This window comes from Schistocerca gregaria, chromosome 2 (genome assembly GCF_023897955.1).
Source record: "Schistocerca gregaria isolate iqSchGreg1 chromosome 2, iqSchGreg1.2, whole genome shotgun sequence".
NCBI classification, from domain to species: Eukaryota; Metazoa; Arthropoda; class Insecta; order Orthoptera; family Acrididae; genus Schistocerca; species Schistocerca gregaria.
Window position 1 is genome coordinate 253,022,596 of NC_064921.1, and position 144,179 is coordinate 253,166,774.

The window sequence follows — 144,179 nt, forward strand, 5'->3', positions numbered from 1 at the left end:
CTGTGAACTGATGATTTGTCACAACTAACAAAAAAAAGCTAATCGAAGTAATGGGGAAGAAATCTAGAACTAAAGATCCACCCGTCAAGAAAAAGTGTTCTCCAGACTGTGAAGGGAACCATCACAGAAACTTATTCGTAAAGCAGAGGAATGATATAGAGCTGTGACAGAAAGATAGAATGTAAGAAATAAATGATCAGCTGCATGAAATGAAAAATGTGGACTCGTGAAAAGTGAGAGAGGGTGGGAAAAGGAGAGAAAACGTTATACTGCAGTGTCTGCAAATAATGATGTAAGACCTAAAATTTGGAACGGTACTAATATATAAGCCCAGGGACATGATTTATAACAGTAATACAGTTTATATACCAAATGTTACAGATTAGGAAGCCAATTCCCAGTTTGTAGCACTTGCAGATGTTTAGAAAATTAAGAGTAGTGTATTTCTTTTTCTTAGAATTTCCAGTCTTTAACTAAAATACCAAGATCAACATTCTGCAATTGGGAATGGCGTTTTTAAAATAATTGTGTAACTTACTGTTTACGTCAAATGAAATAAAGTGGTGCAAAATGGTTCAGATGGCTCTGAGCACTATGGGACTTAACATCTATGGTCATCAGTCCCCTAGGACTTTGAACTACTTAAACCAAACTAACCAAGGACATCACACAACACCCAGCCATCACGAGGCAGAGAAAATCCCTGACACCTCCGGGAATCTAACCCGAGAACCCGTGCGTGGGAAGCGAGAACGCTACCGCACGACCACGAGATGCGGGCTAAAGTGGTGCAGTTTAGGCACCTCTCTTCCATATGTGACAACCGAGGCAGGCAGAGCCATCAGCCTTTATGAAGAAAAGTTTAGATACTGTAGAGATATTTGGTCGGTCAAACGCATCCATTTTTGTGATAAGGAATCCGACGGGATCGAAAGTTGTCGCATATAGCGCTGTTGGCGGATGAACCACTAAAGCAAGCCTCACGGCCAGTCAAAGTTTCTGACTGCCGCTTTATAAATTTCATCGAGGATGTCCTGCATAGCCCATTGAACTGGCATCCCTGAACAATAGGATATGGTGAACAAAGACGTAACTCAAGACCTTGAGTTGTCTTTGCATTGCAGTGAAGCATGTTCGGATAGTTCATTTGTTAAGGGCAGTGGCAGCAGAGGGTGACGTTCTGGGTTCACGTCCCGGTTCAGAGCATAACTTTAAAACTACAAGAGTTTCATTACGGAGTGAAGATGTTATTGCAGAGAGAGCTATTCACTCTACGTTTACTACAGCATCATCGATACTCCCTTTTGAAGTCAGTATCGTTCATGATCACAGTCTACCTTGTCATACATTACGTGGGGATAACAAGCTTTCAGAAACAATTTGTGGGTTGTGACTATAACAGTTCTTCGCAGTTTACGTCCTGCCATGTGTCTTGGTACACCAAGGTATGCAGGAGAGCTCGAGTGAGGTTGGTAAAGTAGAACTGAGGTACTTGCGGAATTGCTGTGTACGGACGCAGGAGGAGCTGGCCACTGTTCGCGAACAGCTGAACGTGTTGATGGCCGCGGTCAGCCGTCTTCAGGCTGCTGCCTCGGAGTGTAGCGGCAGTGGGGAGTCGGGTGCGTCGCATGGTGCACCCCAGGTGTTACATGCTTCACCCACTGTCCCTGCTGTAGAGACATCGCGGTTGGGCCACCCTCTCCCCAAGGGGAGTGGCGGGTCAATGTGGAGGCTGGCCGTGTGGCGTCGCCCGCTCTGCCTGTGAGTGGCCATGTGGCCGCTCCTTCAGCAAGGTCCGAGTAGACACATGGGGGGAGGGGTTCATTAGTTATTGGGAGGTCCAAAGTTAGGCGGGTGATGGAGCCTCTTAGGGAAATAGCGGAAAGGTCGGGGAAGAAGGCCAGTGTTCACTCTGTCTGCTTGCCGGGGGGTTTCATCCGAGATGTGGAGGAGGTCCTGCCGGTTGCGATAGAGAGCACAGGGTGCACCCGACTGCAAATTGTTGCTCATGTCGGCACCAATGACTCCTGCCGTCTGGGTTCAGAGGTCATCCTCAGTTCGTACAGGCGGTTGGCGGAATTGGTGAAGGCGGAAAGCCTCGCTCGCGGGGTGGAATCAGAGCTAACTATTTGTAGTATCGTTCCCAGAACCGATCGCGGTCCTCTGCTTTGGAGCCGAGTGGAAGGCTTAAACCAGAGGCTCAGACGATTCAGCGGAGATCTGGGGTGTAAATTTCTCAACCTCCGTTATCGGGTGGAGAAATGTAGGGTCCCCCTGAATAGGTCAGGCGTGCACTACACGCCGGAAGCGGCTACAAGGGTAGCGGAGTACGTGTGGAGTGCACATGTGGGTTTTTTAGGTTAGAGAATTCCCTCCCTAGGCCCGACAAGACGCCTCCTGAGACGCGGCAAGGTAGGAGTAGGCGAAATGCAACAGGGAATAACAATATTAATGTGCTAATAGTAAACTGCAGGAGCGTCTATAGAAAGGTCCCAGAACTGCTCTCATTAATAAACGGTCACAATGCTCATATAGTACTAGGGACAGAAAGTTGGCTGAAACCAGACGTAAACAGTAATGAAATCCTAAACTCAGATTGGAATGTATACCGCAGAGACAGGCTGGACAGTGAAGGGGGAGGCGTGTTTATAGCGATAAGAAATGCAATAGTATCGAAGGAAATTGACGGAGATCCGAAATGTGAAATAATTTGGGTAAAGGTCACGGTTAAAGCAGACTCAGACATGGTAATTGGATGTCTCTATAGGCCCCTGGCTCAGCAGCTGTTGTGGCTGAGCACCTGAAGGATAATTTGGAAAATATTTCGAGTAGATTTCCCCACCATGTTATAGTTCTGGGTGGAGATTTTAATTTGCCGGATATAGACTGGGAGACTCATACGTTCATAACGGGTGGCAGGGACAAAGAATCCAGTGAAATTTTTTTAAGTGCTTTATCTGAAAACTACCTTGAGCCGTCAAACAGAGAACCGACTCGTGGCAATAACATATTAGACCTTCTGGTGACAAACGGACCCGAACTATTTGAAACAGTTGACGCAGAACAGGAAATCAGTGATCATAAAGCGGTTACTGCATCGATGATTTCAGCCGTAAATAGAAATATTAAAAAAGGTAGGAAGATTTTTCTGTTTAGCAAAAGCGACAAAAAGCAGATTACAGAGTACCTGGCGGCTCAACACGAAAGTTTTGCCTCAAGTACAGATAGTGTTGAGGATCGGTGGACAAAGTTCAAAACCATCGTACAATATGCGTTAGATGAGTATGTCCCAAGCAAGATCGTAAGAGATGGAAAAGAGCCACCGTGGTACAACAACCGAGTTAGAAAACTGCTGCGGAAGCAAAGGGAACTTCACAGCAAACATAAACATAGCCAAAGCCTTGCAGACAAACAAAAATTACGCGAAGCGAAATGTAGTGTGAGGAAGGCTATGCGAGAGGTGTTCAATGAATTCGAAAGTAAAGTTCTATGTACTGACTTGGCAGAAAATCCTAAGAAATTTTGGTCTTATGTCAAAGCGGTAGGTGGATCAAAACAAAACGTCCAGATACTCTGTGACCAAAATGGCACTGAAACAGTGGATGACAGACTTAAGGCCGAAATGCTAAATGTCTTTTTCCAAAGCTGTTTCACAGAGGAAGACTGCACTGTAGTTCCTTCTCTAGATTGTCGCACAGATGACAAAATGGTAGATATCGAAATAGACGACAGAGGGATAGAGCAACAATTAAAATCGCTCAAAAGAGGAAAGGTCGCTGGACCTGATGGGATACCAGTTCGATTTTACACAGAGTACGCGAAGGAACTTGCCCCCCCCCCCCCCCCCCCCCCTCTTCTCGCAGCAGTGTACCGTAGGTCTCTAGAAGAGCGTAGCGTTCCAAAGGTTTGGAAAAGGGCACAGGTCATCCCCGTTTTCAGAAGGGAATTCGAACAGATGTGCAGAACTATATACCTATATCGCTAACGTCGATCAGTTGAAGAATTTTGGAACACATATTATGTTCGAGTATCATGACTTTTCTGGAGACTAGAAATCTACTCTGTAGAACCATCATGGGTTTCGAAAAAGATGGTCGTGTGAAACCCAGCTCGCGCTATTCGTCCACGAGACTCAGAGGGCCTTAGACACGGGTTTACAGGTAGATGCCGTGTTTCTTGACTTCCGCAAGGCGTTCAATACAGTTCCCCACAGTCGTTTAATGAACAAAGTAAGAGCATATGGACTATCAGACCAATTGTGTGATTGGATTGAAGAGTTCCTACATACCGGAATGCAGCATGTCATTCTCAATGGAGAGAAGTCTTCCGAAATAAGAGTGATTTCAGGTGTGCCGCAGAGGAGTGTCGTAGGACCGTTGCTATTCACAGTATACATAAATGACCTTGTGGATGACATCGGAAGTTCACTGAGGCTTTTTGCGGATGATGCTGTGGTATATCGAGAGGTTGTAACAATGGAAAATTGTACTGAAACGCAGGAGGACCTGCAGCGAATTGACGCATGGTGCAGGGAATGGCAATGGAATCTCACTGTAAACAAGTGTAATGTGCTGCGAATACACAGAAAGATAGATCCCTTATCATTTAGCTACGAAGTAACAGGTCAGCAACTAGAAGCAAATAATTACATAAATTATCTGGGAGTACGCATTAGGAGTGATTTAAAATGGAATGGTCGTTGGTAAAGCAGATGCCAGACTGAGATTCATTGGAAGAATCCTAACGAAATGCAATCCGAAAACAAAGAAAGTGGGTTACAGTACGCTTTTTCGCCCACTGCTTGAATACTGCTCAGCAGTGTGGGATCCGTACCAATTAGGGTTGATAGAAGAGATAGAGAAGATCCAACGGAGAGCAGCACGCTTCGTTACAGGATCATTTAGTAATCGCGAAAGCGTTACGGAGATGATAGATAGCCGGCCGCGGTGGTCTCGCGGTTCTAGGCGCGCAGTCAGGAACCGTGAGACTGCTACGGTCGCAGGTTCGAATCCTGCCTCGGGCATGGCTGTGTGTGATGTCCTTAGGTTAGTTAGGTTTAAGTAGTTCTAAGTTCTAGGGGACTGATGACCACAGCAGTTGAGTCCCATAGTGCTCAGAGCCATTTGAACCATTTGAAGATGATAGATAAACTCCAGTGGAAGACTCTACAGGAGAGACGCTCAGTAGCTCGGTACGGGCATTTGTTGAAGTTTCGAGAACATACTTCCACCGAAGAGTCAAACAGTATATTGCTCCCTCCTAAGTATATCTCGCGAAGAGACCATGAGGATAAAATAAGAGAGATTAGAGCCCACACAGAAGCATACCGACAATCCTTCTTTCCACGAACAATACGAGACTGGAATAGAAGGGAGAACCGATAGAGGTACTCAAGGTACCCTCCGCCACACACCGTCAGGTGGCTTGCGGAGTATGGATGTAGATGTAGATCGCACTTGTGAGTAGATTTGGGACTGGGGGAGGGGAGGATACGTAAGACGTGACTGAATTGCTCAATCGGTAAACAATTGTTCGCTTGCTGAGTTCAGGTCTAGGACACTATGAATAAGTTTCGCACTACAAGTATCTTTTACATACTCTCCGGCAGACCAGGAAAAAATGACTGCACGTGAAAAGAAGGATTCTGATAGACTCTTAGATGGCCGAGTGCTGGAACCGTAGATCTAACTATAAAGCAAGGAAATGTTTCTTTCAGTTCATCAAACTGATGATGGCTGCGCAGTCAGCTATTATATGGCTTCAACGAAGATCAGCGTTAATTCACTCCGGGTTAAACGTCATTTTCTTTATCTCATTCCAGAGAGCTTCAGGAAACATCACATCCAAATAGCATCGTGCAGCGTCTTCATCGTTTTTAGCAGAGGAAATAGTGCTGCGCGACAAAACTAATATAAAAATAGAAATGGCTACTCTGACAGTGTAGAAGGCTATGCACAACTGCCCAGACCATTGAGAAAGTCCCTTATTGGCGTGACACGAGGCTTGGAAACTTGGCGGTACTGTAGAACACAACAAATATAAACTGGATATACAATGAGAATAAAACATAGCAAACGAATTGATTTTTACACTTTAATTAGAATCTGTCATAAATTTCTGTGACCTTCTACTTTATCAGCTTCCGATCGAGCAGCAGAAGGTGAACTTGCGCAACAATTCTGTAATGAGCTTACTCTGTCACGTATTCTCAAAAACGATAAGATAGCTATCATTCATGTTGCAAGTCTTCAATGACACACCATCAATCTTTAATGAAACCAAGTGATAAATTTTTAATTATAATTCGTGAAAGCTATGGAACGACGTTCGTGACCGACAATGTTGTTCTTTGAGCACCTACCTTGATTCCTATTATTTATAACCCTTATTAAGTAGCTCATTGGAACTCCGGGATTCAGCTGATGAGTTTGCTTGAGGAAAGTAGTGGATCACTGATAATATGGGCAGGAATTTCTCTGACATCAGCATCAGCACTTTGTTACCTCCAAGGTCATGACACTCGGTTCTAAAGCAATTATGCTTGTTATATTTCGCTGACATCAGCATCAGTGCTGTCTTATTATCAAGGCCGTTTCCAGAATTATGACTGGCCGGAGTGACAGAGCGGTTCTAGGCGCTACAGTCTGGAGCCACGCGATCGATACGGTCGCAGGTTCGAATGCTGCCTCGGCCTTGGATGTGTGTGATGTCCTTAGGTTAGTTAGGTTCTAGGGGACTGATGACCTCAGAAGTCCTATAGTGCTCAGAGCCATTTGAACCATTTAAACCAGAATTATGTCACCATCGCATCCGGTCATTTGCATCATGGCCACTGCGAGAATTCTGACATCAGTATCACCACTTCCGTATCATCAAGGCTACCTCCCCCTCCCGCCCCCTTGCCCCCAATCCCCTGCTCCAAACTCTCCCACATCCCTGTGCCCGTGCTAAGCGAATTGCATGCAAGTTCACCCGAGCAATTTTGCACGTTGTCAGCCAATGGCGTGCAAGTCCAGCTCCACACCCTCTGAGCAATTTTTTAATAAAAATCTGATTGCGTGAGCTTCAGCATTTGATGTTCAGCATAAAGTGCCGCCAGCACCAGTTGCTGCGATCGATTGGGAAGCAGAAGACTATCAGTAGGTATTTTGCCAATCGGCCTTTAATTATCATTATTACATGTGTATATCGTTGTATTTAGGATCTTGCTATTATTATTCGTACAGATGAGGAGGCGCAGATGTTGCACACATCACAACAGCAGCCACTCTCAACCGGTTTTTTCCTGAAGAAGTGTCGTGCGACTATGTCATAGCGCAACCACAGTAGTCAGGTCCCACACGAGCACCGTTATTCACCAACAGGTGCAATGCTACTGCCTCTGTTCTAAAAGCGTCAACAGAGTTCTGGCACTTGACAATGACTCTGAAGTATTTACAGAAGTAGGAACGCACCACATGTAGGTGCTTAGGTGCAGCATTCGTAGTACGAGAAGGGCTATCTACGCAGTTTTATGGCAAACATAAACGTAAAGATGACGGATGAGCATGACCCATCTCAGACTCTTAGTGACATTCACAGGTTCGGGCGCAGATATGCACAGTAAGACAGTTCTAGAATTAACCTCATGGGATACGAATATTCACTTAAAAGATTTAAGTGTTGTTAAATCCAAAGTCCTGTGCTATGAATTATCAATTCAACAGATAGATTGTGTAAGACGGGTGTATTAAGAATTTGTCCAGTATTTGCGCAACAACAGTTTAAATATACAAGTCTAGCAATGCATCAATGCCCTTATTACTCCTGTAACAAAGTGCTAAGTGTTGGGCCCATAACTATAAAAATCAGTGGAGGATGAATTTATTGAAGAAATGCCCATGTATGTACTTGTGACTATAGGGCTGAATACGAGTCAGGCCGATTACAAAGTAAATAATTATTTGGACAGTGTTGTAATATATATATATATATATATATATATATATATATATATATATATATATATATATATATATATACTCCTGGAAATGGAAAAAAGAACACATTGACACCGGTGTGTCAGACCCACCCTACTTGCTCCAGACACTGGGAGAGGGCTGTACAAGCAATGATCACACGTATGGCACAGCGGACACACCAGGAATCGCGGTGTTGGCCGTCGAATGGCGCTAGCTGCGCAGCATTTGTGCACCGCCGCCGTCAGTGTCAGCCAGTTTGCCGTGGCATACGGAGCTCCATCGCAGTCTTTAACACTGGTAGCATGCCGCGACAGCGTGGACGTGAACCGTATATGCAGTTGACGGACTTTGAGCGACGGCGTATAGTGGGCATGCGGGAGGCCGGGTGGACGTACCGCCGAATTGCTCAACACGTGGGGCGTGAGGTCTCCACAGTACATCGATGTTGTCGCCAGTGGTCGGCGGAAGGTGCACGTGCCCGTCGACCTGGGACCGGACCGCAGCGACGCACGGATGCACGCCAAGACCGTAGGATCCTACGCAGTGCCGTAGGGGACCGCACCGCCACTTCCCAGCAAATTAGGGACACTGTTGCTCCTGGGGTATCGGCGAGGACCATTCGCAACCGTCTCCATGAAGCTGGGCTACGGTCCCGCACACCGTTAGGCCGTCTTCCGCTCACGCCCCAACATCGTGCAGCCCGCCTCCAGTGGTGTCGCGACAAGCGTGAATGGAGGGACGAATGGAGACGTGTCGTCTTCAGCGATGAGAGTCGCTTCTGCCTTGGTCCCAATGATGGTCGTATGCGTGTTTGGCGCCGTGCAGGTGAGCGCCACAATCAGGACTGCAAACGACCGAGGCACACACGGCCAACACCCGGCATCATGGTGTGGGGAGCGATCTCCTACACTGGCCGTACACCTCTGGTGATCGTCGAGGGGACACTGAATAGTGCGCGGTACATCCAAACCGTCATCGAACCCATCGTTCTATCATTCCTAGACCGGCAAGGGAACTTGCTGTTCCAACAGGACAATGCACGTCAGCATGAATCCCATACAACCCAACGTGCTCTAGAAGGTGTAAGTCAACTACCCTGGCCAGCAAGATCTCCGGATCTGTCCCCCATTGAGCATGTTTGGGACTGGATGAAGCGTCATCTCACGCGCTCTGCACGTCCAGCACGAACGCTGGTCCAACTGAGGCGCCAGGTGGAAATGGCATGGCAAGCCGTTCCACAGGACTACATCCGGCATCTCTACGATCGTCTCCATGGGAGAATAGTAGCCTGCATTGCTGTGAAAGGTGGATGTACACTGTACTAATGCTGACATTGTGCATGCTCTGTTGCCTGTGTCTATGTGCCTGTGGTTCTGTCAGTGTGATCATGTGATGTATCTGACCCCAGGAATGTGTCAATAAGTTTAAGTAGTTCTAAGTTCTAGGGGACTGATGACCACAGATGTTAGGGCCCATAGTGCTCAGAGCCATTTTTTGACTATTGTATGACATGTACGCAAGGTTTTACGCATCTTACTATGCCACTGATGTTGGTTTCAGATGCCCACTCAGCCCACAGAAGTTGAAGAAATTATCACCTATAGTGGTGATAGATTGTTTAAAGTAGTGTGAGGCGGTGAAGACTGGAGCTCCAGACGTACATACTGAATTCGAATCATCGCAGAACTTCCCTGCAAGCACTACAGCAGACGCTTTATTCTGCATGGCCGTCTCATAAACTAGTCATCACTAACATGAATTGTACAGCGTGTAGCATAAATGAAGAAGTATTACACAAGTATTACATTACATTAAAGTGATTTTTCAAAGTCCGAAGATCATTTCAGACACACAACGTTTATATAGTATAATGAGTGTGGACAATATGTGTTTAAGGACAGTTTTGACCATGCAAATCACGGGGACTATGATGGGATGGCATGTGTAGATGTGATGTCATCGCTCTAAACGTTTGATCATAGAGACAGCATAATTTACAGCAAAGATCGTGAGAAGATCTGGTTTCAAGAAATTCATAGAAGTATGTCTATTCAGAATCTGTAAACACAAAGTTTTCCTGATCTCAAGTAGCTGAAGAAGATATATGGACAACGTGAGTTCATGACCACTTCATGTAATTTTAGCTACTATTGAATTGGTTTACCAATAAATAAAGTGTTTCTTTAAAAAAACTGTGTATTTATTTATTCACTTACTGTTGTCTGCCTCCCCACTTACAGTCTTCAGATAACATATGCTGTCAGATGTGGCGAAATAAATAAAAAAAAAAAATTATTGGTTTTTTGAAAAGAGGAAAAATAACGGACATGGAATTGTGACTTCAGAATTTTTGAAAGGCCTTTTTTTACGGACTGTATTGACCGGCTTGAATGCGGACAAATTCAGTGCTGCGTGAAATATGCCTGTAATATAATTTACCATTCCGATTAATTACATTTTTGAATTCTACGTCACTGTTGATTTGATCAGAGTTCTCACCTTAGACGTAGAATTAGTCCTTCTGCCACAATATTAATTCATTAGTCACCATCGATGTTCTTCTCTTTGTCGACCGTGTGTATCTTCCTAAGTCGGCATCGGTTCACTTCACGAAGACGGTGGAAACCAAGGAAATACAATTCTACGTCACTTTAAATAATTTTCGTAACACTTCGATACTTCTCACTATTTTTTATTCACTAGACAATAAGACTTGCTCTGCTCGTCGCACAAATCATAATTACTGACAACATTGCTGCCTTTCCGCACACTCCAAAATTACGTCTGTCCTCCACAAGACAACAATCGAAAGTCTCTCTTAGCTCCTTCTTGGAGTATGAAACAAAAGAGAATCCAATATGCACATTACAGAGATTATATTCTACATTCCTCTCAATTTGATCTTTGGCGCATCCTTTAAGGTGTTGTATGTCTCTGAGTCGGAATTTGTCATTACACAGAGCTTCTCTAAAAGAAGAGGAGAAATAATTTTCGAGACATTGTCTATAAGACAGTGGAAGCGGCAGCTGTCGATTTCTACTTTTAACCAGTTTGCGGTTGCTAGCCTCTCTGTATGTGGTAAAATACCAATCGTACAATACGTAAATTGATGTAAAAAGATGGTTAAGAGCGTGAACTCTCTTTCTGGAATCCATGTCTGAGCAGATGCAGTGTAACCTTGGTAGATAACCAGTAGACGTTGCAGACCCGCCCGTTCATAGAGTGCTCCAGCAGCCACGTTGTCACTGATAACCAGAGGAAGCTTGCAGACTCTTCTGTTCTCAGGTTCAACTGCAGCCTTGCCATGTTGTCTCAATTCGTGTTTTACAATGCAGGTGCCCACACTTCTGTGAAAGAATAGGATAAATATTTGCAGAACTAATGAAACATAAGAATACCGAACGTAAATAGCGGTTGTTTTATGTTTGTGTGTAATTTTTTCCGCGATAGTTACCGACGACTGTTGTATCTTTTTTTAGATTTTGTTGATAACATTTCGATGAGTTAGGGTTTACATGTAACTGATCCTGAACCCCTCGCTGTTAATCCACGAACACAATTCTCAGAATCAAAGGGATGGCGTGTTTATATAAGTCAATATGTGTGTGTGAGTGTGTTTAATTTCACATGGTATATGTGTTTGTGGCACAACTTGACCAGAAGAAGGGATCGGTTGGTAGGACATGTTCTGAGGCATCAAGGGATCACCAATTTACTATTGGAGGACAGCGTGGAGGGTAAAAATCGTAGAGGGAGACCAAGAGGTGAATACACTAAGCAGATTCAGAAGGATGTAGGTTGCAGTAGGTACTGGGAGATGAAGAAGCTTGCACAGGATAGAGTAGCATGGAGAGCTGCATCAAACCAGTCTCAGGACTGAAGACCACAACAACAACATGTGTGTTTCAGAATTACATGAGCACCTGGTGTAGCCACCTTGCGAGATGTGTCGTTAGGCGGGTTAGCTGTCCTGCAACATAACAATCTTCTCATATAAATTTAGCTGGTATGATGTTCACTTTCTTGTTGGGACTTGGGGGATTTCAGGCTGATGAATGATGACTATCGTACCTGAGAATTTAGAAAAACAAATTTTATTCTCCATGCAAATCACGCCAAGAACAGTGCTCTTCTTCCTGGATTCCTTACGACTCATACAGACGTCTCTTTAGAAACTTGCGGAGAAAGTGCTTCCGGAGGGTATACGTATCTCTTGAGCTGCATTTCCCGGCGATGCAAAGTTTCAGCTTGTGACCTTGTAACGAATAAGTGGGTGTACCTATATGAATATTTGTATTAGATGGAGAGATTCAACGAAATCACGTTGTCCATAATTGCATTCAACAGCAAATTCACTGACACTGTCATAACAGATGCGGTGATAAGCACGTGGTATGTGTTTGGCAGGAGTTCAGCATCTCTGATTTAGAGGAATATGCATAAACTCTACATGGAGATACATGCACGCTTATTTGCAGACATTGTTGAGAAATTCTGGAGTGTATGCCTGGGCGTATAGAATGTGGATCCTGCCTTACATGACGCCAAGGCTTTCGTGGGTTCGCTATTAAAAAAAGACACGTATCAACGTCGACCTATTGACTGATGTTGATATGTTGCTTCTTTTTCGAACGCGGAATTCACAGTGAACTTTGCCAGTGCGTCCACAGGTACGCCAAGGCAAATAAACCGCGACCGAGTGAGTAGGAGTACAGGTAATCTGATGATTTGTGTTACATCCTTTTATTGGATGTAAACAATCTGTATATGCATGCCTTGCAACACACAGACGGCCTACTTCTGCAAAATGGTTCTGTCCCCAAGCTGATGACAATGCTGGGGAATAAGGAGAGATACATTCTTCGCTATAGAAACCTCCAGCGTCTCTCAGGTTGAGGATACGACTTCTTTCGATCACCTGCGGCATCTATTTTGAGTAGCGTCCCTGGTTGAATTGAGTACATTGATGTTAATACCGAAAAGAGTTCTGTCGCGATTTGTGAGTTTGAAAAATATGTTTATAAATTAATGAATAATTCAACTTTCGGCAAAAACAGGAAGAATGTTAGAAAACGTCTCGAAAGTCGTTTATTCTACCGTTGGAATGGACGTCATGGCCAAGAAATTATGTTTCGAGGCCAAATTTGAAGCGGTCCACAATCTTATCTGAAGGGCTATGCATGGGGGCTTAATTAAAAAGGAAGGACTAATATTAATGAATAAATGCAATAATTTTAGTAGCACGCAATCTGACTGCATAAAATTAAAATAGAGAATGACAAGGAATTTCCATTAACACAATTGATTAATTAAGTCCCCTGCAACCATGAAAGCTACGAAACTACAAAGCACAAGTGTAACTGTTCTGTGTGTGGTAGTGTGACTCAACATACATGTATCTGGCTCGGTTCTTTCTCAATACGACAAAATGTTTTAAACACCATTTACAATGAACTAATTGAAAAACCAGAAATACTATAATTGCACATAGAAACCAGAATTACAAGTCTAATAAATGAACACGAGCCAGATGCTTTGATGAGTGTACCTGTGAGCAAGACGGATTGTCATTAAAGAAAACTGTAATACCTTTTTACCTCATTATATATTGACGAAAATATTCCATTACACCAGCATCATAAATCAAAAGCCCATCTCCTTTTGTGCAGCCCGCCTCCAGTGGTGTCGCGACAGGCGTGAATGGAGGGACGAATGGAGACGTGTCGTCTTCAGCGATGAGAGTCGCTCCTGCCTTGGTCCCAATGATGGTCGTATGCGTGTTTGGCGCCGTGCAGGTGAGCGCCACAATCAGGACTGCAAACGACCGAGGCACACAGGGCCAACACCCGGCATCATGGTGTGGGGAGCGATCTCCTACACTGGCTGTACACCTCTGGTGATCGTCGAGGGGACACTGAATAGCGCAAGGTACATCCAAACCGTCATCGAACCCATCGTTCTACCATTCCTAGACCGGCAAGGGAACTTGCTGTTCCAACAGGACAAAGCACGTCCGCATGTATCCCGTGCCACCCAACGTGCTCTAGAAGGTGTAAGTCAACTGCCCTGGCCAGCAAGATCTCCGAATCTGTCCCCCATTGAGCATGTTTGGGACTGGATGAAGCGTCGTCTCACGCGGTCTGCACGTCCAGCAGGAACGCTGGTCCAACTGAGGCGCCAGGTGGAAATGGCATGGCAAGCCGTTCCACAGGACTACATCCGGCATCTCTACGATCGTCTCCATGGGAGAATAGCAGCCTGCATTGCTGCGAAAGGTGGATATACACTGCACTAGTGCCGACATTGTGCATGCTCTGTTGCCTGTGTCTATGTGCCTGTGGTTCTGTCAGTGTGATCATGTGATGTATCTGACCCCAGGAATGTGTCAATAAAGTTTCCCCTTCCTGGGACAATGAATTCACGGTGTTCTTATTTCAATTTCCAGGAGTGTATTCGCATAGATGGGTGAGTTTTCAGTGTAGTTCACGGAGCCTGTGTATATCGTTAGGTGTGTTGTGGGTCTCTCCAAACTCCGCACGTACTGTTTCGACTACGAGTGTGGAGAGGCAGACTCCTCTGATTGTACGTTGTATAAATGGAAAGCAGATAGTTTCAAGTATTGTGTGGAAGGCTGCGGTCGATCGATCGATATGAAGTAAACTCTAAGAAGAAGAAGAAAAAGACACACCACGAATGAATTATCTGAATGCCACGGAAATCGATAGATGCGATTTACTTGTACAGACAAGCAAATGATTACAATTTCGGAAAAACTGAATTATTTATTCAAGAGAAAGAGTTTCTCAAATTGAGTACGCCTTCATCTGATAGAGTAATAGTATTTATCCAGCACAATTGTATGTTCTTCTATGTCTTAGAGAATGTTCAACTGGTTCAAATGGCTCTGAGCACTATGTGACTTAACATCTGAGGTAATCAGTCCCCTAGAACTTAGAACTACTTAAACCTAATTAATCTAAGGACATCACACACATCCATACCCGAGGCAGGATTCGATCCTGCGACCGTATCAGTTCCGCGTTTCCAGATTGAAGCGCCTAGAACCGCTCGGCCACCGCGGCCGGCCTTATGAAGCGTGCTAGTTATCATCAGTAGCACTTCTAAGTAGAATCAGCCCCTGTTTAGCATTCGTAATAACCCGTTTATTGTCGTCAGAGAAGCCCATTATCATTTTGAGCTGGGTACCCACTAAAGGAGTTAACTATCTGTAAGTCTATGAACCATCCAGCGTTTTGCACCTCATTCAGACCCGATGTAGATGCAGACGTATGTTTTGGGAGTCGGTGGGATTTCTGGTGCAGGCGATTTCAACGCCATTAAATTAGTATCTTACTTCTTTAAATAGAAAGGCTAATGCATTATGGATAAGGTGCGATGTTATCACGGTTGCTGCTGCTTCCGCTGCTGGAGTCCTCTTAGGTGTAAATACCCCTTCCGAACAAAAGAAGCTCTTGCTTGGAATTGTCAGACCATCTTGATGTTGAATAGTAATTTGTATCTCATCATTATTTTTAAAAGTTTGTAGAAAAAACCTTTTTGAATAATGATGTGCTCGTCATATTGAGCTGGAGTTGTTATATCGAGTGTATTCATTGTGAGGTTTCAGCCTATGGATTTAAGAAACTCGTAATTCTCACGTGTTGTCACAGTCTGCTTCCACAAAAGCGTGGTCTTCAGATCGCTGTGTGGGGCAATATTTATACTTTATACGTATAATGCTTCTTCAAATGAAATTGTACAATAATTTCCTCACTGCGGAAATAGGAGAGATTCGTGTTCTAATCTGCGATATTCAGCTCGAGATGGTATTATGTCGGAGCAGTCACTGTGAGATGTAGCGCATTCCTGGCAAACTCCGCAATTTTATTACCTAGACTCGCTATAGGAAAAAATCTGTATATAGTATGGACTAACCTGTTACTAAGGTATTAATTCTTCATGATATGATATTCAGAATGTACTGTACTGACTAGCAGTATATCCACTTGATGATCTGACTTGTAAACTTTGTCAGTGTTATTCTACAGTTGTTAGATCTGGAGATCGTATTGAAAACTTGTTGCTAAAGAACACCGCGTATTCTGTTGCTTTTATCTCCGTTTTTAATCTGTTAACGACCGCCCGTAACTAAAATCGATTTGTTGTTGTTGTGGTCTTCAGTCCTGATGCTGGATTGATGCAGCTCTCGATGCTACTCTATCCTGTGCAAGTTGCTTCATCTCCCAGTACCTACTACAACCTACATCCTTCTGAATCTGCTTAGTGTATTCATCTCTTGGTCTCCCTCTACGATTTTTACCCTCCACGCTGCCCTCCAATATTAAATTTGTGATCCCTTGATGCCTCAGAACATGTCCTACCAACCGATCCCTTCTTCTAGTCAAGTTGTGCCACAAACTTCTCTTCTCCCCAATCCTATTCAATACTTCCTCATTAGTTATGTGATCTACCCATCTAATCTTCAGCATTCTTCTGTAGCACCACATTTCGAAAGCTTATATTCTCTTCTTGTCCAAACTATTTATCGTCCATGTTTCACTTCCATACATGGCTACACTCCATACAAATACTTTCAGAAATGACTTCCTGACACTTAAATCTATATTCGATGTTAACAAATTTCTCTTCTTCAGAAACGCCATCCTTGTCATTGCCAGTCTATATTTTATATCCTCTCTACTTCTACCATCATCAGTTATTTTGCTCTCGAAATAGCAAAATTCCGCTACTGCTTTAATTGTCTCATTTCCTAATCTAATTCCCTCTTCATCACCCGACTTAATTCGACTACATTCCATTATCCTCGTTTTGCTTTTGTTGATGTTCATCTTATATACTCCTCTCAAGACACTGTCCATTCCATTCAACTGGTCTTCCAAGTCCCTTGCTGTCTCTGACAGAATGACAATGTCATCGGCGAACCTCAAAGTTTTTGTTTCTTCTCCATGGATTTTAATACCTACTCCGAATTTTTCTTTTGTTTCCTTTAGTGCTTGCTCAATATACAGATTGAATAACATCGGGGAGAGGCTACAACTCTGTCTTACTCCCTTCCCAACCACTGCTTCCCTTTCATGTCCATCGACTCTTATAACTGCCATCTAGTTTCTGTACAAATTGTAAATAGCCTTTCGCTCCCTGTATTTTACCCCTGCCACCTTTAGAATTTGAAAGAGAGTATTCCAGTCAACATTGTCAAAAGCTTTCTCTAAGTCTACAAATGCTAGAAACGTAGGTTTGCCTTTCCTTAATCTTTCTTCTAAGATAAGTCGTAAGGTCAGTATTGCGTCACGTGTTCCAGTATTTCTACGGAATCCAAACTGATCTACCCCGAGGTCGGCTTCTACTAGTTTTTCCATTCGTCTGTAAAGAATTCGTGTTAGTATTTTGCAGCTATGGCTTATTAAACTGATTGTTCGGTAATTTTCACATCTGTCAACACCTGCTTTCTTTGGGATTGGAATTATTATATTCTTCTTGAAGTGTGAGGGTATTTCGCCTGTTTCATACATCTTGCTCACCAGATGGTAGAGTTTTGTCAGGACTGGCTCTCCCAAGGCCGTCAGTAGTTCCAATGGAATGTTGTCTACGCTGGGGGCCTTGTTTCGACTCAGGTCTTTCAGTGCTACATCTACATCTACATTCATACTCCGCAAGCCACCCAACGGTGTGTGGCGGAGGGCACTTTAGGTACCACTGTCATTACCTCTCTTCCAGTCGCGTGTGGTTCGCGGGAAGAACGACTGCCGGAAAGCCTCCGTGCGCGCTCGAATCTCTCTAATTTTACAATCGTGATCTCCACGGGAGGTATAAGTAGGGGGAAGCAGTATTTTCGATACCTCATCCAGAAACGCACCCTCTCGAAACCTGGCGAGCATGCTACACCGGGATGCAGGGCGCATCTCTTGCAGAGTCTGCCATTTGAGTTTGCTAAACATCTCCGTATCTCCGTAACGCTATTACGGTTACCAAATAACGCTGTGACGAAACGCGCCGCTCTTCTTTGGATCTTCTCTATCTCCTCCGTCAACCCGATCTGGTACGGATCCCACACTGATGAGCAATGAGTGTTTTGTAAGCCACCTCCTTTGTTGATGGACTACATTTTCTAAGGACTCTCCCAATGAATCTCAACCTGGTACCCGCCTTACCAACAATTAATTTTATATGGTCATTCCATTTCAAATTGTTCCGCACGCATACTCCCAGATATTTAACAGAAGTAGCTGCTACCAGTGTTTGTTCTGCTATCATATAATCATACAATAAAGGATCCCTCTTTCTATGTATTCGTAATACATTACATTTGTCTATGTTAAGGGTCAGTTGCCACTCCCTACACCAAGTGCCTATCCGCTGCAGATCTTCCTGCATTTCGCTACAATTTTCTAATGCTGTAACTTCTCTGTATACTACAGTATCATCCACGAAAAGCCGCATGGAACTTCCGACACTATCTACTAGGTCATTTATATATCTTGTGAAAAGCAATGGTCCCATAACACTCCCCTGTGGCACGCCAGAGCTTACTTAAACGTCTGTAGACGTCTCTCCATTGATAACAACGTGCTGTGTTCTGTTTCCTAAAAACTCTTCAATCCAGCCACACAGCTGGTCTGATATTCCGTAGGCTCTTACTTTGTTTATCAGGTGACAGCGCGGAACTGTATCGAACGCCTTCCGGAAGTCTAGGAAAATAGCATCTACCTGGGAGCCTGTATCTAATAATTTCTGGGTCTCATGAACAAATAAAGCTTGTTGGGTCTCACACGATCGCTGTTTCCGGAATCCATGTTGATTCCTACAGAGTAGATTCTGGGTTTCCAAAAACGACATGATACTCGAGCAAAAAACATGTTCTAAAATTCTACTACAGATCGACGTCAGAAATATAGGTCTGTAGTTTTACGCACCTGCTCGACGACCCTTTTTGAAGACTGGGACCATCTGTGCTGTTTTCCAATCATTTGAAACCTTCCGTTCCTCTAGAGACTTGCGGTACACGGCTGTTAGAAGGGGGGCAAGTTTTTTCACGTACTCTGTTTAGAATCGAATTGGTATTCCGTCAGGTTCAGTGGACTTTCGTCTGTTGAGTGATTTCAGTTGCTTTTCTATTCCTTGGACACTTATTTCGATGTCAGCCATTTTTTCATTTGTGCGAGGATTTAGAGAAGGAACTGCAGTGCGGTCTTCCTCTGTGAAACAGCTTTGGAAAAAGGTGTTTAGTATTTCAGCTTTACGCGTGTCATCCTCTGTTTCAAAGCCATCATCATCCCGGAGTGTCTGGATATGCTGTTTCGAGCCACTTACTGATTTAACGTAAGACCAGAACTTCCTAGGATTTTCTGTCAAGTCGGTACACAGAATTTTACTTTCGAATTCACTGAACGCTTCACGCATAGCCCTCCTTACGCTAACTTTGACATCGTTTAGGTTCTGTTTTTCTGAGAGGTTTTGGCTGCGTTTAAACTTGGAGTGAAGCTCTCTTTGCTTCCGCAGTAGTTTCCTAACTTTGTTGTTGAACCACGGTGGGTTTTTCCCGTCCCTCACAGTTTTACTCGACACGTACCTGTCTAAAACGCATTTTAGAATTGCCTTAAACTTTTTCCATAAACACTCAACATTGTCAGTGTCGGAACAGAAATTTTCGTTTTGATCTGTTAGGTAGTCTGAAATCTGCCGTCTATTACTTTTGCTAAACAGATAAACCTTCCTCCCTTTTTTTATATTCCTATTAACTTCCATATTCAGGGATGCTGCAACGGCCTTATGATCACTGATTCCCTGTTCTGCGCTTACAGGGTCGAAAAGTTCGGGTCTGTTTGTTATGAGTAGGTCCAAGATGTTATCTCCACGACTCGGTTCTCTGTTTAATTGCTCGAGGTAATTTTCGGATAGTACACTCAGTATAATGTCACTCGATGCTCTGTCCCTACCACCTGTCCTAAACATCTGAGTATCCCAGTCTATATCTGGTAAATTGAAATCTCCACCTAAGACTATAACATGCTGAGAAAATTTATGTGAAATGTATTCCAAATTTTCTCGCATCTATTCTGCCACTAATGCTGCTGAGTCGGGAGGTCGGTAAAAGGAGCCAATTATTAACCTAGCTCTGTTGTTGAGTGTAACCTCCACCCATAATATTTCGCAGGAACTATCCACTTCTACTTCACTACAGGATAATCTACTACTAACAGCGACAAACACGCCACCACCGGTTGCATGCAATCTATCCTTTCTAAACACCGTCTGTGCTTTTGTAAAAATTTCGGCTGAATTTATCTCTGGCTTTAGCCAGCTTTGTGTACCTATAATGATTTCAGCTTCGGTGCTTTCTATCAGCGCTTGAAGTTCCAGTACTTTACCAATGCAGGTTCGACAGTTTACAATTACAATACCGATTGCTGCTTGGTCCCCGCATGTCCTGACTTTGCCCCGCACCCTTTGAAGCTGTTGCCCTTTCTGTACTTGCCCGAGGCCATCTAACCTAAAAAGCCACCCAGTCCACGCCACACAGCCCCTGCTACCCGTGTAGCCGCTTGCTACGTGTAGTGGACTCCTGACCTATCCAGCAGAACTCGGAACCCCACCACCCTATGGCGCAAATCGAGGAATCTGCAGCCCACACGGTCGCAGAACCGTCTCAGCCTCTGATTCAGACCCTCCACTCGGCTCTGTACCAAATGTCCGCAGTCAGTCCTGTCGACGATGCTGCAGATGGTGAGCTCAGCTTTCATCCCGCTAGCGAGACTGGTAGTCTTCACCAAATCAGATCAAATCGCCCCGGAAGCCAGAGAGGATTTCCTCCGGTCCATAGCGACACACATCATTGGTGCTGACATGAGCGACCACCTGCAGATGAGTGCACCCTGTACCCTTCATGGCATCCAGAAGGACCCTTTCCACATCTGGAATGACTCCCCCCGGTATGCACACGGACTGCGCATTGGTTTTCTTCCCCTCTCTTGCTGCCATATCCCTAAGGGGCCCCATTACGCGCCTGAGATTGGAGCTCCCAACTACCAGTAAGCCCACCCTGTGCGACTGCCCGGATCTTGCAGACTGAAGGGCAACCTCTGGAACAGGACAAGCAGACATCTCCGACCGAACATCAGTATCAGCCAGGGACAGAGTCTGAAACCGGTTCGTCAGACAAACTGGAGAGGCCTTCCGTTCAGCCCTCCGGAATGTCTTTCGCCCCCTGCCACACCTCGAGACGACCTCCCACTCTACCACAGAAGAGGGATCAGCCTCAGTGTGGGCAGTATCCCGGGTAGCCACAGTCGTAGTCCGATCGGGGGATGCGTGGGACGAGCTGGCCGTCCCTGACAAACCCCCATCCGGAACCCCACAGTGATGCCCATTGGCAACAGCCTCAAGCTGTGTGACCGAAGCCAACACTGCCTGAAGCTGGGAGCGAAGGGATGCCAACTCCGCCTGCATCCGAACACAGCAGTTGCAGTCCCTATCCATGCTAAAAACTGTTGTGCAAAGAACGTCTGAATTAATCTACAGAGAGCACAAACAATTCGACACAAAATTTAAACGGATATTAAAATACAAGAGTGCCTAGTAAATGCAGTAATGCTGCTACTTGCGCACTGCTGACACACTGCTTGGCGGCGGAAGGAGACTACGCGATTTTACACTATTCAGGTACTAAAAACGCGATGCTGCAACTCTCAAGTACTATAATACGCCCGAAATTTATGAATTAAACAATCAAGTACCAAAAACACGCAAAGAAATTAAGAATTAAACTATGTAACAAATGAGTGAGCTAGGAGTAGACGACTTGCTGCTGCAGCTGCTTATCCAACGGCGGCAGGGAGCACTGTCAAACTCTTCATGCAATATCGTATCTCCCATTTCATCTTCATCTACATCCTTTTCCATTTCCATAATATTGTCCTCAAGTACATCGCCCTTGTATAGACCCTCTATATACTCCTTCCAACTTTCTGCTTTCCCTTCTTTACTTAGAACTGGGTTTCCATCTGATCTCTTTATGTTCATACAAGTGGTTCTCTTATCTCCAAAGGTCTCTTTAATTTTCCTGTAGGCAGTATCTATCTTACCCCTAGTGAGATAAGCCTCTACATCCTTACATTTGTCCTCTAGCCGTCCCTGCTTAGCCATTTTGCACTTCCTGTCGATCTAATTTTTGAGACATATGTATTCCTTTTGCCTGTTTCATTTATTGCATTTTTATATTTTCTCCTTTCATCAATTAAATTCAGTATTCCTTCTGTTACCCAAGGATTTCTACTAGCCCTCGTCTTTTTACCTACTTGATCCTCTGCTGCCTTCACTACCTCATCCCTCAAGGCTACCCATTCTTCTTCTACTGTATTTATTTCCCCCATTCCTAACAATTGTTCCCTTATGCTCTCCCTGAAACTCTGTACAACCTCTGGTTCTTTCAGTTTATCCAGGTCCCATCTCCTTAATTTCCCACCTTTTTGCAGTTTCTTCAGTTTTAATCTACAGGTCATAACCAATAGATTGTGGTCAGAGTCCACATCTGCCCCTGGAAATGTCTTACAATTTAAAACCTGGTTCCTAAATCTCTGTCTTACCATTATATAATCTATCTGATACGTTTTAGTATCTCCAGGGTTCTTCCATGTATACAACCTTCTTTCATGATTCTTAAACCAAATCTTAGCTATGACTGAGTTGTGCTCTGTGCAAAATTCTACCAGGCGGCTTCCTCTTTCATTTCTTAGCCCCAATCCATATCAACCTACTACGTTTCCTTCTCTCCCTTTTCCTACACTCGAATTCCAGTCACCCATGACTATTAAATTTTCATCTCCCTTCACTATCGGAATAATTTCTTTTATTTCATCATACATTTCATCAATTTCTTCGTCATCTGCAGAGCTAGTTGGCATATAAACTTGTACCACTGTAGTAGGTGTGGGCTTCGTATCTATCTTGGCCACAATAATGCTTTCACTATGCTGTTTGTAGTAGCTTACCCGCGTTCCTATTTTCCTATTCATTATTGAACCTACTCCTGTATTACCCCTATTTGATTTTGTGTTTATAACCCTTTAGTCACCTGACCACAGGTCTTGTTCCTCCTGCCACCGGACTTCACAATTCCCACTTTATCTAACTTTAACCTGTCCATTTCCCTTTTTAAATTTTCTAACCTACCTGCCCGATTAAGGGATCTGACATTCCACGCTCCGATCCGTAGAACGCCAGATTTCTTTCTCCAGATAACGACATCCTCTTGAGTAGTCCCCGCCCGGAGATCCGAATGGGGGACTATTTTACCTCCGGAATATTTTGCCCAAGAGGACGCCATCATCATTTAATCGTACAGTAAAGCTGCAGGCCCTCGGGAAAAATTACGGCCGTAGTTTCCCCTCGCTTTCAGCCGTTCGCAGTACCAGCACAGCAAGGCCGTTTTGGTTATTGTTACAAGGCCAGATCAGTCAATCATCCAGACTGTTGCCCTTGCAACTACTGAAAAGGCTGCTGCCCCTCTTCAGGAACCACACGTTTGCCTCGCCTCTCAACAGATACCCCTCCGTTGTGGTTGTACCTACGGTACGGCTATCTGTATGGCTGAGGCACGCAAGCCTCCCCACCAACGGCAAGGTCCATGGTTCAGGGGGGGGGGGGGGGGGAAATCGATTTATATATCAATTATATCGTCGATGATGTAGGAGCCGGAGCTACTGCCGCAATTACCCCACTTGCTAAAGGTGTTTATTGTGTGCCATGGTGACATTAGCTACGCTATTGCATGTTTTTAGGCCAGGCAGTGCAATACTCCACACCCCCTTGCTTAGACCTACTGACGAAGATAGTTCACTTTTAATGCAGACGACCGTACCTTCAAAGTTAATGTGTTTGACATCACACCTGCATATAGTTTGTTTTTATGCCATTGCAAGAAAAACTTTAGACTTAGGTGACAGCAGAGATATGAATTGAAGTCTTGTTAACGTCGATAGTTGTGGAACACCTGGTTCGGTGAAGTGACGACACAGTTCTTTTGGTGCTCTTGTAAGGTTCTCATACGTTTTCTGCTATTGTAAATAATTCACCTTTACTGTAATAGGACAAAGGTAAATGAGCGCATTACGCGTGTAGCGAATAAATTCCTTGATTCTGTGTTTAGTTTAATCTGTGGTTGACTTGCAGGTCACTCTTGTTGTAGAGCGTTGAACATTCTTATTTGAGGTGTAGTAGCGAGGAATTGAGTTCTTCCGAGAAAAATGTTTGTATTTGTAGATTTGGGAGAAACTATATGGAATATTTTATTTCGGAGAGGTACACTGATAGATAATATTTTCTTGTTCTTTGTATCGATGAAGATTTTGGAGAAAGTGTAAAGGTAAGTGTGTAATTTTCATAATGAGAGACTTGTAATTGTTGGAGGCTTTTTGTGTTGTGCTGTCTTTTTCTCTATAATCAGAGATTGATTTCCTAAAAACGGTTTTCCTTATAGTAAAACCTACCTTCGTGATTCATAGTAAAGTTTTGAATTTTTACCCTGTGTGCATTGCACCTTGTGTCACACGAAGCAGTAGATTGTTTTGACAAAATAAATTTATGGAGATATTTATCTTTAGCTGCTGCATCTGCTGATCTGTATTTGCCTTTGAGAACATCAGTGCTCCAGACACAAAAACACCATGCTGGGTAACAGGTAAGTGACTTCTGTGTCAGGGCATATCTCATCTTGCATTCATGTTCGAACAGTGTGCAGTCAGGATTGTCAGGTGTTGCGCTAGCAAGTACATTAATTTTCAGTGAACAGCGTTGATAATTTCAAACAGTTATTTTCTTCCGAATACAGCAGTAGTATATTTTTGTGGATTTTTTTTAGTCTAACATAGCACTACGTATTATGCATTGTTTAGAATGTATTTCTGTACTCAGTTTTAATTATATAGTTGTCATTTGCACACAACTGGTTTCTTTTGCTAGTTAAATAGATTTATTTTCTTTATTTCAGAATTTTGCATGTCTTGAAGTTGTAAGTTTTGTTTCACGAAGTTGTTCACATGCGCAACACTAGGCCACCCAACAGTCAGTTTAGGTCAGCAATTGAATGTTGTTGTTGTTGTCTTCAGTCCTGAGACTGGTTTGATGCAGCTCTCCATGCTACTCTATCCTGTGCAAGCTGCTTCATCTCCCAGTACCTACTGCAACCTACATCCTTCTGAATCTGCTTACTGTACTCATCTCTCGGTCTCCCTCTACGATTTTTACCCTCCACGCTGCCCTCCAATGCTAAATTTGTGATCCCTTGATGCCTCAAAACATGTCCTACCAACCGATCCCTTCTTCTAGTCAAGTTGTGCCACAAACTTCTCTTCTCCCCAATCCTATTCAATACCTCCTCATTGGTTACGTGCTCTATCCACCTTATCTTCAGTATTCTTCTGTAGCACCACATTTCGAAAGCTTCTATTCTCTTCTTGTCCAAACTAGTTATCGTCCATGTTTCACTTCCATACATGGCTACACTCCAAATAAATACTTTCAGAAACGACTTCCTGATACATAAATCTATATTCGATGTTAACAAATTTCTCTTCTTCAGAAACGCTTTCCTTGCCATTGCCAGTCTACATTTTATATCCTCTCTACATCGACCATCATCAGTTATTTTACTTCCTAAATAGCAAAACTCCTTTACTACTTTAAGTGTCTCATTTCCTAGTCTAATTCCCTCAGCATCACCCGATTTAATTTGACTACATTCCATTATCCTCGTTTTGCTTTTGTTAATGTTCATCTTATATCCTCCTTTCAAGACACTGTCCATTCCGTTCAACTGCTCTTCCAAGTCCTTTGCCGTCTCTGACAGAATGACAATGTCATCGGCGAACCTCAAAGTTTTTACTTCGTCTCCATGAATTTTAATACCTACTCCAAATTTTTCTTTTGTTTCCTTTACTGCTTGCTCAATATACAGATTGAATAACATCGGGGAGAGGCTACAACACTGTCTCACTCCTTTCCCAACCACTGCCTCCCTTTCATGCCCCTCGACTCTTATGACTGCCATCTGGTTTCTGTACAAATTATAAATAGCCTTTCGCTCCCTGTATTTTACCCCTGCCACCTTTAGAATTTGAAAGAGAGTATTCCAGTCAACATTGTCAAAAGCTTTCTCTAAGTCTACAAATGCTAGAAACGTAGGTTTGCCTTTTCTTAATCTTTCTTCTAAGATAAGTCGTAAGGTCAGTATTGCCTCACGTGTTCCAACATTTCGACGGAATCCAAACTGATCCTCCCCGAGGTCTGCATCTACCAGTTTTTCCATTCGTCTGTAAAGAATTCGCGTTAGTATTTTGCAGCTGTGGATTATTAAACTGATAGTTCGGTAATTTTCACATCTGTCAGCACCTGCTTTCTTTGGGATTGGAATTATTATATTCTTCTTGAAGTCTGAGGGTATTTCGCCTGTCTCATACATCTTGCTCACCAGCTGGTAGAGTTTTGTCAGGACTGGTTGTCCCAAGGCCGTCAGTAGTTCTAATGGAATGTTGTCTACTCCGGGGGCCTTGTTTCGACTCATGTCTTTCAGTGCTCTGTCAAACTCTTCACGCAGTATCGAATCTCCCATTTCGTCTTCATCTACATCCTCTTCCATTTCCATAATACTGTCCTCAAGTACATCGCCCTTGTATAAACCTTCTATATACTCCTTCCACCTTTCTGCCTTCCCTTCTTTGCTTAGAACTGGGCTGCCATCTGAGCTCTCGATATTCATACACGTGGTTCTCCTTTCTCCAAAGGTCTCTTTAATTTTCCTGTAGGCAGTATCTATCTTACCCCTAGTGAGATAAGCTTCTACATCCTTACATTTGTCCTCTAGCCATCCCTGTTTAGCCATTTTGCACTTCCTGTCGATCTCATTTTTGAGACGTTTGTATTCCTTTTTGCCTGCTTCATTTACTGCATTTTTATATTTTCTCCTTTCATCAATTAAATTCAATATTTCTTCTGTTACCCAAGGATTTCTAGCAGCCCTCGTCTTTGTACCTACTTTATCCTCTGCTGCCTTCACTACTACATCCCTCAGAGCTACCCATTCTTTTTCTACTGTATTTCTTTCCCCTATTCCTGTCAATTGTTCCCTTATGCTCTCCCTGAAACTCTGTACAACCTCTGGTTCTTTCAGTTTATCCAGGTCCCATCTCCTTAATTTCCCACATTTTTGCAGTTTCTTCAGTTTTAATCTACAGGTCATAACCAATAGATTGTGGTCAGAGTCCACATCTGCCCCTGGAAATGTCTTACAACTTAAAACCTGATTCCTAAATCTCTGTCTTACCATTATATAATCTATCTGATACCTTTTAGTATCTCCAGGGTTCTTCCATGTATACAACCTTCTTTCATGATTCTTAAACCAAGTGTTAGCTATGATTAAGTTGTGCTATGTGCAAAATTCTACTAGGCGGCTTTCTCTTTCATTTCTTAGCCCCAATCCATATTCACCTATTATGTTTCCTTCTCTCCCTTTTCCTACACTCGAATTCCAGTCACCCATTACTATTAAATTTTCGTCTCCCTTCACTATCTGAATAATTTCTTTTATTTCATCGTACATTTCTTCAATTTCTTCATCATCTGCAGAGCTAGTTGGCATATAAACTTGTACTACTGTAGTAGGTGTGGGCTTCGTATCTATCTTGGCCACAATAATGCGTTCACTATGCTGTTTGTAGTAGCTTACCCGCATTCCTATTTTCCTATTCATTATTAAACCTACTCCTGCATTACCCCTATTTGATTTTGTGTTTATAACCCTGTAGTCACCTGACCAGAAGTCTTGTTCCTCCTGCCACCGAACTTCACTAATTCCCACTATATCTAACTTTAACCTATCCATTTCCCTTTTTAAATTTTCTAACCTACCTGCCCGATTAAGGGATCTGACATTCCACGCTCCGATCCGTAGAACGCCAGTTTTCTTTCTCCTGATAACGACATCCTCCTGAGTAGTCCCCGCCCGGAGATCCGAATGGGGGACTATTTTACCTCCGGAATATTTTACCCAAGAGGACGCCATCATCATTTAATCATACAGTAAAGCTGCATGTCCTCGGGAAAAATTACGGCTGTAGTTTCCCCTTGCTTTTAGCCGTTCGCAGTACCAGCACAGCAAGGCCGTTTTGGTTAATGTTGCAAGGCCAGATCAATCATCCAGTCTGTTGCCCCTGCAACTACTGAAAAGGCTGCTGCCCCTCTTCAGGAACCACACGTTTGTCTGGCCTCTCAACAGATACCCCTCCGTTGTGGTTGCACCTACGGTACGGCCATCTGTATCGCTGAGGCACGCAAGCCTCCCCACCAACGGCAAGGTCCATGGTTCATGGGGGGAGGTGCAATTGAATACGTTATCTAAATTACTTCTTTAATGAGTTTTCAAAATCGATGTATTCAGTTTCTCACATACAGACAGAATTTGATAGGAAGCTTACACATATCGACCGTTTTCGCTCAGATAGTCCTCTGGTTTTCTCTGCGATTACACAGTTAGAATGCAACACAGGTTTTCGAAAGCAAATCAGTGCTACGGGTGTATGTGCTAAGATTCCTATTATTTCATTCAACTATTGTAATTTCATAGTCATATCTGTGAGTGATTTTATGTGACTTTTTTTCTCATCTCCTTTTGCGAAAATTGTTAAGGACTTCGTTGCGTAAGCAATCTCTAGTATAAAACGTGTGAAACATTCTAGCGTTATATAGATTTATCACAGAGACTTCAGTTGCGTAAAAAAATTATTACTTTCTGTTATTTAGTTACAAACATAAATTTTGTCTGATAATTCACATTATGGCTAGCAACACTATTTCGTCGCGCTACTAGATCGCAAATCACTTCAGGGGGTAATGATGCAGTTATTAATGATACAGAAGAAGCACAACAGTCGTTACACATAAATAATGTATTTGACATTTCGGAGAATGCAAATAACTGTCCAATACATCTAAGTCCTTTATTAGGAAATTCAACAGAACAGATTTCCAATAGTGAGCAAGAAATTTCAGAAGACGAATCGGCAGGCGACAAGTCGCCTTAGATATGCGAAATTTCTCAACAGCCACTTACAGAGAGAATCGGTTTGGATTTTGCTTTAATTTCTTTTCTTCAAACAGTACACGAGGCAATATCAATTACTGACAACACAGAATTAGTCTTCGCATATCCAGTAAATATGGATCCGGAAAGTAAAAATCCATCTTTGTTAGAGCTGCTACTGAAAATAGGCAAAGCACTAGAACAAAACACAACAGTTTCAGAAAATAACATAAAGCACTCGGGAAAAAAAACGCAGAACAAAATGCAGAATCACATATATATTCGACAATAGATTAGAAATGACTTGCAACCTATTATTACGAAGCTAGAGAAACTACTGAAACAATTAGTGAAGAGGTAGACGCATTAAAATTAAACTCCGATGAACAAAGAGAACAACTTTTCACGTTAATAAAGAGCACTTTAGCCTATACGAGCTTGAACAGTGAAAGAAATCCGCGCAGTGACTAAGTAGAAAAACTATCTAAAGAAATGAATGTGAAGTCCTTTGTCATTACAGCTGACGGAGAACAAAAAAATCGTACGTCTGGCTATCGCAGCCTCTGAAGAACTCGAACAGACAGGCATCAAGTATCATATGCCGAAACTTAGATAACATTTCACTAGTTTGTTCTTCACGCATAAATAAGCGCGAAGTCTTGAAACTGCATACATGCGATCATGTAAGAATAATGGAACAACAGCTTATACTTAGTGAAAGAAAATGCAAATGCAATGAGGTTGGTCATTAATACGTATTTTGGCAGTTTTGGTGTATTCGTGGCATTTATGTAAGTTTTCGTGAGAACACAGTTTTTCTCACAGTCGAAACTGTGAATAGCCTTGGCGGCATACCAACGACATACTAGTGGATTCAGATAACTTGGCGATTATGGTTACAAACATTTTCATAGATTCAACTAGATGATTATTTTATTGTACAAAAATGCGCTTACCCACAAGACAGTTAACAGTTTATGCGCTATTGTACTGATCTCTGGTGCAAAATAATTACGAAAAGAAATGACAGTCTGAATTCCATGTATTTTGTTACGTTCAAATGTAGGTAGGGGATCCATTATACTGTTTTGGTGACAAATTGACGTACGATGACTCCCTGAGCTGGATATTTACTATTCTTCAGCTTCTTGGTGCCCTCGTCTTCTCTTAGTATTCTTTTCAGTCGATAAGTACCATCCTAATGTAAATGTGTTGAAAGTAATTTTAGTGACTTGGGAGCTATGACTAAGAATGTGTCATATTGGCGAAAAAGTACATTCTGATACTGACAAACTGAAACCTGGTTACAAGCATTTCATGATAGTAACAAAATTTGATCCAGTTAAAAAATGTTAAAATGAAAAATTATTAGCATTTAATAATTATTTGAACCTGTTAGCAATTTACGTAGAGAAAAACAAGCGGCATTCTCTTTGAGGTTCGACAACGGCATATACATATCAGTGCGCGACAGGACTGTACTACAGAACACCGACTTCCAAATTCCGGCAGTAAAGAATGAGTCACACCACACAAAATATATCGCTGCTACAGCGCTAAACTTTAATCACTGCTAGAAATATCTGGGACATCTTACTGATCGTTCCAGCGGCCACGTCAAACAATAAAAAAAAAGGAACTGGAAATGTGCTCTTAGTAAACATTGTCCAATATGAAATTTTAGGACGTGAAAAACAGATTGAACACCACGTCAACAGCAGCAGTCGTGAGTTATAAACGGATGGTTTATTACCAGTTCTGATGAAATATACAGATTATTGAGATCGTAGTTGTGTTGACCAAATGGAAAGTCGGTTTTGGAAATAGTAGTGGTACCGATGAATTGCAAGTATATGAATGATTTTATACCAGTTCAAGGAATAATTACAGGTTGTGAAAGGTAAGATTGTGTTGTATGAAGGAAATATTAAGTGTCTGATGTAATACGTATTTTTGTGGAGATTTTCTTTTCGTGATCAGTTGTGCAGTAATGAAGGCTTGTTTGCTCAATAGTGTTATTTATGAAGTGTGACTGTGGAGCGTTTCTCGTGTAAGGATTGATCGATGTAACAGAGAAGGGAGCGTTTATTATTGATTATGTTCGAGATATGAGGATATATGAGATGTGAGGTTATTATGATGATGATACAGCAGAGATAAATATGTTGGAGGTATTAGTGATTATTGATGATGATTATGAGGATCATGATGATAATATGTTGGAAAGAAGCTGTGGTCAGGAATTATGTATTATGAGGAAGGACAAGGTAATGGTTAGGGTATATGTTAGGGAACCTGTTTTTGTTGAAGTTCATTTCACTTTGCATGGGTGTATTCCGTTAGCTTCCATGTAATAAAGGGAAGGTGATGAACAGTAATATAGTTAGTAGTATAATAGAGATCTGAAATGGTAAGTAACACCAGTGTGGTAAAAGGCAACAGAATTACATTTTTATGTGAAGATTTTTGGATCATGAGGTACAGCTGGTATGGCATACATTTCTGACATATTCATGATTTACGTTTTTTAACCCCTTCTTTTTGTATCTTGCTGCATATGACATACGAGAGCATTATCCTGTTGAAGTATATACTTCTTTCTTTTGTGACTAATTAAGCACATTTTGTCTTCAAATCAGGATATGATTAAAACAAATTTGGCTACTATGCATATATTACAGATTTATGAGACACAATTGCACACTAGGTGAACTGTTGAATAAAAGGTATTTATAATGTCACTAGGTAGAGATGCAAAATATGAGATGCATTTTGTGGCAAACTGTGTATTTTTAGTGAACAATGCGGTACTAAGCTGTAATGATTTTTCTTTCTTTTGGCATTTGGGCACTTATTATTTCATTTTATTGCCATAGCGTAGGTTAACGTTGTGAAAGGTATATACTTTTGTGGCATAATATGATTGTTGGTTAACATAGTTTTTGCCTCTTGTGAGCTCGTTCACAATCATTGGCGCACCAACAAACTTTTGGCACTGCTATCGTATTGGCATTTTGTGATGATATTGGTATCTTGCATTTTTGTGATGACATATGTGGCTTTAGTTGTCACATTGCTTTTATGATGAAACTTTTATTTATGATTTTTCTTAGCCTAAAAAAGTGTTCTTCATTTTGTTTACTGGTTTACTATAATGGGTTTTTTGCTGTGTATGTGTAGGATAGGATTTTTTCTGCATTGGCTTTATTATGAAATATTTCTCATATAAACAATGTATTATAATGAATTTAGCTGCATTGATTTTCTGACAAGCTATTTTGTGTGTGAATATATGGATATCACGGTACCTATAGCTTTGTGAGAGCTCACTTAGGATAAGCAATTATTGTTAGAGGCTATAAATGAGGTAAATGTCATGGAAGAACTATGAAAAATGGGTATAGGAGAAAAGTTAGTTGAAAATTTAACAGAGACATCTAGAAATGAGAAAGGAATGTGATTGTAATGTGGAAATATGAGTATAGGTAGGTTGAATAACGATTATATTATGTGTTTATGATGATAGGATAATGAAATACAGGCAAATTGGCATGGTGTTTTTGGCCAGTAAATTATCACGAAAGGATCATTATATGGATTCGACGTTGTTGGAAGATAATTTAAGATAATGGATGTTATGAGAAAAGTCTGAGTTTCAGGGAATATGCAGTATGCATACAGTACATAAGTTAGGAAACTGATCAGTACACTAGTGTAGTACATGACACTAGGATACCACACAGACTAAGTGAGACTTTTACATTGAAGTGCACTTAAATTCCTTTCTTTTTCCTTTACACGAACCATGATACATTTGTTTGTTTGTCCTTTATTTCTAGTTTATGTATCTCATTCCTCTTATGTTGCATATATGTTTTGCTTGTATGTATTTTAATGATCACTGTTCCTATGTTTTATGTGTTACTTGTTTGTTCTGAGTAACTAAATGTTTTCTGTAACATGAAATGTATTATGATATACATACTAGATTATCTCGCACATTTTCATGACAATTTGTCACCATTAGAAGATGATATTAGTTTGTCAGTTTCTTCTCTTGTTAACTTTATCCTGTGTCTGTCACAAAATATTGCATAATTCTTTCTGTATGTAGATGTTTCCTGATCACACTGACTACTGTAATCTACAAATATTCCTGTTTTGTACATAAGCTAACAACTTACATTTTCATGCAATGCTCTTGTACTGTTTCATATATTTGCCAAGAATAAGGTGACTTCTTAGAAAGATAATACTTCAAATGCAGTTTACATAAGCTGTTTGTAATGTAAATCATAAATTCAGTGAAGCTGCCAGTGATTTAAATAAGTTTTGGACACACTTAAAGGAAATAGCGGAACTGAGTTTATCTTAAAGACTTCAACTGGACATGTAAGTTGTCAGTGGAGAAACTACTTCCCTGAGTCTGCTCATATTTGATTCTACATTTACTGCAAATCTTCAGAGTGTAGTCCATGATGGACATTCAGTTGCTTTACTGGCTGCAGCGATAGACATTCAATTGCCTTACTGGGTGCCGCTAAGCCTGAAACATCCTTCATATTCGTCAGCATTGTTCACCTGTGGGCTCAGTACTACAGGGTCAGCAACATAATCAGTGGCTGTACTTCAAGAATTGTGTGAATACAGTGCTAGTTGCATTCCTTTCCTTAGACTCAAGATGAATGACAAGATACATCAATAGTATTTTATTGGTGTTAAGTGATGCAACATTTCCCCTCCATTTGTATTCACATACTAGCCTGAAGATTACTTACAGTCTACAGAACTCAGCCAAGAGTGTGTGTACTTTCTCCCTGTGAAAAGACAATCTTCACATTCAAAAGTCAGATCAGAACATTCTTTTGTACATTTTGGAAAGTGAATCCTAACACTTGTAATGTTACTTATAATTGTAACTTATTATACTCACTTCTTAGTAACATATTTTATAATTGTCTTACCACAGCTAAGCCTTTCCATCTGAAATTACCTCTGTTAGTTTATATCCAGTAGTCAATGTGAAATGGCTGATACTGAAGATTATTTGTCTACATTGAGAGATGGTGAGACAACTGAATCCATACTGGTGTGGTAACAATGAGAGATTTCTATCCAGAAGAATGTCTTCAGAAAAATCATGTGCCACCTCAAAGACTGGTTGTCAGCTGTTAGTTGTAAGTAAGTTGTCATTGGGCTGTTATGTTTTAGCTTCTGTTTCAGCACTTGTTCGAGACGACTTGGGCAGGTTGGCTGCTTATTCAGGTGTACTGTTGTTAATTTATTGGAGTTCCACTACGAAGTGATTTGGAATAATATCCTGCTCATCTTTCAACGACCCATCACTCCACATGTGCCTATTTGGGAGCTACATCTCAGATACATAGGTGAGGCGGCTAAACGAGTTGACTGCTAACTAAAATCGGTAAGTGGCTAATTAACATCTGATCCCTATGCTGTGTCTGTTCACTGCAGGCTAAGGACGAAATACCTAGACATAAAACGAGTGCCTTAGCGACTAAACCAGATCCACGTCGACTACGTCCCAACTGAAATCATATCCCATTGGTTTTTGCTTGTGAAGGTATCTGAAACGTCTCCTGTATACTCGGAGGGTTCTTATTACGGAGACACTTTTGTTACTTGTCGACGCAGACGCTATTTGTGGTCAAGGTGAAACGGCGGATCGAGTGAGGCTATCCATGATCAGACACGATGATTCGCCATGACAAATTTATTGTAGGAGCAAGACACTCCGATAAGATATTCAACAGACCCATCACATTTAGCATGATTTGTCATTACTCAAACCGCGCGGCCACTCCATGCGGACCATTTTTAGCACCTAACAAGGAAAATGAAATAAAACAATAGTAAAGTAAAATAAAAATATTTGTCACAAGTAGTCACAATCATTGCGGATGTAGGCTACGTAACAGCGTACAAACACAATGTTTCGGATAACCTGTGAAAAATATCCGAAGGAAACAGGTTAAGTTCTATAATTGTGTACTACAGCGTTTAGTAGCTTTTGGTCTGCGTCAGAATAACGAAGCCAATCCGTTATTATGTCTCTATTTTAGCTGTAATACCAGTCGTCGTGAAGTCAGTAGAGACGTATCGCGCTTTTATCATATCGCTCTCGATAATCGCTCCGGCCTTCTCGTGCAGCACAGCATACTCTAGATGGATGTTGTTGTTAGGGACAGATCGGAGACGATGTAATTATAAATGTCAGCTAACTACTTCGCTGTGTAGAAAACGCTGCATACTTCTGTGCTGTAAAGAAGAAATGCAAAAAATTGTCAGATGTGTGTGAATTCCTAAGGGACCAAACTGCTCAGGTCATCGGTCCCTAGACTTAAACACTACTTAAAATTACTTATGCTAAGAACAACACACACACACCCATGCCCGAGGGAGGACTCGAACCTATGGTGGTAGGTGCCACGCAATCCGGTCATGGCACCTCAAACCACGCGGCCACTATGCGCGGCCAGATGCAAATTAAATTTGGACAAGGATGGGGGAAATAAATCTACCATTGAGGCCTTTGCATGCAACAGACCGACATTAACCAAGAATGGTTTACATCGGAAACAAACGTAATTAGATATCAGATGTGCTCTTCCAGAATACCAGTTCCTTCTTTAGTCTCGAATGTTTAGATACATTATTTGATGTGCTTCAACTCTCGCTAACCTTGAAATAACAGTCACAAAGAGTATTTTTTGCCAGACGCATAAATTTATTTAGACGCTGTCATCAACTTTAAATTTTATTTTTGCCTCATTCTGAATTTCGTTGTAAACGCAAAATATATATTTTTTATTTTTTTATTTTCTTATGACCACAATTCTGCACTATTTCGGAAAGGAAAATTTGTTCTTCCTAATATAAGATACATTATTCACCAGTCGCGAAGTGGACAACTGTCGTCGACTTTTGATAACTCTGGTTTTTCTCGTATTGTCAAAACAGTCAAGCGCTGAAAGGGGTTTTCATGTCAAAGACAAAATTGCAGCAACCCTTCACAACGCTGCTTTGCACTTCCTCAAAGCAGATGTTGAACTGGATTTTCTCCTCTGTCAGAGTTTAAAACTGGCGAGTGCTTTACTTACTAAAATTGAAATAGATCTAGGTGGATATTGGTAAATGTGACCACGTTCATACAGTGTCACAGATGAGCAAAGTTACAAACAGAATTATCATTCAGAAAATGAAAGAGAACATTTTAAAAAATATTTCTACTGGACTCCTTGACTAACCGTGCACACGAAAATGGTTATTAATGGTAATTCATAAAATGTATGAAATGAAGGGTTAAGCCGTGGGAGGTTATCGACATTCGATATGATCTCGGAGTTCTCTCGAAAACCCGGAAACAATGATTTGTCGTCTGCCCAAAAGCGATGACATATCCACTAAACTCTGGGAGTGCGACTGTACTGGAATGAATTTATTCAACTGATATGCGTCAAGCTACATGAGATTAAAAAGCCATTAACTGGTGATAAAGCACCTACAACGGCACATAATTTCACTGGAGATATCATAAAATGGTCACACCGATTTAGATGTTGATTCAGAGTATTTTCCGTCCTCACTCATGAGAAGTGGTGAAAATCGAATACGAGGTTGAAATAAATCGACATTTTTGTATAAAATTTTGTAAGAGTGGGTCACTGGTACTCACTAGCATCTACCACGTAGAAGTGTGTGGTCGATTAGACCATGTTAAACATATCTAAGAAGTTAAGTTCAGAAAAGAGACGCGGTAACTATTCTACAAGTTTGGTTTTTCCAGTTATTCGTTACGACTCTAGAAGAGAAGTGAGAGGATTTGTTAATGTTACTCTTGTCAAATAAAAGTCGCTGGGATTCTCGTAAAGCCGGCCGAAGTGGCCAAGCGGTTCTAGGCGCTACAGTCTGGAACCGATCGACCGCTACGGTCGCAGGTTCGAATCCTTCCTCGGGCATGGATGTGTGTGATGTTCTTAGGTTAGTTAGGTATAAGTAGTTCTAGGTTTTAGGGGACTGATGACCACAGCAGTTAAGTCCCATAGCACTCAGAGCCATTCTCGTGAAATAGATAAAATAAGACGTTTAATATCTCTTGGTACGTAACACGCTACGCTAAAATGGCATCATCTAGCACCACATTTGATGATTTTCGGCTAGTATTCATTTCAGTAATAAACAGTGTGGGACACCCGTATAAGATAATAACCATTGAACCCCCTCTGGCTGGATGCAGGGACTGATTTATTTGGGAAGAGTGTCACAAAGCCGTTGAATCCTTCCTCAAACTTTCGAACTCAAAGAGATATGTGCCATGTGAGGACAAGCGTTGTCCTGAAAATTCCTAGCAGATTAAAACTGAGACTCGAACTCGGGACCTTTGCCTTTCGCGGGCAAGTGCTCTACCAACTGACTACCCAAGCACGACTCACGCCCCACCCTCACAGCTTTACCTCTGTCAGTATCTCCTCTTCTACCTTCCCAACTTTACAGAAGCTCTCAGATATTTCTCTGTTTGCGCTACTGGTTCTTGTTACGTAGCTGCAAAGGCAGATTGTCAACTAAGTCTTAACTTATCTTTCAGATCTCAAAATTTTCCAGGGAAAAATGCTAAAACTTTCTGGAAGCAGGGAAATATCAGTAAATTCCACGTGGGAAGACTTGAGGTACCCCTGAAAACGTGAATCATCTGCTAAGGTGACCTGTCGCCGATCAGTGGACTCCTAACTGTGGTATTGACGTGCAAATTCCAGCTGTATCGTCGATGAACTGCAGTCGGCATTTGTGCATCAATCAGGCGCCTGCTGTGGAGGCCCACAGCAGCAGCGTTCGTTGAACGATCGTTGAGGAGATATATGGTAGGACCTTCGTTCACATGGGTCAGCTACTCACCAGTTGCGCGTTATTCGCCCATACACACGACCGCAGTTGTCTGCATCCCCGTCAGCTGTGGCCCAAGGTACACCACAGCTGCTTCGGCGGCGGCTATAGATGGCGCCTTTTCACCACACGCGGTATGCTGTGACCACGGCGACACCGAAACAGTTTAGAAATCTAGCCGTTTCGGAAATGCTTCCACCCTATGCCTGATACATAAAGATCGTACACTTTTGGACGGCAGATAAATTGCTCTGTTTCCGCGTTACTACACCGACTGCGCTATTTTCCACGTCCTCCCTATACGTTTTATAAAAACTACACTACTATAGCGCACGAGTAACTAATGAAGCGCCAAGACGCGCGGCTGGCTTTTGGCAGAAATCGGAAATTGATGACGTGACCTCCCTCACTCGCTACTTTTGAGTAGAGTGTTTCGGTTGTTTCCATGTTATAACTTGTGTGTTACGTATGACAGTATGTCATTTCAAGGCAACGATGCGTTGAAGATTTATCATGTACACGTCAATATAGGTACCATTTGTTATAATTAAATATCAGTTAATGACACATTCGCTGTTAAAGTCCTAAGGGGATATCAAGATGAACAGTAGTGATCTTCAAAATTGTATCCATTCGTGCGGTTATGTGGTTAGACATATGCAATTACTGAGCTGAATGACGTAGGTTCAAATCCTGGTATACGGTACATTTCTTTGCATTTGGGAAACATCTTGGATTTTCTCATTAATGTAACGGAAATATGTTCTGCTGTGTTCGATGTAATTTACGTACAAGATCATGCTCTCTCAGTAATGATTTTCTTTGATGTAGTGACTTCAGCCTTATTAAAAAGCGAAAGATGAAATTGCTGTGAGTGAAGCAATCAGCAATAACATCTATATTGTTTCTTCTAAAAAATTCGACTTTTTTCCGAATATGTCGCGATTTCCGATGATAGGCTTAGTCAAGAACCTAAGAGTACAGCCTAAATTCCTGCGACTGAAACGAGCAGGAGTCGTATTTATAGGCTTGCTTGTCACCAGTGTTCAGATGCGATCGAGTCCTTAACAACGCATTTGTAAATCTCGCTGTCAAGACAAAGATCGCAGCCGCGCGGAATGGCCGTGCGGTTTCAGGCGCCATGTCACGGATTGCGGGTCCTCTCCCACCGGAGGTTCGAGTCCTCCCTCGGGCACAGATGTGTGTGCTGTTCTTAGCATAAGTTTGTTTAAATAGTGTGTAAGTCTATGGACGGATGACCTAAGCTGCTTGGTCCCTTAGCAATTCACACCTACATTTGAACCACAACAAAGCTGGCATTACGTCGCGTGACGTATTTCCGATTTCAGCCGAGCGCCAGTCACATGCTATGGTACTTCCCGCGTTTAGTAACTCTTGTGCAGCACATACTATGCTGACGATACGGCACACTATAGTTTTAATGAAAATGTGCACCCAGTTTTGAGTGACGACTCGATAAGTGCCAAATAACTTTCACATTTCTGTGTGAAAAATCCTGTCTCACATCTCAACCGTTTGCTACGATAATTCATTTTCTCTTCAGAAGGCATGGCATGCATTTCTCTAGTATATAACATCTTGGACGTTTCATTAATTCATAATTATTAACATCCCTCTTATTGTTGAATTTTTGTGTCACTTAAATGTTAATTTTGTAAATGGGCGCAAATAACCATGATATTTTGCACTCTAACTCAAATCATATACGAAAAGTTTTCATACTGGTACCCTGGAGGTGAGGCAATCTCCTGGATTTATAGATGGACAGCGGAAGGCGATTAAGTCTGCCAGTACGTTTGGATATGGAAATAGTCCGTATAGGTAGGTAAAGGTAATTCATTCACTCTTTACATAAGTTATCTATCAGCAGATAGCGTTTACATAACTACGAGTACGTGTCTTAAATATCATGTAGCACGTATGTTCCATGCCCGAAAGTCGAATTATCAACAGCGATGTGGCAATCATTTAAGTTTGCATCATGTGGCCAGTTCAAGTGGTTTAATCGTGAATCGATAAGATGGTGCTACGGACAGAATATAAATTACTTACTTCGTAATGCTACACGTTAAGGCCAAGATGACAGTAATTTCTGCATCGCGAACAGCCTACTTTTAGTTTCACAATCTGCGACATTGTCGCGAATAAAACAGCGACCCCGTATATGCAATAAGTTTCCTTTAATTTACGTCTATGGTCACAAACTTTTTGTTAACAGATTACCGGTTTTGGTCTATTATGACCATCATCAGAGCTGTTTTACAAAAACAAAGTCCTAATGTACAGCATTTGACGATGCCACTATGGCTGCAGTACATTAGGACTTTGTTTTTATAAAACAAACCTGATGATGGTCATTATAGACCGAAATCGGTAATATGTTAACAAAAAGTTTGTGACCACAGACGTAAATTAAAGGAAATCTACTTTTAGTTTGCCGGCTCCTCCTTCAGCTCTAATAATAATTTAACAAGCGGTGTCAATTATACATTATTTCAATGCTAATTGTATACAAGCTGACCGTGAACGTTTATAAAGTAAACAACTTTGTACAACTGAAATAAACGTTCACAAATAGCTTCTACACAAATTTTTGGGCACTGTATTATATAAAGAACAGTACATTACAAAACGAAAGTCAGTCAGACTCTCTCGACATAATTAAGTAAAATAATAATTTTTCACAATTGAATTAACATAACCAGAGTGGTAAATTTATTACGAGTTACAACAAAAGCCATTGTGGTGATTAACATGCAAGGTGGAGAACAACCTGACAAAAAGGTGAGAGCAGGATAGGGGTCGTTGAGAAGAGAAAATTTTTCCAAGTAGTCACAGGTCGCAAGTACATCGTTGTGGAGCTATGGCAAATCAACGACGTGCTTGATTCTAATAAGCGAACGTGTATGAATGTGTATAACAGCCCAGCTTATTTATAATCTTAACAAATTAATGAAATTATGTTACTCTTAGCGCAGTTACTCTACTCTTACCTTGTTGAGGGTCGTTTTCCCGTCCTGTATACAGTTTACAACAAAGCAGGAAAAATTGTGAATTACTTATGACGTAGAGTAGTGGTGGCAAAGCCCTACTGTTTTCAGTTTTTCTAATATTGTGGACAATGATGGGCAGGTTTTTCACGCCATTTCATATCGAAGTAAAAGTCTGCGTTGTCACCTATAAAAAATCCAAGTTCCAGCTCTGTTTGATTATGAATTACAGAGAAATTTACAATTTAGCTAAAACAAATATTACGGCGTTTCACCCTGCAGTGCGAGTCTTTATCCCGTTTCAGATCAACGTGGATGAAAATAGATGAGTGGATAATAAAAAAACTTTGTAACATTATTGTACTGTATCTTAGTTACCCAACATAATATTCATCTGTATTGTCTTGTAAATTTGGACATAACACTTACAAATACTTGCACAAAAATGATACTTACTTCTCCACGGAAGGAGGGTTAGTTTTTCTGCTGAGGCTAAGCTATCTAGATGCTTAGTAAATAGTGTACTTTGTAATCCGTGGCACAGTACTCGTTAAAGCCTGTGCTATGGTAAGTGAGCGGGATTCACCTTACGAGAAAGGATTTTCGCATAGATATCGACCGTGTGTACCTGAATTGTGGCAAATCAGACTTACATTCGCTCTCTAATAACAATGATACGTCAAGTAAGTTCGAAATGCAATTACACGCCAGGATGGATCAAAAGCAACCCAGAAGATGTTATCAACTGAGTTTCTTCCCTGTATAAGTTGGTATATATTCGTGCAAAACAACAAGTTGTAACACTGCATAAAATAGTAGAATTTTAGAACCAGAAAAATCTATTGAACTGATAGTTTCACGTTCTGTACTGATATGGAAAACCATGAATACATAACACTACACTATAATGTTTACTACAAAACTTTGTACCGTCTATTAATCTGATTAAAATCGGGCTAGGTTACCTTAGAAATTGTACTTTCGTGCCGCACACAAAGTGTCAATTTTAATAAAAATAAAACACTGATAAATTTTGACTTTTATATTGACTTTAACTTTTGCTAGTCAAACCAATTTACAACACTTCAGAATTCAAATGAATGAGGGAGGAGGGGGGGACCATTTCATGCGAAGGAATGAGACAGATTTCTTACAAACTAAAACTGGAAATTACAGTAATACTACGTTTATTAACCACTAAACATAGTGATATTATTAATACCTCAGCAGGTAATGTTCAGATATATATGACTACGCCCATATTCACATCTTCTGTTGTTTTTTATTGACTGGTAACACGATAAAAAAATTGTGACTTCAAGATACAACACTATGGTGGTGTAAAACGAAATAGTTTCCAGATTTCTCGACAAATGGCTCATGATACACTTGCTGCTAACCAGAGTGCATTACACGTTCTGGTTTTCTTGAAACTGACATTAAACTGTTAATATCTGCCTATGTGTGGGAAGGGTAGTAGATAGAGTGTGAGTTTGGTTTTCTAGAATAAATGCTTTCTTTTTTTCAAGGAGAGGGGGCCAACGGCTTTCCACTGATGTCCGCTGGGTATTCCCTTGAATACAAGTATGTTGGAGCATGCTTTGCGCAAATGTGTATTAAATCAGTTTACGGACTTGAAAAAAAGCAGTAAATACACACCGGATAGAAAGAATAAAGCCAAGAACGGAAATTAAAAAATTACCATAGCTAATAAGAGCTCACTGTAAAGGCGGCTCAGTAGAGAGAGAGAGAGAGAGAGAGAGATAAGCAAACAGAAATAAAACTTATAACAAGAAAGTCATTCTGTTTTTGTAATTTTTACTCGTAAGACTTTTGGATGCAGCTTTTCTTACTAGCCTATCCTCTGTAAGTCTCTTACATAAGGACAAGGTTCCGCTGAAAAGTAATTTTCTTTAATTTTTCTAAGTCACATTTATTTTCCTGAAGTATTCCATTCGTCAACGGCTTTGCATTTTTCCTTTAGGCGGTCTTGCTTTGTCACTTTGTACTTTCGGTCAGTTGTCATAAATTCTCACTACATGAATAATAGTCAATGAAAAAACCATTGGTAGGTGTTATGCCGGAGCCAAGGTAGTCCCTGAGGGCCTACAACCCATATTACATCAGAGAGGACGAGGTTGTCTATGTCCAAGGCGTACCAAAAGCATCATGGTAAACACCGACTATTTACATACAAGATAATGGAAACAGACATTCCGAGCACTACTTCTTGCAGGAGGGGGGGGGGGGCCTCGAGCCATGGCCTGCAGGAAGTATCACTAGCCAAATCCTGATTGGCTGGAGGCAGCTATTTAGGGGCTAGAACCAGCCCTGAAGTTCAGTTCACTCTGGATGCTGACCTCGTGTACTTCGACCGCTGAAGATTACGTCTTCGTCTGTGAATTGGAATCCTGCTAGTGTGTGTGTGTTACCACGAATCTTTGTGGAAAATGAGAAGTGAACTTTTGTTTGCCTCAATTAGGAAAGTTTAACTTGCATCGTTATTGTTACCTTTCCTTTTTTGTTCAGTCATCAACATTGTGAACTTACATCAATAAAAAATGTGTTTGTGAAAAATTGCGAATTGTCAGTTGCAACAATAGGCACCTCAGAAAATAATGTCCGTGGTGCATACCCTTGTTTGCACTTACATCATCACTTCACGCTAGGGCATGCAGCATCTGCTGTAGTGCTATCTACTTAAAGGTATAGTGAGGTGACAAAAGTCATGGGGTACCTCCTTTTGCCCGACATAGTGCAGCCTGTTGGATGTCATCTGCAGAAACATTGAGCAGACAGTAGTAGATCCATCTTCTTCACAAAACGGGAAATGTTACTGATCTGAACAACTAATGTAGAATTTCTCTTGTCCCGGTAACATACAAGATTCTCTCCAAGGTAATATTAACAAGGGCAGAAGATCAACTGGACAGTCAACTGTGAAAATATCAGGGAGGCTTCAGGAAGACCTGATCCTGTGCCTAACAGATCCTCAACCTTAAAACTGTACTGGCATACTCAAAGATGAGAAACCGCGAAGTGGTTGTCACCTTTATTGATTTCAAGAAAGCCTACAACTCTGCTGATAGAGAAACGCTTAACAAAATACTCCTGTAATTAGAACTAGACAACAAAACACTCAGATTCATTCTATAAACCTTGACAAACACCCATTCGAAAGTAAAATTTAGAGGTGAGATCTCAAAAAGCTTCGAGAAAAAAACTGGAGTGAGACAAGGGGATGGACTCTCCCCTCTTCTCATCAACTGTGTACTCGAAAAGTTTGTGAGAGAATGGCGCAAAGAACTGACCAATTTGGGTGTCCAGAGTGGTGTCTACCTGGGCCGTAAGAACCAAGGACTGTTTGTAGATTGCCTGACGTTTGCAGATGACATGGCACTGATTGCTGATTCTTTTGAAATGGCAACAATGCAGGTAAACTGCCTCAGAAAGCAGGCAGCCAAAGTGGGTCTTCAAGTGTCGCTGTACAAAACAGAGTTCCTCACCAACATCAAAGAAGCTAACAAAGAGATGCTACTAGACCAGGGAAAGATCTAAAGGACTAAGAAGTTTAAGTATCTCGGCGAATGGATTGAACCCAACTCATCAGAAAATATGTCGTTATTGATAAGAGTCAACAAGTTGCAACTAGCCTGTCGACTGACTATGAACACCTACAAAAAGAAATGCCTGTCACTCTACCTGAAACTTAAGCACTACACATTAGTCATACGACCAGAAGTCCTGAATGCCATGGAATGTCTTTCTACGAACCGGAGAGGTCTGATTGAGAAATAGGAAGTCAGAGAGAGGAGAATCCTCAGGAAGATCCTAGGCCCAGTAGAAGAAGCTGGGGAATTCAGAAGGCGGCATAACTCGGAGCTCTACGAACATATCGAGAGGCTCTCCGACTGTTCAAGAAGAAGAAGCATAGCTTTCTATAGCCATGTTGCAAGACTGCATCCAACCGTCTGTTCACCTTCTGGCAAAACAAGAAGGTTCGCACCACTTGGCTGACAGAAACCGAAAAGGATATTAAAGAACTAGGTATAACTGACCTCCAGAACAGACAGTCTGTGAAACACACCCTGAAGGAAGTCCGAGGATTTGAGGAAAAGCCCCGAAGAAAAGGTATCCCCTGGACAGAAAGAAAGGAAGGAGTTAACACCGACAGAGGATGCAACAGTATTGGGCAAAGATCAAAGCCCAACAGCTGAACAAGCGTGGTCCAAAGTTGGCCCATTCGAAACAAGAAGAAGAAGAAGAAGAAAAAGAGAAAGTGTTGTCAGCGTAGGATTCTGTGCACAAACTGACCTCTCAGTTTAGTCCCATATATGTTCGATGGCATTCAGATTTGGCGATCTGAGTAGCCATATCACTCGCTCGAACTGTCCAAAATCTTCATCAAACCATTCGCGAACAACAGTGAACTGGTTACGTCGTGCACTGTGATCCATAAAAATTCCATCGTTGTTTGGGAACATGAAGTCCATAAATGGCTGTAAATGGTCTATAAATAGCCGAGCATCACCGTTTCCAGTCAATGATCGGTTCAATGGGACCAGAGGAACCAGTCCATTCCATGTAAACGCAGCCCACACCATTATGGAGCCACCACCAGCTTGCATAGCGTCTTGTTCACAACGTGGGTCCATGGCTTCGTGGGGTCTCCGCCACACTCGAAACCTACCATTAGCTCTTACCAACTGAAATCGAGTCTTGTCTGAACAAGTCACGGTTTTCCAGGTCCAACCGAGATGGCCATGAGCCCAGGAGAGGCACTGCAGGCGACGTTGTGCTTTTAGGAAAGGCACTCACGTCGGTCGTCTGCTGGCATGGCCCGTTAACGCCAAACTGATGCGTTTGTCGTACGTCTCACATTGATTTCTGCGATTATTTCAGCAGTATTGGTTGTTTGTTAGGACTGACAACTATCCTCAAAAGCCGCCGCTCTCGGTCGTTAAGTGAAGGCTATCAGCCGCTGCGTTGTCCATGGTGAATGGTGATGTTTCAGATCTGGTACTTTCGGCACACTGTTGACACTGTCGATCTCGGAATATTCAATTACCTAACGGTTTCCGAAATGGAGTGTCCCATATGTCTAGCTCTAACTACCATTTTTTTTTATTTGCTGGGTGTGTTCCAATCTCTGTCTTCCTCTAAGCTTTTACCCTCTAACGCACCCTCTAGTGTTATGGAAGTTATTCCCTGATGTATTAACGGGTACCAGGAGCACCTGTGATGGTGTAGTCAACGACGAACCTGAGTGCATGAATGGAAAACGTCATTTTTTTAGATGAATCTAAGTTATGTTTACAGCATCAGGATGGTCGAAACCGTGTTTGGCGACATCGCGGTGAACGCACATTGGAAGCGTGTATTCGTCATCGTCATACTGGTGTGTCACCCGGCGTGATGGTATGGGCTGCCATTGGTCACACGTCTCGGTCACCTCTTGTTCGCAGTGACGGAACTTTGAACAGTGGATGTTACATTTCAGATGTGTTACCACCCGCGGCTCGACCCTTCATTCGATCCCTGCGAATCCCTACATTTCAGGAGGATAATGCACGATCGCATGTTGCAGGTCCTGTACGGGCCTTTCTGGATACAAAAAATGTTCGACTGCTGCCCTGGCCAGCACATTCTGCAGATCTCTCACCAATTTAAAACATCTGGTCAATGGTGGACGAGCAACTGGCTCGTCACAATACGCTTCACTACTCTTGATGAACTGTGGTATCGTGTTGAAGCTGACCTGTACACGCCATCCAAGCTCTGTTTGACTCAATGCCCAGGCGTATCAAGGTCCTTATTGCGGCCAGAGATGGTTGTTCTGGGTACTTATTTCTCAGGATCTATGCACGCAAATTGCGTGAAAGTGTAATCACATGTCAGTTCTAGTATAATATGTATTTGTCCAATGAATACCCGTTTATCATCTGCATTTCTTCTTGGCGTAGCAATTGTAATGGCCAGTAGTGTACTACGATTTTCTTCTGTTTCGGTTTCCTTGTAGTCCATGCCTCACAACCGTAGAATACTGTGCTCCAAACGTACATTCTCAGAAATTTCTTCCTCGTATTAAGACGTATGTTTGATGGCAGTCGTCTCTTAGGTAGAAGTGTCCTTTTGCCAGTGGTAGTCTGCTTTTATGTCCTCCTTGCTCCTTCCGACACGGATTATTTTCCTGGCCAGGTAGCAAATTCCTTGACTTCATCTACTTCGTGATCCCCAGTTCTGATGTTTAGTTTCTTGCTGCTCTGATTTGTGCTACATATTATTACTTTCTCTTCCTTCGATTACTCTCAATCCGTGTTCTGTACTCATTAGACAGTTCATTCCATTCAGTACATCCAGTAATTCTACTTCACTTTCACGCAGGACAACAATGTCACCATCGAATCTTATCACTGATATCTCTTCACACTGAATTTTAATCCCACTCTTGTACCTTTCTTTTATTTTCGTCTTTGCTTCTTCGATGTACAGATTGAACAGCAGGGGCGAAAGACTACATCCCTGTCTTACGCTTTTTTTTCACCCTAGCACTTCGTTTATGGTCTTCCAGTCATATTTTTCGATCTTGGCTCTTGTACGTTTTGTTTCTTTTAAGATTAATCCACTTGAAGCACATGGGTTTGGTTTCCCAAGTGTGATTGTAGACTAAGCATTCATTCACATAAGGTGTTTCTATACCATGACTACTGTCGATAGTAGAGGTGACAGTTTTGTTTCTTTTAAGATTCATCTACTTGAAGCACATGGGTTTGGTTTCCCAAATATGATTGTAGACTAATGTTAACAGATGTTTGAAATTTCTGATCATTTTGTCCATTGATAATTGATATGGGGTTCTACTTTACATTTGCGTTTGCCTGTATGTTAGAATACATTAAAATAGTTTCCGGGTTATTACTCAGTGCTGACTGAAACGCTTTCATGTGTACTGTATACATGAGACACCACTCTATGAGGGATACAAATCGTAGATTGTGATTGTCGCACTTCTCGCTAACAATTTCGTGCAATAGAAGTGTAACTACACTCGATATTGTTTTACTGGTATTCAACATATACAGGAATATTTATTTACACATATTTATTATTTGGTTTGTAACATCATTTTTCTAGCCAGACTACAATCTTGCAGTTACTATTCTTGAGACAGCGTAGATGTTGTTAATCTTTTGTATCTTTCTAGTTTTTTTATAAGTCTTATATGGCGCAAGTTAACGTTACCTTGATCTACTTGCTTGCTTACCTTCATTCTTCGACATGTAATCACGGTGGTTGCTGCACTATTTGTTGGCATTATGTGTTAGTGTTGCGAGTTCTTCTCTATTGTCACTGTTTTCGTGGTACATGACGAGTGTTCGTTTTCAGGGGACTACAACTTTTATGAGTTGGCAAGGGATTTTGTTCAGATTGCACAACTGTACCTGTAATACCATGATAATAGCCGACACTGTGTTCTGGTATATTCATTGACATCGATAGTCTCAATTAACCATCTGCTCATGAAGGTACCAGTTGACATATCACACATTGTATGGAATATCCTGACACTTGTTTTGTGGTGGTTTTTCTGTGGTAGGTGATACCATCACTTGTCTTCCCCTGCTGAAGAGCTACATGACAAAGAGGTACATGTCTTTGGTTGCTCTGATAGTAATGAGTGGCTAACTGACATAATGCGTACTTATTGCAGTACTCTTCTTTGGACCTACTTCATATGTTATGGTTTGGTATTTCACTCAGCCACACGCCTGCTTACCAGTGGACTTATCAATTTCGTTGTAACGTTGGTTATACCTTTTTCCATATATTTCAATACTTACTGCTTAGTAGGAATTCGTTACGGTATACTACATTAGATTCATAGTTTGGTTCGTTAAAAATGTTTTATTAAATAAGTGGCAACTTATGAATCTGTGGTTGGTAGACTGCATTAATATAACTTCATATTCTTGTTTCAATAGTTATTATTGGTATATGGAACATGATGATACAGGTGCTTACACGATTGACCACCATTAAGTGGTTTATGTTTTAGTATATAACAGTATGTAATTAAAAGTTTTGCCTTCAGTTTGTACTCATTAGTGTATGATTATTATTGTTTTGGTCAAGTTGTTTCATGGGCATTGATATTAGCATTAAACTGATATCCAAGCGTAACATGCAATATGATGACATGACATATATATTTTGTTCTCTGGTTTATATTAATATAGCGTGCAACTCTCTCATATTATTCCTTAATTTATCTGTGACTTAGATGTTGCTCCCTGTACAGCTTGGTATTGTTATATGTTACCACAAATTACTACTGTATGTACAAACTGTTCCCCCCTTATGCTATGTATTTCGTAGTGTTACAATTGCTATCTGTACGCAGGGTCCCGAAAATGGCGTAATATAACACCGAAACTGGTAGCCCAATAAAATAACAATTTGGAAATTTAGACGGATGAAGTGTTCGGAGCCATTTGAACCAAGCAGTTAATGTGAAAGTTCTGAATCACGCAGACAAACGAACCGGTCATGTCACGTGCTAGATTTACTCACGGGCACTACTTTCTTTACGTCACAAACAAGATGGTTTTCAGTAACGAGGCCAGTATCTCTAGTCCGCCATCGGTTTGTGCAGTACGTGGTCGCTGTGTCGACACTACAGGCTGGAGGATCAGTTCGTATCTTTCCCGGTGGGACAGACAGCTATCCTAGTGGAGGAGGAGTGAAAGGCATCTGACTGGCAAGAGGAACACTACCCACGTGTTTTTGCAGCCGTCGTTTGCGCACTGGTGGCGTTATGATTGATACAGTGCTTCGTGTGGTATACGAGTGGTGTATTCGGCGTATGTGCGAGCGACAACATTCTGCACTGACGTCCGTGGTGCCGGAGTGACAAGTTGTGGTTGTTTATTGATGGCACACTGGAATGTGCGTGTGTACACTGTGTGCAAGACAATTCTACATGTTGGCTACATGTTGTGAGTGTGATTAAATGCGCTAATCCTAAAGTGTTTGTTCAAACTATGCTGTGAGAGTGATTTCTGAGAATTCATATTTTTAGTTAATCTATGTAAACAATCGATTGGTTTTATTATTGTGTAAGAATTTAGTAACATATATACGTAGGTAATTTTATGGAGGATTGCATGCGGCTTGTTTACGTAGCTAACAGATGACAGTAATAATAGTAGATGAATGCTTAAGTGTGTGGCACTTGTTAAGTCTAAATGTGTTTTGCCATCCTGTGTTTCCCAAGCATTGTAAATTGTTAATGTTATTGTACAGTTATGCACATTACAGTCAAATGCTGGATTTTAATTTTTTTTATTTAATGGAATGCAGTTTTGTATTGATTTTGTGGAGGCCTGCTTAAGGATATTTATGGGCTACTGGAATATCAGAAGTATTTTGATGTTTAATAAAAGAACTATTAAACTGAGTCTCACGTCTGCTTACCCCTAGCCCAACCCCATCCCACCTAAATCCTAAGCTACACTCCTGGAAATGGAAAAAAGAACACATTGACACCGGTGTGACAGACCCACCATACTTGCTCCGGACACTGGGAGAGGGCTGTACAAGCAATGATCACAGGCACGGCACAGGGGACACACCAGGAACCACGGTGTTGGACATCGAATGGCGCTAGCTGCGCAGCACTTGTGCACCGCCGCCGTCAGTGTCAGCCAGTTTGCCGTGGCATACGGAGCTCCATCGCAGTCTTTAACACTGGTAGCATGCCGCGACAGCGTGGACGTGAACTGTATGTGCAGCTGACGGACTTTGAGCGAGGGCGTATAGTGGGCATGCGGGAGGCCGGGTGGACGTACCGCCGAATTGCTCAACACGTGGGGCGTGAGGTCTCGACAGTACATCGATGTTGTCGCCAGTGGTCGGCTGAAGGTGCACGTGCCCGTCGACCTGGGACCGGACCGCAGCGACGCACGGATGCACGCCAAGACCGTAGGATCCTACGCAGTGCCGTAGGGGACCGCACCGCCACTTCCCAGCAAATTAGGGACACTGTTGCTCCTGGGGTATCGGCGAGGACCATTCGCAACCGTCTCCATGAAGCTGGGCTACGGTCCCGCACACCGTTAGGCCGTCTTCCGCCACGCCCCAACATCGTGCAGCCCACTTCCAGTGGTGTCGCGACAGGCGTGAATGGAGGGACGAATGAAGACGTGTTGTCTTCAGCGATGAGAGTCGCTTCTGCCTTGGTGCCAATGATGGTCGTATGCGTGTTTGGCGCCGTGCAGGTGAGCGCCACAATCAGGACTGCATACGACCGAGGCACACAGGGCCAACACCCGGCATCATGGTGTGGGGAGCGATCTCCTACACTGGCCGTACACCTCTGGTGATCGTCGAGGGGACACTGAATAGTGCACGGTACATCCAAACCGTCATCGAACCCATCGTTCTACCATTCCTAGACCGGCAAGGGAACTTGCTGTTCCAACAGGACAATGCACGTCCGCATGTATCCCGTGCCACCCAACGTGCTCTAGAAGGTGTAAGTCAACTACCCTGGCCAGCAAGATCTCCGGATCTGTCCCCCATTGAGCATTTTTGGGACTGGACGAAGCGTCGTCTCACGCGGTCTGCACGTCCAGCACGAACGCTGGTCCAACTGAGGCGCCAGGTGGAAATGGCATGGCAAGCCGTTCCGCAGGACTACATCCAGCATCTCTACGATCGTCTCCATGGGAGAATAGCAGCCTGCATTGCTGCGATAGGTGGATATACACTGTACTAGTGCCGACATTGTGCATGCTCTGTTGCCTGTGTCTATGTGCCTGTGGTTCTGTCAGTGTGATCATGTGATGTATCTGACCGCAGGAATGTGTCAATAAAGTTTCCCCTTCCTGGGACAATGAATTCACGGTGTTCTTATTTCAATTTCCAGGAGTGTATAAGAAAGAGAAAAAGGAGGAAATATATTTTCAATTTCACTTGTCGTTTTTGTAAAAAATGTGTTGCATCCCATGAAACTGCATGTGTTGAGAGAGGCTGCACTTAATTATTACGCAGAATTGCACTCTTTTGATTTTGGATGAGCCGTAAATAAATTCTCCACACTGAGACCACCCCCTTCCACTTTGGTCAAATCACTCTGCTACCTCCAGGATAATCGGTACTCACCTGTACTACTCATTTACAGCTGATGTTCCTCTCGCACTTGTCGTAGAGATGTATTTTCGGTCAAGAAGTAGACAATGGTTTAATCAGAAAAAGGACTAAGCTGCGAATCAAAATAACTGAACTAGTCTTGTTAACTCATGTATACGATCAACTATCGTCGACTGTGAAGAACTGATAACATCCAGTTGCTGGACATTGTCCCACTAGTTGCACACAAAATACAAAGGCTACTCTTATGTACGTAAACGTTTGGTCCCTACTAAAGGAGACTGTGTGCAGTAACACTTCCCATCCATTGTATGGCATAACTTTCCACGGTGGCGAACATTTCAAATACACAGTGAGGTGGCAAGTCTTGGTATACCCCCTAATATCTTGTCGGACGTCCTTTTTCCTTACGTAGTGCAGCAACTCAGATTATGTTCCATAATCCACCATACGGTGCATGGCGGAGGGTACCTCGTACCACAACTAGCATCTTCGCTCCCTGTTCCACTCCCAAACAGTACGAGGGAAAAATGACTGCCTATATGCCTCTGTACGAGCCCTAATCTCTCTTATCTTTGTGGTCTTTCCGTGAAATGTAAGTTGGCGGCAGGAAAATTTTACTGCAGTCAGCCTCAAATGCTGGTTCTCTAAATTTCCTCAGTAGCGATTCACGAGAAGAACGCCTTCTTTCCTCTAGAGACTCCCACCCGAGTTCCTGAAGCATTTCCGTAACACTCGCGTGAAGAGCAAACCTACCAGTAACAAATCTAGCAGCCCGCCTCTGAATTGCTTCTATGTCCTCCCTCAATATGACCTGATAGGGATCCCAAACGTTCGAGCAGTACTCAATAATAGATCGTAATAGTGTTTTATAAGCGGTCTCCTTCACAGATGAACCACATCTTCCCAAAATTCTACCAACGAACCGAAGACGACTATCCGCCTTCCCCACAACTGCCATTACATGCTTGTCCCACTTCATACCGCTCTGCAATGTTACGCCCACATATTTAATTATCTCTATAAATTAATTATCTGTATAAGTAATTATCTGTATAAGTCAACACACTCTGCTGGCGCGGGCAGTTTTACGTCGGACAACAGTGCGCGCTGTATAACAGCACGAGAAGTAGCAGGGGAAGTTCTGTCAGCTCCGTTACCGTGAAAAATCTACTTCAGCTGGGCCTGCTCCAGAAAAGGATCACCGAGTCAACTATGAGGACGCCTCTGTCGTAGCTCTCACTAAAGACTTCTCGGACACCGTAACTAAAGAAGCCATTGAAATAAAAATCATTGAGGATATTCTTCGTAAAGATGGCGGCTTACAGCTCAGTGTGCCATGGGATCTAGAGGTGAAGAGGTAGAAGTGGGCGCATACAACAGCAAGATAACGTATGCTCATAAATGACAGCACTGCGTGTACTAGTTACATCACAGCCGGCATGTACAGTATATAAGGGCAAACCAGAAACGCATTAGCCATTTTGCTTCTTGAAAGTGACAAATGAGTACTTGGTCGAAGTGTCGTGCCGTTTTAACCGACCTAACATTTCATTGAATGGTCTTGTGTCGAAACTACTCATGTTAAAGTAACTAACTGTGAAAGCGGCAAATTATACTCGAAGTGACTGTATGATTAATATGACTAAAGAAAGAGGGCCATGTAGTGAACAACCGCAGCAGCTGAACGATCATGAAATCTATACCTACCATAAAAGCATTAAGACCAATGGGAAACTGCAAATTCGGTCACGATGCCAGGATGACACCAATCAATGAAAATCGTGTCAAATGTAAATAATCCAACGCTATGGTACAGGAAGAATAATCAAGGAGGTTAAATGGATGTATATCAGTACGAAAAACTTAAGGACCATAGTAACTTTCGCATCATCTTTCACTGGCAAGTAAGGTGGCTCGATAATATATGGACCAAACTAAAGGAAGAACTGCTACAGTATAGTACAGTACAGAAGGAAATTGGAAGAAATACTCTGTGAGATGAACAGATATAATCACACGGAAGCCACCGCGTTTTATGAAGTGCCCTGGACATTACAAAAGGTGGAATATGAAAATTCATAAAGTGTGTGATACCACGGATGGCATTGCATGCTCTGCATCGTGCTCCAATGCTGGCCAGAAGGTTGATACGTTCTTTTGGTAGGACGTTGCATTCTGCTACCAACACGATTGACTACTGCTGGATGGTCGTTGGTGGATGTGGACGTTCTTCAATACATCTTTCCAACGTGTCCCATGAGACAATGCGAGTTGTGATCTCCCTTGGACTTTACAAGAGCTCCTCCACCTGTGCTGTTCGATGCGGTCACACATTGTGAAGCACGATCATGAAGCTGAATGCGTCCCTGAAAAGATGGACCTGAGGAAGGAGTAGAGTAACGTTATCTGTCAGTGTACCGAGCTGAAAGATTGGGAGGTCAGAACGCCCATGAAACATTGTGCGCCACACCGTAACATCTCGTCCACCAAAACGATCATATTCGACAATATCCCTGGTTGCATTAAGTGTTCCCACTTGTCACTTCATGGTTTCACGTCCAAAATCACTGCTCATACTGAACCTGCTCTCATCCAAGAAGAGCACGCTTTGCCACTCGCCATTGGTCCAGTCGCTATGCACTTGGTACCATCGAAAATCATTGTGCACTGTACACTCACAGGTCAAGATTATTATGACACTGTACTCCTCTCACATGTGCACCTTTCCAGCGGTGCATTCGGACCCGAGGTCATTTTTATGGCTGACAATGCGCAACCACATCGACCAGCGCAGGTTGAGGAGCTGTTGGAACGAGAGGCTATTCGGCAAACGAGCTGGCCTGCCCATCGAACAGTTGTGGCGTGCACTTGGGAGACGCATGGCGGGGCGTTTACATGCACCAACGACCATCCAGCAGTTGTCGATCTTGTTACCAACATGGGAGCACGTTGAAGAGCACGCATTACCATCAATGGTGGTCACACACCCCATTGAGAACCGTGTAAGGCCTTTTGTAATGTCCAGGCGATAATCAACAACCGGGGTAGCATAGAGTCCATAAATAAAAGTCTACAATATACGTCTCCAAAGATGTTACTAAAGTGGGCTATAGAGCCATAAAATTGAACCCAAATGATTCCATGGATATGATATGGGATTTTTCTATCAATGATCGTAGCATATGCTACAGAAAAATTTTATATCTTTGAAAGACATCGTGTTTACGCCAGTGACTGTTAAACTATTTATTTCCGCTATTGCAATTTCGGCCTTAGGCCTTTATCAAGTGCTGATGTTTTGGCTTTAAGCCATGTCAACTTTATACGCGCTGACACATTTATATGTCGTTGTCATTTGCTTTTATATAATTCGTAACGCTGCTAAGTAGTTCGAGCACATATATTGTAAAGACCGTATATCGTACAGTTGACATGCGTTAAAGTCAAAACATCTGCACTTGACAATGGCCTAAGGCCGAAATTGCAATAGTGGAAATAAATATTTTTTGGGTTTGAGGTACGCCAGTTAGGGTTCAAATGGTTCAAATGGCTCTGAGCACTATGGGACTTAACATCTATGGTCATCAGTCCCCTAGAACTCAGAACTACTTAAACCTAACTAACCTAAGGACATCACACAACACCCAGCCATCACGAGGCAGAGAAAATCTCTGACCCCGCCGGGAATCGAACCCGGGAATCCGGGCGTGGGAAGCGAGAACACTACCGCACGACCACGAGATGACACGCCAGTTATGCAAAACACCGTTTTTCTCAATCCTGTAATTTAAAAAAAAGAAGACATCATGTTTACGCCAGTGACTGTTAAACTATTTATTTCCATATCCATCTTTTTAATTTGCAGCTCCTCGTAGGCCATGTTTGCAGTTAAAATTTTTTGTATTTAAGGTCCACCAGTTATGCAAAACACCGTTTTTCTCAGTACCCAAACATGTTTCGGCACCAATGTGCCATCATCAGTGGGTTTTCGTTTTTATTTATTCTGCAACGTGAACATTTTTGTTATATGATTATAAAATTGTGCACTTTTAGTTCAAACAACAGATCGTTTCTTTTTGTAAATACCTTTACATTTGGTGAGCATGAATTTTCTGAACCACTTTTGTGTTAATTATTACAGGTAGCTTGTCATTTGTAACCAAACGATGTTGATGAGTAAGCTACCTGTGATAATTAACACAAAAGTGGTCGAGAAAATTCATGCTCACCAAATGTAAAGGTATTTACAAAAAGAAACGATCCGTTGTTTGAACTAAAAATGCACATAATTTTATAATCATGTAACAAAAATGTTCACGTTGCAGAATACATTAAAACGAAAACCCACTGATGATGGCACAGTGGTGCCGAAACATGTTTGGGTACTGAGAAAAACGGTGTTTTACATAACTGGCGTACCTCAAATCCAAAAACTTTTAACTGCAAACATGGCCTACGAGGAGCTGCAAATTAGATGGATATGGAAATAAATAGTTTAACAGTCACTTGAGTAAACATGATGTCTCTTTTTTTAAAAAAATTACATGACTGTGAATACCAGTTATGAAAAGTTAAAAATAATATCTTTGTTGGATTCTCTTGTCATGTCTAGTGTATTTGGTTTTCGTTCTTATTAGTTTTTATTACCATTATTATTAAGAGAGATATCTCTAGGCTGTTCATGAGACCTTACTCATTAATCTTTGAACAGTATTATTTTCTCATTTCAATTTTCAGATAATCTTCTTGCTTACCTACCGCAAATATTATTTTTTGGATTGTACTGCTCCTGCTGTTTTACTGAATATCAATGTAGTCTTTTGGCAATGGTGATGTAGGCCTGTAAAGTCAATAAACAAACTGTCAATCATTTTTAAACTGTATAAAATGTTTCTGGTGGATCCAAGACTTGAAAACTGAAATAGTTACAGTAGAAGACGTAAAACGAAATAAAACTATTTTTAGATGTTTTAATGAAAATTTCAGTCATTTCCAGGAGAAGGAAAAGGAGAAAATATGCGGAAAGAACGAATGCGATGAAGTAGAGGAAAACCACTAATGTGGGATTTGGGCTTTTTAGACGGTCCTCATGTGGATAAAATGATAAGAAAGAGAAAACAGACATTTAAACAATAAAAACTGGATTCATGTATATTTCATTAACAGTACTTTATTATGGATGGACAATTTGAATATTGTAAAGTTATAAGGTTAGCAAGAAAACTGGAGCAATATGTGTATTAGCTTAGAATTAGATTTGAATGGTGAATGGTGTAGACAGCTACGGTTGCAGTCTCTTGAGAGATAACTCGGCGTAGCTGGCAGCGAGTGTGTCGGCGATCCAGTCAGAGTAGTAGGGGACACTGGTGTAGACCCCAGGGTAGCCGGGGATGCCACATACGTCGTGACCCCAGGAGACAAGACCCGTCAGTAGACCGCCACACGTCATCGGCCCTCCGCTGTCTCCCTGCAACAGAGTACACCAGTTAAGGAGGAGGAGATATAAGCTCAGATCACAATTTAGTAGTGATGAAGGGAAGCCTGAAGCTTAATAGACTAGTCAGGAAAAGTGAATGCGCAAACAAGTGGAAAAGAGAGGAGCTAAGGAATGAGGAGATACGCTTGAAGTTCTTTGAGTCTGTAGTTAGTGCGGTAACGAATAGCTCAGTAGGCAGTTCAGTTGAAAAGGAATGGACATCTGTAAAAGGGGAATCACCGATGTTGGAAAGAAAAACATTGGTACAAAGAAGGTTACTGCAAAGAAACTATGAATAACACAAGAAATGTTTCAGGTAATCGATGAGACAAGGAAGTACAGCTGTTTTACTGTGAGGAGAAAGTAAAAATCTCCACAATACATTGATTGTAAGTGGAACAAAGCTGAATTTGTGCTGTGACAATGTAACATGCTGGTTGTACATTTAGCAGAAACGCAGTTGTATTACAGCAACATTATCAGCTATATATCTCAGTTTATATGTCTCTTGATTTTTCAAAGAACAGTCTATGCCTGCCAATACATGGAGATAGAGAGAGAGAGAGAGAGAGAGAGAGAGAGAGAGAGAGGGAGAGAGAGAGAGAGAGAGAGAGTGAAGGAGCTTGAGATTAAACAGCTCCCCCCCCCCCCTTCCAACACACACACACACACACACACACACTTTTCTTCGAAAAGAAAACAGTCTATACGAACACATGTACACAAGTTAAAAACATACGAATTTGTGTAGTAGGAATTCTTTCCCTGAATGACAGTGTGTGATACGGTGTTTAAGGACTCGGCTGTGCGTAAATACAAGTAAATGAACGGGAAATTATTTTCTCTCTTCCAACTTACGTACGAAACAATTCCTGGAATATAATCAGTTCATAAGAATACGAGTAGGCACACAGAAGATTTCATCTGATTCACGACTGTGCGCAGAGTTATTAACCGCGTTGGCCGTAAGTCAGTTGTTACTGGTAATCCTTGCAGTTTGAGTTTATGTTGTTTGTTGCTGTCTGAGAAACAACGACTTGAAAGTTAACTACAGAAATGCGTGTATTTGTCTGCAGACATTATGTAAACATGACTAATTACGGTGATGTTCGTGACTTGTTTGTGGAACGTTTTGCAAACATCCAACCTCCATCTTGAAAAGGTATTCGAAATCTAAATTTATGATTTGAAGAGACTGGAGGGGTAATGGAGCTACCCCATTTGGGAAGGCCAAAGTATGTTACTAAAGGAGAGAATGTTGACCTTGTTACGTAATGTTTTGTGCAATCACCGACTAAAATTCAAAGGAAAGTGTTCAAGGAATGTAGCATAGCAAGAACAAGCATACGAAAGCTTCAGATAAGGAATTCTGCGAGTTATACTCAGTCGGACAAACGTCTGACCCCAAGTCTTACAAAAGCATTCTTTAGGGCGATGAAGCGACTTTTAAGGTGAATGGCAGAGAGAACAGAAGCAACTGTGGCTGTTGCTATTCTATGAATTCCCATCTGGTGCTGGAGATAAACTGTGTCTCTCTTTTTGTGCAGTATGTCCTCTTCAGTGTTGCTCTTTACATACTATAATTTGATTTGTTTGGGGAAGCCAAAATGGCTATTGATTATGACTGAACCATCACGTTTAATGGTGTGATATGTACAATACAATACGCTTCTACTCAGGTCTGAAGATGGTCATTACTGGCTGAAATTAATAACGTGATTGAAGATAAACATTGTATCCTGGACTGGAGTTACAATAAAAGAAAGAGTTAAACTCACCTGGTATGAGTGTATAAGCAGGGATTTTCCACAGTGCACTAATAGGGCCTTATTTTTATAACAGTACTGTAAATTACCTAGATATGAATCAAGAAGTGTAGTGAAAATTGGCAAGTAACAATTAATGTGGGCGTATCGGTTAAACATATTCATTACTTTGAATCGTGTCACATAACACATATTAACCAACAAAAGCATTTTCACTGACATGATAAAGATCAAAAGTCAAAGAGTAAAAAGCTTTTTCAGAGAACAAACATTTTTTTCCTAATTCACATAATCTTCTAATCAATAAATATCCTGTATTACACACTTTCTAAACCAACCTATTTTCTTCCTCAGGTTTCAGGCTACCTCTGTACAAAATTTAATAGAAATTGGTTGAGTGAGATAGTCGTGAAGACTTAATAGACAGTCACTTTCACATTTATAATATTAGTAAGGATATTTTGATGAGTGGATTAGAGGAGGAGATATTGTTGAATGGTCATCACGATCATAAGATATAACACACATGGAATTTTCTATCTGAGGTGTACTACAAACTGACATTTATTCCATCAAATTAGGTGGTATTGAGCATTTGAAAGAACAGATTCGGTCAGAATTTGAGAAAATACAGTCTTGGAAGATTTGTGACAAAATTTGTAAATGTTGTTGAAAAGATGCAATGTTTGCTTAGAACAGCATGTAAACCAGTTTGAGCATCTTTTGGAGTTTCACTGAACTCTTCGTGTCATTCTGTGTTTTTAACAAATTTATGTTTTCATTTGTCTAGTATTACTGCATCGAACGCATTTTTAACAGCTGACGTATGGCCCACCCTTTATATTACACAGCTATTAGAGTACCATGCGTGCTGTGTTGTCGCTGTACACACAAGAACGTGTATGAGGTATGTCTCTTGTCCAAACCCGCATGCCAAACAATTATTTGCGAAGTAATCAGTCCATACGTACACCATCGACACTGGATGGGAATAACGTCAAATTGTGGAATTTTTTGTGATTGTTGCTGTTCAGAATCAGTTTAAGAAGCTAATTATATTATGTAAGTAACCTACAATACATATTCTATCGATCGGAATACACGTCACTAAACAATCTATTGATACCGGTAAAATTTCCTTCAACAAGGGCTCGAAGCTAAGACCATGGAGAGCTATAAATGAATGAACATTAAACACATTTCTTTTTTATACTGTGTTATGATAATCCTGTTTCACTGTGGACAGAACGTATGTAACAAACACATCGGTACCAAAGTCATTTTGTCTCTACCACCATAAATAGGAATAGCAATGCAGGAAGCCTCTTTATTTCGCTTTCTTTTAATGGGTCTGATATCAGATATACGAGGTGCATTCAAGTTCTGATTTTTTTTTCTAATTAACTACTCATCCGAAGTCGATGAAACTGACATTACTTCTCGACGTAATCGCCCTGCAGACGTACACATTTTTCACAACGCTGACGCCATGATTCCATGACAGCGGCGAAGGCTTCTTTAGGAGTCTGTTTTGACCAATGGAAAATCGCCGAGGCAATAGCAGCACGGCTGGTGAATGTGCGGCCACGAAGAGTGTCTTTCATTGTTGGAAAAAAGCCAAAGGTCACTAGGAGCCAGGTCAGGTGAGTAGGGAGCATGAGGAATCATTTCAAAGTTGCTATCGTGAAGAAACTGTTGCGTAACATTAGCTCGATGTGCAGGTGCGTTGTCTTGGTGAAACAGCACACGCACAGCCCTTCCTGGACGTTTTTGCTGCAGTGCAGCAAGGAATTTGTTCTTCAAAACATTTTCGTAGGATCCACGTGTTACCGTAGTGCCCTTTGGAACGCAATGGGTAAGGATTACGCCCTCGCTGTCCCAGAACATGGACACCATCATTTTTTCAGCACTGGCGGTGAATCTGTGTGCTTCCATTGAGCTGACTGGCGCTTTGTTTCTGGATTGAAAAATGACATCCACGTCTCATCCATTGTCACAACCGACGAAAAGAAAGTCCCATTCATGCTGTCGTTGCGCGTCAACATTGCTTGGCAACATGACACACGGGCAGCCATGTGGTCGTCCGTCAGCATTCGTGGCACCCACCTGAATGACACTTTTCGCATTTTCAGGTCGTCATGCAGGATTGTGTGCACAGAACCCACAGAAATGCCAACTCTGGACGCGATCTGTTCAACAGTCATTCGGCGATCCCCCAAAACAATTCTCTCCACTTTCTCGATCATGTCGTCAGACCGGCTAGTGCGAGCCCGAGGTTGTTTCGGTTTTTTGTCACATGATGTTCTGCCTTCATTAAACTATCTCATCCACGAACGCACTTTCAACACATCCATAACTCCATCACCACATGTTCCCTTCAACTGTCGATGAATTTCAATTGGTTTCACACCACGCAAATTCAGAAAACGAATGATTGCACGCTGTTCAAGTAAGGAAAACTTCGCCATTTTAAGTATTTAAAACATTCTCGCCGCTGGCGGTAAAATTCCATCTGCCGTACGGTGCTGCCATCTCTGGGACGTATTGACAATGAACGAGGCCTCATTTTAAAACAATGCGCATGTTTATATCTCTTTCCCAGTCCGGAGAAAAAAAAAATCGGAGGCCTTACAACTTGAATGCATCTTGTATTAAACGGAATGGTAACGACCCCTGTAAGTATGAGTTATGTGATATTCACGTACGTTTTAGAGGAACTTGGTACAATGGTTTAGTTGTTACTGTTTAAGTGAATGGTGTAAACTGTGCTGTAGTCAACATGAAAATGTGATTATAAGTAAAACAGCACTAGTCCTCAATCGGTGAAATAAAGATGACTTGGAGCAAACTAAAATATCTGTGTCAGCAGCTGCAAACTTTTGCAATCCAGTAACACTTTCGGAGATGAGCAGTCACATCGACAATGTAAAACCTTCCTACTTTTAAATTCGAACAATTTGCGGAAACAGATATTTCTATTGTAACAGTATCTTCCATTAAGCATGTCATTCACTTATGAAGCAAACTCTGTTTCGTCCATACAAACGATGTAGCCCTTACTTTGCCTATACATGCCACATGTTTTGTTGATGAGCCGAAACATTATAACCTCCTGTTTAATAGAATGTTGTTCCACTTTTCAAACACAGTAGAACAGAGGTTCTGATTGGAGTGGATTCCAGAAGTACGTGGCACCAGATGTCTACCTACAGATCAAGCAATTCCCGCAAATTATGGGATGATGGTTTACTGGCACGCAGCTGGCGGCCGGTATGTGTTCCAATGGGTACAGATCAGGCACCTATGTTGACCAAGGTATCAATGTCAGTTCATTACAATGCCGCTCAAGCCACTGTAGCACGATTCTGACTTTGCAACACAGATAGTTAAGTGTCGTAGGGGTTTGAAGACGTGCAGTGATACGTCGACCATCCCAGACGTGCTCGATGGGGTTTAGGTCTGGAGAACAGGCAGGCCACTCCATTCGCCTGATACCTTCTGTTTCAAGGTACTCCTCCACGACGGCATCTCGGTGGGGTCGTGCGTTATCATTCATTAGGAGGAAGGTGGGATCCACGCACCCCTGAAAATGAGGATATACTGGTGCAAAATAACGTCGCGATACATCTGACCTGTTACAGTTACTCTGTCAAAGACATGCAGGGGTGTACGTGCACCAATCATAATCCCACCCCACACCATCAAACCACGACCTCCATACAAGTCCCTTTCAAGGTCATTAAGGGGTTGGTATCTGGTTCCTGATTCACGCCGGATGAAAACCCGGCGAGAATCACTGTTCAGACTATACTTGGACTATTCTGTGAACATAATCTGGGACCACTGTTCCAATGACCACGTACTGTGTTCTTGACATCAGCCTTTCTGGGCTCTCCTGTGACCAGGGGTCAGTGGAATGCACCTTGCACGTCTCCGACCGAATAAAACATGTCTGTTCAGTCATCTGTAGACTGTGTGTCTGGAGAAAACTGTTCCAGTGGCTGCGGAAGGTCCGAGCAGGGCTACCTGCAGTACTCCGTGGCCGTCTGTAGGCGCTGATGCTGAGATATCGGTCTTCTTGTGGTGTTGTTCACTGTGGACGTCCCGTACTGTAGCGTCTGGACATGTGGAATCGTTGCCATAATCTTGAGATCACACTTTGTGGCACACGGAGGGCCCGTGCTACGACCTGCTGTGTTTGACCAGCCTCCAGTCGCCCTAGTATTCCACCCCTCATAACGTCATCAATATGTGTTCTTTGAGCCATTTTCAACACACAGTCAGCATTAGCACGTCTGAAAACGTCTGCATGCTTACTCGCTGCACCGTACCCGTACCTCTGCGTATGTGGACTGCTGCCAGCGCCACCGTGCGACGACCGCAGGTCAGATGCACCGCATGGTCACGCCCCGCGGTGATTTAAACTCGCAAACCGCCCACCAGAGCGTTGTTTCACCGTGTATCAGCATTACCCTTAATTTATGAGTATGAGTGTACTTTCCATTCGTGCTCACAATAGTAGTACGCCAACAGGCGACCAACTTCGCAGTTTGAGATTCTCGTTTCCAGCCGCAGCGCCACGACAGTGTCCCTTTGTCAAATTGCTTACATAAGTGGATCTCCGCATCCGAGGCCCTCGTCTTCTTTATAGTGGCTGCCCGTTATTCTCTCTTCCGCTAACATTCTTTCCTTATTGCGTCACCTACCTGCAACACCACCAGGAGGCATTCATTCTCGTGTTGGGGAGTGCTCATAATGTTTTGGCTCAGCAGTGTAAGATTAGCAAGGCAAAGCTGTTACGGCTCCCCGCAAAACACTAAAACTGATCATTAAAATGTGCGTGCACTGTGGGTGCATTCAGTATGTGTGTAGTGAGGGTGAACGTATCCTACACACCTATGAGTTTGCAATCTATATGGAACGTTATTCAATCATGGTATGTTGAGTGCTGTATTGATCAGCAGAAGTGGTAGGACATGTTTTTCATATTATTTAGTAGTCCTGTCTAGCCTATACAGCTTGAGATGCTAGATTATGTCGGTTCTTTATAACGACGAGCCTTAATCATTTATGTTTCCGAACCAGAACTCCCGGTTGTCTGATTCATCAGCGTCCATCATCCATTCGTCCCTGAAATCTGTCATAGTGTGGCCGCTTATATCCGAGAAACAGTACGCTGTTGACACAGTCCGATAGGCTTGTCACATATTCTGTCCGGCTACTCACGTTGCAGGAGTCCTTCCCTCCTTCCTCCAGTCCAGCGCAGATGTTGTCCTCCCGTACTTCGTTGTCTGGGTTGTCGTAATCGACGTACATTTCAGCGCACTCCTTCGTCAGAATGAGCGGTAGATCTACGGCTTGTAGGATCGCGGGCAATACATAATACTCGTCCTGGAACACAAAAAGAGCGATAAAGGATAAGTCGCCATGAGTAGAGCGTCAGGAAAACAAATACAAGGGTTGGAACTTAAATTGTGGCAACTATTTATTCACAACCTATACAAAAGAGATACATGTTTGCACCTATTACTGACCTTCAAAGTAGTCACCAGCGTTGTGTAGAAACCGTTGCTAGCGATGTGGAAGGCGTAGTATACCGTTAGCAGAGTCTGTTCTGTTGATGAGGCGAATGGAGCGGTCTACCGCCTGTCGAATCTCTGGAACAGTTCCGAAGCGAGTGCCACGAAGTGGTTCTTTCATCTTCGGAATCAAATCAAAGTCTCAAGGACTTAAGTCCGGGGTGTATGATGGATGGTACAGTACTTCTCAGTCCCATCGACCGAACAGAGCAGCCACAGCTTGGGCAGTATGCTCCCACGCATTGTCGTGCAAAATGATGGGTGTGTTGCGCAGAAAGTGTCGCCGCTTTTTTCACAAAGCCGATCGCACGTGATGCTCCAAAAACGAACAGTAATACTGTGCATTGACGGTCTGCCGTGGAGGAACGTAATGCGTTATGATAACACCATCACAGTCTACACGAGGATTACCATAAATTTCACAATAAGGGGCTCTGACGCATTTTCGACATTCGCGGCGGTCCATAACGACGCCATTCATTGGATTGGCGTTTCAGTTTTGACTTCGTGGCATTCGCTTCAGGATTGTTCCAGATATTCGACAGGCAGTAGACCTCTAAATTCGCACCATCAACAGAACAGGCTCTGCTAACGGTATACTGCACCTTCCACATCGCTGGCAACTGGTTTTACACAACGCTGGTGACTACATTGAAGTACAGTAACGGGTGAAAACATGTAAATCTTTTGTATCGGTTGTGAATAACTACTTGCCACTACTTAAATTCCAAACCATGTATATTGGTGAGTGACTGCGTTGACGGCAGCTGTCGTGTTGGAGAGATAACACCCTCACTGCCTCAATGAAAAGAGTAGTTCTACAGGAGTCTATAGTTAAAGTTCCCGTTTCAAACCGCTGTTGATAGAGTACCATTGCTCTGAATGGCGTAAAATTTGGACAGGATTTTATTTACGCTCGGAGAAACATCACGGGAAAAAGCGGCGGTTCCACAGTTTGCGTTCGAGATGCCGAACATGACTGTCACCACGAAGAATTGTCAGTGGCTCTGTAGTAGTTTCGGACGCTCAAGGGTAGGGTAGGTGGTGCGATGTGTGCTAAAGTTCAGAAGAAAATGATAACAGAATTAAAAAAAGATACGGTCTTTTGAAGTGCAGTGCGGCAGAGGGAGGAGAGCATTTGATCCGACGTCTGTCGAAGATGTGGCTACATCATTTAAGGAGGGGTCGGGTGGAGGTGTGCAATCATGCAGTGTGCGGAGAATCGTCTGAACGTTGGACCAACTTGTGGCACAGTGCATAAAATCATACGAAGCATACTGAATTACTATCCACACAAAATAGCCCATGTTCAGTAGTTGCTTCCTGCTAATCTTCCAGCAAGGCGAATATTCGCTCTCCAATTTCTTGCTTGCTGATAAGAGGACAGTGAATGGCCACGGGACATTCTGTGGACTGACGAAGCCCATTTGCATTTCCAAGGACATGTCAGCACGCAGAATTCCAGAATATGGGAATGGTACCACTTCATTCTCCAAAGGTGACCGTGTTGTGCGGGTTGAGCGTATCGTTTATCGTAGTGCCATATTTTTTCGCGGAGGTGAGCCCTGTGAGTCTGGTTACCTACACCGTCACCAGTAAACGGTACGAGAGTCTTTTGCGCACCGTCATTCCAACCCTTTAGCAGTGTGGATGTGTGGATACGATCATTTTTATGCAATATGGCGCTCCTCTGCACGCTGCTTAGCCGGAGAAACGACTTCTGGAGAGGTATTTCGGAAATGCTAGAATTATCAGTCACTCAGTCACTTTTTCCCTACATCCTGGCTATCCAGCTCACCTGATACTAATAATGTTTGAGCTCACCGGTGTATGATTAGTAAGGCAAAGTTTCACGGCTCCAAGTAAAACACTAAAATTGATCCTTAAAATGTGCGTGCGCTGTGTGTCCATTCAATATGTGGCTTAGGGCTGTGCGGTTCTCTGAAAGATGTGTTCAATGGTACAGTTACGAACATAGCTGATCTGCAGGCGTGCATTGCGTAACGCATCCTGAACATGACCCCCGAGACTCTCCGCTCTGTTGTGGAACATACTGTTTCTCTGTTTCATATTCTGGCGGGAAACTGTGGACAGCGTATAGAACTGGTCTTGCGCCAGTCTAATGCAATTAGAAACAGATATCAGTTTGCTTTTTATGTTGTTCCTTTTGCCTCCAGGGCAACTAAAAACTAATTTCTACCATCCGGTGTGGTACGACCTTGCCGTGGTGAATGGGTTTAGCTAACTAAACAGAATCACAACTGTTCACTGCCGAACTTGTGCAGTCATGGACATTGAACAGTACGCCTGGTTTAATGTGCAATTCAAACTATAGCTGTGGTATTGCAATTCATCTGTCATTTGTAGACGATCCCATTTGCGTATCTAAGACGCTTAAAACGCCATGCATTAGTAAGATTTTCCTTAAACGTTTTTTTTTTTCAATGACGCTTCCCCCTACGTCAATAATGTGTTGCTCAAATTTGACGTCATTCTGAGCAGTGGTTCTCGTTTTGAAACTGGAACTAGAATTATGTACACACTGTTCATCTACATACATACTGTGCAAACCACTTTAAACTTGTAAATTCCCTCTCGTTTCTAGAAATACTAAATATCATTTAATTAGAAGAAATTACATCTTTCGAAGAGAGACAACTTATTAACATATCGCGTCTGGCAGAGATTGACACATAGTGCCTACTGCCTTCAAGATGCCTGTAATTTTCTGCCACACAAAACTGATAACTAGCGATGACAAGATGAAGATGTTTGGTTTGTGGGACGCTTAACTGCGCGGTAATCAGCGCCCGTACAAAGTCCCAATTTTTACACAGTCCAAATTTTTCACAATCCAAACTAACCACTGTCACAAATGATGATGATGATGATGAAATGATGAGGAAAACACAAACACCCAGTCCCCGGATAGAGAAAACCCCAACCCAGCCGGGAATCGAACCCGGGAGCCCGTGTACAGAGACAGCAACACTAGCCACTAGACCACGAGCTGCGGACTATCGACGAGAAGAAACCTGTGCAATATGTAGATATAATTTATTCGTACTCAAACAACGAAACAGTCCTAACTATATTATCATCCATACCACTTTACAATACCTGATCAAAAATATCTAGGCATCTATTAGTGAGCATTAATGTGGAGTGTATCTACCCTTCGCCGTTATGACTGCGTGAACTCTGCTGGACACACTTTCAATGAGGTTTCTGAATGTGTGTTTGTGTGTGTGTGTGGGGGGGGGGGGGAGGGATGGCAGCCCATTCTTCATCAAGAGCCGAAACCAGAATATGTAGTGATGATGTTGGACGCTTGGATCTGGAGTGAATTCGACGTGCCACCTCATCCCCAAGGTCGGGACTCTGGGGAGGCCACTTCCTTTCAGGAATGTTCACAAACCATTGTCTCCAAACTTTTTCTCTACTGTAAGCATTACACAATGCTGTACAGTGTGTTAATATCTAATCTTTAAGCGCAATTTTGGGACCTCCCCTTAACCACCGAAAACTCCTCCATCTCTAACACCACCACATCTGTGCTTCAGGGTGGCACTAGGTTGGTGAGCTATGGTGTAAAGTACTTTTCGGAAGTCAAGAAAGACCGCACGTAGTTGACTGCCCTGATCCATGGCTTTCCTGACGCCAGGTGATAAAAGACCGAATTGGGTTTCGCATGACGGATGTTTCCGGAATTCCTGCTCGTTGGCATTGAGAAGGTTTCTCTGTTCAGAATACCACACTTTGTTTCACCCCAGAACAGATAGACGCCAATAAATTCATACGGCAGTTTTCTGGATCACTTAAACTACCCCTCTTACAGAAGAATCTTCTTTAAAATTAGAAGCTGTGATCTGGTCAGGCTTTTAACTGAGTGACGTAGTAACAGTTCAACGCACTCTGCATAAGACAAGAAATATCTGTTCATCCGATAACAGACAGATCTTTGCGTTTGCAGACTTTGGAGACTTCTCATTCGAAGTGGCGCACACAGTAGATTTGTCACAGATCACATTGACAAGTGTTGGGCACCGAGAGTGTTAAACATGATGGTTTCTTCTCTGAACCGCGCCGCTGTTCCTATTGGGCAGATATTCTTGTGTAATGAGTGCATGGGAAGAATTTTGTTTAGATTCGCTAGATGAGGTACTTATATGCCCTCATTTACGTAAAATATGTGTCTTACATTTTACTTTGGATGTACACTGAGGCGACAAAAGTCATGGAATTCCTCCTAATATCGTGTAGGATCTCCTTTTGACCAACATATTGCAGCAGCTCGAATAGCAGGACCACCACAAGTAGTTGGAAATCCCTTGCAGAAATATTGAGCCATGTTGCCTGTATAGCTATTCATAATTGCGGAAGTGTTGTCGGCGCAGGAGTTTGTGCACAAACTGACCATTCAATGTACCATGTCTGATCTGGGTGACCAAATAATTATCTCGAATTGTCCAGAATGTTCTTCGAATCAATCGCGAACAATTGTGGCTCCATGACATGGCGCATTGTCATAAATAAAAATTGCATTTTTGTGTGAGAACATGAAATCCTTGAATGGCTGCAAAAGGTCTCCACGTAGCCTAACATAACCATTTGTAGTTCATGATCGGTTCAGTTGGACTCGAGGACCCAGTCCACTCCATGTCAACACAGATCACACCATTATGGAGCCATCAGCAGCTTTCATAGTGCCTTGGTGACAACATGGATCCATGGCCTCGTAGTGTCTGCGCTCTTCCAACTGAAATCGGGTCACATCTGATCAGCTCATAGTTTTACAGTGATCCAAGTTCCAACCGATATGGTCACAAGCCTAGGAGAGGCGCTGTAGGCGAAGTCATGCTGTAACAAAGGCACTTGTTTCGGTAGCCTGCTGCCATTGCCCATTAACGCCAAATTTCGCTGCATGTCGTAACGGATACATTCGTCGTACGTCCCTCATTGATTTCTGTGGTTATTTCGCACAGTGTTGCCTGTCTGCCAGCACTGACAACTCTACACAAAAGCGCTGCTATCGGACGTTAAGGTCCTCTGACACTGCGTTGTCCGTGGTGAGAGATAATGCCCGAAATTTGGTATTCTCGACACACTCTTGATGCTGTAGATCTCGGACTATTGAATTTCCTAACGATTTCCGTGATGGAAATTCTGTGCGGCCATAATCACGTCGGTTACCTTTTCAAACGAATCATCTGAGTACAGATGACCACCCTTCCAACGCACTGCCCTTCTATACGTCGTATTTGCGATCTACCGCCATTTTTGTCCCATATGAATTTTGTCACATCAGTGTATAATTTCTATTACGTATCAACTAACTACAACAGATGAGAGAACATTTTTCATTCTAGTAAGTAGTATAGCTTCACGCAGCTGTACTCACCCGTTCGACGTATCCCCACCCGGTGATAGTGCAGATGCTGCCCGCAGGAGGCGTGTCATTCTGCAAGGCGATTGGCGCCACATACGGCCCGTCCAGGCTGAAGCTCCCCGCCACCTGTTCAACACATCACGATTCTTCTTTTATTAACGAAAATCGTGCTTGACGTACGAATGGATGGTTTCACGGCGATATATACGGATTAAATCTTCTCGGGTTTCCTGCCGAGTCAAGTAGATAAATGTTAGTTAAATGTCCAAGAGCCATTCACCGAGTGAACCTTTTTTTTGAATACTTATTTTTATCCAATGAAATGTTATACGGCTCTAGATCTAATTATTTTCTCTACATTTTAAAACATATTTATGATAAACCGTTCATCATAAACGTTTAATAAAACAGGTGCTGGTAGTTATTGTCTTTGAGTGTGTTGCGTGAGAGCTTTAAACGCCTATTAGAGCAGTAAGTCTCACTACTTCCCCAACGTCCCTCCCGTTTTCCTCTTACTCTTTGCTCTAAAACCAGACGCATCGCATCACTCTTGAGTCGCGGTACACCTGTCAATTCCCGTCACGTGGATGGAATTATACCATTTTTGTCTCCTGATACTGAAAGTGATATCATCTATTTGATCAAATTTCGCATTAACGTATGTGGGATAGGAGTACTTCGTTTTGCCACGTTATCGTCCATGTGCAAAAATGTTCTTGAACAAGATAAGGTTACTAATAATCCACACTGAGAAATTCAGATTTATATTTTAGCTTTCCAGGAGGAAAATGCTGAAAATGGTGATCTTCACAATGGAAATTTTTAGGGAAATTAGGAATTGATTGGAAAATACGACGAAGTATCTCCGAACATCTAGCCAAAGTGAAAGATAACCAACTGATGAACAAATGGATAATACGTCAACCTCACTACCTATCACGGTGCTCATTATGTCCACAGCGGACCTCCAACGATTTGTCCATGCCACGTCGAGAGCTAAATTAAGCCGGGAAAAAGGAAGTCCGATACGATATTGGGAGGTATGCGATGACTTTTGTCACCTGAGTGTGTATTTAACAATTTTCTATGCACCACATCTTCCCTACTTTAAATGTTCAAGAATATACAATTGTGCACTGTCAATGAATTACAGTTCCAAGCACTCAGTTCTTACTAATTCCTGTGTGTAGTAATTTTGGGGGTGGGGGGAGGGGGGCGGAGGCTACAAACGGAATGTTGATATGGACCCTATAGTATGTGGAGTAGGGAGCAGGGGTGGTTAATTGGTAGGGTACAGGGAAAATTCAGTCTACTACAGAAGAGATCCGTTACACAATGTTCGACAACTCATCCTAGAATATCGCTCAAGTGTCAAGTATGTGGGGCTCCTACGAAATATAGCTAACAGGGCGTAATAAATGTATGTAAACAAAGAACGATAGCACGCATGGTCACAGGGCATGTTTCAGTCATGGGAGACCGCCGAGCGATTGCTGAAAACCTACACTGGCAGACGCTTCAAAGTAGGCGCCAACTATCTTGTGAAAACCTATTACAGAGCATCCAGAACAAGTGTTAAGTGAGATATGCAGGAATATACCACAACCCACTAAGTATGGCAGAAGTACGGACGCTGAAAACAAGATTACTCTAATTACAGCGGCAGGTAGGTATTTAAACAACCACTCTTCGCACGCTACATACGTGAATGGAACGGAAACAAGCCCTAATAACTGGTACAATAGGACACTCTCTACTATGAACTTCAAGGTAGTTTGCAGAAAATGGATGTAGACGCAGAAAAAAAATCGATGCGCTCTTTCTGGATGTTACGGATATCACAGACATTGGTGTAATCAAACTTCAAGATACTTTGCCACATTCTTGAATGCGTTTTTGCGAATACGATACCAAGATGTCACAAGCGCCAGATGTCTCCCATTGCAGAGGATGGCATTGATGGCCAGGAGTCGCCACCTGGGAAGGTTCGCTGCCGAGTTGCAAGTCTTTTCAGCTGGCCCCACACTGGGCGATATGCGAGTCGATGATTATGAAATAATTATGAGGACAGCACAACACACAGTCACCGAGCGGAGAAAATCTCCGGTCCGGGCGTACTGCATGGCAGTCAGACCAGCTGACCACGCAGATAAGGGGGTGAACATTGCAGAGTATGCGGCTAACAGCAGAAAACTTAGAGTTTAACGTCCTGTAGATGGAGTGGTCATCAGAGAAGTGTGTTGGGACCAATCCTGAATTTTAATGATCTTGCAGACAATGTTAATAGCAGGCTGTTATCTATAATGAAGTAATATCCTAGAAGAGCTGCACCAATATTCTGTTGGATATTGATAAGATTTGGAGGTGATACAAGAACATTAATTGTTGTAAATGTTAAAATGTGTAACATTGTGTAGTTGACAAAAGGAAAACACGTAGTAGCCTATGATAACAATATCAGTGAGTCATAATAATTGAATGACTGTCTCGTACAAACATCTCGGTGTAACAGTTTGCAGTGATTTTAAATTGAATTATCACATCGGCTCAGTGACTGGCAAAGCAGGTTACAGGACAGTGGTGCGACCCTCCCTAGAGCATTTCTCAAGTATGTGGGACCCGTACCAAACAGAACTAACAAGGGACATTGAACGTCTACCATGAATGGGCAGCAGGAATGATCACAGAGATGCTGAAGGAACTGACAGATGTTTGAAGCGGCCTACTTAACAAAGTTTCAAGAGTCACCTTTAACTGATGAATATAGGAATACGACAGGGTACCCTAAGGAAACTGATTTAGTTATTGATTCACTAACCTTCAGTCCCCTTCTTCACCTCAGCAACTTCAGCAAAACATTTTCTTTCATGTCTGTTTTCATTTTAGGAAACAAGAAAAAGTCGCACGGGGCAGGTCGGGTGAGTATGTGGCTTAGGAACAGAGGCACCATTATTGGTCAAGAATTGTGGTACAGACAGGCTGTGTGAGTAGGGGCATTGTCATTATGGAAAAAACAGTCACCCGACTCCTACAAATCAAGCAGCTTCCTTCGCACACCGTTGCGCCATATTTTCAAAAGTTCAAGGTAGAGAGCCTTGTTAACTGTCTGAGCGTGCGAAACAAACTCTGAATGAACAACTCGTCTCACATAAAAAAACAAATCAGCATTGTTTTAATGGTTGATTTTCACCTGATTAGCTTTCTTGGGACGGGGCGAGTATGAAGTCTTCCACTGGTTTGATCGTTGCTCTGATTGAGAAGGAGCGCCAAGTTTCATCACCTGTGACAATGTCTGAAACAAGGTTTGAAACATTTCGGGACTCTTCTTTCAAAGCACAGCGTTCTTCCACGCGACCTTGTGTGTGTTCAGCAGCCAGTCGTGGCACAAATTTGCCAGCCACCCATTTCTTTCCCAAATCTTCCCTCACAATTCGCCGCACTGAATTCCAAGTCACTCCCGATAGCCCCACAATTGCTTTAACGGTCCATCGTCGCCCTCTGTTGAAGATTGCACGAATGTTTCCAATTTCATGTCTTCGCGCCTTGGAAGGACTACCAGAACGAGGTTTGTCATCAATTGATGCTTCAAAATTTTTGAAACGGAAAAACCAATAAAACATTTGAATTTTCCTCATACCGTAGTCCTTGTACGCCCTTTTTAACATTTGAAAAGTTTCTGTTGCACTTTTTCCGAGGAAAAAGCAGAATTTCACCGCCGCTCGCTGTTGCAGAAACGAAAATCACGCAGACAATTGTCACTTTGAACTCTGCCGAAACTAGCCCTGTCCTTCAGCGACAGCACTCGGCTTATTGACTCTGGAATGTTCTATCTATGCGCTCCTAGCCGCAAAACGGGATACTAAAAAAGCTCTGGCCACCAAAAAATTATTTCCATTTCTGTTGGGTATAACTCCTCTGTATCGCTCCCGCACGGACGCGAGGACAAGATTCAACTAACTGAAGTGCTCTCAGAGGCACTGAAGCAGTCATGCTTTACAATATCCATAGCTGAATTGAACGGGAAGAACCGAAGGGAAGCACCCTCTGCCATTTCATAGCGGTTCGTAGAGAGCAGAGAAGCTCGCATTGCTGAAGTATGAGGAAGGAAATACGGCGTGCCCTTTTAAAGGAATCATCCTGGCATCTGCCTTAAGTGATTTATGGAAATCACAGAAACCTAAATATCGACGACCGAACGGGAATTTGAATCGCTATCCTTGTGATATGAGTCCAGTTTCTCAACCACTATGCCACCTCCCTCGGTGACCAATACGTTCACTACGTCCCAGGCGCCCATAAGGAACCATTACAGTGCAAGGGAAACTCGGAAGTAAGAGGTGGACGTACTGTGGCGAGTATTGTAGTACCACTGACCCTGAGGATTCCGATGTCGTAGGTGAGCTTATCGTTGTCGAAGCCGTCGTGGATGAATGCCGCCTCCGCTGCCTGGGTCTGGAGGTTCGGGTCGTCGAAGTCCATGACGTTGCTCATTCCAGCTGACACTATCACTCGGCTCAGAGTCTTCCTGTAAAAAGCATAACAATATAAACAACCAGTGTGTATGTTTCCTGGCCACAGAGCTGCATCTATTGTTATTACAGTGGACCTTATCCTTTTCTATATAACAGCTTGTAACATTTCTCCCTTCGCTACCTCTGCATAATGATTACTTAATTAAGGTTGTAATTACCGATGGTTAACTAAGAAGTAGACGGTACTTCTCATAACAAAACGGCAGAATGATCACCATACTGTCTGGATCCAATCTGGTGAGATGTTTTAGTAATTAAAAGAAATGTTTAAAATTTTTAGGCGGCCAAGTGAATAGTTCAGACGACTGATCCATAAGTCTGGGGCACCAGATCTTTCTTCTGTCACTGTTGTTTTGCGTGGCACTATCACAATACAGGCCTACCCGGGTTCGATTCCCGGCGGGGTCAGGGATTTTCTCTGCCTCGTGATGATTGGGTGTTGTGTGATGTCCTTAGGTTAGTTACGTTTAAGTAGTTCTAAGTTCTAGGGGACTGATGACCATAGATGTTAAGTCCCATAGTGCTCAGAGCCATTTGAACCAACCACAGGCCTACATTGATGTTTTATAGCACCTTCTTGCTTCCCACTGTTGAGAGCAATTCGGGGATGGCGATTGTATCTTTCAACAGATCGAGCACCTGTTCATAATGCACGACCTGTGGAATCTGTAATGGACTGGCCTGCACAGAGTCCTGACTTGAAATCCATGGAATGTTTTGGACTTTGTGTCAGGCCTCACCGACCGACATCGATACCTATCCTCAGTGCAGCACTCGGTGAAGAATGGGCTGGCATTCCCCGAGAAACCTTCCAGCACCTGATTGAACGTATGCCTGTGAGAGTGGAAGCTGTCGTCAAAGCTAAGGATGGGCCAACACCATGTTGAAGTCCAGCATTATTGATGGAGGGCGTCACGAACATTTTAAGTCATTTTCAGCCAGGTGTCCGGATACTTTGATGACATAGTATAAGTTTTGAACTGAAGCGAATAATTTGTAGAAATGATCAGTGAGTCACACTTCTCCCTTAGCTGTAAATTCGACAAATTGTTCTCTGTTTAGCGTTCGTAGAAATTTTCCTGTTTGCTGTTAATTAAATTGTCAAGCCCACTTTGAAAACCACATCTTTTATTGAGGGAGTTCCTTCGAAGATTTTTGATGGATAGTGGACATGCTGAGTGCGACGATTGGAAGAGTGTGAGAGATGTGGAATCACCTCCACAGCAAAACGTCCGAAAACCTGTATGGAGACAATGTGTGAATATCACCGTACCATCAAATGGTGATGTAGGGGAAGATCAGTTTACTTTTTGGCGAAATGTAGGAAGACACGACGGGGTACAGACCCTATGGCGTATCTTAGAAGGCAGGAGAAAGAATGTAAAACATTTTCTTGTAGCATTTAGAGAAAACTTTTCACAGTTTTGACTAGAGTACACAATTGAAAACTGTGAATGTAACAGGAATAAAGTGCAGGAGAGAAAAGTTTGTTACGACAGTAATCAGACTGCAGTTAGAAGGACACAAAATTGTCGTAGAAGAAGAGAAGGGAGTGACATCGGGTTGTGACATATCCACTATGTTATTTTATCTGTACATTGGGCAGTCAGTAAAGGAAATCAACAGGAAATTATATTGGAAATTAAAATTCGGAAGATGACACCAAATTTTTAAGGTTTGCTAATGACGTTGCAATTGCTTCTGAGCAATGGGGTGGCAAAGGACTTGGAAGATCATTAGAATAGAATAGGTACTATCTACAAAGTAACTTTTAACATGGGTATAACAGAAGTAAAAGAACTGGACCATTGTCGATTTGAATCAGGCTGTGCAGGGGGTTTACATTAGGAAATGAGTTACTAAAATAGTGGCAGAGTTTTTTTTACGATGGTCGAAACAGACAGTAAGTAATAGCGTTTCTGGAAAAGAGGAATTCTTTAAGATTGAATAGTGTGTTAGGATACTCTTTCTCAAAGTAAACACGCAGGACAAAAAATTATTCACCCCTTTCAGAGAACACGCATATTGCTGGTTGTTGTGATCTTCATTTAGAACGTGTACAGCTCATAGAACATGTGATTAACATGTCACGTAGAGCGTGCATGTGGTACGGTACACAGTTGCTCACAATCATCTTGTCTGACGTTTCGTTTTTATTTATCTACTTTTTTCTCTTTTTGTGTTTGAGCTGATCTAAGAAACTAGTGAGCTTCGGTGGCCTTTTTACCGAGAAATTCGTTCATTTTGTCACATCCCCTATCTTTGTGACTGTACTGCACTAATAATACCTACAAACATTGGCCTACACAAAAGTATTAGATGAAGAATGTTATTCGTGAATATAAGGGAAACATCTTTATTAACATGTCGCTGAGACAAAACACCTGCGAAGTTTCGATTCAGTCTCAACTGATAGCAATTCATTTGTGTTAGTGTTGAAACCAACTTCTTTAAGAAAAAAAGAGGCACGTTGCACTAACATATCTCGTTCTTTACAAGCAAGTTTACCAGTACAATTTATGATGTTGTTGTCACATAAACTGTGATTTTGAAGAAATATCTAGAAGCCACAGGGTGGTAGTTTCTGGGCTTCTGGCTGTACGATTAAGGGCGGGATCAGCAACCACCAGTTACATATGTAGTTGAAGATACTGTTCATGCGTACACATGTTCTGAATCTAGTTTTGGATAATGGATTCGAAGCAGTAGTAATGTGCTGTTACAGATTTCTTAACAGAGAAGAGCGGCAGAAGTCTATAGAACTGTGTGAAGATGATTCGACTCACAACAGCTATATGCGCGGGGTATGAAGTCTGCAGAAAAAAAAAAGATATTACTGAAAAACAACGCCGTGTATATCATAATCTGTGACCACTGATGAAAAGCGCCAGTGAGTGGAGCAGATGATACGCGTAGATAGATATGTCAGAATCCATGAGCGTGATACTCTGCCAGCTGTGGTCTCAAGATCATAAGGAAGACATGCCACCCGTGATGTTTTGGAAACTGTGGCACCTCTGCAGTTGGCACGTACTTTGGAAGAGCAGTATTATGAACTGATGTCGTTGTCTATCATGGCGAGTGGAAAGGGAAGAGGGAGAAGGAGGAGGAACGGAGGGAACACTCATCGAAACGTCATACCATTTCAACGGACACGGACTCACTCGGCTGGAAACTTCATTTAAGTTTAACATCAATTACAGTGTCAGGGAATGAAATTTTTGCGTAACTCTATGATCTGAAAAAGACGAGTCAACAGATGAAACGGCACCATACCACATCTCCAAAACCTAAGAAGTTGTGAGCAAGCAATAAGAGCAGAAACTTTGTTAATTTATACATGATAATGGTGGCTTAGCCTCGCTGTGGATTTAGATACTTGACGAAATACAGCAATCAGTCAGCTGCTTCTTCCTGTGATGATCAGGGTATCATCGTCCTTGATTTTATGGACTGCAGTCGTACCGTCAACGGCGTTGGGTTCATTGAGACGTTCCAGAACATTATAGAAGCCATTAGGAGTAAGACACATTGCATGAATCTGAAAACGATGTAGAATCACAGTGATAAACACGGCCGTAAATCAATTTTGTGACAAGTCAAATGATGGAACAACTGGACTGGCCAGTGAAACCCCATCCAACGTACGACATGGAGCTGACGCTCTCTGAGCACTGTTTGCTCCAGATTAAACAGTTTCCGGGAACAACAACATAATGGCATAACGACAAAAGCTATAAAGATTTGCATACGTCAGTACACATTCTCAAAAGGGGTCAGAGGGTTGGATTCACGAATGAACCAAGTGCATCGCTTTTAATGAAGAATAAATAGTAATTTTATATAGATAAAGAGTCTTTAGCAATATGTAAGAGAAAAGAGGTTTACTTCTAAACGCCTTAGAGATATAGCGAGATCCCTACTGGATTGCATCATGGTGAGACAGAGATTTCGAAATCAACGGATTAGAAGGCATACCCAGGAACAGATACAGATTGATATCACAGTTTAGTAAAATGTAGAATAGGCTGTACTTTAAGAGAATCGCTCAGAAGAATTTTTGTGGATAAAAAGGCGTAAAGAACTGTGAAAAATGACGATGTGCGATTGAAGCTCTCTGCGGATGTACGTAATACGATAATGAATATCACAGTAAGCAGTTGAGTCGTAGGGGAGTGGACATCTCATAGAAGAGTCACCACAGTAGCTGGAGAGGTATATACAAGGTAGACAGCTGCGAAAAAACACTGGGTAACAGAAGTAATTCTTCACTTAATCGACGAAAGAGGGGAGTACAGAAATGCTCATGGTAAGACAGGAGGTGCGAGAAGTATTGCAGAATCAGCACGCATCGAAGTCGCTGAGAAGGATAACATAAAAAAGAATGGAAAAGAAAACTGAAGATGTGTTAGACAACAGTCAATTTTTCCTTCCGAAAGGAAAAGGCATTGCGGAGGCAATTCTGACGTTGGGCCTGCTAATCGAAGTAAGAAACGTTCATATGAGTTGTAGACATAGAAAAACCGTTAGCCAATGTAAAATATCGCAACGCGTTCGAAATTCCCAGAAACATTTGTGTAAAGCGAAATGACTGTAATGTACTGTTTGTACAGAAACAAAGAGGGAACAATAAGAGTGGAAGACGAAGAACGAAGTAGGAATTAAAAAGGGTGTAGGACTTTCTCCCTTGGAGCGCAGTTTATACATAGAAGAAACAGTGAGTGAGTCGGATCGAAATTCGGGGTGAAGGTGAAGCAGTTCTGCTACGTACAAAATAAAACATGGCGGACGAAGCAAAGAGGACGTAAAAATGAACCTAGCACAGAAGAAAGGGGGCATTCATGGCCATAAGAAGGCTACTAGTATCAAACATCGCTCTTAATTTCAGGACGAAATTACTGAGAGTGAGAATTGGGAGCACAGCAGTGTCTAGAAGTGAATCGTGGACTGGGATAAAACCGGATAAGAAGAGACTCGGGGCGTTTGAGACGTGTTGCTACGGGAGGATATTTGAAATTAGGTGGACTAATAAGATCCGCAGAATGGAGAAAACGAAATTTTCGCGTGGCATTATTGACCGGAAGTCCCATCTGCGATGTTCGGTCACTTGGTGCAAGTCATTTTATTTGACGACAATTGCACGTTGATAATGAAGATGAAACAATGGTGGACAAACACGCACACACTCGGTCCCGAGCGGAAAACATCCGCGACCCAGCCACGAATCGAAACCGGAAGACACGTGCTGGAGATTCAGTAACGCTCAACAAAAGACCACGAGCTGCTGATAGAATGGGCGAAGAAAGAATCATGTGGAAAAAAACTGACAAGAAGAAGATACAGGATGATAGGACATGGGTAAGACAGAGTAATAATTACCATTGTAATTATTGTGGCAACTGTAGAGGGTAAAAGCTCCAGGGTAAGACTAAGATTGGTACATATCCAAAAATAATGGAGGACGAAGCGCTACTCTGAAAGAAAGATGTTGACAATGGCGAGTAAGTAGTGCCGGTCGTAACAGACCGGTCAGAAGACTGGTGACTCGAAAAAAAAAAGAAAAAAATTATCAGACCTACCGATACGGATAGAGGCAGTGACCAGCGGTAAGCACGTGACGGGCGTCGATGATGGAGCCACCACAAAAGTGGCTGCCGCCGTTGCCGATGATATACTTGCGTTGCAGCGACACCTGGAAGACAGACATGGAGCTGTCAGTATGGCTGGATGTAGACTACAGCTTATGGTGGTTGTAGACTGGAAGAAGTGAATGTGTATTAAATTCTTGCGGCGGGGGAGATGTTTATAAAGAGGCTTGGTTTTGTCAGTTAGGTACATGATACACTCAGAACAGAAGAAAGGATTACGAGAGAGTGCAGTACGCATGAGAGGGGAGAAAGACTGAGTCCTTCAACAAATTTCATCTAGTAATATCGAATACTCTGTTCAAGAACCAACAAGGAGAGGAGGTACACTTGGAAAAACCCAGGAGATCCAGTTAACTACATCATGGTGAGACAGAGATTCCGAAATAGGATACTGGATTGTAAGGGGTGCCCAGGAGCAGATCCCAATTTAGTAATGAGGAAGAGTAGGTTGAAGGTTATGAGACTGGCCAAGGAGAATCAAAGCGTAAAGAAAAGGGATAAGGGAGTAACAAGGAATGAAGACATATGCTTCAACTTCTCTTAGGCTATAGATACCACAATGAATACCCGAATAGGCTGTTCAGTCGAAGAAGAATAAATATATCTGAAAAGGGCAGTTACCAAAGTTGGAAAGAAAAACATAGGTATGAGGAAGGTAACTACGAACAAACCGCGGATAACAGAAGAAGTACTTCAGTTGATTGACGAAAGAGCAGAGTACAAAAACGTTCAAAAATTTAGGAACGCAGAAATGAAAGTCACATAATAATAGAATAAACAGGAGTGCACGGACGCTAAGGCGAAATTGCTGCTTGCAAAATGTGAAGAAATCGAATAAGAAACGACTCTTGGAAGGACTGATTCAGCTTATAACAAAGCCAAAACAGCATTCTGTGAAATTGGAAGTTGGGCAGGAAAAATGAGAGTGCAATGGGAATTCCATTGTTAAATAGAGGGAAGTGAGGGGATAGTTGGAAAGCCTCTGTAATGGGGAGTAAGTGTCTCACTACATGACAGAAGAAGATACACGAGTCGGCAGGGAAGAGAGAGGGAATACAGTATTAGAATAAGAATTTAAATGAATTTTTGGCAACTTAAGATCAAATAAGGCGGATGAGGTAAACAACATTCCATTGGAATTTCTAAAATTATCGGGAGAAGTGGGAGCATAACGATTATTGACGTAGGTGTGTAGAATGTATGAGGCTGGCGATATACCATGAGACTTTCGGAAAAATATCATCCTCACCTTTCCGAATATTGCAAGAGCCGACAAGAACAAGGATTATTACACAATCAGCTTAACAGATCATGCATTCATTTCGGTGAGAAGAATAATGTACTGAAGATGTGTTACATGTCGATCAGTCTTGCTTTGGGAAAGGAGGCAACGTTGCGATTGATAATGGAAGCAAGACTGAAGAAAAATCAAGACACTTTCATAGGATTTGTCGACCTGGAAAAGGCGTACCACAATGTAAAATGGTGCAAGATGTTCGATAGTCTGAAAAACATAGGGTTTAGCTATAGGGAAAGACAGATAATATACAACATGTGCAACATTCAAGAAGAAAGAGTATGAGTGGAAGACCAAGAACGAGGTGTTCGGATTAGAAAGGATGCAAGACAGGGTGTAGTCTTTCTATCTCAGTGTGTAGTGCATACATCGAAGTAGCACTGACCGAAATAAAATACAGAATAAGAATAGGATTAGCATTCAAGCTGAAAGGATATCAGAGGTAAGATTTGATGATGACATTGCTATCCTCAGTGAAAGTGAAGAAGAATTAAAGGATCTGCTGAGTGGAATGGATAGCCTGATGAACATATAATATGGATTGAGAGTTAATCGAAGAAAGACGAAAGTAATGAGAAGTAGCAGAAATGAGAACAGCGAAAAACTTATCGTCAGGACTGGAGATAACTAAGTGGCCGAAGTTAAGGAATTCTGCTACGTTGGAAGCAAAATAAGCCATGATGGACGGAGCAAGAACGAAATTAAAAGCGCACTAGCACTGACAAAAAGGGCAATCGTGTCCGAGAGAAGTCTTCTAGTATCAAATAAAGGCATTAATTTGTGGAAGAAGTTTATGAGGAAGAAAGAAAATCGCTGTGGAAACCCTCAGAACTAGGTCTAGCGGAAAACAGAGGAGTGTGACTTACCTGGTAGGGGAACTCCAGGATGGAGGCATTTCTTCCCCCTATGATGCGGCCAGCGAGGGTTTGGAAGCTGCAGTTACGTCCCCACCCTGCAACACAAAACAGCAGAATCACGGCACCAGTCCACCGAACCAGACAGGTAGCCAACGCGTCGAAGGTCAGCAACGTAGAACACCATATGACGGTTTGACGGCCGCACAGTGTTCACGGTTGTCGCTAGAAAAGTAGTTTCTCATGTATAATCGATATTAATTTACGAGGGCTATTCGCAAAATAATTTCCGTTTTCATACAGCACAGGAAGTAGTGGCGTTCAACGGAGCACTGGCTGCACTTACTCAAGCAGCAGACCCTCGTCCTCAGAGCAGAAAGAGCAAGGAAGCCTTGTTACTTCTCGTTCACATACACTAATCATTCAAAATGAGCATTGTATTTGAGAATTCCACCAAATCTGAAATCCATTCTGAAATAAGTTTTCTAGTGGTAAAAAACCTCAAAGCTACTGTCACTCATACTGAAATTTGTGCTATTTATGAATCGAATATATAGTGTCAGGGAGTCGTTTCTGAAAGTATTTGTATGCAGTGTAGCCTTGTATGGAAGTGAAACGTGGACGATAAATTGTTCAGACAAGAAGAGAATAGAAGCTTTTGAAATGTGATGCTACAGAAGAATGCTGAAGATTAGATGGGTAGATCACATAACTATTGAGGAGGTATTGAATAGAATTGGAGAGAACCAAAATTTGTGGCACAACTTGACTAGAAGAAGGAATCGGTTGGTAAGGCATATTCTGAGGCATCAAGGGATCACCAATTTAATACTGGAGGGCAGCGTGGATGGTAAAAATCGCAGAGGGAGACCAAGAGATGAGTACACTAAACAGATACAGAAGGATGTAGGTTGCAGTAGGTACTGGGAGATGAAGAAGCTTGCACAGGATAGAGTAGCATGGAGAGCTGCATCAAACCAGTCTCTGGACTGAAGACCAAAACAACAACAACATGAATCGAATGTTAAGAATGAAGGTTTTATAGGCCAGTAGTATTGTTTGTTTAAAAGTGGAAGGTGGAATATTCATGAGGATGAGAGAACTGGTCATTCATCCGTAGTCGTACTTTATCTACTCAGAAATACCAGACATCAATCTGTAATGCGGAATCGACCACTTGATATTACGAGAGCCGGACGAGCCAATGTAAAATGAGGTATGAGTTGCCAGTAGAGAAGATGAAACAGCAGAATGGGTCAAGGGACGTTTCAGAACTTCCAAGGTTGCAGAAGAGACTGTTTGTGACCGTGAAGCGGAAACGAGAAGGAACAGGGCAGATGTCGTGTAGGCTTACTGAAGGACAAGGACCATTGAGAATTACTGAGGCCAAAAAAGGAGTAATCACTGTAAATCGATGCTTCAGATGGAAGAGTGATCCCACTGGAAGATGGATGACTGGACGCGAATGATAAGAGTGACGAACCATGCTACACTATGTGACCATCAGATGGAATGGTTTGTGTTTGGCGAATGCCTGGGGAACGTTACCTGCCGTCATCTGTAGTGCCAACAGTGAAGAACTGAGGAGGTAGTGTACTATGTAAGAGTGTTTTTCTTGGTTAGCCATAGTCCGCTATCGTGCTTAAGAAAACGCAAAGTGCTGGAGAATATGAACACATTTTACAGAATTGCTACTGCGTGCAGTAGATGATGACATTGTATCAGCGCGATGATGCACCGTCTCATAAAGCATTATCTGCGAGGAAGTGTTCTATCGATAGTAACATTCCGAGAATGGACTGGCCTGCCTAGACTTCCGGCTTGAGCCCAATGGAGCACCTTCGGCATGAGTCGGAACGTGGATTTCGCTCCAGACGCCAGCTTCCACAGGAACAATGATTTTGGATGCTGGCGTCAGGAGTGAAATTAAGATTTCGAATCTTAAAGAAGAATGAGATGCGATTCCACCATAAACTCTCAGTACCTCAGCGAAAGAGCCCCCAGCAGAGTTGAAATGGTCATAAAAGTGGGAAGTGAACACACCGCATATGAACACCCACTAATAAATGCCCGGATGAGAAGTGATGGTATTGTTAAGTCTAGTTGCTCGGTAATTGCAATGAATGACTTGAAAATATGTGACACTGCCCGAAATCGGCCAATTTTACGTAATAAAGACAGCAATCGACAGATGGGAAATAGGTCTATTTGCTATAAACAGAGATCACGAATAATTCTCAGCCGACAAATATGTCCCGTTCTGATAAACAACACGTTGTTTCATCCTACGCATATCTCGCTTAAAGTCCACGAACGTAAAATTAGACAGGTTATAGCTCACACAGAAGCTTATCAACAAATCATTCTTCCCGCACACAATCCGTGGTTGGAGCAGCATATGGGGTACGTGACAGCAGTAGCCTCCGAGACCTACCATAAGGTGGCTTCCTGAGTATAGATGTAGATGTATATCTGAACCATTTTTATCAACAAGTCCGTTGCGTGATTTGATCCGCAAGTAATTATTTTTTTTTTTTTTTTTGAGCCATCAGTCTTGTGATTGGTTTATGCGGCCTGCCACGAATCCCTCTTCATCGCAATCACTTGCAACCTACGTCCTCAATTATTTACACGGTGTATTCCAATCTCTGTTTACCACTACAGTTTTTACCCTTTACAGCTCCCTCTGGTACCACGGAACTTATTTTCTGAATTCGCTGACGTCTTAAGATGTGTTCTATCATCCTGTCCCTTCTTCTTGTCACTATCTTGCATATATTCTTGTCCTCCCCGATACTCCGGAGAATCTCCTCATTCCTTACCTTAGAACTCCAACTAACCTTCAGCATTCTTATGTAACACCACCTTTCAAATGCTTCGTTTTCCTTCTTTTCTGGTTTTCCCCTAGCTCGTCTTTCACTACCACACAATACTGAGCTCCAAACGTACATTCTCAGAAATTTCTTTCTCAAATTAACGCTCATGTGTGATACTAGTAGACTTCTCTTGGCCAGGAATGCTCTTTCTATCATCATTAGTCTGCTTTTTATGCTTAGAACGTCGTAGGTTATTTTGCTGCCTTGATAGCAGAATGCCTTAATTTCATCTAGTCTGTGATCATAAAGCCTGATGTTAAATTCCTCGCTGTTCTCATTTCTGCTGCTTCTCATTACTTTCGTTTCTCTTCGAATTACTCTCAATCCCCGTTCTGCACTCATTAGACTGTTCATTACGTTCAACAGATCCTGTAATTGTTCTCCACTTCCACTGGAGGATAGCAATGCAGTCAGCTAATTCTTATCCTTGACATCCTTCCACTTTGAATTTTAATTCCACATTCTAACCTTTGTTTTATTTCCTTAATATCTTCTTCGATGTACAGATTGAACAGTAGGGTTGAAAAGCTACATACCTTACACCCTTTTTATTCCGAGGACTTCGTTGTTCGTTTCCCACTCTTATTATTCCTTCTTGGTTAGCGTACATATTTTGTATTACCCGCTTTTCCTGTGTCTTACGTCTATATTTTTCAGAGTTTCGAAAATCTTATACCATTTTACACTGTGTAACGCTTTTTCCAGATCGAGAAAACTTAAGAACGTGTCTTGATTTTACTTAAATCTTCCTTCCATTATTAACCGCAACGAAAGAATTATGTGACTTTATCTTTCCTAAAGTGAAACTGATCGTCATGTAACATTCTCAATTTTCTTATCCATTGTTCTATGTATTATTCGTGTCTGCAACTTGGACGCATGAGCTGTTAAGCTGATTGTGCGATAATTCTCGCACTTGTCGGCTCCTGCGATATTCGGAAGAGTGTGGATGATAGTTTTCCGAAGTCAGAAGGTATATCACCAGTCTGCGCACCAATGTGAATATTCGTTTTGTTGCCATTTCACTCAATGGTTTTAGAAATTCCAGTGGAATGTTATCTATCCCTTCTGCATTATTCGATTGTAAGTCTTCCAAATCTTTTAAATTCTGATTCTAATTCTTGACCCCCCTCTCTTTTATATCGACTCCAAGTTCTTCTCCTATCATATCTCCTATCATAGACGAGTCTTCCCCCTCATAGAGGTAATCAATGTACTTTTTCGACTAACTTCTCTCTTTCTTGCAGTTAACAGTGGAATTCCTATTGTACTCTTAATGTCAGCACTCTTGCTTTTAATTTCGCCGAAGTGTCTTTTCAATTTTCTATATGTTGTCTGCCCTTCCAAAAACATTTTCTTTTCGATTTCTTCAGCTTTTTACTGGAACCGTTTCGCCTTAGCTACCCTGCATTTCCTATTTTCTTCGCAGTTACCTTTTCTCTACCTACACTTTTCTTTCCCGTTTCTGTTATCGTCCCTCTTAGAGATATCCATTGCTCTTTAACTGAACTGCCTGATGATCTATTCCTTACCGCAGTACCTATAACTTCAGAAAACTTCCAGTGTATTTCTACATTTGTTAGTACTTTCGTACCGCACTTCTTTGCCCATTGATTTTTCCTGACTAATCTCTTAAACTTCAGCCTATTCTTCATTACTACTAAATTGTGACATGAGTTTATATCTGCTCCTGGGTGCGTCTTCCTATATCAGCCAGCTCTTTTGCTAATATACCTCCTCCTCTTGTGATTCCTGAATAGGTATTCGCTGTTACTAACTGAAATTTATTGCAGAACTCAATTAGTCTTTCTCCTCTCTCATTCCTAGTACCAAGCCAATATACTCCTGTAACCTTTTCTTCTACTCCTTGCCCTACAACGGCATTCCAGTTACCCACGAGTATTAGATTGTCATCTTCCTTTACGTTCTGTATTATCCTTACAAAATCCTCATATACGTTCTCTCTGCCTTCGTCATCCGCTTGCGACGTCGGCATGTATACCTGAGCTATCATTGTCGGTATTGATTTGCTGTCGATTCTGATGAGAACAAGTCTACCTCTGAACTGTACACAGTAACTCACTATCTCCATTTATTTCCTATTTATAACGAATCCTACTCCCATTATTCCATTTATTACTGCTTTTGATCTTGCCCTATGCTTATCTTACCAGAAATCCTTGTCTTCTTTCCATTCCGCATCACTGATCTCCACGGTATCTAGTTTGAGCCTTTGAATTTCCCTTTTCGCATTTTCTAGTTCCCCTGCAACGTTCCAACTTCTGCCATTCCACGCACCGATTCGTAGAACATTATCATTTCGTAGGTTATTCATTCTTTTTCCGATGGTCACCAAGTCTTTGGCAGTATCCTCCCGGAGACCCGAATGGCGGACTATTCCGGAATATTTTGCCAATGAAGGCACAATCGGGACACACTTTTCAATTGAAGGTCACATGTCCTGTGGATAAAAAGTATGTGTCTTTGTGTTACTTGAGATGGTTCTCGGGCGAGGCGTCGGACGTCGTTGTGAAAACTCCACAATATTCCGTGGCGCATCTGAGCGACGAAATATGGAGTTTTCGCAACGACATCCGACGACTCACCCGAGAGCGATATTTACAGTACATGTCTTTAATGAAATGGTTTCCATTGCCTTCTGCATTCTCACGTCCTTGATCATTGCTGATTCTTCCGCCTTTAGGAGCAGTCCCACCTCATAGCAAGAGAGTGCCCTGAACCTCTGTCCGCTCCTCCGGCCTCTTTGACAAAGCCGTTGGCAGAATGAGGGTGACTTCTTACCCCGGAAGCCTTCGACCGCCATTACTGATGATTTTCTCAAAATTGAAGCTGTGGCGGAGTTCGAAACCGGAACCGAGGATATTTTGATTATTAATTAAAGACGCTACCTCTAGACCACCAGTACTAAGAAAAAAAAAACTTTATCACGAGTAGTAGAGCGCAATTGTCTCTATAGTATGTTGAGACGAAGACAAAATACCTCGAATATGCAGTGATATTCTGTGTTTTTGTCACAAATGCGGTTACTACTAGGCCAATGCACAGAGTGACTCGTGCACCAGCAGTCTTCAGCTACAGCCGTCCTTGTCGACCTTGCAGCACCTCTTTTGTTTGACCGACCTTGGTCTTTAGGTTACCCTTCTGAGATGCGCTTGCGCGTTGACGCTGGATTCAAGTGCCCACTCGCGCTACGACGTGTTTCTGGCGGCTAAGAACTCAAATTTGCTACAGTGCCTGGACAGTCGCTAAGCCTTGTATGCGTCAAGTAAAGGGCGGCGCCTGCGGACATGATTTGTTGTGGCAGCGTGAATGGTGGGGCGTATCCTGGTGGTGGCCTGTCAGCTTAATGAGGAGCAGTTGTGCGGATCAACCGTCATTCTGGATTACAAATCAGAGCTCAGTTCTCACTTGTACTGTGGGACGTCATCAGCATTGTGACAAGCTAATGAGGGCAGTTGTGTCCGTCCTTCCTAGACCTGATCATCTGCCTCCACGATATTGTTTTAGTTAAAGTCAGAGGAAACTGTAATATTCATACCGTGTTCCAAAATATGCAGATCCTCGAAAAAGCGGTGAGAAATGGTTGTATATTGATAGACTTAGTTTCTAGCGCCCTGATTGAAGAGTGCTTATTCACGTAAAACCTCAGAAAAGTTCATTAAGTACTTAAATAACTAGCATCGTTGCAAGTAGAGCCTAAACTTACAGTGGCCTGGCTGCCGGTCACGTTATTTGTTACTCTAGTATTAACTAAACTCTTATGACCACAGAAGTACCGATAACTAAATATACCGTTTTAAACTTGTGAGTGATATACCTTGTGTGTTATGTGTACAGTTAGCTGCTGGTAGTAATCGCTTGTTTCTGTTAGTTTCGCTCTTTTCAATATTTTGCAAATTCGGCCTGAGCTATAGGAAGTGGCAGACTCCCATGAGGTTGGCCAATTTGGCAGAGGCTGACTCTCGTACTATTAATAGTTGAATACGACACCATCTACATGAGTTGAATGATTTGTTGTTAAATTTATTCACTCTCTTTCGAGCTGTCTAACTTGTAATTATACAATTTTGCTCTGTAACTGTTTTCTGTTTGCAGTAACCTTGAGTCTTGATATCTTTAAGCATCAGGTTAGGCTTCGAGAATTTGTTACAGGATGTATAAGTTATTGCAAGATTTTCTCACAATATATCATTGAGTTTTAAGCCAACTGTGAAAATTTAAATTTGGTACAGCACGTTATTATATTATTACTAGATTCAGCTTCTATCAAAAATTGTAAAATTTGGAAATATTACGTGACTACAGTTAGACTTAACTAAGATTTGGCTTAAGAAACATATTGAAGTTTTCAGTGAATTTCAGGCTCTATTGTTCGTTGACTAGTACTCAGTGCTGGGCCGTCTGTGATTGGCCACATTAATTTTTTTTTTTAAATTTACTTTCTTAAACTTAACTTACTTCAAAATAGTGTGTCAAAGATTTACCTTGTAAAGAAAGTAACGTGAATATTCGGGTCAATGGTTTTGAATAGAGTCTTTTATCATTTTATGCAAATGTTAAAAGCTATCATCTTATCGGTTTTCATAATTTCTGTATTGTGATTTGAAACTGATTGCAATAAAATCATTTTCAAAATGAATCATTTATTTTCGGCCCAGCACCTCACCACTTCCTGCCTGCTCCGTACTACTACATACAGTCCAATGTTTTGGTACTGAATGGGTTGTGTTCGAAAAAAGGGGAGTAATTTGTGTTCAAATGTGTGTGAAATCTTATGGGACTTAACTGCTAAGGTCATCAGTACCTAAGCTTACACACTACTTAACCTAAATGATCCTAAGGACAAACACACATTCCCATGCCCAAGGGAGGACTCGAACCTTCTCCAGGACCAGCCACCCAGCCCATGACTGCAGCGCCTTAGACCGCTCGGCTAATCCTGCGCGGCAGTTATTTATGTCTGTTATAACTTGTTTATTGGACTCAAGACATTTTCCTGCGGCAGATTTCGATGTCTGAGAACATGCGCAAGTCAGACGGCGACGATTCCTACCATCAGCGACATCTCGCAATATTGTTATAGAGACATTTGTGGTCTGCCCTCTAGCACTGTTCAGCCTGAAGTAACCGTAGGACTCTTCGTTAGCTGTTAGTCCATTGAAAAGAATGTTTCGGTATATTGTTGACATATCTTTCTGATGCCGTAGTTTGATGGAAAGAGATCGTTCCAGTACTCTGCGCTGTATACAAAGACTCGCGATGTAATTAATGAGAATTTTCAGAACTCCAGTGCCGAGTCTTCTGCGCTTCACACACGCTAGAAAAGAAAACGTATTTCAGGACGAGCGTCTTCATCATGCATTTTCTGTAACAGCCAATTGCATTACTGGCATTGAGCAACAGTGTATGAATTGATCACTCGAAGCTCTACTGTTACATTACAACGCTTGGGTTAGAGCTTGCTCAAACTCTGTATCCAGATGCTACTGACATAACAGCTGAACAGCTAAATGGTCAACAATTTTTCCAGATTCTTTCCATGGCGCAGTGGTTAGCACACTGGACTCGCATTCAGGAGGACGATGGTTCAATCCCACGGCCTGCCATCCTGATGTAGGTTTTCCGTGATTTTCCTAAAGCGCTCCAGGCAAATTCCGGGGTGATTCCTTTGAAAGGTCACGGCCGACTTCCTTCCCCGTCCTTCCCTAACCCGATGAGACCGATGACCTCGCTGTTCGGTCTCTTCCACCAAAACAACCCAACCCAACCCAACCTCTTTCCGTTGCCGCTCATAAGTTGTCAATTTCAGCCGAAAAAGGCACGCTACATGCCAAAGTTCAAGGAATAGAACTGAGATACGCGGAATTCTGAGAGTGCCTTCCACGGTACTTGTTTCCTTGGAACCCTTATGCCATTCGTAAGGTACAGTGTCATCGCCTAAACAAATGCGATTCATACATGCATTGCTTCTTCTTTTCATTTCTTTTGGAATTTACATGTAAGGTGGTATCCAGTTCCCCATTAAGATAACGTCATTTCCAGTCTCCTTCCGTACTTACCTACAGTGAAAGCTAGCACATCCCTCGCACTTACTCATCACTTAAACACCGTATATGTTAAGAGAAATCCCAGATCCCATAAATGACCCGATTTTCTTGCGTACAATATCAAGAGGACGAAATTATTTTGTTGAGCTTTCTCGGTATTTTACATTACTTCAGCATTCCACGAGCATTGTCCAGGAGCCTCGTTACGTTTCAAGACTGCGCTCTAGTTCGCTGGTTTAACCACCAGAGGATCTACATTTTAGATTTTCATAGTATTCTGGATGATTTATAGCTTTCAAGAACCTCATTACTCGCATCGAGTGGGACTGCGATACAGGATTTTGAATTCGTAAGATGCACTATCTTCATTTTCACAGTTTTATTTTCTCACACAGAAGATAATATGTCATTTTCATCAGATGGGTCGGGATTTAGGAGGAGCCTAAGTACTTACTTAAACGCTTATGTTTCCACGACACGGTATAATTTCTTTTAGATACAGTCGGAAAATCACTTACACCTGATCTTTTTCATCGTCAGTCTCTCACATTCTCATCCAAACACACATACACGAACACACACAGGTGCTTGTGTGCGTGTGTAATAACATCCCCCACATGCACACACCATCAACACAGAGCCACGCACATACAAAACTGCGTAACTGGCCGCTCTTAGGCAGCAGGTATAATCAAGCTACGCGGGGACTTCAAATAGTATGTTAAATGGTATTATGATAGGCCAAGGAGCCTTTACTGAATGCTGCAGCTCTCTTCAAAGTGATACAGATGCATGACACTGTTTTTCATCATGTCTGTAAACAATTATCGGTACATTCTACCAATAGTACAGTTCCTCGACAACAACAAAACTGCTCTTTGGTTACAGACCCGTTCGAGAACCGCAGTGAGAACGTCCTCCTTGCCGGAATATTTACGGTTGCTGGAAATCAATTCCTGAGTTGCCTGGACAATGTCGTCTGTGGTCTATATAGAGACCTTCTTTTCCGATCAGCTTTGCTGGTGTCTATTTGGCCTTGATCAAATTGTTGAGACCAGTTTACAACGGATAGGCGCGACATTGAATTTGACCCGTACACTGCCAGCATCTGAAGGCGAGTATGTGTGCAATTTCCTGCGTTCTTCAGATTTGTATTACATTTACAGATGCCGCGCCATAAGACTCGCACGCTGTGGTGCTCCTGTTATTCGTACCTCAGCAGAACAGTGTCCGCAGGCAACCCAGAACTTGGTCTCTCTTCTGACAATGCGTCACTCTTGTTTGGCAATGGTCGTAGCTTGGAACGACATGTGTAACTTATTTATTGAAGTGCCTTCATAGATGCCAAATACCACACAACTGCGGAACGCAGCCATAGGCGTGTGCTAACCTGGCAGCTGCAACGCTCGCTAATCGGAAATGGAAAGTCAGCAAAAGTCGTGTTAGGAGGTAGCGACGGACTTGCTGACGCCCTCTAACAACATTTCTACTCTCAGACTTGTCCAGACCACTGCAATGACAGAGTAATATTTTCTGAATTTCTCATCGATAGTGGTAGTAGCTCGTGGTCTCGCGGTAGCGTCCCGGGTTCGATTCCCGGCGGGGTCAGGGATTTTCACCTGTCTCGAGATGAGTGGGTGTTGTTGTGTCGTCTTCATCATCATCATTTCATCCCCATTACGGTCGGCGGAAGGCAGTGGCAAATCTCCACTAGGACCTTGCCTAGTGTGGCGGTGCGGGTCTCCCGCATCGTTCTCCTACTCTGTCAAGGAGTATGGGACTTCATCATCAGTGGTAGAGGACGAACAGCGTGAAATTTCGTTGCTAGTCAACTTCTCCTCCGCAACTCTATCCAATAGCACTTAGTATAGTACGTTCTGTGACAACATGCAGAGCGGGGAGAAACTGTTCTCATGACATAACATTAGCTACCGCGCTAGTGAAATTTGCTTAGGTATTTCCCTTCAGCTCTAGCAGTGCACACAGCTCCATCAGTTAGTCGATGTCCCTTTTTTTTTACAATACTACCCAGTTACTTTCTTCATTGGATTCTCCAGTCGATGTTCTATTGTGCGTACCCTCTCGATGATGGTGACATCTTCTGCTTCGTTGTATATCATATCACTCACTCAAGTACTTAAGCATTACACATTGGTAGCCATTTTAGACCTTTTACATAAGATTCTCACCTCACCTCTCTATTTCAGACTGGGACACTGCCGTAAACATTGGCATGTCCAACACAAAGTCCCATAGCGCGTGTGAGAAGCATAATTAAATTAGGTAATTTACAGAGCATCGATGAGGCAATGGGATAAGTACCGAGCAGATTTGCCAACAGGAGGAGCAATCAATCTTGAGTTTGCTGATAAAGCAGTACTTGAGGTACCACGTTCGAACACTGATTATCGCTTTTTTTCATTCGTTCACAAAGACTTGGGTATATACTGTAATGATAACACTCGTCGCCAAGCTGCATACATCGGTATTACGACGTAGAAACCTTCGTCTCTGCAAACTGGCACCGTCATGGCGTCACACTGCAATGTTGAGGTACCAGACCTCGTACTATTTACAGCACTTTTTTTAAGTTATGCTTACTGGAACTCCTTTACATTAAACGTCTGCCAGCCGCGGTGGCCGAGCGGTTCAAGGCGCTTCAGTCCGGAACCGCGCGACTGCTGCGGTCGCAGGTTCGAATCCTGCCTCGGGCATGGCTGTGTGTGATGTCCTTATGTTAGTTAGGTTTAAGTAGTTATAAGTTCTAGAGGACTGATGACCTCAGATGTTGAGTCCCATACTGCTCAGAGCCATTTGAACCATTTTGAACGTCTATTTAAGCTGAGGCAGCATCATGGGTTGATAGAATTTCTAACATCATTGCGGATTGTGACCCGCAGAATGAAGACAGTCTCCACATCTACGATTACATCTATTGCACGTATCTGTACGTTATAGAGAATAGCAATACTTTAATATGTTTTGTGGCATTTGTTTAGCATTTATAGCAATGGAGGCTGTCATACAATGTCTTGGGTGTATTTTGATGGCTCATTGTCTTTGCAAGGCGAACAAAGTCGAAGTTTCGTAGTGATTTTGCCCTGGCTCTGAGCTGTATGGGACTCAACTGCTGTGGTCATTAGTCCCCTAGAACTTAGAACTACTTAAAGCTAACTAACCTAAGGACATCACACACATCCATGCCCGAGGCAGGATTCGAACCTGCGACCGTAGCAGTACCACGGTTCCGGACTGCGCGCCTAGAACCGCGAGACCACCGCGGCCGGCAGTGATTTTGCTTACATCACTATAAACATGTATTTTCTTTATTTTATGGGATGTCGACTGACATTGTCCTTGAAACTATCGCGCCGCTCACTGTAATCATCCTTGCTCGTGCACTTACATTACAAGCAGTTCATGTCTCTCTGCAGTTTACGTGATATCTCGGTAGTAAAAACGCCTTATTCCTTCCTTCACTAATGAGACAACTGTGTTACGCCTGTGTTGTTGGTTGTGTAGTTTGTTACAGGTTTTTATTTTTGCGAGCTATAGTTTTCATACATGCAACTGCACAAGTTGAATATACATTTTACGTATTTAGATGCCGCTGCACCATGACCATCACAATTTTCGCACATCTGACGTATTTTTAGGCTGTTGTGAGAAAGGTTATAGAAAAAGTACCATCTGTAAATCTTTAAGGGAGCTTTCTGATTGAAAACAGTAGTTCTTGTGCATAACTTTCTATAGGCCTGTGTAATTTGTAATAGTAGCAATAACTGGCAATCAATAATATTATTTATGTTTTATCTATTAAATACCATGATACATGGTATTTAACCTTACTAAAATGTTATTTGAGAACAATTTAAATGTGAGAATGTATACTTTGAGGGTGTGCTGCAACATTCATCAATAATAGGCCTAATTAGCTACATTCTATCTATTTTCGTTTTTACCACAGCTTTTAGCTAACACGTTTTCCTGCGGTTATAGGCCTAGTGAGGTTAGTTTTACGACATCACATTATTAGGCGTAACTTTTGAAATGTCAGCTGTTGTTACATATGGAAATCGGGGGTTGGGGTACATACTTTAGAATTTTGGACATTAATTTGGCAAATATGTATATATGTAGAAATTAACTCATGCTTTCTTTTACATTGCATATGCATGTGATGTCACATTCATTGATTTGAGTCTTGCAGCGATATTTCATATATTGACCTCAGCTAGACAATTGATAGCCAGTGGAATATATTACACTTTTTAAATTCTCATGATTGCGGTTCACAGTCATATAAAAATGTAGCGTTGGGGTACAAACTTACACTTTTGGGCATTAATTTGGAAATGAACTCCAACTTTCTTTTACGTCGCAGATGTATTTTTGTAATATTGTGACATCTTATTAATTGATTTTAAGTCCTACTACGTTTCTTCGTGTACTAATCCCAAGTAGAAATGTAAGAATAGCAACTTTCCCGCTGACAACGTGTTTTACACGTATTTTAGAAATTTTTCAAAATCTTCAATACGCAAAATAATTACTTTACCAATTTTTCCGTTTTCTAAATGTGCAGTAATCTGTTGGTGGCAGTAAGACATCGTGGTATACTGATCAGACTTCACTCAGTTTTACAGTACAGCCGTCTGCTGGTGACAGTAAGCACTCGTTTTCTACAGTAACAACCATCTCCTGGTGACAGAAGCAAGCAGAAAGTGAAACAGGACTCCTACCAACCGATCCCTTCTAGTCATGTTGTGTCACAAGCTTCTCTTCTCCCCAATTCTATTCGATACTTCCACATTAGTTATGTGATCTACCCGTCTAATCTTCAGCATTTTTCTGTAGCAACACTTTTCGAAAGCTTCTATTCTCTTCTTCTCTAAACTATTTATCGTCCACGTTCACTTCCATACATGGTTACACTCCATACAAATACTTTCAGAAACGGCTTCCTGACACTTAAACGTATAGTCGATATTAACAAATTTTTCTTCTTTAGAAACGCTTTCCTTGCCATTGCCAGTCTTCATTTTATATCCTCTCTACTTCTACCATCATCAGTTATTTTGCTCTCGAAATAGCAAAATTCCTCTACTGCTTTAAGTGTCTCATTTCCTAATCTAATTCCCTCAGTATCACCCGACTTAATTCGACTACATTCCATTATCCTCGTCTTGCTTTTGTTGATGTTCATCTTATACCGTTCTTTCAAGACACTGTCCATTCCGTTCAACTGCTCTTCCAAGTCCTTTGCTGTCTCTGACAGAATTACAATGTCATCGGCGAACCTCAAAGTTTTTATTTCTTCTCCATGGATTTTAATACCTACTCCGAACGTTTCTTTTGTTTCCTTTATTGCTTGCTCAATATACAGATTGAATAACATCGGTGAGAGGCTACAACCCTGTCTCACTCCCTTCCCAACCACTGCTTCCCTTTCATGCCCCTCGACTCTTGTAACTGCCATCTGGTTTCTGTACAAATTGTAAATAGCCTTTCGCTCCCTGTATTTTACCCCTGCCACCTTTAGAATTTGAAAAAGGGTATTCCAGTCAACATTGTCGAAAGCTTTCTCTAAGTCTACAAATGCTAGAAACGTAGGTTTGCCTTTTCTTAATCTTTCTTCTAAGATAAGTCGTAAGGTCAGTATTGCCTCACGTGTTCCAACATTTCTACGGAATCCAAACTGATCCTCCCCGAGGTCCGCATCTACCAGTTTTTCCATTCGTCTGTAAAGATTTCGCGTTAGTATTTTGCAGTTGTGACTTATTAAAGTGATAGTTTGGTAATTTTCACACCTTCTTTCTTTGGGATTGGAATTATTATATTCTCCTTGAAGTCTGGGGGTATTTCGCCCGTCTCATACATCTTGCTCATTAGATGGTAGAGTTTTGTCAAGACTGGCTCTCCCAAGGCCGTCAGTTGTTCTAATGGAATGTTGTCTACTCCGGGGGCCTTGTTTCGACTCAGGTCTTCAGTGCTCTGTCAAACTCTTCACCCAGTATCATATCTCCCATTTCATCTTCATCAACATCCTCTTCCATTTCCATAACATTGTCCTAAAAAAAAACATCGCCCTTGTATAGACCCTCTATATACTCCTTCCACCTTTCTGCTTTCCCTTCTTTACATAGAACTGGGTTTCCATCAAAGCTCTTGATATTCATGCAAGTGGTTCTCCTCTCTTCAAAGGTCTCTTTAATTTTCCTGTAGGCAGTATCTATCTTACCCCTAGTGAAATAAGCCTCTACATCCTTACATTTGTCCTCTAGCCACCGCTGCTTAGCCATTTTGCACTTCCTGTCGATCTCATTTTTGAGACGTTTGTATTCCGTTTTGTCTGCTTCATTTACTGCATTTTTATATTTTCTCCTTTCATCAGTTAAATTCAATATTTCTTCTCTTACCCAAGGGTTTCTACTAGCCCCACGTCTTTTTACCTATTTCATCCTCTGCTGCCTTCACTATTTCATTCCTCAAAGCTACCCAATCTTCTTCTACTGTTTTTCTTTCCCCCATTCCTGTCAATTGTTCCCATATGCTCTCCCTGAAACTCTGTACAACTTCTGGTTTAGTCAGATTATCCAGGTCCCATCTCCTTAAATTCCCGTCTTTTTGCAGTTTCTTCAGTTTTAATTTCTAGTTCATAACCAATAGATTGCGGCCAGAATCCACATCCTCCCCTGGAAATGTCTTACAATTTAAAATCTTGTTTCTAAATCTCTGTCTTACCATTAAATAATCTATGTGATATCTTTTAGTATCTCCAGGGTTCTTCCATGTATACAACCTTCTTTCACTATTCTTAAACCAAGTGTTAGCTTTGATTAAGTTATTACTCTGTGCAAAATTCTACCAGGTTGCTTCCTCTTTCATTTCTTAGCCCCAGTCCATATTCACCTACCACGTTTCCTTCTCTTCCTTTTCCTACTGTCTAATTCCAGTCACCCATGACAAATTTTCTTCTCGCTTCACTACCTGAATAATTTCTTTTATCTCATCATACATTTCATAAATTTCTTCATCATCTGCTGAGCTAGTTGGCATATAAACTTGCACTACTGTCGTAGGCGTGGGCTTCGTGTCTATCGTGGCCACAGTAATGCGTTCACTATGCTGTATGTAGTAGCTTACCCGCACTTCAATTTTTTTATTCATTATTAAACCTACTCCTGCATTACCCCTATTTGATTTTGTATTTATAATCCTGTATTCGCCTGACAGAAGTCTTGTTCCTCCTGCCACTGAACTTCACTAATTCCCACTATATCTAACTTTAACCTATCCATTTCCCTTTTTAAATTTTCTAAGCTATCTGCCCGATTAAGGGATCTGACATTCCACGCTCCGATCCGTAGAACTCCAGTTTTCTTTCTCCTGATAACAACGTCCTCTTAAGTAGTCCCCGCCCAGAGATCCGAATGGGGGACTATTTTACCTCCGGAATATTTTACCGAAGAGGACGCCGTCATCATGCAAAAATAATCGACAAAATGTTTCAGCAGTTCCTGTACTCTGTCTTACTTGGCCACCAAATAGGGTTGTGGGGCGAGGTGGCCTTCCCCAACTCTCCTATCTCCCCTCCCTCTATATACCCTTTGCACGTGGTTGGATGTGCAGCTGCTGAATTGATGATTCCTGGAATGGCCTTGGAGATTAGAAAGTGCTGATGCTAATGTGACAAGATGCCCGATCCAACTCCCTTTCTCACCTTGACCTTAACCTTGGCATGTGGATGGATATCATGATTCGCAGTATAGCTTTGGAGATAAGGAAGTGCTGATGTGATGTCAGCGCAATATAACATGTGCAAATGTGTCAGCTGTAATATGACACCACAGATGAAAAAGTGGTGACAGATACCGAGTCACAGTTTTTTGCCCGTATACTCATTGCCCTAGTATTCTCGTGGACGAGCAGAGAGAGCTGGGCTTTATAAGGCCGTTGTTAGCGGAATTCTACACAGCAGCTTTCCGCTCATCACATGCCGTGGTCGCAAATGCTTGGTCCAACATATGGCCTTCTCTGTACGACTCTCTTCCATCCATGGGTCGTTGCCGTTACAGTATATCTTGCACATCACGAAGTGTTATGGTATGACAAACAATTACTTTAACAGTGACGTTTCGGCAGTTCGAACATGGATGTATCCAGTCGGAGGATATATATATATATATATATATATATATATATATATATATATATAGAGAGAGAGAGAGAGAGAGAGAGAGAGAGAGAGAGAGAGAGAATTGCTGGCTCTGCGAATACACAATCTCGCTGCAGTCTCATTGCCGGAACACTGACGAGTGCGCCATTGTAGATTGGATTCGTTCAGGATTTTATTTCTGTGTGTCGCAATTCCCGCAAACTTTAGTTTAGAATCCTCATAAAAGATTCTTCTGACTCATTTACCGGAACGGATTTATTTGTATTTGGTTGCAGGCTACCTGCCTACTTTGGAATCTGATAAAGTCTAGCCATAACATTTAGTGAACGTCCCCACTATAGTTCAATTCTTTTATCTTGGCGGCTCGCACATGCCCGCTCAGACGCGGGAGGTTGCTGCGTTGCCAGTTGCACACGACGCACGCGCCAAGAGAAGCAGCGCCGTAGTATTAGCATAGTTCGCAAGCTTAAGTTTAGTGGGGAGCGCGCTTTAAAATAAAGCCAAACGCGTCCGGTGTAAATAAAACTTTTGTTACAGTCGCGAAAGACGGAATATTTCTCAATATTACATACGACACCTATGAGGTACTTAAATTAAATGAAATATTGTCATACAGTAAATTTTATATGAAATTTAGGTATCTTGTCCACATTTCATTCTCAACATTGTGACAACTAAGATTGACCATACGGAAAGTATACGCTATGGACTTTTACCTCTGCAATCTCTTCAAAATTTCGTGCAATGGTTTACTACATTTAATGCTGCATAATAACTGTGTTGAACATCGAAACAAAATTAAGTCATTAATGGGGGGAAGGTATCAGTCAAGTAGACGTGTAAAAATCAAATTTTTGGCCATATAGTTTTTGTGAAATCGAATGATAAGTGTGTCAAAGCAGTGGGAACACCATGTGTCTGCAGAGGCGAGCAGTGCAGTGATGACAAAATCGAGCACAGCGCGGAATTGTGGGGAGCACGTGTCGGCAGCAGCGAAAGGGTTAATGAAGAGACAAAGCACTAGAAATTTCAAAAAAATTGCATCCAAACCAATATAATTCGTGAAGTAAGGCACTTCGATATTGTTTTTAAGTAATGAAAATATTTAACACTGCACACTGTTTGAACTTATAACCTCTCATGTAGAAGGCAAACACCTTAACCGTTACGCTAACGCAGCTCGTATTACTATAGAACGACATGAGGACTCTAGCATGTCACGCAAAATACTTACAAACACTGTTGGTATGACTATGAATTACTCACACTTTTTCGAAGTACAAAAGGAAATAAACGATTACCGCTGTTCTTTCTAGCGAAAAAGGGGTTCGTGAGATTGATACAAACACCTTTCCTTGCTATCGCCTGAATTAGGAGTCTTATTGCTTGTTTGGTTTAATTAATTAATAGAATATGAAACAATTGGTATAAAGAACGCTTTTTCCAAACTTTCTATAAAAGAAAGTCTGCTACCAAGACATTGCTTTGTTCTATTACTTTATTTATGACTGAACGTTTCTAAAACTGAAGACACTCGTCCATGCTCTGCACTGCAGTCGAGATCTGGCAACGTCGTTCTCTGTTCATTGGCTGACTGTGTTTTGTGACGTCGGATGCGCAGAATGAACCTAAACTCGGTCGCCAACATAAATGACGCGCACTTTAGGCCCGCCGAAGCTCTCGTGTCGTTCCAGAGACGTGGGCGGGCAGCCACTCTCCCGTTATCTGCAGACAGCCATTATCTCCATCAATCAGTGGCTTGAGTACACAACCGAGATTTCCGTTGCTCTACTTCCTGACCTGAACGACCTCCAAGCATTCAGATCTGTTTACGACGTAGTTGCTGTAACTTGCAGCTGTTGTATATTCTCCCATAAATCTATTACACATCAATACGGCAGCGCGAACGTATAATTGCGCGTTGTTGTCCAGTAAAAAAAAACATGGCCGAATACTAGCTTCTTTCATAGGTGCGAATGGATCATAGTATGGTTCAACGACCTTAGAGAGCTCGCACTGTGCATCACAGGAGCGCCTATTTTAAAATCCTGATGGTGTATTGAGGTAACGATATTACATAATAATAAATACACCTCTCGGTTAAAAAGCATGATACTGGAATTAGAAAAATTTAAGGCATTACCTAGGTGTCGCAAGAGTCGATCTTCTCATACAGTATCGTAGAGCAAATAACAAGAAAGGAATTGTTAGTGGCAGAATATGCACTCCTCATCAGCCACCTCATACTTTCGAGGAACAGAATTAGATCTAAAAGTAACCACACTGACCTGATCTCTATACTTCACCTAGACTCAAAATAGGACGATTGCGACAAAACGCGGGAGACGTTAACATTGTTATGAGGACAGGACACAGTAGCAATTAGTAAATGAAACTGACTACTGCATCGATTTACAATTGTAACACGGAATAGAATTATCCGTAGTCAGCTGCCAGGAGCCGTCTTCAGATCTATAAAGAAACTTTAAAACCGAGTTAATATTCTGGTTGACTACAAAGACACAGGTATTTAGGAAGCATAAAGTTTTACTTTTATCGGTAATTGCAACGTAATAAGTCGGTTGTAAGATTCTTCGTTATGCATGTCTCTCATTATTAGTAAACTAGACGACAAAATTACAAACATTTGTTTGTCAGTTCATTTGTTTCCTAGTTTGTAGTGTTGATCTAACTTGGTGTTTTCTATGTGTGGGAACTGCCAAGACTGAGGAAGCGCTCGGTAAAAGAGAAATTTAGAGGCAATAAGTTTATTAGAGTGCATAATACCTTTTGTGAAACTGTTACATGTCATGCACTGCGAGCACCAAATGCCGTAGGTACTAAATTACATAACCAGACAAGTTCGTAGAAAACTTCATTTTTCTCCTGTACTTTAAAAATGTAGCAGTGATAATCTAAATCAGAAGTAGACTTTTTGTTAACCATAAGTTGCTATGCTGTCTGATCTCGCTTACTAGCTTCTAAGAGCAAACACTGCGAAGGTGATATTTTTTATTAGAAAAACTTAAAACGAAGCGGAATTGTGGACAAGTGGATGTTAAGATGTGTGTCTTCAGCTCGAACAGTGATATCCTGTGCAACGATAACCAAACTACTTGAAAACAAAGCTAGGATTGTGTGGGTCCTTAGATGCACTGTAAAAAGGCAGATATACTGCAAGCATATTCCTCGCCACCAACGTGGTTTACTTTATACAACATGATGATTGGGAGTATTATAGCAGGTGTTTATGGGTCCTCACTGAAGAGAAATGCTCAAAAAGTTATTGAAAGTACTGAATGTGAACCAACAATTATAATTGCATGCTTTGATGGCAACTGATAGAAACGTGGACAAACCTACCTGCTCGGAATAATTTCAGGTACTTCTATTGATAGAGGAAAAGTGCTTGATGTGATAATTATGTCGAAATTCTACTTCATCAGCAATAAATATGCAGACGTTGAGCACATTTGGCAGAAGAGCGGGGACTGGCTCAGTGGTCGAATGGAAGTGCCTGTCATGTTAAATAGTTTCAGACGAACAGTTGAGGATAAAGGTTGTCTCTTACGTTGGTTACATAGGATACGGCGAAAGCAATATCACTAAAAGAGTTGTTGTTGAAAGTGGTTATGATTCCAGAAATTCTGTCCACAAGCTAGAACGTGTAACTCATGTGAAAAAAGGACTGTAGACTGATAAGTGAAAGAGAAAGCTGGAGAGAGACTTAAGGATGAGAAGTTATAGAATGGCAAGAAGCACCTCACCACCTCAGAGACATAACATACAGAATTTTTATGACTTAAGCGCAAGAAGAAACAGAAATAATTCAGAAGCGACGAAGTTAGCTGCCTGGGCTGTATTTTTTCCACAAACTGCCAAGAAATGAAAACCCTTGTAATTATCTTCCTCTCTCCCCTTCCCACTCACAACTAGCAATCATGGCTGGTGTCGGTAGCAACAAAAGTATGCATGTGGGACAAATGTATGAGCACAAACATTTATTAGTAACATTTTATGAAAAGCATTAAGGAAACATTCAGCCAATTCCCACAGTTGTTAAGGAAATTCCTTCATTTCGAAACCTTAATAGAGTGTAAATTCAATTATGTAGGTTGGTAGCAACGTTACAATTGCTACTTAGTGAGCAGAAGTGTAGCAAAATAAAAATTTTATAAACATCCACTCAGTTTCTAATTGTAAGAGTAGACATGACAGTAGGAATAGAAATACTGAAAAATTAAACACATAAAAAAATCTGTTTCATGAAAGTGCTGTAAACTATTATTTTAACGTTCTGTATTAAATACCAGGATGACGGACTATTCATAAATCAGTGACAAAGTGGTTCTCTTATGTATAATAACAGAGTATAATTAAATGTCGTTTACGGACTTTGAAGACGGGGTTTCTCACACCAAAATGAGAAAAATATGTAGTAAAAATGGGCTCCAAAATATGTCAGTAAGAGCTACGAGCACTTGTTCGTCTTCTGTACTGAGAAACACATCTCTTATACTGAACTAGTGCTCATACCTCGTAAGGCATGCATTTTAGAGCACATGTTTACTAAACCTTTTTCCTTGTTTTAGCGTAAGGAACCTGTTCTCTAAGTCTGTGAGCGGAATTTATTTACGCTCTTCAATTACCTATTCGCCAATCGGCCGTTAAGGCCTAATGTTGCTTAATTTCTTTTACGATAAATTGTCTTTGAGGAGTAGTACCGCGACGAGAAACCTGTAAATATTCAACTGCAAGTGAGCTTCATTGAGATTCCCTGAGGACTGCAAAAATACACTCCTGGAAATTGAAATAAGAACACCGTGAATTCATTGTCCCAGGAAGGGGAAACTTTATTGACACATTCCTGGGGTCAGATACATCACATGATCACACTGACAGAACCACAGGCACATAGACACAGGCAACAGAGCATGCACAATGTCGGCACTAGTACAGTGTATATCCACCTTTCGCAGCAATGCAGGCTGCTATTCTCCCATGGAGACGATCGTAGATATGCTGGATGTAGTCCTGTGGAACGGCTTGCCATGCTATTTCCACCTGGCGCCTCAGTTGGACCAGCGTTCGTGCTGGACGTGCAGACCGCGTGAGACGACGCTTCATCCAGTCCCAAACATGCTCAATGGGGGACAGATCCGGAGATCTTGCTGGCCAGGGTAGTTGACTTACACCTTCTAGAGCACGTTGGGTAGCACGGGATACATGCGAACGTCCATTGTCCTGTTAGAACGGCAAGTTCCCTTGCCGGTCTAGGAATGGTAGAACTATGGGTTCGATGACGGTTTGGATGTACCGTTCACTATTCAGTGTCCCCTCGACAATCACCAGAAGTGTACGGCCAGTGTAGGAGATCGCTCCCCACACCATGATGCCGGGTGTTGGCCCTGTGTGCCTCGGTCGTATGCAGTCCTGATTGTGGCGCTCACCTGCACGGCGCCAAACACGCATACGACCATCATTGGCACCAAGGCAGAAGCGACTCTCATCGCTGAAGACGACACGTCTCCATTCGTCCCTCCATTCACGCCTGTCGCGACACCACTGGAGGCGGGCTGCACGATGTTGGGGCGTGAGCGGATGACGGCCTAACGGTGTGCGGGACCGTAGCCCAGCTTCATGGAGACGGTTGCGAATGGTCCTCGCCGATACCCCAGGAGCAACAGGGTCCCTAACTTGCTGGGAAGTGGCGGTGCGGTCCCCTACGGCACTGCGTAGGATGCTACGGTCTTGGCGTGCATCCGTGCGTCACTGCGGTCCGGTCCCAGGTCGACGGGCACGTGCACCTTCCGCCGACCACAGACGACAACATCGATGTACTGTGGAGACCTCACGCCCCACGTGTTGAGCAATTCGGCGGTGGGTCTGACACACCGGTGCCAATGTGTTATTTTTTCCATTTCCAGGAGTGTATTTTGAGCAGTTTGCCAGTACACGAACATTTATCTCGAAACTATTACACAACATTAGGATTGGCTTATTGAACACCTCCTGTACGCTGTGTCATTATGTACTTCGGTATGGTTGATTTAAACGCAGCTTCATTGCCACCTTTTGCTCATTCAAGAGTGCAAAATCCTTTCCCATTGCTGCAAAGTCCATACCTCCTTTTGTTTCTGCTGCTAGATCGTGTTACTGGAAATATTTTTTTTGTTCATGTGGTCTTTTATTGTCCAGAGGTTTATCTTCTATGTCCAATATTATTTTAGTGATTAAGTGCTATCCAGCGGTGTTGTAGTGATTGCATTGATGAATGAAATGTCTCCGAAAGTAACTTTTACTGGGACTGAATGACGGATTCGCTATCAGGGTTGTTAATTCAAAATGTTTTTCTCGGTGAAATAAAGGCTTTGATATAATTTCGTCTTGGTATAGGAATCAGACAGCGCACCTAAATTTTGAAATAAAGTAAAGCTGTGAATTTCTTTAAATACAAAAACGTAGTAGGATTTGGGCAAATAATTACCCATTTAGAGTTGGTGTGGATAATGCCATATAGTAAGATATACAAAGTGAAGTATTATATGGTCTCGTATACGGACGTACAGGGTTCAAATCCGTGTGCGAGAAAGATTTAGCTTTCCTGCAGATCCATTAAGCGAAATTCCTATATTGTTTCATTGAAAATGACGAGGCCGACATCCTTCCTAAATCTGAGTTTGTGCTCCCTCTTTAATAACCTATTCGTTAACGGGACGTTAAGGCCTAATGTTTTTTTCATTTCTTTTACGATAAGTTATCTTTGAGTAGTAGTACTGTTGAAGTTAAATTAATTAGAAACTAGAGAAATAAATATGAACTGCTTGACAAAAAAGTTAAGCACACGCAAAGGAAGGAGAAAACTAAATGAAACTTCACAGGTTGAGAGGGTATGTGACACTATTTTAATGATTAAAATACCGAGTCGGATTTACATTTAACTTGGAAATATGAGTCCACTTATCAGCATGATATCCCCTCAGCCCTGATTCGTCTGGGAAAGTTTTCAAAATGCCTTTATATCCTCTCCTGAGGCAAACTGGTCTTCAGCTGTTGTAGCTGGGCCTTGATATACTGCATACTGCCACCTGAGACAGAGCTGACGTCCGAGCAGGTTCCATACATGTACACATGTTCTATTGGGGACAGATCTGGGAATCTTCTTGGCCACGGCAGTACCTCAGCATCACACAGACGGATGACAAAGGCACTTACCATAGGTGGATGAGCATTGTGTTGTTGGAAAATGGCATAACGATCCTGTTGCATGAGAGGTAACTTGTTAAGGCGCTGGATGTCCGTGAGGAATCGTTGTGCCGGCAGTGTTCCCTTAACCACCACCAGCCGACCCCTGAAGTGATAGCCTATGGCTCCCCACACTTTGACGCAAGCAGTAGCGCCTTCTTGCCGCTCCAAAACATTGGACGAATAGGACCTTCCCAGGTCGTCACCACATACTACGATCGTTCGTGACAGTGCGGAACCGCGATTCATCGGATTCATCGCTGGGCACAATACCAAGCCATTCATCGCCATTCGATGCTTCACGGCTCGCCACCAATCCAAGCACAGTCATTCGTATTGTGGTGGTAACGGCGGCCTACGCATAGAACAGTAATTCACTGGTCTGGTTGCTGTTAGTCTCCGACAGTGGCGCAGTATGACCCAGAATGTGAAAGGGAGTCCATTAGTTGTTCACGGATGGCAGACGCATATGTGAATGTGCTACGATGTGTTTGGTGGACAGCACGGCGATACTCTCCGAGTGTTGCTCAGGCGTGCTCGATAGGAACATTGACAACAAATAGCTCTACCGATGCAGTCCAGAATCCGGCCATTTTCACAACAGAATGCCTTGCAAATCGACCAGCCGACCACGTGGAGACCCACAACGAGGTTCCTTTCAAACTCGATGCTGATAACCCTGTCTCACACGAGTACGGGGCCTCTACCTATCCTTTGGGGAAATCAATCAATATATGAGACTGCTATCACCCCTTATATGCTCTACCAGGCCTGGAAACGACACTAAACACGAACAACACTAATGTATTAAGGTGATCGTTTTACCTGTCACAGAAATTGAACGCTAATAATTTACAAACCCACCGGTGGAGTATACGGGTTCCAAGATACATTGTTATCCGACCTCGTCTTCTGGGTACTTCACTTTGTTTGTCAGGCAGTGTAGTTAAGTATTATGGGAGCAGTAAAGGATTACGCCAACACGAATACAGGTCTGGTCAATTAATAGGAGCATGTTTCAGGAAAGTGACACCTCATATGACGCAATAGACGAGTAATACAAATTTTAAAGCAACCCTTCAGTGAAGAAACTCTTGCAGTTCAGTGCCGAGCGAAACTTAATTGTTAACGAAAACGAGGTTGTAATAGCTGCATCTCACCAAGGACCAGACGAGTGGTCATTCATCAAGTTCTCTGCCCGTCAAAAGAGAAGCAGTATACTTTACATAATGAAAGACATCCGCGCCAGGAACTTCATTGCGACCTGCAAGGTGTTTCTGAAGATACGCTACATGGTTCATGTTGTGGTTGGCAGGAGAGCCAACTCCGTATTACTAAAGGAGGCCGAAATGCACGTGTCTCAGCTCACGCAGTCTGGCGTGAGGTCTGGAACATGACAAGGGAATTAGAATTGAGAAAAACGGACGTAGCTGGTGGAATACTTAACTTTAATCAATTAATGGTGAACGTCGCTCTTGACGATACATGATTTACAATATCAATAGAAACTGATAATGGCGCCTTGCTAGGTCGTAGCAAATGACGTAGCTGAAGGCTATGCTAACTATCGTCTCGGCAAATGAGAGCGTATTTTGTCAGTGAACCATCGTCAGCAAAGTCGGCTGTACAACTGGGGCGAGTGCTAGGAAGTGTCTCTAGACCTGCCGTGTGGCGGCGCTCGGTCTGCAATCACTGATAGTGGCGACACACGGGTCCGACGTATACTACCGGACCGCGGCCGATTTCAAGGCTACCACCTAGGAAGTGTGGTGTCTGGCGGTGACACCACAGTTCAAAATGGTTCTGAGCATTATTGGACTTAACATCTGAGGTCATCAGTCCCCTAGAACTTAGAACTACTTTAACCTAACTAACCTAAGGACATCACACACATCCATGCCCGAGGCAGGATTCGAACCTGCGACAGTAGCGATCGCGCGGTTCCAGACTGAAGCGCCTAGAACCACTCGGCCAACCCGGCTGGCCTACACTACATGTCTACTCATATTTGTCACTACTCTCAACTGGATTCTTAGTTAAATAATGTAAATACGTTTAACAAATTGTCAGAAACTTAGTTGAAGTACGAATCAATCGGAGCGACATATCACATGTGAAATTTCCAGTAAGCACTTCATGTTAAATGCTACTTACAAGTTCCCATGATTCAGTATAACATTTTAATGTAACCACATCTTGGATGTTAGCCAAGGAAATTGGGACAAGTCAAGAAGAAGTGCCAGATCGCAAGTCCACATTGACACAAAAGATTCAAGTCTGCTCTCATCAATATGGAAGTATTTGCGAGACGCGTTGAAGTGTGTTTTTCGATCTTGTATTACGTTCTTACAGTGAGGTAACTTTGATGAAAGTCGATCAACTTATTGTCCGTGAAGTACTGAAGATACGTACTGATACTCTGCCGGAAGACAAAAACGGATGAGTTACTGTTCAGTATCGCGGAAAACAACACGAAGAAAATGTTTTGACCGGTGGAGTGAACGAATATTGGTATGTATGGATTGAAATGGTCCTGATTTGTTGTCGAACACCACTAATTTGACATGTTTGGGAAGCACGCAAATTTGCAGCATCAGTCAGTTTTATTTCGTCAGACCTCGTGCACATTTTCCAACAGAGAGTAAGTACAACTCTGAACTAAACTGTTCGTCCACTGCCAAAGAGATGGTACAGTTTGGTGACTCTTTGCACAGTTTTAGGAAACAGTTTACGCTCGAAAAAAGCATTACAAAGAAATGCGTTCTCTGTTTTGAGGTAATATATGTTTACTGTGTCTATTAGATGTCCTGGAAAAAAGGTCCTGCATAACAGACTGACGCAACTTTGGTATATGGGAAAGTTAGCTGCAGCTGTAGCCTGTGTGAAGGATGCCTGTAACACTGTTCACAACGACTAATCTGTGTAACATGTAATGGTACTTGAATTACGCAACCATTACGGCACCTCACCTGAACCTCTCGATACCAGTAATATTCTACTGCGTTTCTGTAAAGTAGTTAACGTATTTATGAGACAACATTCAGATTAGATTTCATTTTTGATACATCGATATGTTTATATTGCAATGATATTATTCTTACGTGTATTATTTCTTTTGTCACTATGATCTTTTGACGTACTTGTAACTCTGATTTTTGGGCGCGTAAGCGATTATTAGTTAGTTTTAAGTTGTTAGAGAGTCGGACCTTGAAAAAGTCAAGTCTTGGACGTCATGTTGGAAAGACGCGTATTGTAGTCCGCTTATAAAATGTGAACTTTAACAGTGACTGTGAGGAAGATGTTTTCAAGTATGTTTTGTATTGTGAAGTGATGTTTGTGTGTCACGTGATATTGCAATAAAAGCAATTAAATAACAATTAAAAGGAAGTGTAACTTAAATTTTTTTTTACATCACCATTGTCCAGTAAAAGTGTAAGCTTCAAGAATGGTTTGTGAAGCGCATCGACAAAACTTTTGAATATAGCAGAATAAAACCTAGGCCTCTTTGCATCCGAGCTTGGAATCATAACCACCTAGATTTTCAACGATTGAGCCATGATTTTACGACGAGACCAGCGTGGGAAACGCAAAAAGATGAGTGCCTAGTTTTTTCAGTATTACATGTTATTAACTGTATGACACCTGCCACATAATATGAGTGTTGTTGCCCGAAAATGCAGTATTTAGCAGCGTTAGCAACACCACAATCGTTATTAAATGCTGACCTTTGTTGTAGTAGGTTTGTTAGAAACACGGGCGTACATTCTTTTCATATTTCATGTTATATTACAGGTATGTTTTCAGTTATAGTCTGCAACAACTTATGACAGATTACGAACGCAGAGTACTCACGGTGGCCGACGCCCGTCCCACACAGGACCGTTACCACCAACAGGACACGCGCCGCCACCGCCATGGTGTCTGCGGCAGATGCCCGGAGCTGTCCGTGTATAAAGCCAAACTCTCTTATCAGAACTCTGATCGTCAGTAAAAGTGGCATTCTTGCTTCTGACGAAGCAGAAGATAACGCACGCTACAGTGATTGTCTCCATTTGTTTGGAGCCAAACGCTTTGTAATCTGCCACAGCTTTCGTAACTGTTCACACAAGATTACGAACACAGTTTATGCCCTGAAATATAGCTAGAGACAGTGAGTATGACCCTTTGCTAGCGCAGTCTGCATTTTTAATAGTCATCAAGTGCAACAAAAAAAGGGATAGAGGGGAGGAAGTCGATCGGAAGTACAACAAGTGAATACTGAACATGTGCCTGAATACAAAACACGTACAATTTCAAAGTATAATAAATTTCACCTTATACGTCAGGTTTTTGCAAGGACAAATGAAAAGTGCAAATGGAATCTACTCTTAGTGGCAAATCTCACATTTGTCGGAAGAATCAAAAAACAATTTATCTCTTTTTGTATAAAACTTATTTGGGGAATGGGAAGTTGTACTGACACCTCAGACATGCTGCCCATTTCATCAGTGTCAAAAGTGATGCGAGAAATTAGAAAATCAACAATTTATTAAGACGTTCTAATAAGGGGAAGACCTCAGACACGGCCAACCGATAGGGCTCATATTTGACGGGTCTCTTGTATACAGAGTGAAATGAAAGGCTCTCAGGTATTTAGACACAACAGGCCTCCAGTTTTTGAGAAAACCGCCCCTGAAGTTCGTGACGCGTAATAGACTCAAAACTGACGGGGTTGATAGACAACTGAAAACCGAGAATTTTTTCGATATCAACGTATACGAGGACCACAAACGAGGAAAGAAACTGCTGCAGATGCCACTTATGTAACTACAAGGCAAAGGCAGCTCAACGAAAGACCAAGGCATCTAGCTGAGATGCAGAGAACCAATGTTCGATTCCCAAACTCTTTTATTTGAAATTCTTTCCCGTACTGAAATCGTATTAGTGGGAGGCTTAATAAGGTAAGTAGTAATAGGGAAATAAATTTGTCAAACGATTTGCATTAGTAAAGATTTAAAATTTTAATCCTGGTTGCCTTACAATGGCTCTTTTACATACTCTGTTACAAGTCCTCACTTTCCTTCGAACAGCTGAGTGGACGATCCTTTCCATATACGCATTCGAAGCAACTATTCACACCAAAAACATCTAATGAATGCACGTTCCTTTGCAAGACCTGGCGGAAAACAAACTTGATTTACATTCAAAAATCTTAATTTTTCGCGAATTAATTTTAATGCATATCACCTGTACGATAAAAACGGCTGAAAAATAGATTCTTGAAGTTGATCATGAATTATACTATGTACGGTTGTTGTATCCGAGCGGTTGTGCAGTTCCCGGTGGGTTTCCAGAAGCACAATGCAATTTGGAATATACCAAATAAGGTTCTATAACACCCCTCGCTATAAACAAGTATCGCTCGGTTGGCAGTCTGCGGTCCCTCGTGACGAATTCGCAGCAGTATTGCTCGGAACTGTTTCCGTGCAACGAGACTTAAAATTTTAATTCCCTGCTAATCCAAGTTGTTTTAAGAAATTTATTTGCCTATTATTACTTATTGATTACCTTATTAACCTTCCTGTTCTTACCAATTTCGATAAAAAGCACAATTTAATAAAAGCTCCAGATTGCATTTTGAGAATCGAACACAGGTTATCTGCTCCCCAGTCAAATGCCTTGGTTGCTACGCCAGTGGCATTTTTATGAACAAGGTACCTTATGGATACATAAGCGATAATCCTAACGGTTTCCTTCCTCGATTTTTCCAAGATCCACACATGATGATGAAAAATTGTCAATTTTCAATTAGCTGTCGATCCCATTCATTTTGAGTCGATTGGAGGGCTTGAACTTTAAAAGTGTTGAGCCAAAATACAGGGTGTATCAAAAATAATCATCCGATTTGGCACATCTGTATTTCTGAAACTAATAAACATATGCAATGGATTATGTTTTTTTAAGAACGGTAATGCCGGACTTGTGACCTAGCGGTTCTAGGCGCCTCAGTCTGGAACCGCGCGACCGCTACGGTTTTAGGTTCGAATCCTGCCTCGGGCATGGATGTGTGTGATGTCCTTAGGTTAGTTAGGCCTAAGTAGTTGTAAGTTCTAGGGGACTGATGACATGAGATGTTAAGTTCCATAGTGCTCAGAGCCATTTTCACCATTTTTTAAGAACGAGAAACTCAAAAAGTTTTTTTTTTCATAGGTGTCTATACTCTTACCAGCCCCCGAGATTCACGGCACATGTCAATGCGGTATTCATATTGTTCCCATACTGCAGTCTTGAGTTACAGCTTCCACAGCTGCTGTTAGCGATGTCTTCATTTATTCATTGTTGTTGGTAAAGGAGGCAGGTAAAATCTTTTTTAAACCCCAGCAAGAAGTAATTACACAGAGTCAGATCTAGTGACCTTGGATACTAGCAATGAATCATTTGGTCCACTACGACCGACCCATCGTTCAGTAATTAATTGATTTAAAAATTCCCGCACTTATAGATGCCAATGTACCAGAGCCTTATTCTGTTGGTAAATGAAGTCGTTCGAATTAGTCTCCAACTGCGAGAAAAGGAAGTTCTCAAGCATATCGAGATATGTGCTTCCCGTAAGAGTGTTCTCGGCAAAGGAAAATGGACCAAAGCACATTAAATTTGGAGACTCCCCTCTCATGTTGTACAACTTCATGTGGTTGTTCCGTACCCCATAGTCTCACATTATGACGGTTCATCTCTCCATTGAAATGGAATGTCGCCCCATCACTAAACATTAAGCGTTGAAGAAAACGCCATCCTTCATCTTGTCAAGAAGGAACTCCATGTGCTGTTATTTGCCATCAGGACAGAGGCACTACTTTGTATTTCTGACAATAGGAGCACAGAAATACAGCTGTAAAATGTTAGTTAGTAGAACTGTAGTCAACAAAAGATAATTCCAACATATTTTTAACTTTTGTTACAAGAGAATAACAAAAACTAATTCATGGAAAGAAATCTTTCAGTATTGATTTCTATTTCTTACAGATTCCATTCCTGGGATCAGGCGTTGCAAGTCTACTGTAAAATTCGATGTGCTGTTGAGAAAGAAAGCACCGTGAACAGATCATTCTGTTTTGCAACTGATGGCTGATCTTCCAAATGAAGTACGGCGTCACGAAAGTCATCTAGTTTTCATGCATACAAAGAGGGCTAAGGGTAGCAACCACAATTGTATGTGATGGGTGAAAATTTCACCATAAGAAAAACAAATACATCGTCGCGTATTATCTTCAACTGATGTGAAATCAATGACACTCTACAGGTTCAGTACAGGTACAGAGTTTAATGAATTTACTCCTGTCATTAAAGAGAGGTTAAGGGTGAGATTTCGTCTCCTCAAACTCGAAAACGGCTTGAGAGTGCCCTGAAAGAGCTGGTTTATCGTTCTGTCATTCAGGATGTCCGTTCTCGATGCCTTGCAGAACCCCTGCGGGCCCGCGCGGATAACAACAGAGACGGCAGATATACTGCTCGCGTAGCCCTGATGCATTGTACAACCGTGTCGTGTACACGGAATGAGAAAATGAGCCTAACTGCAGCAACACATTGTCCTCGCGGACGACGTCAGGTGCACCACGGAATTTCACCACGGTGACTACTGTTACTTTACATGCCACGCCAATTAACAATATAGCTCTCATACCTTCTAAATTTGCGACTATTTCTTGTAAATATAGCCATCAGTGTTTCCGCTCAGTTTTTATTATCATTTTAATTACGCTGGACGAAGCGAAAATAACATTTCAATGACTTTGTGAGTAAAAATTTTGGCAACCGATCTGACTAAAAACCCTAGGAGATCTTGGTCTTACAGTAGGCTGACACATATGATCTCTCTAGTCACTCAGGGACCATAGTGACACCGAAACGGAAATTGACAGAGGAGTGAAATGCTCAATTCGGTGTTCCGAAATTGGTTCACAGTGGAAGATCGAAATGCGACCCCTATTTTTAATCATCGTAAGGTCATCGAAATTGAAGATACTGAAATAAGTGATCGCGATACAGAATAACAATTACAGTCCCTTAGATATGAAAAGGCATCAGACCAGTTGAGATACCTGCAAGGTTCTGCAGAGTTTATTCGAAAGAACTGCTCCCCGCTGTAGTCCGTCGTAGGTTGCCGGAGCAACGATTGGTCCCCAGCGACTGGACGAAAGTCAGGTCATTCCCGTTTTCAAGAAGGATTTTAGGAAGGACAACGTAATTATAAGCGCATATCGCTTACGTCAATCTGTTCTCGAATTATAAGACATGTTTGATGTCCACGTACTATAACGAAAATCTCCACCATGAAAATCAACAAGAAGTCTGCAAACAACGCATCGTACACTGTGCCGTCATTTGAACTGAAAACATCTTTGTAGAGGGAACTCAACCCCGTCACTCTTAACGGAACAAAATTGACAGACGTATAGGCAATTTCATGTGTATTCCGAGGAAGTGTGATAGGAATGTTACTGTTTACAATATATATTTATGATGTAGAAGAAAATTTCGGAAGGTCAATGAAGGTATTCACAGATGATGCGGTTGTCCATGAGGAAGTATCAATGTCAACAGTCTATAGCGATTTGCGAAAGGATACAAAGAGGAAAAATCCACTGCCTTACTACTACACCACTATTAACAAATTGCTGCAAAGTGTATCTATCGTAAAATACCTGGGAGTAACAATCATTACACAAAACAAATAGCAGGAAAAGCAGATACTACATTGAGATTCACAGGAAGAATCTTAAGGACATGCAATTCATCCCCGAAAGAAGTGGCTTCCAAACGCTTGTTCGACTGATTCTTCAGTATTGTTCGCCGATATGGGTCCTTACCAGGTAGGACTGATAGAAGAGATAGAGGAGATCCAACGAAGAACAGCGCATTTCGTTACGGAATCGTTTAGTTCGGCGCGAGAGCGTTGCAGAAATGATCAACAAATTCCAGTGGCAGACGCTACAAAAGAGGCGTTGTGCGTCAAGGAGAATATTGAAATACCGGGAGAGTACGTTCTGGGAAGTGTCGGACAATACATTACTTCCTCCGGCGTACGTCTCACGAAATGACAACGAGGAAATGCGAAAAGTTAGAACTACACTCCTGGAAATTGAAATAAGAACACCGTGAATTCATTGTCCCAGGAAGGGGAAACTTTATTGACACATTCCTGGGGTCAGATACATCACATGATCACACTGACAGAACCACAGGCACATAGACACAGGCAACAGAGCATGCACAATGTCGGCCACTAGTACAGTGTATATTCACCTTTCGCAGCAATGCAGGCTGCTATTCTCCCATGGAAACGATCTTAGAGATGCTGGATGTAGTCCTGTGGAACGGCTTGCCATGCCATTTCCACCTGGCGCCTCTGTTGTGGCAGCGTTCGTGCTGGACGTGCAGACCGCGTGAGACGACGAATCATCCAGTCCCAAACATGCTCAATGGGGGACAGATCCGGAGATCTTGCTGGCCAGGGTAGTTGACTTACACCTTCTAGAGCACGTTGGGTGGCACGGGATACATGCGGACGTGCATTGTCCTGTTGGAACAGCAAGTTACCTTGCCGGTCTAGGAATGGTAGAACGATGGGTTCGATGACGGTTTGGATGTACCGTTCACTATTCAGTGTCCCCTCGACGATCACCAGAAGTGTACGGCCAGTGTAGGAGATCGCTCCCCACACCATGATGCCGGGTGTTGGCCCTGTGTGCCTCAGTCGTATGCAGTCCTGATTGTGGCGCTCACCTGCACGGCGCCAAACACGCATACGACCATCATTGGCACCAAGGCAGAAGCGACTCCATTCGTCCATTCACGCCTGTCGCGACACCGCTGGAGGCGGGCTGCACGATGTTGGGGCGTGAGCGGAAGACGGCCTAACGGTGTGCGGGACCGTAGCCCAGCTTCATGGAGACGGTTGCGAATGGTGCTCGCCGATACCCCAGGATCAACAGTGTCCCTAATTTGCTGGGAAGTGGCGGTGCGGTCCCCTACGGCACTGCGTAGGATCCTACTGTATTGGCGTGCATCCGTGCGTCACTGCGGTCCGGTCCCAGGTCAACTGGCGACAACATCGATGTACTGTGGAGACCTCACGCCCCACGTGTTGAGCAATTCGGCGGTACGTCCACCCGGCCTCCCGCATGCCCACTATACGCCCTCGCTCAAAGTCCGTCACTGCACATACGGTTCACGTCCACGCTGTCGCGGCATGCTACCAGTGTTAAAGACTGCGATGGAGCTCCGTATGCCACGGCAAACTGGCTGACACTGACGGTGGCGGTGCACAAATGCTGCGCAGCTAGCACCATTCGACGGCCAACACTGCGGTTCCTGGTGTGTCCGTTGTGCCGTGCGTGTGATCATTGCTTGTAGAGCCCTCTCGCAGTGTCCAGAGCTAGTATGGTGGGTCTGACACACCGGTGTCAATGTGTTCTTTTTTCCATTTCCAGGAGTGTATTACCGACAACCATTCTTCCCACGCTCCTGTCGCAAAAGGAAGTACGCTCTACTACACGCCGTCTGGTGGCTTGCGAAGTGTTGATGTAAATACCAGATGAATCGAACAAACGACAACACCAGATACAAGACGAGTACCGCGTCGTCTTTAGACAAGCCCTGCGAATCTGTATATGGGAGGCTTGAAAAAAAGAAACGACTTGCTAGATTGTTCTCCTTATCGTCATACGGGACTAATACCTAACGTTATGGTTTTAGCTTACTACATGACAACTTCTGGTTATCATATCACGCAAATTGTAGAGACACATGACGTTTCTGCCGTGTGTTGTCTTTGAGGTCTACGTGATACTATTTTCAACAAGAATACACAAAGTGACTTATAGGCCGTGCAACACTGACCTATCTCTACCACAGGCTGTTCGAGTAATGTTTTCTCCAGATCTATCACTCTTCGATAACGTATGATCATGGGCTTCTATAAGACTATTGGCCATCCACTACACTTGATAAACTCTGTCAAAGTTGGAGTAGCACGGACTAGTGTACCTGAATCTGTCATCCAAACTCAGTTTGACTCGATGTCCATCCGAATTGGAACAAATGTTACTTACAGAAGTGGTAGCTCTGTGTACTAAATTTCGCATCCTATACATCCCAAATGAGCCACAAATTTAATCCTGTATTTTCCTACTACACTTCTACACCTGGACGGTAATACTGGGTTGTCCATCTGAAACCGGTTGAAACGTCCCCTTAGAAAAATTATAAATGACTGTGCTTAAACTGACACACAATATTTTTAGCGCAACAGAATCTGACTTTCAATAATCCCTACAAAATAATGGCCCTATACCTTTCACAAATCACTTACCTCACAAAAATCTTCGTTACTCGAACTACTGCAACACAGCGAGCGGCACTACTGCCAGCTAAATAAAAGGTTCTCACTACTGAAGGCACTAACTACTGGTAGGCATAGTTAGCAAATGAAAGATTTAGATAGAGAACAAACAATGTATTTACTTTAATAGTGTTCAAAAGTCATAATAAATGTATCAGTTCATGACATCCATTCTTACAAATATACTGTTTCTGATAGGCACACGTCCAGATCATCCGCTCTCAAAAATCCGCCATCTCACTTCCCCACATCCACCACTGCTGGCGGCTCACCTTCAACTGCGCAACGCTACGCGCTGTTAACATACAGCTGCCCAACACTACAACGGCAGAGAACAATGCAATCTAGCCACAGACTGCACACAGCACAGCCAGTGATTTTAATACAGAGCTCTACGTGGCGTTAGCAAAAAGAGAACCTAAACAGCCTACTTACACGGTATTACGTCGGCGTATCATAAAACGCCAAAAGGAGTAAGCAGAAGGACTGGACCTTAGGGCGGGGGGAACATTCATTTTATAGGTCACAATATTTATGAAAGTCAATCAACAGATAACAATTGTCATAGACTTCAAGAGAGAGCATTTGTACATGAAACCCATCAGTTAGCTTTCGATAGCAAAGCAAGTATAACAAATTTTCAAATGAAAAAGATAATACCTTTTTATATAAAAAAAAACCGACACTGAACGCCTAAAGGGCTACAGTAAGTTCACTTACAGTTTTAAAACCTTGCCCAAATATATTCCTTTAAAAGAAAGAGTAACCCTACACATGAACTGTGAATAACTGTAATTTGCATTAACAAATAGTGAAGGAATAATATTTATAACAATAAACTCCCAGTCGGGGAACATTTATACATGAAGCCTATAGTTGGCTTTAGTTACTAACAAATGTATAACAATTTTTTAAATGAGAAAGGTAATACCTTTTTATGGAAAATAGAAAACACTGCGCTCCCAAAGGGCTATCGTAAGTTCACTTACAGATAGTTTTAAAATCTTGCCCAAATGTATTCATTTAAAAGAAGAAATAACCTTACATGCGGGCGCCCAAATACGCAGGCAACAACCTACATCAGACACTTCTCTTACAAATAGTTTCCAGCTCCCGGAGCGGCCAACACGGGCCACACCTGGTTGTGCCCGATTTATCGGCCCGACCGAGGGCGCAAAGTACAGTAGGTGTGTCCGACTTCACTTCCCGGGTGCTCCTCCTGTGCTGTAATAATAAAACCAAAATCAACCACTTGAAAGAACTTTAAATAAAAACGCATAGCAGCAGTAGCGCAAGAGCAAAAAAGTAGAGCTCGGCGGTTAAAAAAATTACCACAGCTAAATTTAGCTTACAAGTAACAATTAAACACTCAGGTTTGAGATATTTTAAGCAACCGACTGAGCTCACTTCTATACATGATGCTCCGCAAGAAACACCAAATGATATTTTATCCTTAAGATAGTCGAGCCCTTGCTGGATGCCGACATTCAAACCCCCGCACATGTGTCTCACGGAGTTAGGGTACTTTGGAATATAATACAGTTCAAGATCCACCCGATTGTCTGGAACAAACTAAACACCCAGTTTTAAAACGGTACACACAATAAGCCCCACGGCTGGGATGGTAAAGCACAACGCCGACGCTACTATACAACAAGCAACAAGAGTTCCATCAAAATGATGCAACAAATTGCGTTGGGTCCGACAACAACATGGATTACTAACAGATTTTCATAACTCAGCACTCGCTAATAGTTTGTCTCAGGTGAGGTACACTTGCAATACGGAAGGCGGAAAGTGCACGATCAGTGGAAGACATAAATAGAATGATGTCACCTTATCAGGTCAGAGAAATAATCGTCCAACAGCATCAGAGAAGTAGGTCACGAGTACAATCTCCCAATAAGATGTAATCGGTTAACGGCCACCAACGGCTTAGCTGAGCAGACCATCTCAACACACAACCGATACAACTGTCGCTTGTACAATGCATTTTCGAAACACCTCTTCACCGACAGGGTTACCTCCCCTGCTTGGGCAATCGCACCGACTTCTCTCCACCTCCCAATTAAACTCACTCGTCCTCGTCCGTCGATCCGATCCCTGCCGCGCCACCTCGCGACCGACTCACAAGCGCCGAAAGGTTAGCATCTCTGATCGAATACCGATGGCCGCAAAGCCGGTATGGCTCACCATCCTTCGCCTTTATGACAGCTTGTTGCGATCACTTTCAACAAGTTGTCTGGATGTGTCTGGTGGGATGGCAGCCCGTTCCTCTTCGGTAACATTGACCAGAAGAGCTAGTTATGGTGGCTCTACGGTCGTGAGTGAAATCGACGTTGTAACTCATCCCAGAGGTGTTCCAGTGGGTTCAAACTGAGGAATGTTACTGTTCACTTACTACTGTCTTATAGTTGCTGCTTTAAGAAAGGGTCGATGCTGATACAAACGGTCGTTCTTCTGCTGTACACAGTACATAATGCTGTAAAAATTGTTCTTATTCTTCCGAATTTAGCGTTCTATTAAGGGCAGTAAGGGGACCACACCGTAACCACAAAAAACATCCGCATACCGTGACACTACCTCCTCCTTACTTCATGTTGGCGCTACAATTGACGACAGGTAACGATCTCCAGGCATTTGACAAATCCGAGCCCTCCGTCGGATTGCCACAGGCCGTAGCAGAGTGCACTCTTTATCGTCATACGGGACTAGTACCTCGCGCGACTCCTCCTTCAAAGTGTCCACAGCAAGCCATCATAAAGGCGAAGAGTGGACAAACCCGTATTAATGTCCAGGTTAAATATCGTGTAGAAGTATAGTAGGACGAATATATGATTACATTTGTGACTCATTTGGGAAGTACAGGATGCAAAATTTATTACACAGAGCTGCTACCTCTGAGAGCAACATTTGCTCCGAACCACACGCTTCCAGTCATCCACTGTCCGTGGTGCAGCTTACTAAACCACCTCAAGCGTTGCTTAGACTAAAGAAATGTGTGACTAACTTGGAGCTGCTGGACCATTGTAACACAATGTTTTTATCTCCGCACGCACAGTCATTGTGCTAGATGGATTTTTGGTAACAGTTTGGAACACACCAGTGATGATTTCCGACGATATCACGTGATCTTTTACAGACACGCAACGCAGTGCCTGACAGTCCCTGTGAGTCACTCCATGAGATCTGCATAGTCTTGGTTTTGGTTGTTCCTTCGCGTTTCTATTCCACAATGTCACCAGCAGTCTCCTTGGGTAGCTTTAGAAGGATTGAAATGTCGCTTATGTATTTGTTACTCGGGTGACATCCAATGACAGCGCACGTTCGTTGTAACTGAGCTCTCCTCAGCGACCTCGTTCTGCTGTTACTGCTTCTCTGCTGCTTGCTTTTACACTTGCAGCTCCGCCTCTCGCGACATCTAGTGTCCGCATTGCAGGGGGGTACCTGGATATTTTTGATCAGATAGTGTACACAAAGTAATTAAAACTTCGATATTTGGGATCACTCTTGGTGCTGCAAGTTTAGTGACTGGCAGTGCAATTTTTGAATCCGCAGTGAGTCAGTGATAATGAAAGTTTTATATGCAACAGAACGACTGTAGTATCGATGTGTCTCGAGACTGCGACGTTTTTAATGTCCCTCCACGGCACGGGGAGGGTCAGTTATCAGTGGCCAGTCGTCGGTTAGTTACCGTCAGTCGCCTGCTGTTGAAGCGCTAGCTGGTCGATAGCAAGTATTTACTGAATATAGCTGTTGGCTTATTAGCGAGGTACATTTAACCATGGTTAAATAGTAACCTGTATTTATAGTAGCGTAAGCAGCTATCGGATGTGCTCGAACTTTTTAGGCGGACATCGGAACACAACATTACTAGAGAACATGCCTCTCTGCCGCAGGTGGTTCGACTCCTCCCTCGGGCATGGTGAGTGTGTTGTTCTTAGCATGAGTAGTTTAAGTTAGCGTAAGTAGTGCGTAAGCCTGGGGACCGATGATCTCAACAGCTTGGTCCCTTAAGAATCCACAAACGTTTGAACATTTGAGGACGTGTCCGAGTACCATATTACCATCTTTCGGACTTTGAAAAAAATGGAATCATTGGCATGACTGACATGGGACAAAAACACTAGCAGAACACACAGAAAATCTTGTGTAGTAGAATAACTGCAGAAGGACTGGCGGCCTTCCAGAACAACTACTCTGCGAGAGGATCGTAGCATTGTTCGATTGGCGCTGACAAACAGACAGTTGGAAATACCTGAAATCCGGACAGAAGATACAGGAGGAATGTCACCAAGATCCATCGTGAACATATTGCTGAAAGATATCGAGTTATCACGCGACGTTTACCATGACACGAAACGGGTTCCCAGATATGTGAGTGGTTCGAAAACATGTTAAGTAAAAGAAACCAGTACGTTGTTCTCGACGGTAAGTTTTCATCGTGAGAGTTATTTTCTTTGTACGTGAATGACCTGGCGGCCAAGGTGAGAAGCAATCTGTAGCTGTTTCTGATGATGCTGTGATGTACGGGAAGATGTCGTCGTTGAGCGATTGTGAGTAGAAATGAGACAAAATTTCTAGTTAGTGTGATGAATACCGGGTCTCCCTAAATGTAAAAAATTGTATGTTAATACAGATGAATAGAAAAATAATCGAGTAATGTTCGTACACAGCATTACTGCGTCACATCATTTAAACATCTAGGCGTAACACTGTAAGGTCTACTTGCTTTATTGGGAGAATTTTATGCAAGTGTGGTTCATCTATAACGGAGATCGCGTGTAGAACGCTAGTGCGACCCATTCCTGAGTATTTCTCGAGTGTTTGGGTTCCGCACAATGTCGGACTGAAGGGAGACATCGAAGCAAATCAGAGACCGGCTGCTAGATTTTTTACTGGTAGGTTCGAACAACACTCAGGTGTTACGGAGATGCTTCAGGAACTCAAATGGGAATCTCTGGAGAAAAGGCGCTGTTGTTTCCGATGAAGACTACTGAGAAAATTTAGAAAACCGGCATTTGAAGCTGACTGTAGACCGTTTCTGTTGTCGCCGCCGTAAATTTCGCGTAAGGACTACGAAGATAAGATACGAGAACTAACGCTCGTATGGAGGTATATAGATAGTCCTTTTTCCCTCGCTCTGTTTGCGAGCGGAACAGGAAAGAAAATGGCAAATAGTGGTACAAGGTACCCTCCGCCACGCACCATACGGTGGCTTCCAGAGTATGGATGTAGCTGTGGATACCATCTACATCTACATGGATTCCATGATTTGCCAAGTCCAGTGCTTGTCTCGGTTATGGTGGGAAAATGCGGACTTTCATACCGGTTAGCCGCGCAGGATGAGCCGAGCTGTCTCAGGCGTTGCAGTCATGGACTGTGCGGTTGGTCCCGGCGGAGGTACGAGTCCTCCCTCGGGCATGGATGTGTGTGTTTGTCCTTAGGATAATTTAGGTTAAGTAGTGTGCAAGCTTAGGGACTGATGACCTTAGCAGTTAAGTCCCATAAGATTTCACCCACATTTGAACATACCGGTTACCAGCCAGTAACTTTTATCAACTGACACAGAGTACCATCTTTCGGGCACAGGAAGCAAACAGCATTCGGAGGCTGTTTGCTTCCATTCCACAACAAATACTAGAGAGTACCCGTGCCTGTGGGGGACGACAGCTCATGCTAATTTTGATGATGGCTATCAAATCGGAAAGACTTTAATCATTTAACCTGTTATGACTCGAACATCTTGACGAACGTTGGTAAATAACAGACGGGGACTTTATAATTCAGTGCTTTCAATTTCAGACAGTGTCTTTTTGAACTACCAGTCACTTCGCTCTTCCATATTTGATAGCCACATTTGAAATACGCTAACTACAAGACGTAGTGCCATGAGCAGAGAGGCACCACATATTTAAAGGCTACGAAACAAGTACAGCGTGATGCACCGTATGATGTGAACCCGACCTACATCGAAATATCCCAATCCTCATGGCTTTTGTTAATCTGGGTACCCGAAACGCCTCATGGAATACTCTGACAGCTCCTGCTATGTGGACTTCTTTAAACCTATCTTGCAGCTTTTGATGTTATTCGGTGATTACAGGAACATTCGGTAGAGCGAGATATTACAAAATATCGCGTAAAACTGTACTATTAGCTCCACAAGGGTAAAGCCTCCATCAGCTCTGTGCACGAATCCAGGACATTCAATGCGTTCAGCGTTATTTGTCTTCGTAAACACCGCTGTTCCATTTCCAAAAGAACCTGTAAAGTTGCTAGCATTACTTCTGTTGTGATATACACCATTTGTGAAATAATTGTTCCATTCTATACGCAAAATTATCCCTCTGCCCCTTCTTCCGTTCTCTCTCTCTCTCTCTCTCTCTCTCTCTATCTTTCTCCCTCTTCTCTTCTTCTCTCTATCATTCTTTCTCTGTCTAACCTACATCACTTTCCCTTTTCTCTGTCTTTCGTCCTCTCTCACGTAGTAATTCCTCCCTCTCCCAGTCCACATCAGTACCCCGTACTCTAAATCTCCCCTACACCCCTTTCTCTCTCTCCCTGTATATAAGGAGCGAACTTCAAATCTATGCCCAATCGCGGTGGTTTCTGTTATTCGTGGTTTCCTTTAGTCAGCAGAGACGAATGGTGATACCAACGATTCCGTTGTTCACCATTGACCTATCAGAGCTTGTACTCTCTTTCTCATTAACTTGGCCAGCCGGAGTGTCCGAGCGGTTCTACGTGCTACAGTCTGGAGCCACGCGACCGCTACGGTCGCAGGTTCGGATCCTGCCTCGGGCATGGTTGTGTCTGATATTCTTAGGTTAGTTAGGTTTAAGTAGTTCTAAGTTCTAGGGGACTGATGACCTCAGCAGTTAAGTTCCATAGTGCTCAGAGCCATTTGAACCATTTTTCATTAACTTGATGTTAACGGAAACAATAATTTTCTTTTCTTTTATATTTTTTTCTGATGTTTCACGATGTAATCATTTTTACTCCCATCGTACTCCATTTCAAACGATCATACTGCTGACGGGACGTCAAATGATACTAAAATAAAAGAAGAAGAAAAATCATTTGCACAGACGCTTGCATTACAATGTTCAATACTATTCTTAAAACAGTAACAAGCAAAACAAAATCTTGACCAATGAAATACAATCAAATGGGCACCAGAACGTGTATTCAACTTTTTAGGAAAATGCAGGAACTTTCTCAGTCGTACGTTGCGGCATTTGATAGCTTTCGGATTGCATCAGAATTAGGGAGCTTGTCAGATATTATCTTTTAGTTTCAACAACTTCCTTCGATAGATATACCGGTATATGGCACTCTTTTATCAAATAACCAATTGATAATTACTGTGGCCTACTCGTTTCGTTGAGAACGCACAAGAAAGATGACTTGCCATCGACAGGGTATGGGCGGTGTAGTTACTTCTATCGGCTAACTACTTCGTTATCAAGAAGGGGCTACACAGCTCTGTGCTATAAAGAAAGAAGACTAGCTAATAGTGTCCTCCACAATGCTTGGCTGAAAAGTCGCAAGGCCAGGGTATGAAATGTCTTTAGAGACAGATCAAAACACACCGAAATGTACGTACAATGAGATAGCAGAAACGAAACAAATCGTAAGTAATGAGGACTGAGTGAAGATCTGAACATAATGCAGACAAAAACTCAAAAGAATTTTGTGAAATGTGATTAATAGTGTTTGAAGATCAGAATAGGGGCCAGAAATTTACAGACGTGAAGCGTTACGCCACTACAGCATCCGTCCATTTCACAATCTTCCCTTCAAGTATAAAGGCAATTCAGTGTTCACGATTAAAACATCCGCTATAGCTGTAAGTTATTTATTAAGTGAAATGTTTACACCGCCAGGTTTCAGGGACTCCGCCCAACATTCAGATGCATCTTTAAATAGTAGATCGAAGAGTCCATTTAAAAGCTAGCTTACAAGGCAACAAATCTGCCACACATGGCTCAAGAGATTGAATTCCCAAATGTGCCCGCGCAACAAGCACCTTCAACATGTTACTGATCGTAAGTTACCCTTTGTTCTTTAAGGGGCCCGTATTTCTCGTGGGGCCCGATGTTTATGTAGAGCTGTCATTGAAAGGCAACTCACGCGTAAGCTGCAACAAAAACTCGTACAGAGCGCTAATTCATCCCGCCTGATGAGCCATGTACTGCTGGTGTGTTTCCTTGTAAGTTAACCTAGTAGCTTATGAACTTAAGCCAATAAATAATTATACAATTGTAGCCTGTGTTTTAATAATGAACATTACGTGTAGCAGTTGTGGGTTATCCACCAGCAAACAGGGAATTCAGTTCCTAATGGACTCAAAAGTGCCGCCTTCAATAACGTTGATACCTTTCTGAGAACCAGTGCCGAAGATTCACCGAATTATAAAGAGATCAAGAAGAAATTTTGGTGTGAGGTCCTTAAACTTCATAAATTTTTTCATTACATCTGTTGTTGTATGGAAATATGCATGAGATTGTAGAGTAAGACGTGTGGTGCCCAGTTACAGTTAAATTGCGATATGGAAGCCCCAAAACCAATTTTTATAATGGAATGACGAGAATGGCTTGTTATTTTGCCGGAGTTAGTGTCACGACTAATACCTGTGACTGAAAGACACAGTTCGAGCTCCTTTACCACAAATAATGTTCTTATGTCTGTTCTTCGCTAGTGAGCTGCATTATGCATAATCTGTGAATCATGACATAAAGCTTGGTCGAACTTTTAAAATTTACATGTCGCTACACGACCATGGGGAAAACATTTAAATGACCACCTAACACTGCCGTATTTAGAGGCTACGGCATTTACCTGAGCTGTGGAGGGGTGTGATTATAACATCCTCCTCGATACCTGGGAAAAGGTCTATATGAAGAGTTACCAGCTAGTGTGAGTTCTGGAATTCAGACAGTTTAGTAACTACTGTCAGTGGGGTTTCAGGAAATAATTTCCATTCTTGATAAACTGAACCCTATTGCAGGCAACCGCAAGTCAAGCTTTCCTATGATAACAGTACCTAATAATGCCGTTTCTGCATCAATAATTTTGATTTCATGCCTAATGGCTGGGGTTCAAAGGATGACTAATTATCCTTATACAAGCCTGTGTTCGCTACTCTGTGAAACCTCAAAACTCAAAAGTGTGTGTGTGTTTGCGTGTGAGTGTGTGTTTCGACATTGAACTGTGTTCTTAAGCTGTAACAAGTTTCAACCTTCTCGATTAACTTAGTGGAAGTGGACAAGCAGATTACTGTAGCCTTGTTCTTACACTCTGCTGAAACATGTCTCCAACAAAAAAATCGAGACGGCTTCTGCAACTCTGTGTATTTCTCAGATATGTTAAATTAAACAAAAGAAGTAAGATTGGGATTTAACGGCCCGTGGACAAGGTTATTACGGAGAATTGACAACAGTGCAAACAGGACTGATAACATACTCAAAGTTACCGTGCAATCGTCTTTTTTACACTCCTCCCGGTAACTACAAAGTCGTTTAGAAACCCCGCAGTACGCTGTTTAGCGGCACTTACGACTGAAATAGACTTCCCCTTTCAGTATAAGAATGATAAATACAAGTTTAAATTACCAAACTGGTTTTTAATATCTTAAGTTAGCGCCACCGTCCCTTGGAAATACACGCTAATGGCAAACATATTATAAATGAAAACCACAGCACTATTTATTTTGTACGGATTTCTGTAGACTATACACGGTATTGTATATCAGAATCAGTTAATTTCGGAACATTTTAGGTTAGTCTTGAGCGTAACCGTTATGAATACATCATCTACAGATATTGTACGCGATATAAATACTCTGAGACAGAAGCCTTTGGCCACTGAAAGACAGTAGATACTAATCGTCCATGCTTTAATAATTACAACAAATGCAACTAATGACGGAGGAACAATAAATGTGAGTCGTTACAATGATTTGTAATTTGAAATGATATCCTAAAGGATCTGTTCAGTAATTCTCTTCACCATAATCTCAAGCTCTGCATACCAAATGGATTAAGCACCTGCGACTATGAAATACACGCAGGATTAAATGAGATGATGCAGATGAGAATATGTAATCTGGCTCCAATTTTTTTTTTTTTTTGCTACTGCGACTGTGGATACTTCACACTATCCAGTGCTGGGAATGTACCAACAAATTTAGACCAAATAAGACCCCCTTCTGCGTGTTACAAAGGATTTGGAAGCAGTTGTCGTTAAGCAGCATACCAGGGAAAATATTTATGGAAATATACACTGAGGTGACAAAAGTCATGGCATACCTCCTTATATTCTGTTGGACCGCCTGTTTCCCAGCGTAGTCATGGACTCAACAACTCATCTGAAGTTCCCTTCACAAATATTGAGCCACGTTGCCTCTATGAGGATCCATAATTGAGAAAGTGCTGCAGGTGCAGGATTTGTGTACGAGCTGACCTCTCGTTTATGTCCCAAAAATGTTCGATGGGATTCATGTTGGGCTATCTGGGTGGCAAAATCATTCCCTCGAACTGCCCAGAATGTTCTTCAAACCAATTGCGAACAACTTTGGCCCAATGACGCGGCACATTGTCATTCATAAAAAATTCCATAGTTGTTTGGGAACATGAAGTCCTTGAGTGGCTGCAAATGGTGTCCAAGTAGCCGAACTTAGCCATTTACAGTCAACGATCGGCTCCGTTGGACCAGAGGACCCAATACTTCCCAAGTAAACACAACCCACGCTATTATGGAGCCGCCACCAGCTTGCTCAGTGCTTTGTTGACAACCTGGGTCCATAGTTTCGTGGGATCTGCGCCACACTCGAACCCCACCGTCAGCTCTTACCAACTGAAATCGAGGCTAATCTGACAGTGTTTAGTATCCAACCGTTATGGTCGCGAACACAGGACAGACACTGCAAGCGATGTCGTGCTGTTAGCAAAGGCGTCGGTCAGCTGCCATTGCTCATGAACGCCAAATTTCGCGACACTGTCCTAACGGATACGTTCGGCGTACGTCCCACACTGATTTCTGCGGTTATTTCACATGGTGCTGCTTGTCTGGTAGCACTGACAACTCTACTCATACGCCGCTGCATTCGGCCGTTAAGTGATGGAAGTCGACCACTGCGTTGACCGTGATGAGAGGTAATGCCTGAAATGTGGTATTCTAGGCGCATTATTGCCCTCTGGGTCTAGGAATATTGAATTCCACAACGATTTGCGAATTGGAACGTCCCATGCGTCTAGGTACAACTACTATTCGGCGTTCAAAGTTTGTTAATTCCCATCGCGCGGCCACAGTCATGTCGGAAACATTTTCACACGGATGACCTGAGTACTAATGACAGCTCCGCCAATGCACTGCCCTTTTATAGTCTATCTTGTTTATACGAGGGTTGGAACTTAAATAGTGGCAATTATTTATTCACAATCAATAGAAAGGTGTTACATGTCTGCACCTGTTACTGTCCTTTAAAGTCGTCACCAGCGTTGCGTAGAAGATGAGGAAGGCGTAGTATAGAGTTAGCAGACCCTGTTCTGTTGATGGTGCGAATGGAGCGGTCTACTGCCTGTCGAATCTCTGGAACAGTTCTAAGGCGAATGCCACGAAGTGGTTCCTTCATCTTCGGAATCAAATCAAAGTCACAAGGACTTAAGTCGCATTACTGTTCGTTTTTGGAGCATCACCTGTGACCAGGTTTGCGAAAGAAGCGGCGACAGTTTTTGCGCAACCCACCCATCATTTTGCACCACAATGCGCGGACGCATACAGCGCAAGCTGTGGCTGCTCTGTTCGTTAAATGGGACTGGGAAGTACTGTACCATCCACCATACTCCCCGGACTTAAATCCTTGTGACTTTGATTTGATTCCGAAGATGAACCACTTCGTGGCATTCGCTTCAGAACTATTCTAGAGATTCGACAGGCAGTAGGCTGCTCCATTCGCACCATCAACAGAACAGGCCTAACGGTATACCACGCCATCCACATCGCTAGCAACGGGTTCTACACAACACTGGTGACTACTTTGAAGGACAGTAGCAGGTGAAAACATGTAACTCTTTTGTATCGGTTGTGAATAAATAGTTGCCACTATTTAAGTTCCAACCATCGTACGTGCATATCTCTGCCCCGTGACTTCAGTCACCTCATTGCAGCAGACACTTTACCCAGTATGTCGTCATGATTCAAAATGCATCTCAATGAGCCATCTGTATACAAGCACTTGAAGATATTGTTGAACGTTGCTACGAAAACGTGAATGGTAAGAAGTAACAGGTAACTATAAGTGTTCCACGTAGACACCTATCTGGCCGACGATTTCCTGTTAGCGTTCTTTCGAACAGCCCATTGCTTTTGACACACAAATTGTTTCCCCAATGAAATAACTCGCCTGTGTGTATTAATATTCCACATTTTGGTGAATAGGACGTTACATGCTGATGACAGGAGAGCGTCAAGTTCAGCTTAAGGCTTGCTCTTCAATTTGCTTATCGACCCGATAAATCTCAAATGAGATTTACATTTTCATGTTAAGTTCCATTTAATTTCAATTGTATTCTATTTTCAGTAGTCTGGTATGTATTTCCACGGCATCTTTTGCACCATCCTTTACGGTACCTTAATTTATTTACGAATGGCAGTCTTCTAAGTTAATCCTTTTCGTCGTGTTTGTATGTTCAACTTTATTATTGAATTGCTTTTGAGCGCATATAACAATGATGTTGTACCCCCTATTCCAAATGAAAAATGAATAGCCTACCGCCTTGATTTGCAGTTTCAACACGAGAGAGCGATTAAATCTGCTAATACATTTTGATAAGAAAACAGTATGGATATTAGTTAATTCATTCATCAGATATCAGCAGACACCCTTTGCGCAACTAAGAGTATCAAATATCATGCGACTATTATGTTCCTGGCCAAAGACTGGCATAATCAGCAACGTTACGGGAACATTTAAGCTTGCGCATCGAAGTGACCAGCTGAAGTACTTTCACAATCATGAATTGACAAGTCCGGCGCTATCGGTAGTACATTATATATTTCATAATGAGATTCGACAAGGTCAAGAAGAATCTAAGTTTTGCTTTACAAACAGCTTACTTTTAGCTTATCTGCTGCATCTCTAATAGCTCAGGAAGTGACATTGTTCATTTAGTTTCCATATTCATTTATTGTCGACTTTGAACAACTTAAATGTATTTCAAAATACTGGTTTCGGTGTAACAGTTACGCCATCTTAAAGTCCACTGTCAACCAAAAGAGTGCTTACATTCCTTAGTACGTGTATCGTAGCGTCCTGATGTATGAAATCCACAAGAACTAGCATTATATGGGTTCTACGATACACAGTCCAAAGAATGAAAGCATTATTTTTGTTTATAGCAGACCTGAAAATGACGTAAGTGTTGTGTCGAAATGATTTGTCTGAAATAAATTTATTTGATGGTACGGCTGGTGTGGCTCGTTTTCTTCTCTTAAATAAATGTTCACAAGTAACTATTCTACAACTGGTTTAGCACCTATGTCGCTGGTATAAAAATACATAGAAAAGAACGTGATCAATCAGATTCTCTCGAAGCAATTTCGCAAACTAATTATTTTGCATATTATATGAACATAATTCAAGTGCTCCTAATATAATAACCTATGACACAAGTAATTAAGTGGTTATGATCTAGATTAAAAAGGAAGAGAATAACTTATTAATGATGTGGGACATGTTATTTATACATCAGCGAGAAGTTTCAGTTTGGCACATACAAGAATACTGTGTTTAAACAACACAATGAACCACCTAAAGTTGCTCATCTCTCCTAAAATCATGATCAATTAAAAGTTTTCGAGAAGATGTTTCTTCAACAATTAAGCTCTGATGACAATAGCAAGATATCTGATATCAAGGACTTATTGAATACTTTCGTGTTCGAGAAATGAGCGTTGTGTTCATGATAGATCATTATGTTTCGTAAAGGGGATGGTTCATGACGAAAAAAACACAAAAAATATTATTTTTGTACACCAATGGAAAAGCTTGTGCAGATGTCACAAGTTTCTGTGCGGTATTTCACTGGCGGAAAGGGAGGATAAATTTATTCGCTGTTCTTATTCACAGCGAAAGGTCAGGGACAGAAATGTTCCCAGCAGAGCCCTATGACAGTCCAAGGATCACCGCGTAGCACTTCAATAAAACTGAAATTCCATCAAGGGGTGGTTTAGACGTCGTGACAAACATTTCTGAGAACAGATCAAATTTTCTGCGTCCAGCGTTCCCAGGACACCTGTCCCAAAGTGTGAGGAAAGTCCTCCTAGCTTCCCAGAGACATGACAGATTGCGCAGCGTTCCCGATATTACGTCAGAGTCCGCTCTCTAGGGAAATATCCTCCTTGCAGTATAGGCAGCAGGTTTCCCAAGTTGTCCCTTTCAGTAAAGCGTGAGGTTGTGGAGTTTATCCCCCCCCCCCCCCCTGCAGACTAAAGCCTAATGAGCAGTCACAAAACCAGTCAAACAGATATTTCTATTGTGGTATGCTGCAAAAGGCCGGACCACAGGCAACGATCCGTCTGTGTAGCTACCTTCACAGTGTCTCTACATGAAATATACTGACGGAGAAAAATCGCAACACCGATAAGGAGTTGTGCTACATAAATGGAAGCGTTTAGGCGTGTTTCTACGGGGTGTTTCAAAAATGACCGGTATATTTGAAACGGCAATAAAAACTAATCGAGCAGCGATAGAAATACGCCGTTTGTTGCTATATGCTTGGGACAACAGTACATTTTCAGGCGGACAAACTTTCGAAATTACAGTAGTTACAATTTTCAACAACAGATGGCGCTGCAAGTGATGTGAAAGATATAGAAGACAACGCAGTCTGTGGGTGCGCCATTCTGTACGTCGTCTTTCTGCTGTAAGCGTGTGCTGTTCACAACGTGCAAGTGTGCTGTGGACAACATGGTTTATTCCTTAGAACAGAGGATTTTTCTGGTGTTGGAATTCCACCGCCTAGAACACAGTGTTGTTGCAACAAGGCGAAGTTTTCAACGGAGGTTTAATGTAACCAAAGGACCGAAAAGCGATACAATAAAGAATCTGTTTTAAAAAATTTCAACGGACTGTGAACATGACGGATGAACGTGCTGGAAAGGTAGGGCGACCGCGTACGGCAACCACAGAGGGCAACGCGCAGCTAGTGGAGCAGGTGATCCAACAGCGGCCTCGGGTTTCCGTTCGCCGTGTTGCAGCTGCGGTCCAAATGACGCCAACGTCCACATATCGACTCATGCGCCAGAGTTTACACCTCTATCCATACAAAATTCAAACGCGGCAACCCCTCAACACCGCTACCATTGCTGCACGAGAGACATTCGCTAACGATATAGTGCACAGGATTGATGACGGCGATATGTATGTGGGCAGCATTTGGTTTACTGACGAAGCTTATTTTTACCTGGACGACTTCGTCAATAAACAGAACTGGCGCATATGGGGAACCGAAAAGCCCCATATTGCAGTCCCATCGTCCCTGCGTCCTCAAAAAGTACTGGTCTGGGCCGACATTTCTTCCAAAGGAATCATTGGCCCATTTTTCAGATCCGAAACGATTGCTGCATCACGCTATCTGGACATTCTTCGTGAATTTGTGGCGGTACAAACTGCCTTAGACGACACCTCGTGGTTTATGCAAGATGGTTCCCGGCCACATCGCACGGCCGACGTCTTTAATTTCCTGAATGAATATTTCGATGATCGTGTGATTGCTTTGGGCTATCCGAAACATACAGGAGGCGGCGTGGATTGGCCTCCCTATTCGCCAGACATGAACCCCGGTGACTTCTTTCTGTGGGGACACTTGAAAGACCAGGTGTACCGCCAGAATCCAGAAACAATTGAACAGCTGAAGCAGTACATCTCATCTGCATGTGAAGCCATTCCGCCAGACACGTTGTCGAAGGTTTCGGGTAATTTCATTCAGAGACTACGCCATATTATTGCCACGCATGGTGGATATGTGGAAAATATCGTACTATAGAGTTTCTCAGACCGCAGCGCCATCTGTTGTTGACAATTGTAACTACTGTAATTTCGAAAGTTTGTCTGCCTGAAAGTGTACTGTTGTCCCAAGCATATTGCAACAAATGGTGTATTTCTATCGCTGCTCGTTTAGTTTGTATTGCCGTTTCAAATATACCGGTCATTTTTGAAACACCCTGTACATCTGAAAGATGTTGTCTATTCAGATTTCAAGCCAGTCGCATAAGAGTGACGCTAGTAGCGTATCTGTGAGGATGAAAATCAGGTATGCTTTAAATACACGCTGTAACTGTCGTGAACATTAGTAACCTTCAAGATTGTATGTGGTGAGGCGATGTTTGTCAAGAATACCTTTAAGGGACAAAGACGCCATTATCAACGCCCCACTGAGGTCTTGAAATATGGACCCCAGGAGGTCTTGCAATGTGAGAGCGAGCAGCTCAATGTTCGTTCTGCGATACTGCAAAAACACTGAACAGGAATGTAGCCACTGAACACGATTGCTAGCAGCGGTAGTCACGAGAGTAAACGGTCTCAAGAAAGACTGGACGGGGCTCCAGATGGCCACTTGGCACTACCGAGAGGGAAGGCCGTCCTTTCGTCCTATGGCTCTGGGGTATCATTTCCGCCCTTTTTTCTGTCATGAAAAACACACATTGCATGTTGTACCACCATACAGCGAGGCCTTCAGAGTTGGTGGTTCAGATTGCTGCACACACCCGTACCTTTAATAACAAGTACCACGTCCTCTTGCTATGACGCATGTCTGTATTCGTCGTGGGGTGCTATACACAACTTCATCAAGGCACTGTTGGTCCAGATTGTCCCACTACTCAACGGCGATTCGGCGTAGATCAAAAATGGTTCAAATGGCTCTGAGCACTATGTGACTTAACTTCTGAGGTCATCAGTCGTCTAGATCTTAGAACTAATTAAACCGAACTAACCTAAGAACATCACTCACATCCATGCCCGAGGCAGGATTCGAACCTGCGGCCGTAGCGGTCGCTCGGTTCCAGACTGTAGCGCCTAGAACCGCACAGCCACTCCGTAAGGCGGCGTAGATCCCTCGAGTGCTTGGTGGGTCACTTCGTCCATAAACAGCCCTTTTCAATCTGTCCAAGGCATATTCGATAGGGTTCATGTCTGGAGAAATGGTGGCCACTCTAGTCGAGCGATGTCGTTATGCTGAAGGAAGTCATTCACAAGATGTGCACGATGGGGGCATGAATTGTCGTCCATGAAGACGAATGCCTCGCCAATATGCTGCGAAATGGTAGCACTATCGGTCGGAGGATGGCATTCACGTATCGTACAGCGCTTACTGCGCTTTCCATGACCACCAGCGACGACTTTTAAAGTAATAGAACCCAGTACGTTGTCCTGGATGGTGAGTGTTCATCGGAGGTGAGGGTATCATCTGGAGTGCCCCAGGGAAGTGTGGTAGGTCCGCTGTTGTTTTCTATCTACATAAATGATCTTTTGCGTAGGGTGGATAGCAATGTGCTGCTGTTTGCTGATGATGCTGTGGTGTACGGGAAGGTGTCGTCGTTGAGTGACTGTAGGAGGATACAAGATGACTTGGACAGGATTTATGATTGGTGTAAAGAATGGAAGCTAACTCTAAATATAGATAAATGTAAATTAATGCAGATGAATAGGAAAAAGAATCCGGTAATGTCTGAATACTTCATCGGATTGAGAGAGAACATAGAAGCAATTCAGAGGCGGGCTGCTAGATTTGTTACTGGTAGCTTTGATCATCACGCGAGGTTACGTCGATTAAATGTTTGGGCTACCACTGCAGAGCGAAATGTAGTGGGACAAGCATGCAATGGCAGTTGTGGGGAAGGCGGATAGTCGTCTTCGGTTCATTGGTAGAATTTTGGGAAGATGTGGTTCATCTATAAAGGAGACCGCTTATAAAACACTAATACGACCTATTCCTGAGTACTGCTCGAGCGTTTGGGATCCCTATCAGGTCGGATTGAGGGAGGACATAGAAGCAATTCAGGGGCGGGCTACTAGATTTGTTACTGGTAGGTTTTATCACCACGCGAGTGTTACGGAAATGCTTCAGGAAATCAGGTGGGAGTCTCTAGAGGAAAGGAGGCGTTCTTTTCGTGAATCGCTACTGAGGAAATTTAGAGAACCAGCATTTGAGGCTGACCGCAGTACAATTTTACTGCCGCCAACTTACATTTCGCGGAAAGACCACAACTATAAGGTAAGAAAGATTAGGGCTTCTACAGAGGCACATAGGCAGCCATTTTTCCCTCGTTCTGTTTGGGAGTGGAACAGGGAGAGAAGATGCTAGTTGTGGTACGAGGTACCCTACCCCATGCACCGTATCGTGTATTGCGGAGTATGTATGTAGATGTAGACGTACGTCGGCCCCACATAATGCCACCCCAAAACAGCAGGGAACTTCCTCCTTGCTACATTCGCTGGACAGTGTGTCTAGGGCGTTCAGCTTGACCGGGTTGCCTCCAAACACGTCTCCGACAATAGTCTGGTTGAAGGCATATGCGTCACTCATCGGTGAAGAGGACGTGATGCCAACCCTAGCGGTCCATTCGGCATGTTGTTGGGCCCATCTGTACCACGCTGCATGGTGTCGTGGTTGCAAAGATGGACCTCGCCATGGACGTCAGGAGTGAAGTTGCGCATCATGCAGCATACTGGAGACAGTTTGAGTCGTAACACGACGTTCTATGGGTGCACGAAAAGCATTATTCAACATGGTGGCTTGCTGTCAGTGTTCCTCCGAGCTATAATCCGTAGTTAGCGGTAATCCACTATAGTAGTACACCTTGGGCGGCCTGAACGAGGCATGTCATCGACAGTCCCTGTCTCTCTGTATATCCTCCATGTCCGAGCAACATCGCTTTGGTTCACTCCGAGACGCCTGGACACTTCCCTTGTTGAGAGCACTTCCTGGCACAAAGTAACATTGCGGACGCGATCGAGCCGCGGTATTGACCGTCTAGTCATGATTGAACTACAGAAAACACGAGCCGTTATCTCCTTCCTGGTGGAATGACTGGAACTGATCGGCTTTCGGGCCCCCTTCGTCTAATAGGCTCTCTAATGCATAGTTGTTAACATCTTTGAGGGGGGGGGGGGTTAGTGATATCTCTGAACAGTCAAAGGGACTGAGGTGATGCAATATCCACAGTCAACGTCTATCTTCAGGAGTTCTGGGAACGGGGGTGATGCAAAACTTTTTTTGATATGTGTAATATTTCACAGTGAATGAATATTTACACAATGGACTTCTGAGTTAACAGTTTTAATCACTTCATCTGACTTCAACAAACGATAGCTTAGGTGACAGCATTGCACTATAGCTATCATCCCTGAGACCTGCTTATCTGTATCTATTTTACCTACCGTTTTACGACGGCTTTTATATTTTTTTAGTGTGCAAATGTTTTTCAGAGCATCGTACATTTACACAGAAAATGAACACAGCATCAGTACTTCACATATTGTCATACTTGTGTAGTTGTTTAGTGAACGTATACTATTGTACCAATAACTTTATTTAAAGGTAGATTGTAAGTGCTACTAATGAAGCTGTATTAATCTAATAATGGCCAGTTATATGTGTAAGCAGACACCACTAATGAAAAACCAAAAGAGGTTTCTGTCAAGAAGGCATAAACGGACTGTTTAAATAATATTTAACGACAATTCGTTGTCATTAAAATGAGGTCATTTTCGCAAAAACACTGGCTTATTTATTTCTGGGCGTCTTTCGTTTATAGTCATTGTGGATAATCTGAATCTGACCTAATATTTATAACATTTATTTATTTAAATATTTTTGTAAAATATTAGTTTATGTGACTGTAGGCTTTTCCGGCGGATAATGCTGATGAAGGTTTCTCGGGTCTCCAGCGTTGATATTTCGCGATATATCAACGCTACCACCGGGCTGGAGACCCGAGAAACCTTCATGGTAATAGTTTGGTTTGGGTGTTGAGAAAATGAATCATATTATGTCTTTAGTATGTAATAACAATGTATTTTTGGTGTGGATGGCCTTCAGCCAACGGAGAAGCAGACAGTACCAGAAGACTACAAGAACAAAGTGCAGACTGATACATTTAGAGTAAAGCGGGAGCGAGTTGAGGCAATTTATGTTGAGTTCTTGAAAAAGGCAGATCTACCTGAGGTAACATGCATGATACGATCATATAGGTTCCATATAGGTGTTTTATTCTGGGCTGTGGATGGCTGCTGCCATACATGAACTTCCAAAGGGGCTTCATATTTCGAGAGGTCTGAATGTGCTGCATAATAGGACTCTAACTTATTCCGCTTGTATCACAGAACTGAGGATAGACGAGTATGGGCAACTATTCTTGTATCACATGTGATAATTTTAAATCATCAGGTGGAACTCTGAACTGTTTTGAGCTAATGAATACCTCATGTTTTTCGTTCATGTACTTAGTTTTCACACAGCTTTGTTAACAATTACGTTTGGGGATTTTTCTGTTATTCTCGAAACACTCTCAATGTAGCTTTACTGCATTTGACAAGGGTATTTTTTGTCTACTTTTAACGGAATATTGTAGAACCACTTCTCGTTTATTTGAGATGTTCTCTCTTGAATCAATATTATTCATCATAATTCTCTATCGCCTACATTAATTGGAGACGTTACAGTAGAACCATTGTTATTTTATATTTTATTAATTCGCAATTCTAGTCAACACATAGACTGTTTGACTGCAGGATCACAGCTACAGGATATTATTTGCAGTGACTTAGCTGTGGGGCATGAAAGCAAATGGGGGCAACTTGACCATATGAATACTTCAAGTAATTCTTTCTAACCAGAGTCGTGCATAGTCCCAGTACCTGAAGTACGAGTAACTGCACAAAGACACAACAGGTTTGCTAGTATGGGATGCTGTTAGGAACAGCAATAATCAGCAGTAACCATTAGGTACCGTTCCAACACAGATTGGAAAAAATTGCTGCTGCTGCTTCTACCTTCAGCTCAGTATAGTGTGTTTAGGATCTGGCCATCGTTTCCCTTAGTGCCTGACACGACTGCAGTGCCTGTAGCATTGTCTAGTATTATTCATCTACTTAAATTATATGGTTGTTTGCAGACCTGCATTCCACCATGCTTTTTACAATGCTTCCTTTCACTTACGTTGGGTATGTGTGGCAATTCCAACATCTAAAGAGAAAAACAGAATCTCTTGCAAGATATATGTTCAGCCTGTTGCGTCCCTCACATACATTCAACTAATTCCATGCACATTGTGGAAGCATTTGTTAATGACCACCCCTTGTGAGGCACTTTGACTTCACGATTGATCGTTCATAGCACAGATTCAGCCTATTTGTCAGGGAATTTTTTTTTGGATCCTGAAACAGACAAAACAGCTATAATCTGGATAAACTATCCTGTAAGAAGATAAATTTACTGGCATTGAACAAGGACAACAGAAGGGTAAGACACAAGTCACATCGTGATGCCAGTGGTTTGTATTATGGCCATCTCTCCATGGCCCCAGTATCATGTTGAGATACGAAGTGCAGCGCGCTGATAACCTGTCCCATTTTCCCTTTACCATACATATTTCATCAACACTGTTAGGAGGTACAAAATGGGCCTTGGGACATATTTATGCGATGGAAGAGTTACCATGTACAATGATTTTCGACAATAGGCACCAATTGTTAGCCCAAGGAACTCACCTGCCTTTTTTAGAACGAAGTACATTCGCCACCTTTTCTGAGCACTAATATAACCACAATTAAAATGTGTGTCACAAAACAGGACCCTCCCAGCATTACTCCTACCAGGAATGAGAGTGATGATTAAAAAAATTAATAATAAAAATAACTGATGTTTAAGGTTGAAGACAGTTTGATGAAATATGTTAAAAGAGGAAGAAGCCTGATATGTTTCTATATTTTGAGTGGTGCTAGAATTCCACCGAATATAACACACACTCAGGCTGGAACAATTACTAAAATTTACCAAGAGAAGTAAACAAGGTAGCACAATGGCTAAAGAATACTGTGGTATGACAAGTTAAGAGATGTAACAAGCTCTGACCATTACATATTTGTCACATTTAAAGTTTTTACACGGTATAAATGCTTCACCAACGAAAATCTACCTTCTCTTTCCTGATCGCTCTTAGTCAATTGGCTTAATGACGGACGGACGCTACAGGACGAGTGAACTTTACTTGCACATTGCATAAAGCAGCACACAATTTGCCGTGTACTTTGGATAAATATGAAAAAGTTAGGAGTATCCCCCACAAACACTACAATTACACTTTTATATGTAGTAAAAGATGAAGAACACACACACACAAACACAGTGATATATATAGGGTGAGGATATATTTCGTAAACCACATCAAATACGACGAACCGATTCCACAGACCGAACGTGAGGAGAGGGGTTAGTGTAATTGTTTAATACAAACCATACAAAAATGCACGTTTTTTTAAATGGGACCACGTTAGTTTTGTTAGCACATCTGAACATATAGACAAAATCAGTGCCGTTTGTTCCATTGTAAAATGTTAAATACATCCGGAGATACTGTAACCTAAAGTTAACGCTTGAAACCTGCGACGTTCAGTTGCGTGTTGTAACAAACACTTCATTGCAGGGGCCCAAACAGCTGCAACATACATCGCGTTTCTACAGAATGATCTGCCAACGTTGCTCGAAAATGTCCCACTGGAAACGCGTCGACGTATGTGGTATCAGCATGATGGTGCACCTGTACATTCCGCAATTAACACTAGGCTGACCCTTGACAGGATGTTCGACGGGCGTTTCATAGGACGTGGAGGACGCATAAATTGGCCAGCCCGTTCTCCTGATCTTACAAATCTGGTTTTCTTTCTGTGGGGTACGTTAAAGGAGAATGTGTACCGTGATGTGCCTACAACCCCAGAGGATATGAAACAACGTATTGTGGCAGCCTGCGGCGACGTTACACCAGATGTACTGCGGCGTGTACGACATTCATTACGCCAGAGATTGCAATTGTGTGCAGCAATGATGGCCACCACATTGAACATCTATTGGCCTGACATGTCGGGACACATTCTATGCCACTCCGTAATTGAAAACGGAAACCACGTGTGTACGTACCTCACCTCTCATGGTAATGTACATGTGCGTCAGTGAAAAAGACCAATAAAAAGGTGTTAGCATATGGACGTAATGTGCTGTTCCAGCCTCTTCTGTACCTAAGGTCCATCACCGTTCCCTTTGGATCCCTACGTAATTCGGTGCTCTCCGATACACACGATCGAACAGCGGAGGAGAGGTACTCAGGCGTCAACTTTAGGTTACAATATCTCCGGATGTAATTAACATTTTACAATGCAACAAACGGCACTGATTACGTATTTGTTTATATGTTCAGATGTGCTAACAAAACTAAAGGGGTTCCATTTAAAAAAAAAAAAACGTAGGTTTGTGTGAAAAAACATACTTCCGTGCATTTTTTATGGTTTGTATTAACCAATTACACTAGCCCCTCTCCTCACGTTCGGTCTATGGAATCGATTCGTCAGTATTTGATGTGGTTTACGAAATATATCCAGCGGTAATGTTAGGTGACTCACCCTAAATATATATATATATATATATATATATATATATATATATATATATATATATATATATATATATATATTTGCGTGTGTGTGTGTGTATCTGTGTTGCATGCAACATGTATAGCAACTTAGATGGTAAAAGAAAGAAAGAAAGGTCAAAAGAGAAAGCATTCGTAAATATGTAGTATCCTGCTATGAACAAACTTTTATCAAACAAACCACTTTCACTTAAGCCTACTTACATTCCTAAAGATGTTCTATGATTTAAAATGCCTAGGAATTAAGAGGCTTCAGGTAGGGAACAACAATAAGAATTATATAACTTCAACAAAGAACTATGTGCACTGATTCACCATTCTGTTGTTCTTGGCAGAATATGTTATACATTATGAATGAAGACACACAGTATTATAGAATACTACACCAGTATTGCGTATGCTCCCATTCATACTATAAAAATTATGTGTTTATTATATAAGGTGTTTTAGAAACAAATTTTCAGGAACTTGCTAACATTCCTAATGTAGAATGGTTAAAAACATAGCTGTGGGAAATGTCAAGTCATCCCACCTTGGGCCATGGATCAGAAGTGTGACCGTTCTTGAGAATTTTCGCTGTAACTGTTCTCTTGAAAATGACCACTTGTGTTGCGATGCAGTACCAAGTGAAGTACTTAGTCTCATGATTAAATGAAGTGTGTGTACTCAGCGATGTAGACCAAACGTGATACACTTTTACATTTCTTCTTGACAGCATGTGCTCAGTGTCAAAAACAGTCCACTTAGTGATCAAGTTACCCCACTATAGGAACATCGTAGATTTCGATATACTGTGTGAAGTACCGACACATGACAAGAAGTGTAATTGCATTTCACAATCTACACCATGCTATGAAAGCAGCCACTGCAAATGTCTCTTCACTGTTCTGATTTGGTAGCTTTAAATACGTTTTTATAGGAATATTACAAGAGAATAGTTTATGTGGTAATATATAATGATGCCACGCCATGGTGTATCAAGCATGGTAACGGAATGGCTGCTTTCTGTCTGATACCGATAGCTGTTGTGCTGTATCAGGCGGACCCAGAGGTGTGCTTCTGCTGAGCCCCACCTCCTGCAGCTCTGTACTATGGGCTCCCTCTGACACACAATATAATCTGTCCAGAGGCAGCTGCTCATTCCATTTGCATTTGGAGCCTCATCGCATCACCATCAGTCATGCTTACTTTAGGGAGCCTAATACTGGTTGATATTGCTATAGCTGGAATCTACTTCTTGTTGCACTATTTATGGTGAATCTTCGTTTGTTGTGTTAGCTTGTTGGCTAATCATTTCCGCTCCTGTTCAGCTTTCCTACAACGGCAGTTACTGGACCACTGTTTAGCCCACCTCTCCTTACCGTTGTGTATGAAGTCAAACACAATATTTTCTACATTACCGACCCGGTGTTCTCAACAGAGTTCGTTACAGGAGAGCGTGCTAGCCATCACAATCTCTGGAAACCCAGATCACTTCGACATTACTGTGCAACCCTTGATCGGTGGCAACTTGCACTTTCTACATCTGTAAGATCATATCTGTTCTATTTTCGCTCTATTCGTCTAAGATTAGCACTAATAGCGCCAATATGAGGATGAAAATCAGGTTTGCTTTAAAATACGCGCTCACCGGTCGTGAGAGTCAGTTACCTTTGAGACTGGACATATTGAGTTGACATCATGCAAGAATGCTACTGAGGCGACAAAGACGCCATTATCAACCTCCCGGTGAGTCTGAACGAAGTCGTGTAATGAGGCTACGAGATGCTGGATGTTTCTTGTGCGATGATGTAGAAAGACTTGGGAGTAATGTTGCCACAGTACATGACTGCCGGCAGTGGTAGACACTAAAATGTATGGTCGTAAGTAGATCGGGCTGTGGACGGCCATGTGGCCCTACCGAGGGGCAAAACCATCGTGTTCGGCGTGTGACTCTGTCGCATCGTACTGCATCTGCAGCAGTTGGCAGCACAGAGGCACAAGTACTGTTGCAAATCGGTTACTTGAAGGACGCCCTGTAGCATTCATTCCACTGCCCCCATATCGTCGCCATTGGC

General features: G+C 42.3%; 1 protein-coding gene across 1 annotated transcript; it reads right to left on the bottom strand.

Annotated features, from left to right (window-relative positions):
* Nucleotides 1-57,245: 57,245 nt before the first annotated feature.
* On the bottom strand, nucleotides 57,246-110,946 carry LOC126335730 (trypsin-1-like). Its single transcript, XM_049999186.1, has 7 exons — nucleotides 110,883-110,946; nucleotides 82,675-82,760; nucleotides 80,443-80,555; nucleotides 74,706-74,856; nucleotides 70,344-70,457; nucleotides 64,590-64,754; nucleotides 57,246-57,588 (listed from the first exon to the last, which is right to left on the bottom strand). The coding sequence occupies exons 1-7, from the start codon at nucleotides 110,944-110,946 to the stop codon at nucleotides 57,403-57,405; spliced, it is 879 nt and encodes a 292-aa protein (XP_049855143.1). The 3' UTR covers nucleotides 57,246-57,402.
* Nucleotides 110,947-144,179: the final 33,233 nt, after the last annotated feature.

What these genes read in the sequence shown, in the direction of transcription:
- LOC126335730 (XM_049999186.1), bottom strand. Translation starts at nt 110,946, where the DNA reads ATGGCGGTGGCGGCGCGTGTCCTGTTGGTGGTAACGGTCCTGTGTGGG. An exon ending in TCCTGGAGTTCCCCTACCAG is followed by an intron (nt 80,556 to 82,674) that starts GTAAGTCACACT and finishes TCTGTCTTCCAG; the next exon opens with GTGTCGCTGCAACGCAAGTA. An exon ending in GAGGGAAGGACTCCTGCAAC is followed by an intron (nt 57,589 to 64,589) that starts GTGAGTAGCCGG and finishes ACTCTGTTGCAG; the next exon opens with GGAGACAGCGGAGGGCCGAT.